This window comes from Physcomitrium patens, chromosome 20 (genome assembly GCF_059467195.1).
Source record: "Physcomitrium patens ecotype Gransden chromosome 20, ASM5946719v1, whole genome shotgun sequence".
NCBI lineage: Eukaryota > Viridiplantae > Streptophyta > Bryopsida > Funariales > Funariaceae > Physcomitrium > Physcomitrium patens.
The window spans coordinates 16,649,042-16,789,541 of NC_143429.1; the positions used below are offsets into that span (position 1 = coordinate 16,649,042).

General features: G+C 38.7%; 14 protein-coding genes across 29 annotated transcripts; 9 read left to right on the plus strand and 5 right to left on the minus strand.

The window, feature by feature from the left end:
* Positions 1–20,686: 20,686 nt before the first annotated feature.
* LOC112272975 (uncharacterized) lies at positions 20,687–23,993 on the plus strand. 2 transcript variants are annotated; one of them, XM_024501228.2, is made up of 4 exons: positions 20,687–21,136; positions 21,482–22,007; positions 22,122–22,376; positions 22,485–23,993. In XM_024501228.2, exons 1-4 carry the CDS (start codon positions 20,973–20,975, stop codon positions 22,941–22,943), a joined length of 1,404 nt encoding a protein of 467 aa, XP_024356996.1. In that variant the 5' UTR covers positions 20,687–20,972; the 3' UTR covers positions 22,944–23,993. The 2 variants fall into 2 exon arrangements, with proteins under 2 accessions (XP_024356996.1, XP_024356997.1); XM_024501229.2 differs by lacking the exon at positions 20,687–21,136 and adding an exon at positions 21,163–21,303.
* A 2,325-nt stretch (positions 23,994–26,318) lies between these two features.
* LOC112273477 (uncharacterized) lies at positions 26,319–32,310 on the plus strand. Of its 13 annotated transcripts, none has more exons than XR_016498799.1 (15): positions 26,319–26,463; positions 26,712–26,944; positions 27,609–27,772; positions 27,944–28,002; positions 28,215–29,296; positions 29,471–29,540; positions 29,677–29,750; positions 29,882–29,967; positions 30,270–30,353; positions 30,458–30,542; positions 30,697–30,776; positions 30,974–31,075; positions 31,327–31,385; positions 31,563–31,826; positions 32,043–32,310. XR_016498799.1 is itself a non-coding variant. In XM_024502327.3 (14 exons), exons 3-14 carry the CDS (start codon positions 27,626–27,628, stop codon positions 31,630–31,632), a joined length of 1,998 nt encoding a protein of 665 aa, XP_024358095.1. In that variant the 5' UTR covers positions 26,319–26,463; positions 26,712–26,944; positions 27,609–27,625; the 3' UTR covers positions 31,633–31,995. The 13 variants fall into 13 exon arrangements, 9 of the variants coding, with proteins under 9 accessions (XP_024358095.1, XP_090101168.1, XP_024358096.1 ...); XR_016498798.1 differs by having other exon boundaries at positions 31,618–31,826; XR_016498800.1 differs by having other exon boundaries at positions 28,220–29,296; positions 31,618–31,826.
* Positions 32,311–33,018: 708 nt separating this feature from the next.
* Positions 33,019–35,348, minus strand: LOC141044598 (uncharacterized). The gene is made up of 2 exons (XM_073529470.2): positions 33,695–35,348; positions 33,019–33,346 (listed from the first exon to the last, which is right to left on the minus strand). The coding sequence occupies exons 1-2, from the start codon at positions 33,829–33,831 to the stop codon at positions 33,064–33,066; spliced, it is 420 nt and encodes a 139-aa protein (XP_073385571.1). The 5' UTR covers positions 33,832–35,348; the 3' UTR covers positions 33,019–33,063.
* On the plus strand, positions 34,594–36,306 carry LOC141044578 (uncharacterized). The gene is made up of 3 exons (XM_090245094.1): positions 34,594–34,732; positions 35,077–36,035; positions 36,124–36,306. Exons 1-3 carry the CDS (start codon positions 34,594–34,596, stop codon positions 36,304–36,306), a joined length of 1,281 nt encoding a protein of 426 aa, XP_090101220.1.
* Positions 36,307–39,848: 3,542 nt separating this feature from the next.
* Positions 39,849–41,339, plus strand: LOC112273079 (uncharacterized). Its single transcript, XM_024501441.3, has 4 exons — positions 39,849–40,257; positions 40,496–40,654; positions 40,820–40,907; positions 41,061–41,339. The coding sequence occupies exons 1-4, from the start codon at positions 39,940–39,942 to the stop codon at positions 41,246–41,248; spliced, it is 753 nt and encodes a 250-aa protein (XP_024357209.1). The 5' UTR covers positions 39,849–39,939; the 3' UTR covers positions 41,249–41,339.
* Positions 41,340–43,609: 2,270 nt separating this feature from the next.
* LOC112273588 (photosystem II 22 kDa protein 1, chloroplastic) lies at positions 43,610–45,214 on the plus strand. Its single transcript, XM_024502526.3, has 4 exons — positions 43,610–43,958; positions 44,118–44,222; positions 44,344–44,590; positions 44,717–45,214. Exons 1-4 carry the CDS (start codon positions 43,719–43,721, stop codon positions 44,962–44,964), a joined length of 840 nt encoding a protein of 279 aa, XP_024358294.1. The 5' UTR covers positions 43,610–43,718; the 3' UTR covers positions 44,965–45,214.
* Positions 45,215–46,807: 1,593 nt separating this feature from the next.
* On the plus strand, positions 46,808–49,713 carry LOC141044580 (uncharacterized protein At1g08160-like). Of its 2 annotated transcripts, none has more exons than XM_073529340.2 (2): positions 46,808–47,714; positions 48,014–49,713. In XM_073529340.2, the coding sequence occupies exon 2, from the start codon at positions 48,455–48,457 to the stop codon at positions 49,466–49,468; it is 1,014 nt and encodes a 337-aa protein (XP_073385441.1). In that variant the 5' UTR covers positions 46,808–47,714; positions 48,014–48,454; the 3' UTR covers positions 49,469–49,713. The 2 variants fall into 2 exon arrangements, with proteins under 2 accessions (XP_073385441.1, XP_073385443.2); XM_073529342.2 differs by having other exon boundaries at positions 46,808–47,602; positions 48,010–49,713.
* Positions 49,714–50,696: 983 nt separating this feature from the next.
* Positions 50,697–52,058, plus strand: LOC112273434 (triphosphate tunnel metalloenzyme 3). The gene is made up of 2 exons (XM_024502218.3): positions 50,697–51,136; positions 51,490–52,058. The coding sequence occupies exons 1-2, from the start codon at positions 50,894–50,896 to the stop codon at positions 51,850–51,852; spliced, it is 606 nt and encodes a 201-aa protein (XP_024357986.1). The 5' UTR covers positions 50,697–50,893; the 3' UTR covers positions 51,853–52,058.
* A 978-nt stretch (positions 52,059–53,036) lies between these two features.
* LOC112273431 (BEACH domain-containing protein B) lies at positions 53,037–76,584 on the minus strand. Of its 2 annotated transcripts, none has more exons than XM_024502211.3 (43): positions 76,129–76,584; positions 75,100–75,257; positions 74,897–74,960; positions 74,316–74,553; positions 73,912–74,076; positions 73,395–73,575; positions 72,873–73,078; positions 71,952–72,288; positions 71,184–71,750; positions 70,505–70,898; positions 69,873–70,052; positions 69,441–69,695; positions 68,869–69,030; positions 68,444–68,593; positions 67,940–68,092; positions 67,687–67,728; positions 67,037–67,381; positions 66,271–66,465; positions 65,916–66,076; positions 65,215–65,533; positions 64,528–64,978; positions 64,040–64,379; positions 63,540–63,728; positions 62,778–63,030; positions 62,245–62,514; positions 61,756–61,983; positions 61,161–61,337; positions 60,649–60,782; positions 59,961–60,446; positions 59,599–59,794; positions 59,227–59,448; positions 58,531–58,840; positions 58,053–58,225; positions 57,446–57,772; positions 56,810–57,259; positions 56,636–56,682; positions 56,341–56,434; positions 55,868–56,074; positions 55,556–55,681; positions 55,059–55,433; positions 54,646–54,877; positions 53,586–54,381; positions 53,037–53,263 (listed from the first exon to the last, which is right to left on the minus strand). In XM_024502211.3, exons 2-42 carry the CDS (start codon positions 75,219–75,221, stop codon positions 53,675–53,677), a joined length of 10,230 nt encoding a protein of 3,409 aa, XP_024357979.1. In that variant the 5' UTR covers positions 75,222–75,257; positions 76,129–76,584; the 3' UTR covers positions 53,037–53,263; positions 53,586–53,674. The 2 variants fall into 2 exon arrangements, with proteins under 2 accessions (XP_024357979.1, XP_024357981.1); XM_024502213.3 differs by lacking the exon at positions 76,129–76,584 and adding an exon at positions 75,406–75,525.
* Positions 76,585–77,471: 887 nt separating this feature from the next.
* LOC112273433 (cytochrome b5 domain-containing protein RLF) lies at positions 77,472–79,995 on the minus strand. The gene is made up of 4 exons (XM_024502216.2): positions 79,353–79,995; positions 78,758–78,892; positions 78,331–78,381; positions 77,472–78,153 (listed from the first exon to the last, which is right to left on the minus strand). Exons 1-4 carry the CDS (start codon positions 79,717–79,719, stop codon positions 78,071–78,073), a joined length of 636 nt encoding a protein of 211 aa, XP_024357984.1. The 5' UTR covers positions 79,720–79,995; the 3' UTR covers positions 77,472–78,070.
* A 3,699-nt stretch (positions 79,996–83,694) lies between these two features.
* Positions 83,695–91,034, plus strand: LOC112273432 (DNA-directed RNA polymerase 1B, mitochondrial). Its single transcript, XM_024502215.3, has 18 exons — positions 83,695–83,962; positions 84,902–85,795; positions 85,931–86,167; positions 86,366–86,493; positions 86,643–86,771; positions 86,870–86,987; positions 87,138–87,251; positions 87,463–87,594; positions 88,020–88,436; positions 88,538–88,588; positions 88,770–88,840; positions 89,063–89,147; positions 89,269–89,421; positions 89,539–89,613; positions 89,921–90,010; positions 90,168–90,336; positions 90,505–90,608; positions 90,804–91,034. The coding sequence occupies exons 2-18, from the start codon at positions 84,947–84,949 to the stop codon at positions 90,912–90,914; spliced, it is 3,033 nt and encodes a 1,010-aa protein (XP_024357983.1). The 5' UTR covers positions 83,695–83,962; positions 84,902–84,946; the 3' UTR covers positions 90,915–91,034.
* Positions 91,035–95,661: 4,627 nt separating this feature from the next.
* Positions 95,662–97,606, minus strand: LOC112273403 (uncharacterized). The gene is made up of 2 exons (XM_024502130.3): positions 97,319–97,606; positions 95,662–96,643 (listed from the first exon to the last, which is right to left on the minus strand). The coding sequence occupies exons 1-2, from the start codon at positions 97,366–97,368 to the stop codon at positions 96,256–96,258; spliced, it is 438 nt and encodes a 145-aa protein (XP_024357898.1). The 5' UTR covers positions 97,369–97,606; the 3' UTR covers positions 95,662–96,255.
* Positions 97,607–123,459: 25,853 nt separating this feature from the next.
* LOC112273253 (endo-1,3;1,4-beta-D-glucanase) lies at positions 123,460–125,421 on the plus strand. The gene is made up of 5 exons (XM_024501763.3): positions 123,460–123,626; positions 123,972–124,127; positions 124,390–124,411; positions 124,641–124,758; positions 124,909–125,421. Exons 1-5 carry the CDS (start codon positions 123,575–123,577, stop codon positions 125,311–125,313), a joined length of 753 nt encoding a protein of 250 aa, XP_024357531.1. The 5' UTR covers positions 123,460–123,574; the 3' UTR covers positions 125,314–125,421.
* Positions 125,422–126,563: 1,142 nt separating this feature from the next.
* LOC112273252 (T-complex protein 1 subunit epsilon) lies at positions 126,564–130,784 on the minus strand. The gene is made up of 9 exons (XM_024501762.3): positions 130,714–130,784; positions 130,019–130,241; positions 129,387–129,705; positions 128,760–129,108; positions 128,371–128,503; positions 128,114–128,269; positions 127,539–127,705; positions 127,253–127,366; positions 126,564–127,100 (listed from the first exon to the last, which is right to left on the minus strand). The coding sequence occupies exons 2-9, from the start codon at positions 130,215–130,217 to the stop codon at positions 126,930–126,932; spliced, it is 1,608 nt and encodes a 535-aa protein (XP_024357530.1). The 5' UTR covers positions 130,218–130,241; positions 130,714–130,784; the 3' UTR covers positions 126,564–126,929.
* Positions 130,785–140,500: the final 9,716 nt, after the last annotated feature.

A 140,500-nucleotide genomic window follows, 5' to 3' on the forward strand; every position in this document is an offset into this window, starting at 1 on the left:
TGAGGGCCAATAAGCAAAGGAATTGTAAAACAAAGGGCAGGTTGAGCGGAAAGAAAGGAACCTGGTTGTTGTTGCGATATTTCACTGTCCAGCCGCACGGTTCCTATTGTAGTTGGGCATCCTCATTTTCTTGAATAAACGTGCCTCTAGTCTTGACAATACGTCAATTTTGCTTCTTGGGGTAGTTTCCAACTTTGTGGCCTTCTTCACCACAATACAAGCATAGACCTTCTTCCATACGCCGCTTTTTTTCTTCTATAGTAAGGGATTTGACACGTACCGCATCAATTTGCATGTCTTCTACCTCTGAATGTGAATTCACACTGCTTGCCGACATAGTTGGGGCATGGCGAACCGTATGTTGTCTTGAACGTTGATCTTGGTGGCAATGAAATAGGCGATTATCGCACTTCACAACTTGGCTAATAGCTTTGTTGAGCGATTGTGGATCACGAAGAGTTAACAACAAATCCTTCACATCGTCCCTTAAATTCCAATAGAATTGACTCATCAACGCTTCTTTGTCCCAATTGATGTTGCATGCTAATTGCCTGAAGTCCGATGCATAGACTGATATAGAGCACATCCCTTGTCGTAGTGATTGGATCTTTGTTGTAGCCCATCGAACCTTGTCGTGTTCACCAAATGCTTCTACAAATGCCTCCAAAAAGGTTTCAAAGTTGTTTAGTATAGACGATCATTTCTCAAACAAAGGAGCAAACCATGATAGAGCTTGTCCTGTAAGTAAGGTTCCAACAAGCCCAACATGTGACTCCTCCATTGGATAGCGATCGGGCTGTAAAACTGTTATCAACCTGATTTGGTTGACGAATCCTCGAAACTTGGAACACGTACCATCGAACTTGTTCGGAAGGTGTCAAGGATAAAGACTCGATGAGGAAAAATATACACCAAAAGGCTATCTCGATATAATAAGTCAAAATATAAACAAGTAGGTATATTAAAAGGAAACTGGAATGGCTATTGCCACAAGACAAGAAACTAAAGACTCTTGAACCTGGACTAGAAGCAAGAAAGGAGTTGACAAGAGTGAAGAAGCCTTCACTCTTGTCTCTATATATACTATCTAACTAGGGGCTACGTGGCGACGTTCTATAGGACCTCCAATATGTGTTGACTTTGTAGGACACATGCCTTGACTTACAAGGCAAGTTTTTCTACGTGTGGGCCACATAGTTAGCTTGATCTTCAAGCTAACAACATGTGTGGCACATGGCCAACTTGTTGACTACGTTTCTAATCCAAAAAGTCAATTAAAGACACCTATGAAGTCAAAGCAGCGTCTAGGAAGTTTCTAGGAAGCTTCTATATTAAATATTATACAATTAACTTACTTTTATCTACTTTTACTTACTTCTACCTATTTCTATATGTAATTATTAGCTTACATGATTATGGCCGTGACATTACCTCCCCTTCTAGAGACGAGTTCCACGAGGAGCGATCATCATATGTTGAGGAAATCTATGATGCGACGAATTGTATTCGCCACATACTCTGATCTCTGTTCTCTTCGAAGATGATTGATAGGGCCTCTCAACCATCGGTAGTGTCCCATACCAGGGCGGGAAGACCACCCAGTTATTTGATCATTATTGAGGCCTTCATAACTTCCTTCGAATAGAATATTCGGAACACCATCAGGAGTTGTTCCTACCTCTAGCAAAATCACCAAACATCGGGAGTCCCTTTCCAAATCGTGATACCAAACGCGTTGTATCTCACCATCTGTTCAAGGAAGAACATGTCGTTCTTGAAGATCTTCATCTCGATTGCGTCGTCTTGAAGGTTGTGACAATCGTAATGTCTCGTCCGGCAGGTCAGCAAACGAAGGTTCTTGAGTTGAATCTACTGGTTGTTGGCTCTCCATCTAATTAGCGTCACAAATGCAAAGAAGTTACAAACAAGGATAGGAAATTGAATGTTATCTTGCCTCAATCTTGTCTCTTTTATAAGAGAGATTTTCATCTTGGTTTTGATGGATGTCGTTGATGAAAAACTTTGACTTTAGTTGATGCATTTGCTAGATTCCTGGATGGCTCCCATGTGCGTTCACTAATATCATATCCGTGCCAATGAACAAGATATTCCAGCTTATTTCGGCGCCGCCTTGAGTCTAATATCTCTTCCACCTCAAATTCTTCATTATTATCTACTTCTATAGGAGGCGGTGGCATTTGTCTTCTTCCTTGTATATCCACTGTCTTATATGGTTCAAGAAGAGATACGTGGAATACAGGATGGATCTTCATTGACTCTGGTAGATGTAACCGATATGCAACTGGGTTGATCTGTTCAGAAACAAAAAAGGGGCCAAGCCTACGATAGTCCAACTTGTCACAAGGTCGAGTAGTCTTGATATTGCGACGAAGTAGCCATATCTTATCACCGACGTTGATCTGTGGTTCCTCCTTACGATATAGATCTGCGTTTATCTTTTGTCGTTCTTGAGCTTCCTTCAATTGTGTCTTCATTATTGCATGTAACTCTGACAACCGATTTGCCATATCTTCTGCTGCAGGATTATCAACTTTTGAAAAATCAAAAGTATCAAGTCGTGGATGATAGCCATAATTGGCAAAGAAAGGTGTTTGTTACGTGGAAGAATGTACCGTATTATTATAAGCAAACTCTGCTAATGGCAGAAGGGTTGTCCAATCATCTTGTTGGTAGTTGATAGTACACCTTAAATATTGCTCCAAGACTTGGTTTACGCGCTCTATTTGTCCATCAGTTTGAGGATGAAAAGCCGAAGATAGCTTTATGTCCACTTTTAAAATCTTGAAAAGGGTCCTCCAAAATCTTGACACAAATTGAATTCCCCTATCCGATATGATATCTTTAGGTAATCCATGATAGCGATAGATATTATCAATGAAAAGCTTAGCTGTTTCTTCACCTGTGATAGATTTTGTACATGGCACAAAATGTGCCATCTTGGTGAAACGATCTAATATCACAAATATAGAATCATAAGATCTTGAGCTTGGAAGATCTGTGATGAAATCCATAGAAATAGAAGACCATGGTTGTTCTGGTATAGGTAATGGCTGAAGAAGTTCGTAAGGTCGATGTCGAGGAATTTTTGATCTTGAACAAATATCACATGATTGTACAAAGTCTTTGACTGACTTTCACATTTGTGGCCACCAAAAATCTCTTGATATGAGTTCCAAAGTCTTATTATATCCAAAGTGCCCTGCTGCTGGAAAGTCATGACGTGCTTGAAGAACACGTAAACGTGCTTCTCCTTCTGGAACATATAGGCGTCCTTCAAAATATAATAGATTATTCTTGAACTCAAAATTACAAGGATCATGAGACTTGGAAGAATTATTCTCAATATCATAAACAAGAGGGTCTGAGGACATACTGGACTGGATTTGCTTGAGAAAAGTTGAATCAACAGTCAATGTTGATTTCATTGCTCGGAGATGAAATTGCTCCGGTTTCAAGAGGACCGTTCTTTGTTGCTCAAAAGCTGCATCTCCTTCTTTTGGTGCAAAATAAGAACGTCTAGATAGGGCATCGGATAAACCTTGTTGTTTTCCTGGCCGATAAGTGATAATGAACTCGAATCTTGACAAAGACATACTCCAACGAGCTTGACGACGATTCAACACGCGTGCTGACATGAAATACTCGAGGTTCTTGTGATCTGTATACACAGTGACTGGACTAGAAGCGCCTTCTAGATAATGACGCCATTCTTGAAAGGAATCCACGATCGCAAGAAGTTCTTTATCGTGGATCTCATAATTGATCTCGGCTGCTGAGAATTTTCTTGAATGAAAAGCTATCGGATGGAGTTTGTCATCTGTTCCCATTTGTGATAAAACTGCACCCAAGGCAAAATCTGATGCATCTGTTTCCATAAAAAATGCCTTGGAAAAGTCAACACGATATAAGACTGGTGCAGAGACAAACGATGTCTTCAAGGCTTCAAATGCTGCTTCCGCTTCTTGATTCCATTGAAATTTATCTTTACTAGTCAAGCGTGTAAGTGGAGCTGCAACTCGTGAGAAATCTTTGATGAAGATCCGATAGTAATTGGCAAATCCCAAGAAACATTGAACATCTCTTACTGTCCTTGGAATCTTCCAATCCACGATTGTTTGGACTTTCTTAGAATCCATCATGAGACCATCATTTGAAATGATGTATCCTAAAAAGTCAACTTGAGTAGTGTGAAATACACACTTTTCCATCTTGGCGTACAATCTTGCATCTCTAAGTTTTTGTAATACTTGACGAACATGTATTTCATGTTCTTCGACGTTCTTGGAATAGATCAGGATATCGTCTAGATAGCAGACGACAAAATTGTCTAAGAATTCACGAAATACATCATTCATGAGATGTTAAAAAGCAGCTGGTGCATTCGTGAGTCCAAAGGGCATGACATTACATTCGAAATGTCCATACCTGGTTCGAAACGCAGTCTTCCATTCATCTCCTTCTTTGATCCGTACTAGATTATATGCTCCTCTTAGATCTATTTTTGTATAGATCTTAGCTTGATTCAACTGGTCAAGGAGTCCTGATATCAAAGGTAATAGATACCTGTTCTTGATTGTGATCTTGTTGAGTCCTCAATAATCAACACACATTCGTAAAGATCCATCTTTTTTCTTTACGAATAGAATTGGAGCTCCTGCTGGAGATTTTGAATGGCGTATGAAATTCTTCGCTAAATTCTCGTCAATATATGTCTTGAGTTCAGCCATCTCATCTTGCGATAAACTGTAAATTGGTCCAAATGGTGGCTGAGTTCCTTCCTTGAGGTCGATTGAACAATCATATGGACGATGCTCAGGAAGAATATCTGCATTCTTTTTCTCAAAAACGTCTTGATACTCCTGATATTGACTTGGAATGCCACTTGAAGTCTTTACGTTTTCAGAAATAGGTGCAGCATAAATAGCAAAAGTTGATCCTTCTTTTGCTGCGTGTATAAATGCTTTTGCACCTATCAGTACGGGTTTTACTGTACTAGACTTATAATTTTTTACTTGGTTCGTAGAACTATTAATAACGCTTTTGGAAAAGTCAAGTTTACGCAAATTCCAATCTATTCGAGGGTTATATTTTTCTAGCCAGGATAAACCTAAAATAACTGGATTGGACGGGGATTTAATTATGTTAAAAGCTATGTAGCTAACATGACCGTCTATTGTTACTTTTATAGGATGAGTTTCATGAGTGACATCTCCAGAAGACAAGGGACGACCATCTATGACTTCTACATGTACTGGTTTAGGTTTCTGTACATAGGGTATTTTACGACTTTTAACAAATTGTTCATCTAAAAAACATGCTGAGGCTCCCGAATCTAATAAAGCAGAGGCTTTGTAATTCTTAGGTCCTAAATATAAGTCTATTATAAAACAAGGAGAGGGTTCTGAGGAGAGGATAGGACCTTCATTAGGAATTGTACAAGGTTCCAGCTACACGGTCCCTATTGTAGCTGGACGGATCCGTTTTCCGACATGTTGTCTTTTTTGACCGTCGTACCCCTCATTTTATAGTTGCGTCGTTTCTTTGGACAATGTTGAGCAGTGTGCTTAGGTTCTCCGCAATATAAACATAATCCTTCTTGACGACGACGAATCTTTTCTTGCTCAGTTAGAGGTTTAAAACGTACCGCGTCAATTTGCATGTCTTCTACTTCCGAATGTACGTTTGGCAAAGATGTTGATGTTGCCATTGAGTAATAACGTTGAGGTTCCCGTGAATGATTCTCAGATCGAAATTCAAAAAGTCGATTATCACATTTTACCGCAAAATCGATTGCTTGACTCAAAGTTTGAGGATCAGGTAAGTTGAGCATCAATTTCTTTACTTCGTATTGCAATCCATAAAGAAATTGACTGATGAGTGCAGCATCATCCCACTTGATGTCAATTGTAAGTTGTCGAAATTGTGAAGCATATACTGTTACTGAGCGATTTCCTTGTCGCAGAATTCGGATCTTATTTGTTGCAACACAAGTTGCATCATGTTCACCATACATAGATCGAAACTCCGCCAAAAAAGCTTCCAAATTGTCCAATATTGGATTTCGTTGTTCAAGAAAAGACGAAAACCACGATAATGCAGAACCAAAAAGTAGAGTGCCAATAAACTTGACTTGTGATCCTGGAGTTGGATAGCTTTGCGGTTGAAGTTCAATTGCCAATTGTACTTGATTGATGAACCCTCGAAACTTTGATCTCGTACCATCAAATTTCTCAGGTAAGGCAATTCTTGGTTCTCTAGTGCTTATAGGATGTTGTACAATTGGAGAAGGAACGTGATTTGTTGTAGATGTTGAAGCAGCTCCGATCATCTCTATATCTCCACTTTCTGCTATTCTTGTTCTTTCCTGTGTTGGTGAATTGAGTTGATGCATCGCAAGCATTAACTCCCTCATTTGCTCTTGCATTTGTGCCATTGCACTCTTCATTTCAACAAGCTCTGCCATAATGACACTAAGAAGAAAAATTTGTTTGATATTGCTCAAGACAAAAGAAAAGAAAGACTTGATAACAAAGAAGATACTAAGAACAATATCAGTTTAGAAGTGGGTAATCCGCAAACTTCTAATACGCTTATGTCTTGTGAAGAGAAAGGGGTAATCCACTCTTACTCAAGAAAAAACAAAGCTCTGATATTGTAAGTGTACTCTTGTCAATCTGTCAAGGACAAAGACTCGATGAGGAAAAATATACACCAAAAGGCTATCTCGATATAATAAGTCAAAATATAAACAAGTAGGTATATTAAAAGGAAACTGGAATGGCTATTGCCACAAGACAAGAAACTAAAGACTCTTGAACCTGGACTAGAAGCAAGAAAGGAGTTGACAAGAGTGAAGAAGCCTTCACTCTTGTCTCTATATATACTATCTAACTAGGGGCTACGTGGCGACATTCTATAGGACCTCCAATATGTGTTGACTTTGTAGGACACATGCCTTGACTTACAAGGCAAGTTTTTCTACGTGTGGGCCACATAGTTAGCTTGATCTTCAAGCTAACAACATGTGTGGCACATGGCCAACTTGTTGACCACGTTTCTAATCCAAAAAGTCAATTAAAGACACCTATGAAGTCAAAGCAGCATCTAGGAAGTTTCTAGGAAGCTTCTATATTAAATATTATACAATTAACTTACTTTTATCTACTTTTACTTACTTCTATCTATTTCTATATGTAATTATTAGCTTACATGATTATGGCCGTGACAGAAGGTTAACTCGGGGCTCCTTATGTTGTAGAACCAGCAGTACTTATCGAACTTGAGGCAAAGTTGCTTCTCCAAGTGTAGAAGTTTGAGGCTGGTGCAACCTAGATTGTGCCATCCTAGATGCTCCATCATTATGAAGCTTTGCCACGACTCCTTCAATCTCTGTAATTCTTTGCGATAACGTAGCGAGGGCATTCATGATAGCATCCAACTTGGACTCGGAACTTTCTATCATACTAATGTCTTGGCCCCCGGCCATTTTAGGAAAAGGACAGAAATGACTCTACAAGAAGACAATATTGGTTTAGAGGAGGGTACTCCGCAACCTCTAAAATGCCTTAAGAGCTTCAAGAAAAGGGGTAATCCACTCTCTCCAAGAAGAATAAGACTCTAATATTGTAACAAAAGAAGTATCACTTTAGAGGATGGTAATCCGCAACCTCTAAAATGCTAGTATACTTCCAAGCAGAGGGGTAATCCACACTCTAACAAAGAAAAAACTAGCTCTCATATTTGAGGTGAGTGAAGTCTCGACAAACTGTCACAGATACAGGAATACAAACTCGAGATCTAATAAGAAGTTCAAAAAGAACTGGCAAGAATTACATTAATCAGATGAGAATAACACCAGAGAGGTGAGCTAGAGCTCCAAGAGATGTGTTGTCGAGACTGAAGAACTCTTCAGCCTCGATTCCAATATATACTCCTATTTAAGAAGCTTCTCAAGCAACTTCTACCAACTAGGAAGCTTCTAGAAGGTTCCAAAGACTTGCTTCTAGAAGGTTCTAGAAACTTATCTCTAAAAAGTTCTAAGGACTATGTCCCTAATATCTTCTACCAACTAAGAAGCTTCTAGAAGGTTCCAGAGACTTGCTTCTAGAAGGTTCTAGAAACTTGTCTCTAGAAGGTTCTAAAGATTATGTCCCTAACAATAAGAAAATTGAGAGTTTCTGAATATTGTGAAGTGAATTATGGAATGGAAATGTGATTGGTATTATTTGAGAAGAAAAAAGATTGAATACTGAAATCTGATTGTAGTTCAGCAGAGAAAATGAGTCTGTGTTTATGTGAAACACTGTAATGTGAATGGCAGTTCTGTGTGAAGAATTCTAGTAATTGGAACTAGGGTAATTGTGTGCTGAAAGTTGTGAGGGCACAGTATTATAGTTGGAGATTATGAGGGTGAATATATTGGTGGAAATAGTAGTTATTGGTATGAGTGAATTGTTATAAGGAAGAGACCGATAAGGTGAAGGAGGAGATTATAGTTTCCTTGTGTGTTCAAATATTGGAAATAGAGATGATACATTCAGGAAGTAATTGATTGTGTGACCCTAATATGAACGCTTAAGCAACTAGTGATTCCCCATGTTTGAATTGTCCTATATGAGTTTATTCTGGGATGTTTCTTCCAGATTAAGTAAAACGAGCAATCACATTTTGGCGCCATTGCTAAAAAGTGATAATAGCTTTGAGTGTTAGGAATTAATTACCAAACGTGTGAAAAAATTGGCAATAGAAGATGATTTTAGTAGTATTTAAAGTAAGATTATGGTCAATAAGAATGAGAGCATTGCATCGAAGAAAATAAATTAGTTGAAAGAAAGACAAGGAAGAGCGTAAGGAAGGAACTTGCTTAGAGAGGAGCAAGAACGTAATCTTAAAAGGAAGCATCGACAGAATTGGATTAAATCATGGTTGCAAGCTTGTCGACGCATCCGAACATATCAAGAACTGGACAGACTGTTAATTCTGCAGTCGTATGTACCGTTAGAAAAACTACCAAGAATACTCGCGAGAGATTTTGTTAAGATTCTAGTGGAAATCTTGAGGCCGTTAACTGAAAGAGAAGGAGGCGTAGAAGAATTTGGTACTCCATTGGATATTTTTCCAGAAGGGGGTACCACTGAAACGAGCAATAGTGGCTCTTTAGATTGGCACAAATTGGTCGCCAATAAAGATAACTATATTGTATTTTATAATCCGATATTTTCACCTACAATTCAACCAATAAAACTAATTACAGAAAATAACAATAAATCGAGGAGCACTGAGAGCTCGAAAATTAGAATAAGAAAAAGTAGAGATTATTTTAAAATGGAGTTTAGCGGAACAAGAAATTCAATGGCGTCAGGAGGACCAACCGTTTCGATTGTTGTACAAATGGGGATAGTAGGCAATCGTACGACTAGTGTTGCGCCACTACCTACTTTTCGGGGATTTTTGGGTGTGGATCTCAATCAACATTTGTCTCAGTTTCTTACAGCATGTATAGCTAATAATGGCAAAACTGAAGATATTTAGTTGCAATGGCTGTCAGCGACCTTAAAAACACGACATTTGAATGGTACAACCGCCAACCAATGGATCAATTTCCGAATTGAGAAGCATTGAAGAATGCATTTTTATCTCATTTTTGGCGAATTGGTTTTGAAGACCGCCTTCGAGAGAGGTTAATGAACATCAAAATGATCCTAGGGGAGGCGATGGAATCATACTATGGCCGAGTAGCTGATATACTCAATAAGTGGCTGAATCATCAAATGCCGGAGGTATTTATCTTATCCATATTAATCAATGGTTTGCACCCACCAGAGCTAAAAATGTTTGTAAAGGAAGCTCAAGTCGTTACGATGGCTGCATCTCTTAATAGAACCAAGATTTGGGAGGAATGCCATTATGATCAGTTTTTAATTATGGGAGCCACGATGATTCCAGTTCAAGGTAGATATCAAAATCCGACTTGGAACGAATCAATGGATAGTTATCCACGAATGTTAGAAATAGGGGCCAATTCCAATACCAATATTCAGGGGCCAATTAATGTCACCCCATTGTAAGCTATACCACCGAACGTGACAACAGCGTATGCTCCATATTTTTCTTATCAACAACAAGCATTAACTACGATAGAGATAATAATAATGCCAGCCTTAAAAGATTCCAATGAAACCTTGTTATTGAATTTGACGAAGAAAATGGAGAAAATGGCCATCAATATTACGAAAGATAAGGAGAAGAGGCAAAAGCCTACCAATACTAGGACCAATGTATGGTACAGTAATTATAAGGGCCACGGTCATTCTGTAACAGAATGCCCTTCATCCTCACAAATAATGGATCAATGTACATTTTGCGGAGGAAAGCACCTAATAGCAAATTGTTGGAATTGACAAAGATAACAACAATAATTTAGTAATGAGACCATGATCCCACCAACCCAATGAGATGTCAATCAAGTGCAAATAGAAAATACGTTTGGATGGAATGAAAATCGATTTAATTGATAAAATCGAGCATTCAATAACTTTCAAAGTTCTAATTTTAATCAAGGGTCTGCATCAAACTCTCAGAACTACGGTAAGGAGCAATAGAGGTATCAGCAATATACTCCATCGACGTCATCAAAACAAGTTCCCTCAGTACCAACAAGACAACCAGGATCATTCTCTAATGCTACATAGAACAAGCCTAGTAGGTATATACCTGTGGAGGCACTCAATATGCCTGATGGGGGTGCAAGAAGACCACTTCGTTGTTTTTGTTGCAGACAGATTGGTCATTATGCCAATGAATGTCTCAATCCCAGAGCTAGTAATGATTATGCATCAGTTTGTGGGAATTGCAAGCAGTCGGGGTATACGTATTAGCAATGTAATGCTCCATTCAATATCAATAATCGGGATAAGTAAATCCAAGGCCAAGGAAAATTTGAGGAAATAAATCAAGGTCCTTAAGATTCTCTAATAAATCGGGTGAAATGTGTCTAAGCTGTTCTTATCCAAAGTCAGCAAAAGGGAAAAGGACCAATTCAACATTTAGGTAATCCCGATGCGAAAGACCAATTTAACCCAATTAGGGGACCATCCAATCCAGGTCCTGTTACGGACTCAGTACGTAGTATGAGACCTGAATCGGTGGCAGAATCCAATGAGGTCCCAATTACGAAGGCTTCAGTTTCGTTCCAAGCAGTTTCGATCTCTATGCAATTCCGAGAAATGTCCTACACGTTGAAAGACCCTCCCAAGGGCGAGAATTCCAAGGAAGCCCCGGTTACTGTTCCAATTCCGAGTCCAAGGCAAAAGGATATCTTATCTCATGGAGTAAAATCGAAACCAATGAAACACAAAAGAGCATTGGAAATTACTCTCAATATAGAACCCTACAACATTCTGAAGGATTTGGATGTTATTCAGCCTTCAATTATAATGAAGCAACTTTTGGTTGTAGCACCGGAATGTCGATCTACATTGAATTCAGCGCTAATACAACAAAGATCTCGCACTAAAGAAATTCATGAAGTTAGCTTAAACCCAGATCTGGGAGCACTAACAATCGATGTATCAATTGATGGCATTTTAATTCCAAAGGTACAAGTCGATGGTGGCTCCAGTGTGAATTTAATGAATGCGGATACAATGGAAGACTTGGATCTAAAGCAATTGCTACCTACGACATTGGTCTTGCAGATGGTAGATCATAGTCTTTTAAAGCCAATGGGAATCTTACGCAATATTGCCACTATAATCATGGGATTGACATACAAAATCGATTATATTATATTTCGATTATAGAGTTCTATATTATCATATCTCATTTTATTAGGCAAAACTTGGCTTTATCAAGCCAAAGCTAAGAACGATTGGGGCCGAGGCACATTGACAATTGAAAAAGGCCGGGACCAGATTGTTTACAGATGTACCCGATACAATATCATGGAGAATCTCAATTGCCAAAATCAAAATTTACATCAGACAACGAGATTCAATCAATTGAAGTAGATGACGATGCTATAGGTTCACCATAATTTGAGGTAGGACAAAATACTTCAACAGCAAAGGCAAGAGTCTACCAATGTGGAAGTCCTGGCAAATATTTACTGCATTAGGAGGATGCGACTAACTTGGATCATGCTATTACCGAATGGATGAACAATTTCGCAGTCAATAGAGTCAGCACATTGGAACCAGATTTGGGTGGTTCTCATATGTCAGATAATACAAGATATTCAGATCAAAAGAAGACAATTAAATCAGAGGTTGTTGAAGATCCTGTGTGTCAATCCATTAACTTAGGCACCAACGAAACGCCACAAGCTAATTAAAATATATGTCGGTATTATCAGTACAGAATTGGATGCTTGAAAACAGTTTTTTGTCCGTCACAAATCTACCTTTGCGTGGTCATATGCGGATTTGAAAGAGATTCTTGTTGACGTGTGTGAGCACTAGATTATTCTGGAGGAGGGTATTATGCCAGTTTGTCAAAGACAACACCGGCTTAACTCAAAATATTCCCTTTTAGTGAAAGAGGAATTGGATAAACTTCTCGACATGGATTTTATTTATCCTATTCTGCATAGTGCATGGATGTCGCCAATTGTGATGGTACCAAAAAAGAATGGAAATTATCAGGATTTTCGAAAACTTAATATGGCCACCAAGAAAGATTACTTTCTATTACCTTTCACGGATAGTATGGGTAACCTGTTGTCATTATTACCAGATAGTAAAAGAATAGGAGTGGAGCACTAGTTAAAGTCATTCTGTGGTGTTGTTTTGAGTTGGCTAGAGTGCCATTTTCTTGTATTTCTTGTATTTTTTAGAGTAGTAGTTTCAGTTAAGAATTAACAGTGAGGAACCAATCACAAGTGTCGATTGAAGATGTTTTAGAATGGATGAGTCAACAGCAGCAACAATTGAAATTTTGGGATGTCCAGATCTTGAAACTGAAAGCTCAAGTCCGTGTACTAGGTGAGTATAACAAAGATCTATCAAATCAGTTGAGGAGGAGTCGATGGACTAGAGGAAGAAGATGAAGATTTGCAATTGGAACCGGAATCCGTGGAACCAATAACAGATACTGTGGCAATTGATTAATTAGATAGGCCAAAGGGATTGCAATTTTTGTAGAATTTTGTTAGATAATTTTTAAATAGGTATCAATTAAGTGTTTGTGAGGATGCTGCACAGATAGGAGTGGAGCTATGAAGAATAGATATTAATTCATTTTTGAAAGCTATTGATAAAATATATTAATAGTTTATATAATAGGAAATTCAGGAGGACGGATGAGTGATTGAGTTATTAAAAGTACGTAATTATAGAATTACGATTAGAATCTGGAGAATCAAAGGAAAGTCTGTAGGAGTTGTAGAAGTTAATTAAGGTGCTATCACTGTGATAGTGTGAGCCGGGGTAAGCTTGGTGCTACCTCTTTTCTTTTGTTTGTTATTTTCTTTGAATAAGAGGAATGAGAGTTTCTAAATATTGTGATTTGAATTATAGAATGGAAATGTGATTGGTATTATTTGAGAAGAAAAAAGATTGAATACTGAAATCTGATTGTAGTTCAGCAGAGAGAATGAGTCTATGTTTGTGTGAAACACTGTAATGTGAATGGCAGTTCTGTGTGAAGAATTCTAGTGATTGGAACGAGGGTAATTGTGTGCTGAAAGCTGTGAGGGTGCAGTATTATAATTAGAAATTATGAGGGTGAATATATTGGTGAAAATAGTAGTTATTGGTATGATTGAATTGTTGTAAGGAAGAGACCGATAAGGTGAAGGAGGAGATTATAGTTTCCTTGTGTGTTCAGATATTAGAAATAGAGATGATACATTCAGGAAGTAATTGATTGTGTGACCCTAAGATGAACACTTAAGCAATTACTCATTCTCCGTGTTCGAATTCTCCTATACGGATTTATTTTGGGAGGTTTCTTCCAGAATAAGTAAAACGAGTAATCACAGTAAGTTTTTTATATGTATGACACATCATTAACTTGTACGACAAGCTACTAATACATGCAATATGTGGCTATTTTGTTGGCCAAGTTTTTAACCTATAAATCACCTATAGAAAAGTGTTGAAACAGGATTGAGCTCTCTCTAAGATCTAAAATTCTTCCAATCAATAACAAGATAATTTCCATTACAAAGTAGGATAAAATATATGAGAACAAAATTGAATAAAATTAAACAAAATAGTATATGAAAGACAAAGCAAAATAAAAGAAAATAGAGTAGAATTGAACAAAAAATACAAACCAAACTTTAGTAAGAAAAAAGAACCAAAGCTATACATGATCAAATATTCCAAATAGCCTCAATTAGTCTTATTTATATTTTGTTTAATCATCTTCAAATCTTTTAACCTTAATTCTAAAAATTTCTAAAATCTAACCTTAATTCTAAAAATTTCTAGAAACTTCCCAATAATGGTTCTATTCACTTATCTCTACTTCTCAATAATATAATTATCTTATCCATACCCTCATTATAATTAATCTACCTCTACTAATTAGAAACGTCCTTATTTCACTCTTGATGGTACCTCTAGATTATTTCTTGACAATAGATGAAGTTCTGTATAGGTTCCTACATTATATTGTAGATAGAATAACCTTCCTACAGGACCTTGTATTGAAGTTGTAGACATCGATTACTTCAACAAATATAGTAATGCTCTAAAATACTATCTACCTCATATTTTTATTGGTCATCAATTACAATTGGCAGTAGTATTGGTTGGGGTTAGTCCAAGAAGTACCTTGGTTCAATATGATATTCCTTGAGCTACAAAACATGAAGGACCAAATACCTCTGAATATGTGGTAGAAGCTTAAGGCAATATGCAATATCAAAAATCATTACAAAAATGTGAAAAGGTTCAAGCTATTGAGGTGTCAACTTATAGACTTGGATTGATGTAGCAAGTGGAAAGTTGGTATTGAGAAGTAATACCTAGTTACCCTCTCAAAAGGTCTTATGTTGCTAGTAATTATCCACATACTGCTTTTGTCAATTCTGTGGAATGAAGAGACAATGGTATGCCTTCTATAAGGCCATTGTAAGCGATTGTATAAACTCTTCTATTGTCGAGTTATTGATTTTGATAGGACAATAGATAGTTACTTGTATAATAAGATATTGACATGTATTAAAGAAGAATGGTAAATGACTGGTACTTGCTTAAATATTATCATTGTAAGCAAACTTCCAAGGCATTAAATATTCATCCTAATCATTATGGTGAACCGCCACAAATATCCATAGCATATCTTCTAAGGTTCAATAAACATGCTTTATTTGTCCATCCGTTTGAGGATAAAAAGTCATGGATATGATAAGTCATGTGCCTAATAGCTTGAATAAGGCCAACCTAAAACTCCCTACATAGCACAAATCTTAATCTAAAATAATGATACAAGATAATCCATGGTGACAAAAGATAATGTCAAAGTTGATCCGTGCAAGTGTTGAGACATCAATGTCAAAGCATATTACAACCAAGTAAAATTGCTTCAAGAATTGGTCCACAAAGATAGCAATCGTGATGTGATTTTGAGGAGTCTGCAACAAATACATAATGAGATCTATGGTCACCTACATCCAATGTGTTGTAGGTAGTGAAATTGGCTGCAACAGCCTAGGAATTGTTGCATTGCATGATTTGTTATATTGGTATGATTCGCAAGAGTATACAAAAGCTTGAACATTATAATCCAAACCTACTCAAAATCATGTCCTTGAGATTCATTCTAGAGTCTTTTCACGCCTTAGATGTCTAGATATTGGAATGCAATGTCTTTCTTGAAGTATGTGCATTTGAAGTATAATATTACTATGTACATAAATTTACTTCTTGAAATAGAGCAAGTTTTTTTTAAGAAAATAATCTTAATATTATACATTACTCACCTTCAATTGATGACTAATTGTCTTGAAATAAGCATCGCAATGCATAGCTTTTTTCTATTGTACTTCTTTGATTAGATTTAAAATGATGCTATTAATGGTAGCAACTTTTGCCTTATCTTCCAATTTGGGCTTCAAATGTGGTCTTTCCAACAAGTTATTTAGTATATTATATTCTCACCCTTGCTTGTATTGAAGCTAAATATCAAAAAGCTGCAACTATTCTTTTCAACAATGATGTTGTAATTTCATATTTTTTAGATACAAATCATATAGCAGAGGCTGATGATCAATTCAAACAATCACTAGTTTTTCCAATAGATAGTATTGCTAAATATTTATGGCATATATAATTATTAATTGCTCTTAATCATATGTAAAGTAATTGTACTTTATCCTTCTAAACTTGTTTGATTCATACGCCATAGGTTGAAGGTTCCTATCAAAGTCTTGAAGGACTACTTCAATAGCAAAGTCAAAAGCATCAATGACAAGTATATAGAAAAGATTTAGATCATATGGTTGTAATATTGGAGCAGTAATAAGTGCTTGCTACAACTTATTGAAGGCACTTTGCTATTCTAGTTTCTATACAAATAAGGCATCTTTTCTTAATAGACTTATCAATGAGGCAGCCATGCATGCAAATTGCCAAACAAAACAACAATAATATTTGACAATTCCTATAAATGAGCAGATTTCAGAAGCATCCTTGAGAGTTGGCCAATCTTCCACTACTTACATATTATCATGTTCCATGCATATATCCTTGGAAGATACTATGTGCTCCAGAAAAGTGACCTCTGACTTCCAAAGTTCATATTTTGATTGCTTATTATAGAAGCAACTATCTCATACTCGATGCATTACTTCGTATAGGTATTGCTCATGTTTTTTAGAGATTTTATTATAGAGTAAGATATCATTGATGAAAATAGCTATACATTTGTCCAAAAGGTCTCAAAATAATCTATTTATGTAATCCATGAAAGAAGCTCAAGCATTGGTAAGACCAAAAGATAAAACAAGCCATTCAAAATCTCCATAGTGCATACAGATTGCCAACCTTTCCATATCTTTCTTTGCAATAGGTATCTATCAATAGCCACTTCAAAGGTTCAATATGCTAAAGATGATTGCACCTTCAAGTTGGTCAAAAAAATCATCCTCGTATGAAAGTAGATATGCATTTTTGACAATTTGCTTATTAAGGCTTCAATAATCAATGTAAAGCCAAAGTCTACTATCTTTTTTGGATGCAAAGAGTACATATACTTCCCATGGCTATGTGCTTTCTCAAATAAGGTCCTTCTCTAAGTGTTCCTCCAATGTCTTTTGCAGCTCTTCAAGTTTATTTGGAGCTAGGTAATAAATTGGTTAATTTATTGATTTGGCTTTAGGCATTAATTATATTTGAAAGAGGGTACCTTGATTTGATGGCACATTACTGAGTAAGTTACTTAAAAAGACATCATTATATTTACATATGAGTTGTTTTGCCCATTTTGTTCCTTTGGTTGTCTATCCTATTATTGAGGCAAGATTTGAAACCATTATATATATATAACATACTATAGATAAGATAATTTTATTGTTGACACATAGGAATAGATTGTTGGAACCATGTTTGAGAAGTTATGGGAGATTCTAGAATTAGAGCTAGGTTAGTGGACTATGTAGGATCCATCATGATTTAAGATTTAGGATTCTTTAAAATTTATGTCTTTGATAGTTTAATAAGAATACTAATTTATTATTTATATTTTGTGATAGAAGTAAGAAGATTATTCCATTTCTATTATTATATTTTAAAGATAACAAACTATCTACTTTTAAACTTATATTTAGTTTTTAACATTGATTGTTTTTCTTAAAGAGAGTAGACTACTCTTCTTTGTAGAAACTTTATTTTGATATTAGAGGTTATAGATTATATTAGAGGTTATAGATTATCCTTTTCTAATTTGATTTTCATATTTTTTTTTTAATTTTCTATAGAAGAAAAAATTATGAATGCTACTTTTGGCGGAAGTCAAAATAGAATTACAATTATTGTATATCTTTATGAGCTTGTTAATACTTTAAGGATAGAAATTTCACATATTTCTAACATCAATTATTGAGGTAGTATTCCAATGCCTATGGAAGATGTCAACAATAAAGTTCAAAGTCTATGCCAAGAGATTGTGTAACAGCTACTCTTACAAAGGCAATTCATGTATCCTCCTTTGCATGCCAAGCCCTAAAATCTTGACCAAGGTACTCTTGGAAATTTCTTGGAAATTTCAACCTTCCAAGGCAACACTGCTTCCAAAGCTTGATTTGGACTAAGAAGTTTATTATTATGTTGCTAATACGTTCGTCTTTCAAAGGATTTGAAGTTACAGCACTTGTACTAGATCTAGATTACACAGCTTCAATTGTTGGAGTATTGCCTTGATTTTGCAGATTCTTTGTAGATTGAGTTCGTGATATCATTAAGTGGCATACGCGCAACGAAGGCGTCCTTACAATTGCCATCCAACTTCTGCTTTGAAATTCGGAAGTCCTGGTTGAAGAGAATACGCTTCTCCTCACTTTCATCAATGGGGGCATAATCGATAACTTGATGATAAATAAAACTGTCGGAAATATGCTCAACTGTGGTCATAGCCCTGATTGGTTCATCTGTTAAGCCAGCTATCCGTTGCATTTTGTTGTAAAGAACCGTCGTCTTTTGCCGAGGAAGGCACTGCGGAATTCCGAGTTGATGTCAAGCCAATCCTCTTGTTGCAAGATAAACATCACATATTTCATATTGATAGGTAGATCTTTTTTCATAAATCTCTTTTTCAATTCCAGATGATTGTATGTCTAACTTCCGCTAGCCAGGAATAAATTTGCTCATGGTTTTCCGAGCCGGATACGTCCGATCCAACCTCTTGCTTGACTTCTGCATCCTGTTCAACCACCAACATGCCGAACCCATAAAGCAAGATGTCGGCAAGAACTATGTCACGCTGAACACAGCTTCCCACTCTATTTCCACACCCTGTAATATTCTGTACTATACTTCGTGCTCCTTGAAATGTTTGCTCATCTGATTGCACATCCCTCAACGGATTTATATCTGCACTGGTCATCAATTCCAGCTTTTAACAGGACTTACCTCAGAAGATCAATTTCTTGATCTTTCTCTCACACTTCCACGTCTGCTCTCAGGTAGCATAAATACACACAACCTTTGCACCATAAAAATCCAGCATCTGCCAGAAAGGTGTGTATTCGGTAGGATGGGCACTGATGATAAAAAATCAGACCTCTGTCTATACTCCTGCAAGGAGTGAAGTCTAGTGTGAGAATCCACAAGTTGTCATCACCCAGATGAGGAGCATGAGTAGTGCAGTAAAATGTCGTCACCTTCACTTGTTTTTGTTCACACACATTCAATCATAGAACCAAAGGAATAGTGAGGGGAAGGATGTTGGAAACGAGGGAGAAAGGTGGGTGTGGAGAAGAGCCACAGAGAGCAAGCGCAGCAACAACAGCTATAAAGCATATGGCGATAGCAATCCACCTGCAATCCACTACAGTACACAGGAAGGAAGGTCGCTAGGGGGATGGAGGATTTGGTATACTTCGGAGGGAGGGAGGGCATGCTGGAGACCGCCTGATCACTAGACCTACCGGCTACTTCAAGGTGGGCTTAACTAAAATGGGTGTTCATGAAAAACAATATGCTCCCAGGAAGAGCGGAGAGAATAACTTCCTGCCTGGCCCTCAAGGGGGAATTTTCCCCCCCTCGTCCCCGCCAGCCTTGCAGCGCAGGTTTGTTCCTCTCTCATTGGCTGAGCATTTCCCACGTTGTAATTTCCAATGCTCCCTTTGAATATTCACGTTTTCAATATCCAATCTGCTAATCCCTCAGTCTATTCCATCATTTGTCCAGTCTGCCTCATATTTCGTCGTAACGCTAATATTGAGAGGGATCACTGGGTAAAGCTGAAGATCCTAAGGTCGGATGCATGAGAAACGTCTCTGGAGAAACGTGTTTTTATCCAGAGGTTCGGATTGTCTCGATTTCTGACCGTGTACTCACACTTTGAACGCGCGAACTGCTGTCGATTCCTTGTGATGCACAACCCCCCCCCCCCCCCCCCCCCCCCCCCCCCCGCCCAGCCAAGCACGCCTCTTTCGGAATCAGGGACTGGGGCCAAGTGTTGTGCGGCATTGACTGATGTTGATGATATGAATTCTGTGGCCAGATCGGCTCATTCATTTCAGACACCATCGATATGTATGTATGGATATATATATATATATATATATATAATTGATTGGAAAGATAAGTACATGGCATTCAAAGACTGCTGGGCTCAAGATTAAGGTATGTTTGTTGCTAATCTGTTGCGTACTATTATGTCTTCATGGAGAAACTAGATCGCACTATTTGTATTTGTTGTGTCTAGCTTCGCTTCGCCATTTGCCATTGTTTACAATATCTAGAGTGATTTTTCACATCATTCTACCATAGTCTAGGTGATTGGACCAAATTTCCAATTTAACTTTCTTGTTGTCCTAGATTAATGAGAAATCATAAAGTAATTGTTTCACAACAGTGGCAGAATTCGAACTACCAGCATCCGCAAGCGCATCGAGAGTGACTTGCCCAGCTTAGAGAATTAATGGCCATTTAGGTGCAAAGAGGAAAAGTGACAATCTTTTAGGACGAGTTATTCCAGAAAGGTTACAGGTTTGAATGAAACCACATTGTCTTGGCTCAGGTGCCAAAGTCTTTTGGCTCATTTTCACATCTTTCGGGAAAGTAACGAGTCGACAGCCTGGGCAATTCGAACAATTCCTTTCCGACATCTGCGGCTTGTCACCAGATTTTCGCTTCATGCACAAGCACGCTGGCGCTGCACTGCCCACTTTCAATGGTACACTCACCAAACCATAGCACGCATGCTCACCTCATGGTATTACGCACACTGGTTCGAGTTTAAGCAGAAGCCTGCACTTAGGGAGTTAGCAGCAGTTAGCATCGATGTACCGAATGAAGCTAGTTCTTAGCTCAAGGATAGTCGTCCGGAGGCTATGGAGACATTGCATCCGCCTCCGCCGTCGTGTTCGTACATCCAGCCTTCTGAGAAAGCCCCGACAGCAGTCCGCTGTGAAGGTCACTGTACATGCAAACGAAAAAATCTCCAGGTTCAAACACTTATCTTTGTACCAGGATCCGTTTTACTGCCGCTCTGTTGGTCCATGGTCGTTGTCTCGACAGTTGTAGGGCTGTGGTCACCCTAGGAATGTGAGTCTCCCTGGAATCAGGTAACAAGACTGTATCGAGGATGAGCAACGCGGGTACTCTTCTTTGTGTAAGGAGCATCCTCCGACAGACTACGTGTGGAATCTCGAAGATGCTAGGGATCTGAACTGCAGTTACGCTCGGCAGTGCGATTGTCTTGCACTTGAGTTCTGATAGACTCTCGTAAGGGGGTGTGGTGAATATCAAACTTGGACTGACATCTGCTGGGTTGGTTTGTGAATGTGCAGTTATGAAGGTTCAAAGCCCGCCGTGAAGGCACCGCGTGAGTACTCCGAGCAAATGAGGGCCCTTCACAGTTTGAAGTTGTTGCAGGAAAGTGTTCTGGAACCTGAAGATGAAGAAGAGGACTACTCGCTGGGTCTACACCGGCGTCGTCCTTCCACACCCCTGGACTACTCCTTAGCCATTGATTTCACAGCTGCGAAGATAGTGAATTCTGTGATTCTCAAGTGTAAGCAGTTTCAGTGTATCTCTTCCCTCTACAAGGAAGAGAGCCACGGGCTTCTGGCAACGGTTGTTGGCTTACAGGAAATTCTTCAGATCATTTTGGGACTCTCTAATCTAACGAGGTACCTGGAGGTGTTGGAGGACATCATCCTCTACTCCAGCAAGGCCTTCGCATTTATGGAAAAGCTTTGCTTTAAGCAGTTGCCAAATTCTAATCACGGCGTTCACAAGACGGCAGTGAAAATGAGCGAGTTCGCATGCCAGTTCTACAGCTTAACACTCAGATTGTGCGAGGAATACAAGAAGGTGGGAAGCCCTGCGTATGCTCCTTATCTCGGCTTAACGCATATCATATGACCTGTTCTTCAATGAATGATATTAAGTTGGATGTGTCTAATACTGCCTCTGTATCTTCTACAGGGTGGTGACAATCGAAAGTGCTTGTCTTGCACAGAAGAGCGGCCGTCTTTCGGAGTAAGCACCTACCAGGTGCCCATTCACAACGTTGCGGAGAGGTTGCGCAAGAATAAGCGAGTCCAAATTGTCTTGACAGAGGTGGATGGGAAGTCTGCGTACAACGTGGAGCTCTCATATCCTCGCAAATGGTTTTCAAAGGATGTCGCCATGAGTGCCAAGATTGAGAGCAGTGACCGTGGGTTTTCACAAACGTTGCAGGTAGATTTTTGAATCCAATCCCATGCACTGATCATTGTTATCGACTCATATCAAGGCATCGCTGTCACTGTGAGCATGATCTAACTCGCGCACCGGATTACATGTCAGGCCGATCGTGTGAAGATCGAGAAGGGGAGTTGGGGATGGGAGGAGGCACAGGACACAGTGCTGATCACGTATGACGATCTGGTGGTGGCAAATGTAGCTTCAGTGTCCGGCAGCCTGCTTTCATGTAACAAGCAAACCAGCTTTAAGGAAAGTCACTCTCCGAAGCCTTCCACGGCACAAACCTACCGCACGAGCATCCAGATTGTGGGCTCCAGCAGGATAGACCTCGACTTGCAAAATCTGTTCATCAAAGGGACGAAGGACAAAGACAATGTCTACTATAAGTGCTTTGTTAACGTTAACGGCCGGGAAGAGGTTCTGGGTATCTATCGGTACCAGGAGAAGCAGTTTCTAGCGGCTGAGGGGGCGCTTCACATTGTCGGTCGCGGCAATCAACCTGGTCTCCGTCACGTCCTTGTCTCCATCTTCTCCTCTCTAGGGTTCACTCCCTCTGCATGAGCTGGAACGTGATACCTGTACGAAGGTTCCACCTAACTCTTCAATTCGTTACATCTGTGCACCGACACATGTAAACACCAAAAATCAAACGGATTTCGGTTGATATGCAAGGTGAATGGATGTGGAGGTCGTAACATGATTTCATGACCAGACTAAATACACACACTAAGACGCACATTACGGGGAGGCAAAGATCAGCGAATAGACAACTTCGTGGACCATCAGCTGGAGGTGTGGTAGCTGTGTATGGAAGATGGTGGAATTCGGTGAGTCTCCAAGCCTTCTCAAACCCCAGGTGAAACTTGATTTCCAATCTCAGGGTCGTGATGCCAGAGATCTGCGACACATTCCATTCATCATCAGTTACTGGCGCTGGGTTTTCTACATCTAGTAGATTTTTGTCGATCCTGATCAATCTATTTTCGAGCTAGCCGAATGTGGGCTTGTAAAATACACCTCGTGGAGCTCGATTTTATACGGGATCATGCTCTTGAATTCCGGACGGATCAATCCTTCACCTCGCCAGAAAAAACTCAGGTGCCTCAGATTTTGTGATGAATCGAAGGCTGCGACAAGAACCCTGCTCTTTTCTGTTTCTTTCTTTTTTTCTATTTTTTTCTTTTGTATTTTTTCCTGGTCAGCCCAACGGCCGAGCTGAATAGCCGAGCAAGTCTCTGTGTGAAGCGAAGTAGAAATCATCAGCGACTGGATATTGTTCGATCAAAGTATCAAGTCGACAGTGCGTATAATTCCATTGCGCAAAGCTTGTAAATACGTTTTCCGTCTGTCACAGACCGAGGCATGTCTCATCTCGCAACATGTGAAACTTCTAGTCCTTAAGTAGCAACATTTTTCTACTCACTGATTTAAGTGAGTATTGTAGGGTTTAGCTGAATTAGCCTGTAGAGAGGTAGAAGCTTACCAAGTTTTCTGCATCCAGATGACGAGACCAACATTCTAGCTAGATACGGATTGTATCCCACCATCGAATGTGGTGGCATGTGATGTACAGTGAATCTAACTTTTCGCACATATCGTGCGCTTCACTCACGCCTGTGTGCACGGATATGGCACTGCTGGATAGTTAAAAAAAAATTAAAAAATTAAAAAATTAAAAAGGTTTATTTCACTCTGCCGTTACAATCCTCTATCTACCGTCAACCCTCTTTTCCTTCCAAACAGTCTGTTTCAGTGGACCGTGATGTCGTCGCCTCCAACTCTCTGAGCCCTCTTGCGAAATGCGAGTCTGATGGACGGTAAAACACGAATCACAACGACAGTAAAACTAGATTAGCATATCTGACACACCACCACCGAACATCTTCACTCATTTACTTTCTACAATGTGAGCGGAGTGACCACTCCAATGGTTGCTTACCGAAGCTCTCTGTTCAGCACAGATCCAGTGTTGCCGAAGCAGATTCAATCAGTCAGTTCCTTATTCCTTTGTTGGGGCTTGTGACCCAGCTGCTCATTCTGGTGGGGAGAATGCATACAAATTCTGAATGAGGGTTCTTTTCACCTTCCCTTCCGACTGACATTTGTGGACTTATTTCATTTGTTGACTTATTTCATTTGCTTGACAATGCCAACAGTTTAGAATTCTCACATATTGGTAACTACTTTTTTTGTGCTTTTCTTCCTTTTCCCCCTTTGAATCCACACGGAATGTTTGTGATACCAGCACGAGTTTTGATGGCACTGCTTGTCATGTATCCCTGTTGGTTGAAAACAGTGCGAACAACGACAAAAGTAAATAAATAAATAAATTGCATGACTGCTTATGGAATCTCAACACAAGGACTGTTCTTTCTCAGTACCATCCTTGAATTTTGCTTGCAAAACCTGCACGTGGAGTTGTAATTAAATGTAACGTTCTATCAGAAAATAATATTTATTGACAAATATCGTTGTATGTATTGATTTGAAAATTTTAGTTTTGAAATTTACTAATCATTCTTCTGCTTATTTTTGATATTTTCTTGATCAAAAGTGCGCACACACACACACACACACATGTATGTGTGTATATATATTTTTTAAATATATGTATTTATATATATATATATATATATATATATATATTTTAAAATATATGTATTTATATATATATATTTATATATATTTTAAAATATATGTATTTATATATATATATATATATATATATAATGCATTTAATGTTGGCATTCTTAATCATAATTTTTTTATCAGAGGAAAATAATTTCAAATAAATTTGAACACATCACAGGTTTAAATAATATAAGTGCAACATTTTCCATATGTTTCAAAATAAAATAAAATAAAATAAAGCATTTTCAAATCAACGGTAAACTAGAACTATATTTTCATTTACAAAAAAATCTAAATCTCTGGTTTTATTTAGTGGAACTCTTGAAGAGGAAGAAGAATAATATTTTATTTTACTCCAAAAAAATGATATGTAGTCGTACAAAATAATAATTTTTTAGTAATTAAGTGTAAAATTTGGAATTAATCCCCAAAATTATAAACCTTTAGAATGCAGTAACAAACTGTAACTTTATTCCCTTATTAATGTTGCAATAGTAATGTTATTCAACTTCATTGGTTCAAGCAAACTTCATGAGCAAGTCACTGGGCAGAATGCGCAAATTAAATAGTAAAAAAAAAAACACATATTTAAAAAAAATAAAAAAAATACAGCCTTGGGTGTGAATGACACTTTGTATTTAAATTGATAAAAAATGAAATAGCAAGAGAGAGTTTTGTACTGCTTCGGGTGACCCTTATTACTATTGGGGTTTCCTTTCCTAAGGCGGTTGTTTGTTCCTACTTTCTAAGGTCTTATTTATCCTGGACTTAAAAACCCTAAACCTTAACCTTTTCCCAGTTTAATCGGATCAAATCTTGTCCCTGTTAGATTGGATTCAGCCTTTGAAACTACAATTTTAACAAAATAAAAAGATAGATCACATGAAGAAAAACGCTGTCTAAATTTCAAAAACATTATTATTATTATTCTCTATGTTATTCTTCATTTTTCTTTTCTTTTTTATCTTAAAAAAAAAATCTTTGTAGTGCAATGAAAGTGTGATGAGCTACTCAGAGGTCTGGATAGGGAGAAAAAGAAAAGAAAAGTCAAATAGGAACTTTTAAAAAAAGTTTCAAATACTTTTGAAGATGGATGAATGAGTAGATGCGTGGATGAATGATAACCAGGGAGTTCATCAAAGAAAGCGAGGGTCCAAATTCTGTCTCACCGCAACGAACCAATTATGACGCTGGGATTTGTGCAGTGGAGCGGTTGTAGGAAAGAGAACCTACAACCGTTACCGTGGACCTACGAGCGTGGCGAGCACAAGCGATGTGGGAGGGGAGAGAGAGAGAGGGTTTGGCTGTGAGAGTGCGTGAGCGAGTGAGTGAGTGAGTGAGTCTGTCTGCCTGAGTTCGAATTTCTGAAGCCACACCATTCCTCGAGTTTTCTTCTTTTCCTTCTTCTTCATCTTCTTCTGCTTGTGCTTGTGCTACTTCTTTGTCGGTGGTAAGTTCCAAGTGGATGCCTGCAGTTTATCTCGGATTTTGGTTGAAGTTCTTTACTGGTTTGTTCATCCTTTGGCTCCTCATCACAGACGCACACTGCAGCGTCTTTGTGACTCTGTCGATGGTTGATTTATTCCACTCCTTCGACGTATTGCGGTCAGGGTGATTCGGTATCCTTGGATTTTCTATTTTTTATGGTGCAAACACCGCGATAACAATTGGCTGATTGTTGGGTCTGTTGTGGGGCAGTGAGGTAGCGGGATAGTATTGTCCATCCTCTCGTGGTTCTCCATCCGTTCCGACCGCAGCTCTTGAGGTTTATCCAGGGTTTTGTTGTCTCTGTCACGATTGATTTGTCGAAGAGAATTTCCATGGACGATGCTGACGAGGAGGAGTTCGATTTCGCCGCTATCAAGCAGGGGTTTTGTTAGTTGATTGAGCCAGGAACTGCTCTTGATTGACCGTTTGCACCCTTCCACCAGGTGGGGTTTGTTCTTTCTTTGCCTTTCCTCCCAAGCTCCTTACTCGCGACACAATTTCGCAGTTGTTGTTCCTTTCTAACCCGCAACCTTTTAGCTCTAGTTTTAGTATTTTTGCGCACTTACTTATTTAAATAAGAATATATTTGTTTTAAAATATCTTTTGGGGCGGGGGCAGTTTTGTTGGTTTCCTGATTTGAATTGTTGTTTTTTTTTGAAGTATTTTTTAATTCCGTTCTGTAATTGATTTGAGTGAAGTTTGCGACAATATTGGAAGAGGGGTAAACCTTGGTTTAGGGTTTCGGACTGCGTGTGACTCGAAAGTTAGGCTTGTCAGAGTGCCATCCGTGCAGCGTTGACTCTTAAACTGATTGGCTTCTGGTACTCAGTAAAGTGTCGTTCGAATTTTGCATTCTAAGAGCGAACTGAATACTTCTGAATGATTTCTCAAATTCATCATAATTAAGAAGAAGTGTGCAAGAGTGAGATAATGTTTGAATTTGCAAACAGTTTTGAAGTGTCCTAATCTGAATTTTTCTTTCCAACCACTTGCAGTGACATTGGCACATCTGTAGATGTAACAATTTACGGATGGACCTTTCTGTCTGCTGGCTTGTTTTTGATTGCTAAAGTCTTGCACTAATTTTCAGCTCGGCGTCGGATGTAGGGTTTCGCCATAGTTTAATGTCAAGCGTGCTGGCAGGCTGTCTTGGATTCGGTTCCTACAACGTCTCCGACATTGGTTTTCCTTCTCTGTTGTGCTTGGTGCCACCTACTGTGCGGACAGGAGCGCCCTGGTACCTCCCCCGCGTGTACCGCAAACCGAACTTGGTAAGTTTGTCAACCTTGGTGCGTTTCAATTTAACAGCATCTTAAGCACATCTGGCAGCGGGGAAGGCAATAAACTTGTTAGTTTTGTAAGTATGTAGGCCTCTCATTGATGCAAATAATACTAGTTTCAAAGCTCCTACTGACGGGAATTGATGTTCTCGACTCTTTCAGGATGGAAGAAGAGAAAGAGTGACGCTGCTGCACACAGTGTGCCATTTCGATCACTTCAGGTATACTACAGTAACCCTCAAGATCCATTGGCTTGAGTTGGGATAGTGGACTGTAGAAATCATTGTCCACTCCCGTAAATCGACGTGTCTGAAATGGCCAAGACAGTGAGCAACTTAAAGCAGCGATTTCTTTGAGTGGCAATGTGTGCGAGGAAGTTGGTTGTCGTGCATGAGCCTCCACTTTCTCTTTACTTTTCGTTGAAATTGACTAGCGCAGAGATGGAACAGGGGGCTCCTCCCTCTTCCGCGGTACTCGAAGGAGCCCTGTCCACCTCGACCAACTTGGAGCAAGCAGAGCACAATTTTAGCAACCAGTTTGGGCGGGACAACTTCTCTGGGGGAAAAAGACAATCACCTTATGGCAGTGCAGGGTACACAACCCGCGAAGGCTTTGTAAGGGAACCTCAGGTCGCGTTTCCGTCGTTTGTGGAAAAGGGTACATTCCCTCACGATGGGTTTTCTCGTGACTCTGTGAGCAAGGATGGCGAGAGCATGGGTTTGTCAGAGTCCGAAACAGCCAACAAGAGGCAGAAACGTCCGGATTGGTGGCAGGAGCCTCAAGGCGTGGACAGGCCTTCGGGATCTCCGAAGGATGTTTCTCCCAGTGGAAATGTCATTGCAACTCCTCCTCCCGCAGTGCCTTCTTTTGGGGGACTTGTGATGCCGTACAGGGACATTAGGATGGGCGCTCTTGTTGGGATTGAGGGTAATATAGTTGAAGGAGACCTTGGGGCGAGTAGCGGCGAAGGAGCGGGAGTTGGTGATGATGAGGATGGAGGAGATGGAGATGGAAAAGAAAGATCGGACAAGGAAGGTTTTGCCAGGAAGAAACGAGCAGAAATGTGGCAGGATGCTGAAATGGATGCTCTTGTAAAAGCCTTTCGGGAGGTTAATATGAAACTCGCAGCAGCGGGAAAGAAAGGGAAGCAGGTATTTAAGTCTGCTAATGATAAATGGAATGAAGTAAGGACCCTTCTTTTAGCCTCTGGAGTGGACAGACAGCCCAAGGAAATTGAACGCAAGTGGTCAAATCTCTCTACTGCGTTTAAGCAGATTGCTGATTGGAATAAAAAAGTGGGGCGGCCAAACTACTGGGAATTAGACGAGGTCTTGAAGAAAGAAAAGACTAAGGCTAAGGAGCTGCCAGCGACATTTAGGGTGCAGCTTTTTGAAGCCATGGCTGAGTTCATGGGTGATCGCCAGGGGGCTCGTAGCCGATCTCCTGCTCAAGGGACACAAGGGACCCCCGGGCACGTATCTGTACCTGGCCTACCCCGCCCACCCCCTGCCCCAGGTGCCTAAAAAACTCTCCTAACAGAAAAAGAGTTTAGATATTGAAATGCTACTTTCAACCTGTTAAATTCCTGATTTAAGCATTTTGCAAGCGTAAAGATGTTTTTCATTCTACAGTTTCGTTTGATTCTAAAGAAGTAATGGCGTGTAATCGTCATTTTTTAACTGTATGCAGGGGTAGTGGAGATGCCATTGCCTATGGAAAAGCTCCTTGTTCATGCCAACCTCTTAGGCGATGCAAATCAGTGAGTTCTGTTGTCTTTTGTAGCATTGTTACTACAATTGTATGGCAGTGGGATGTGTGGTCAGTGCTTCGCAGCAGGTAATATATCTGAAAACGAGACCTTGATGCGGTTGGCTCTATTGTTTGTTTTTATGTAGCAAAAGGTCGCGCGTTGTTCTACTAGCCCCCGGGAGCTTTAATCCACCGACATATATGCATCTTCGCATGTTTGGTTAGCTCATCCCTCCTTTTAAATTTTTTCATGCTTACCAAGTTTCAGATGCATACTGTTGCTGAAAGATATTTGCTGTGTGGTCATTGGAGAGACACACTTACACTTATCTTCTCTGAATGTCGATGCAGAGTTGGGTAGGGATGCTCTCACAGCAGAAGGTCATCATGTACTTGGAGGCTATATGTCTCCTGTCAATGATCAGTTCCACAAGAAGGTGCCAGTTACTCCTTTTCAGAAAATTATTTAGCTTACTTGTTAAACAAGGGTTCCAATCATGAAGGTTGATGCTTTCTGTATTGTCTTCTTGACTGTCAACCTATAAGTTGATTTGTTGTATTCTTCTGTGAGTGTATATGTCATTATATTTCAGAACCGGATTATGTTGAAGTAAGTTGGTTTGTCGGCATGCCAAACTGCACGGAAAATTTTACTTATTTGTCAATCTGAGTTAGAAAGCTTCGTTTCGAATGATAATGATCACTTCGTGCTGACGTATGTACATTTGAAAATGGCAAGGGTCTTGCTTCCGCAGATCACCGTATTAGGATGTGCCAGTTGGCTGTTTGTGATTCGCCTACTATAATGGTAGACTCCTGGGAGGTAAGTTCTGCACTTTACTCACCGCTCGTTTTGAATATCTTTCCTGCCTTTTTATCTCTGGGGGAGTCTGAAGTCAATAATGCTGGATGCGGTTGCGTGAGTAGGCTAAACAGAGTTCGTACCAGAGAACGCTTACTGTGCTGACAAGGATTGAAGCAGCAGTCAATTCAAGTAACTTGGCCTCTGACGGTAAGTTTGTAGTTTTTTCATTTAATTTTGCAGTAACGGTTGTGTTTGTACAGAATTCTTCATCATCTTCAAGTTGCCATGCCTTTTGACTGTATTAGGCGTGTGTGTGATGTATTGCATCCTGCTTTTGAATGACATGGAGAGGGTTTTGCAGAAAAAGTAAGAGTGATGCTCCTCTGCGGAACTGATCTGCTTGAGTCTCTCACAACTCCAGGCGTGTGGATACCGGACCAGGTCTGTCGCTATTTACATGTTTAAATGCGTTTTGTTAATCCTTCCACATCATGCTCTCCTGGTGGGACAACTAAATTTATATGTTTTTTAACCGATATCTTGTTCAACATGCCTCATAGTGCTGTGATGTTCCTTAGCCCTTCCGATAATGATTTTTGTAAGTGGGCAAAATACAAGAATAATTTGTCTCTCTTCAGGTGCGGGCTTTATTACAAGATTATGGAATTGTGTGCATAAATCGAAACGGGAAGGATGCACGACGCCTTGTGTTTGAACACGACATCTTGTATAATAACCAAGTAAGTATTCTTGGTTATCATCATCCTAACATTTTGGTTGTGTTCTTCTAAGTTGAAGTTTGGTCGTGATTCTTAGGCGTTGACTCGGATTTCTATCCTTGCTATTGTGACTCTACCTGTAGGTCTATTATTCATATTTTATGATGTTAAAGTATTCTTAGCAAAGTAGCAGTCTCCGAAGTAGTTCAGTAGGTGCTCATCTCTCTTTTATATATATTCCTTACATTTATATATTTTGTGTGTATCTCTAGAGACAGATTTTGGTGGTGGATGAGATCATTCAAAATACTATAAGTGCAACAGCAGTCAGGTACTCCACACTTATGTCAATTATTTTTCCACCGTGTTCATTCTCTGAATTGCAGGACATTATGCGTCAATACCTGCTACATTGTCCCATCATTAGTGTGACTTCATACTTGATTCCTTACGCAAATTCTATGAAGATTTTTTTATGGCTCCGAGTTAACCAACAATTTTGCGCTAGTTTTGTTACTACTCTTAGCAGGTCCAGGACTAACAGCCAACCATCTCCGGTGCAGGCGAAATTTGGCTAGGGGCTTATCGGTGAAATATTTGATCCCTGATTCAGTGATCAATCACATCAAGATGCACAATCTGTATATGAATGCTTCATCCATTCAGCAACCCTGAGCTGAAATCAAGGCTTGACTCCTGTGAAATTTCACTTGTATCGAGGGTTTTCATCACTGTCGCAGTTTTCGGAATGGATTGTGCTATTAACTAGAAGGTCTGCCGTGAAAACCTGCTTGCATTGTGGACATTTGAGTTAATGCCACAATCCTATACAAGAATGTGTTTGTTCTGTTTGCAAATGGATTTTTGAAGTTCATCCTGACTAAATGGTGGGATTCTAGTGAGTTACTTTGCACCTCAATAAAGTATTGTTGTGAATGTAATGCTGTTTACTGCGATCCCGAACTTATTTTACAAATTTTGTTAACAGGGTTTTGATTGCACGTCGATTATTTCGCAACCAGGCCTGGTGATATGTAATGTAAGATGACGTGATTCATAGTTTACATTCTGTAACAGCATATGCCGGGTTTAGAACGATTGAAAATAAGGCGCTTGTGAAAAATCAGTTTTGTGTGAACACATTAGTGGAATGAGCAGTGGTGTGGGATTGTGGACCCTATTTGTGAAGTGCTATGTATAGGATAGATCTCTCGGCGAGAAAGATGTTTAATATAAATTTCATCTTGTTGCGCCTACTCCATGTGCGTCAAAGATTGGTTAGTGAAAGTAATGTCTGGGTTCGTCTTCCCACTACCATTCCCGACTTCCTCCAAGCCTATCAATTGCTCGTCAACCTTCCGTTTCTATTTGGATGGCCACCCTACTGGTTTTCACAAAGAACTGCCCGAATTCTCAAAGTTCTCCCGCACGTCATTGCTGTGTCTTGCAACACCAAACGTTGGACAAAATTGCAGTTCTCAAGATTGTCGAGGATGTGATTTCATGCGGAGACACAATCCTAAAACCTGGATCTATGTTTGGGATAAGGAACGAAATATAACTAGAACCGGTGAAACTTTTTCTGTTTGTGAAGGAGTTCAAGTTTAACAACATAAAGTATTGGTTTAATACTGGAAGAATTCGATTGGGTTTCAAACATATAATATGAATCTAGTAAGGGTTGATGAATTCAAAATTTGATTATGCTGGTAAATTTGTGACTAACGGTGACATGAAAGCATCTAACATTGACATTAGAATATATTAAAACTACTCACGTTAGATCTCAATTTTACAGCTAATGCTGACGTGACAGCAGAATAGATTGAGAGGTCGTAACATGATTTTGTGACCAGGGCAAACAGTGCATGGCACGCATTTTCCAGGGAGACAGGGGATCGGAAAGCAGCCAACCTCGTAGTGTGAAGCCAGGAGGTTGTCGGTTCATATGAACGCTACGTAGAGTAAGCATCAGCCAGCATGGATGCAATACATTAGAATCGACGGCGTTAACTGGTCTCTGAGTACGCCCCTCTCGAAACGGATATCCCGAGCATAAACGATGCCCTGACAGAGTTTTCCATCCCTCTCTTTTCACAATGCAGGTGGTCAGATCGCGTGAAGAAGGCGTGGATCGCTTGCAGGGGCCGTGCCGTTTCGGTGGTTGGCGGTAAAAGGGGGATCACTTTGTAATGGAAGGCCCCGAAGTTATGAGTGTCGATGTACTGATTTGCTGATTTCTGCTTTTCGAGTTGGGTGTGTGTGCGAGTGTGTGAACTTCCCGAGAGGCTCCTGGGCACATTCAAGTGAGTAAGTAATTTTCGGACCTTGGTCGTGAGTCTTGGACCTTTACGAACTGAGGTGGACGTAGATTTTAATGTGATATTGCATGGTAAAGTCATCAGCTAGAAAGAAGGGTTTAGTGGCTGAGGTTTCTAATCGCATTAAGCTGGTCGCAAGGTCAATTCTAACTAATCATACTTTATACATGTTTTGCTATATATATATATATATATACATACATACATATACCTTAATCCTCCTCCCATAACTATATCGAGGGCCGGCCGGCAGAAAATATATTAAAAAAATTGTTAAAATTGCACAACAAACATTCATGGTTGAAGAAAAGAAAATTACCATGGTACTAGCTCAGCACCAATTCCTCCCTCGCCGATGGCGCTGTGTTTGAAGCCAGTTATGCCGAGGATGAGGTGAAGACTGATTGGTGGCCGTCTATCCCAAGGTAGAATAATAACTTCGACGGAGACATCCATGCTTTGCCGTGGAATCGCGTGACTGCTGCGTTGAAACGTGGCCGCGAGTCCACCATCCAATGTCCACTTTAGAAGTTGCCGGGTGCAGCTCGTTGCAAATAGCACCCACACCAGATTTCAATAAGATGCGCTCTCGCCCAAGAGTTTCAGCGATATCTTAAGGGTGGAGTGGAGTGCATTTATGCAGTCAACGCTCAACTACGTGAGCTATTGTCGGTGCCTACCTACTATGTATCCTAAATTTGATCAGCACACTTCCCGCGGACCTAATTCTGCTTGCCTTTAAAGTCTCCACTTGTCCATTCGTCGCTCCTCTGCTACTTTCTCGATAGACGAGACAAATGCAGTTTTTATTCAGCTTTTGCTCTCCCCTTCAAAACGGCACTACTCTTGCTTGTTCCCGTTGCGATCTCAGATTGTCACTCTAACATGTCGACGACTGGTGAAGCGGCTGACGTCGATAGATCTGGCCACCCAGCAACGTCAAACTTCGCCGCAGTCTCGTACTCGTCCTCGCCATTCCGAGCGAGGTGCAAAAATTGCGCAGGAGAACCGGGTCCGGCGGTGGTTTTTTGCCTGAACTGCGAGGCACCCCTATGCGCAACGTGTGTTACGGTTCTTGTACACAATTCCTAAACAACTAAGTTACATGAGCGGATGAAGATTTACGAGTACCTCATAACTGAAGAGCGGCATCGACGGTTCCTTTCCAACAGATGAGCAAGTGACCAAAGATAGCAATAACAAATTCGCATGAGTCCGATGAGTTACCGCATCCACCTGCTGCCACGACTCTCAAACCTGGTCGCAGATTCGAGTGCGAGACCATCATTGGTGACGTTCATCGGACCAATCGGAGTAGGCAAGAGCACCTTGCTGCGAATCCCTGTTTCTTTCAATGGTGAGAGACATGCAGATCACATGCCTCTGGCTGGCGCACCGGACGATCTGCAATGAACGTTGGCCGATATTCACATGTACGCCAACGGTCAAGTACCGACCGACTCTCGGGCACAATCCGCCTTCGCCTCAACATACCCTCTGCACTTTGTCGACAGAGAAGGATGGGGTGGCTCTAAGGAGCCGCGCTCCATGCAGAGCACGCGGAAGAATCTCCACAACATTTTCCACTGAAACTAAACAAGCTACGAAGACTACTAGAGAAAACGCTTGGAGCACGTTCAGGTATCGTAACCGCGCATGCTCTAAATCTTTTAAGACGTCCTATATTTCGTCTTTTTTTAGCTGACTGGCTGGAGCGAGAATCTATCGTGAAACCATTGTTGGTATGGGCTTGTTCGGCGGCTGTTGGAGCGGCAAATCAGCATCGCCGTCAAATGATTCTCATAATTAACAATACTGGTGAGGAGGCTACACAGCCGGAGTTTGATGATTTTCGAAAGACATACAAAAAATGGATCCAGGGAAACAATGACGATAGTCGCAACAAACTTCAGCAGTACTTCTTGGATCCGCTAGTAATTCTTATTTGGCAGGAGGCCGTCAATATCGCCACAGTCTTTCGGCGAGTGAAGATGGTGCGTGAGGAGATCAATCGGTCTTTCAGGTATATTCGGACATCTCGAGAGAATGCGAATCAGCCCTTCACCAACTCCCAGCTTCAGTTTTACATACAACGTGCGGCTGACACCTTCTGCGAGAATCCACATGGAAAGTTTGACATCTACAAGGCCAGTTGGCCTACATCCAACGGACTTGCTGGATTCATTGTCGAATTTCGTCGGGCAATCGAGAAGGCGACGCATCCCCATTTAGTATTGAAGAGACACAGGATATCGCTTGACGTCCTCGGACGGTGCATTAGGTGGTTAGTGGTCCTCTGGATCAGCCGACAGGGCAGGCACCTGCTGGTCGGTGCGAATGCCCAATTACGCCCGGATCTTCGACCAGCCCTCGTCGAAGCTCAAACATTGATCGATGGAGAGCTGCCGTGTGCCGCGGAGACAGTAATTGGTAGTACAAAGCACTGTTGCGGCACAGTGCGATACATGCATACACATGGTACAGATGTTTCTTCGCAAACTGAAGGTGAGAGTGCTGTTCGGTGGTTTGGGGACTTCATTACGGATCTCAATGAGCAACGTGAATCAGACGCATGTAGGCTCGTCAGTCTGGCGGATGGCGCCCTTCATAATGCAGAAATACTGGATGTGAATTTGATCGGGGGATGGCTTTCTTTTTGCGTCAGTCTTTTTGTAATGAGTATTTTTTAAAGATTCTTTCAGGTCCTACCGAGTCTGTTTAATTTGCATGGTCGAGGTGCCGTCGGAGGTGCTTTCATATGGTCACATTATCTGTGTCATGTGTGCAAGCGAAGAGACCGAGATACGGTCGCCTAAGATGATCGTCGACTTGACCTGCCCCGTTTGTCTTTGTTCCGCCAAGTGTTATCGGAAGGATCTGCCCCCGTTGGCTGGCTACCGCATCCTCTCACTGGAAGGCGGAGGCGTCTGAGGCATCGTCGAGCTGCTCTCGTTCCAAGAAATATTGTCCTTCTTTTCCAGGGTGCATGTCGAGGATTTGTTCGATATAATCGTCGGCACAAGCACCGGGGACATCATTGCACTCGCACCTACCATACACGCATTCAATGAGCAACCAAAGCGCCTACCGGAGATGATAAAAAGCTGTTCAAGGACTTGAGTGTGGAGGTTTTCTCACCCAAGATGTTGAGATTTGGTGCATGTAACTGAAAAAAATTCTGCAGACCTTCCAGTTTCTCGGGATTTACAGTACCAAATATATAAACGATAATTTGCTGAAACTTTGAAGGAAAATTTTGAAGAAGAGTTGCTGCTGCATAGCTGTGTCGATGGGACGCATGTCATGGTCCCATCATGTGACCCCGAAAACAACCTCGCTGCTTTATGGTTCACCTCCTACAACCGCCCGATGCTAGAGGATGAGAGCGATGACCTGGTTAAAGAAGCACTCTGGAAGAAAGACCAGCCAACTCGCAAACTGATCCACGGGCGTGTGCCTAATAACCATCTCTCTAGCGCAAAAGAGCCTGCTGCAACAACGTCAGTCTCCGGCACCTATTTCCCAGCTTATCTCGCTGGTAATCGTTTTTGGGTCGATTGTGGTACGCAATTGAACGGCCCAGCCGCAGTCGCCATCGAAGAAACTCGAATTTTGTGGCCTAGGCACAAGGCAAGGGCCTTCATATCTCTGGGTTGTGGAGAATTGCGTTCCGAAAAGAAGGAGCAGCAATTAGACAGCCTGGTGGGGTTTTTGAGTATTATAGTGAACGTCGACACCGATGCCGAATTAAAATGCCATGTCGCCATTAAGGAATTAAAGTGGCTCCAGCCCGATTCGAGCGGATGTTGCCTCCGCCGCAATTTGGCCATCTAGGTGCCCAGGGGTAAAACATGTGAACTTGACGCGTCAGGGAATGTACCATTCTTGATAGGCGCATCCAAGAAGTACCTCAGTAATGATGGGCGTGCCCTTGTCGAGAAGGCAGTCAACTTGCTCTTTGTAGCCCTTTTCTACTTGGACGTCGAAAACGATCAAGACTCGCTGGAACCAAAGCTCGACATATTGCGCATTCGGAGTCGCGCTGCTATACGACGGAACTTGAAAGACACTCTCGTTGCTGCAAGTTTATCATTTCCTTCGTTTTCCGTCACTGTGTTCAACGTTGCAGGCGTCAAATCTAAGTTCGATTGGGCACAGTGCAGGTAGGGCTAAAACGTCATGAATCTCTCATCCAAGCTCCGTAGCGTTCCCTAAATGAGACCACTGAGTGCCGTGGTGAAGCTCCACATGTGCCACCTCAGAACCACTGCACCAAAAGAATGGTCCCTACCCCTTAGTAGAATGCATTTCAAACTTAGTGCGGCAGACTAGTGACACTATGGAGCAACGCCAATGGGCAGTTTGGCTGCGCAAAATATATTTATGTGACAAGAGTTTGAAGAGGTGTGATATGTTAAGAAGGTGGTTAAAGCGGTTTTGCAGGACCAGGTACCCAGCTCGCACTCAGATTTTTACTTCTTCCGTTCGTTTTCCATGTGTGTCTGTAGACATGAATGTGGGGAAGTTGCTTCAAGTTTTGTAAGCAGCTCACTAACGTTTACCAATAGTTGGGAACTCCTAAAATATTAGTAGGAAGGGTGCAGGGTTGAAAGTTTGGGGTTTTAATTAGATAGGGTTGAGAGTTTGCTAAAATGTTCCGGTACAATGAGCTATTTAGATTTTTTGTTCATTCAGTACTAAGTCCTAGTTGGGTACATATTCCCCTATGACCAGTTGAGAGTGGGACATGTTATCGATGCTTCAGGATTGTGTGAAATGATGGACAGAAGGTGACAGCGATTTACAGATTGCTTCAAGAGGTCTTTATACTTATGGGAGAAGGTGAAAGATTTTGATTTTTAAATCTTTCGATTAATTGAGAAGGATATATATATATATATATATATAATCAAAATTAAAATGTATTAAAAATTGTGTAGTTTTATTTTAAGTATGAGAATTGTCATAATGGGGAGATGTTATGAAGGATTTCTTTGTTGTGAGGTGCTTAATGGGGTAATTGACACAATCCAACATTGAAGGGAGATTTTATATTGAGAAGTCCACTTTCAAAGACTAAAATTTAAAAGCATTATCAAGGTTTTTTATTTGGTGAAAAAAATTCTTTTTATCATCACCTTAGCCTTTGGATATATAATAAAATAGAAAGGAAACATAAAATAAATCAAATAGTCTATTTCTATGAATCTAAATACAACAGATCAAATTTCCATTCAAATTAATTATATGAATCTTAAATTTCTCATAAGAAATTCTAGTAGACAACACTATTTGTGACATATAGAAAACTAAATGCATTCCACTGCAGTTAATTTTTCTAAGTATAAAAGCCAATTTAGTGAGGCTTCTCAATTATAACTAATTAGAGAATTAAAAGGTTATGACTTCTCATCTAGTACCCTAAGTATAAAATCTTTCTAAAACTTGGGCAATACAAACCATTTTTGCATATAAACTTTTAATATACAAAATATTTAATAAATTGTAATATAGCCTCTATCACAATCTAAATGATTGCATAATTATTATTTGTTCTAATATAACATTCAATAATAATCTTGTATAATTTTAGCTTACTAACATATAAAATATCTTTTATTCTAAAATGTAACAAAAAAATGATATCTACACATTTGTGATTATATTAGCTTAATTGTCTAATAGTCTTGCTTCTTAATTTAAGTTAGTACTAACATAAATATATGTCTTAGTTTATTTGCAATTGTATTTGCCTTTGTTAGGGAATTAAATAAAGAAGCACTTTTTTTGTCATTCATTATAGTGAATGCAACCAACTACCTTCCTACTCCATTACTAGTTTCTCTTGTTGTTGCTTGATTTGTTGTTCTCTTTTTTTGCACACGAAAGTGAATTTTTCTTTTTACTCATTAGTTTTTGGAATCTAATATATTCCAATTTTGTATTTTAGACCAAAAAAATTAATAAAAAAATCTACATCAATTTTTTAATTACTATTTTTATATGTTTTATTTGGTTACAAATAAGTAGAACACCATTTCCAAAAATTAGTGTTTAAAGTTGAAAAAGATGTTAGTGACTAGATTAAAAGTTTTATAATACTTTGAAGAAATTTCTCAAACATTTACATATAGAATATATTTTCTTTCAACAAAAAAAATTGATGCAATTAAAATTATTAATTTAACTAGAAAAAGTAAAATTTATACCAAATAACATTTGAAATAGTTTGTAATCTCATAAGACAAGATGAGAAGCCTTAATTTTAAACACTTGAAATAATTGACATGATTGATTGAGGTGGAACAGAGGATTCCGCTCTCACATGACTTTCGTTGTGGAGGTGTGCTCATTCATTCATTCATTCCAGGGGGACGCATCTCAGAGAATCCCCAAATTAGGGTTTGGGGGGGGTGCAGGGGTGTGTGTGTGTGTCTGGATCCCTCCCTCCTCTCTCCCTGAAAGTAATTTGATGTTGAGAGTCGCATTCCTGATGTTGCAGATGCTGTTGTTTTGGTGAGTCCAAGCCTTCTTTAGATCAGTCCTGGGGGCCCTTCCAACGCCATGGAGGACGACGACGATGTGCCGCAGCTCAGTGCCCACGCTTTGCTAGCGCTGCAAGAGTTCATGCGGGAGCAGGGTGGCCAGGAAGCCCAGGATGCCGCTGATGGGGTGCACCCCAACAATGGCGACGGCGACGACAACAACAACAACAACCACGACGACTTGACTCTGCTGTCCGAGGATTGGCGCATGAGCCAGTTTTGGTACGATGATACTACCTCTGCCACTGTGGCAGCGGAAGTGAACCGTCTGGCGTCTTCTCGGCCTCAATGCCGCGTCGCTTGCATCGCTTGTCCCACTTTGTTCGTCGAATTGCGGGTGCGACCTTGCCTGATAAGCATTTTCTGTAATGAGAATAGGGTTTAGGGTTTAAGCTTCAGGTTTCGTTTCGTACGCTGTTGATTTCCATGTGAGCTAGATTCCATGCAACCATCTTGTTTGCACTCATTTATTTAGCCTTGCTGGAAATTTGTGCATTGGTTTGTGGGTGATTCAAAGTAGAAAATTATTGGAGTTTCAGTGAGAACAATGATCTTCAATCGTTGAGGGTTTGCAGAAAAGTTATCCTGATGTGTCTGCACAACTATATGAGTACGACCAGCGGTTTGAGAAATACGGAAGCAAATTTACATTCTATGATTATAACGCTCCGCTTGATGTTCCTCCTGAACACCGAAAAGCCTTTCAAATCTTGGTGGCCGATCCTCCGTATCTGGTTTGTCTCCAGCCGTATCTGGTTAAGCTGCTCCTTTTGTACATTCTATCTCGATATACCATTCAGACTGCTCTCTGTATGTCTACTTTCTGTTGACATTTGTGGATTCATAATCCGTCCTCTTCTATTACATTGTGTCCTTACTGATCTTGTGGACTTCCGCAGAGTAAAGAATGTTTAGAGAAAACTGTGGAAACAATGAGATACATCGCTGCCGATTCCGAGTCGTCACCTACATTCATGGTGCTGACAGGTACTCCTACAGGCGTATTTCCAATCTCATTACCTCTTGGTCAGGACGATATCTCAGTTGCAGCCACTTTCCTTACTTATCACTTGGGAGGAAAACCTTTTGTTGATCAGTTGATCAGTGCTTAATTGATGATTCTCTCTTCTGTGGTTGCAGGGGCTGTGCAGGAGGACCGAGTATGGGACCTGCTTAAAGGTCGACCTTGCGTGTTCAGGCCCGAACATCGCAACAAGCTAGGTAACGAGTTTATGCTATACACGAATTACGATCCTGTGGAGCGGCTTGGAGGCTGGGAAAGCATCACAACAGGTGTGAAGGCGATTTCTTCAGAACCAACCACGTAATGGTGGTCTATCACTTTAGATCGTGAGCTTATAACAAATCCCATTTACTCTGTTCAAATGTAACTTAATACAAAAAACCTTTTTTAAGAAAGTCACACACACACACACACACACACACATATATATATATATACATATCATTTAGTTGCAATATAATTTAGTTGCAATTACATAGTTGCAATTATATAGCCGCCCAAGATGATGGTAGCCGTTATCTCATTCGCTTGCCTTGTCTCGACTCTGACCGTCGCTGCAACGTTCTCGTAGCCTCGAGACACCTCAACTTGTATCCTACACATCACGATAACATCCAAAGTCGACTTATTGGAGACAGAAATTTGCTTGCGGAGCTTCCCGAGAATTTCCTTTGAACCAATGAACTTTACCGTTAACAGCAGATCAACTTCTTGAAAGTGTCGACTTGGAAAAGCAAACTTGGTGTGGTCTGGGGACACGACTGCTGATATAATACTTTGCAGCTGTCAAAGCTATCAACTGTATCAAATTAGCGGCTATTATGATCCCATTCCTAGAAACTGGTGCTCGGACACCTCCTGACCTAGCCCAGCTACACATCTCTCTACATTCGAAACTCTATCCGGTCTGCCATACATCTCATCTCACAGTTACAGTTTCACTATCACTCTTTTACGATTTCCTTCCCTTGACATGGGAATGAACGTGTGGTCTTCCTCCAAATTAAGGTTTCGGGGAGTGTGCTTTGTGATTTCTTGTGTTGCGAAGCATATCTTCTACGTGTTGGTGCTATGATGCTTTAATTGCTGTGGGTGTGATTTTGTGGTGATGATCCCAGCCTTTTGACGTGTGATCAAAACAAAGAGGAAGTTTCATTTGCAATCATTGAAAAGTGTTCGAGGGCTTGTTGTAGTAAGGATCATACATGTTTTAGTCTGTTATAATTTGCTTATCGATCGGCTTGACATGCACCACATCAAATCATGCATCTTCAGTTGTGGGAAAGGTGTATGTTTTTAAAACAAATGAAGGTTTTCATTTCCGTCCTGAAAGAAAATAATTTGACGTAGTATTCACTATTGGAAGTGGATTCTGCATTTTTTTTTTGCAGAGGTAAGACCTGCACTTATATCATCGGAAGGTTTATGCATTATTAAAGTGAGAGATAGTTCCATGTACAGAATACATGCCCATAATATTTTACAGACGATAATGCAGTTGTTCTGAACTTAAAGAGTTCCGCAGTTATTATTTTGACTTGAATTGTATGGAAAGTGAAACGCCATAATTAGTTGAACAAAATGAGACTGTTGCGTTTATTATTAGAAATAAAACATTATTTTTTTGAATTAGTTAATTTTTATAAATGTATACATTGCTGCAATGACAGTAATCGTACAAAAATATCCTACTCTTCCAGCTTTTGTACTTCTACTCCGGTGCACCAGTTCACTACAGGAAAGTCACATATAAACACGTCTGTAAAATATTATGGGAATGTATTCTCTACATCAAAAATTAACAACAACAATATTCCAGCTGAACACAACACAAGTGTAACCTGAACAAGGTAGAAAACAATCACAAGGATTAAATCGTGGAAAAACTTCCCTCAACAACCCAATTTCTCTTCGAAATCAACCACTGAGTATTTGTGCCTCGTGGAACGTGGTTAGGTGGATGCACTGAACTAACCACGTTCCACTATATTTGCAAATCAGAGGGAGAGAGAGGGAGGGAACGAATGAATACACGTGGATGAAGAATATGGGTCATACCTGTGAACGGATGGATGAACGTAAGAGGGAGTGCCACGTGGCCTACTCCCTAAGGTGTGGGGATGGCGGTGGTGGAGGCCGGGCGGTGACGCCGGCCAAGGATGGATGGAGCGGAGGGCGTGTGTTTGTGGGGTGCTCATTGCGCATCCCGTAGCGGCATGTGGAGGACCCATCTATCTATCAGCCAGGACATGCCCGCATTGAATGAGCGCTGGCTGCGCTTCTGTTTGGATGCAAGGCATGTTGCAATGTATGTGGCCCCTCATCTGCACCCCCACCCACTCATTCAGCTTCAGCTGACAATCCTCCTCCGATGGTGGTGGTGCTCTGGAATTGCGAGGTTTCTAAAATTCTCTCCCGGTGGACGTCGCATTCTGCGACTGCCTCCCCCTACCTCTGCCGTACGCCTCTCACCACACCCACCAGCTACCCCAATCGTTCCTTCCCTTCCATTTCTGTAACCTGGGACTGATTGTGTGATCCTCCTTGCTCCACCTCTCTCATCCTCTCCTCTCCTTCCCCTCAATCCTGTTCCTCATCCCCCTCTGCCTCTGATCGGGTTCATATATACCCAGGACACCCCCCCACTAACGTCATTGCTCTCCTCGGCTTCGTTATTCGTGTTGTCATTTCGCATTTCGTCTTCAGTTTCACAGAGATCCTTGCTACTGTAAGTGTAGGATCCTTTTTGGGTACAGAGAGTCAAGGGACTTGACATGGCTCAAGCTGCACTCATTTCTCGGATCGGCGCTGCGCAAGCCTTGGGAGGGGTTGCACAATCCCAGACTTTGTCGACTCGCAGGTTGTCCTCTTTGTTTGCTGCATCTTCCTCGTCGACCTTGCCGGTGGGTCTGGGGTTGAACAGGAATGCTGAGCGGGTGTCCTCAGGCGCTGTGAAGACCTTCGCCTTGTTTGGCAAAACTAAACCCGCCGCCAAGGCTCCTGCTCCTACGAAGGTAGTCACTGTCGTATCACCTACAGAGTTGTAGCCCACTGGCATGTATTATGAAAAATAGAGCGGGCTTTCTGATTCCCACGTCAAAATACATCAAAATACATCATCGGAGAAACATTTTTTAAATCTAAGTGTTGATGTGGTATTCCTACCTTTGCAGGGCAAGGCCAAGGTTGAAGACGGTATTTTTGGGACATCCGGTGGGATTGGTTTCACTAAAGCCAACGAGCTCTTCGTTGGCCGTGTGGCTATGCTCGGGTTCGCTGTAAGTCTCAGTGCTACTAAAGCGAGTTGTGTCAATTTCGTTTTAATGAGAATCGGTTTTGGTAGTCTACACTGCTGATTATGCAATGCCAACACTAACTTACTGATGTGACGATGAATAGGCCTCCATCCTTGGTGAAGCCCTGACTGGAAAGGGTACATTGGCCCAATTCGATATTGAGACTGGCATTCCCTTGACGGAAACCGAACCCTTGTTGCTGTTCTTCATTCTTTTCACCCTGTTGGGAGCCATCGGTGCTTTGGGTGACCGTGGAAAGTTCGTCGACGATGCCCCAGTCGCTGGACTTGACAGCACCATTATCAAGCCCGGCAAGGGAGTGAAGGGTGCTCTTGGTCTGAATGAAAAGGGTGAGCCATTCTCATATGCGCAATTTAGTTGGTTCAACCTTCAATACCTGGACAGTGTACATCTGTCTCAAAGCTGGGCATGGTGTAATTGTAGATTCTGACAAGTGCAACATTCGCTCTTTACAGGCCCCGTGTTCGGATTCACCAAGTCAAACGAGCTCTTCGTTGGTCGTCTTGCACAGCTAGGTATTGCCTTCGCCATCATCGGCGAGATCATTACAGGGAAGGGCGCGTTGGCCCAACTGAACATTGAAACGGGCGTGCCCATCACAGAGCTGGAACCCCTCATCTTGTTCAACGTTATCTTCTTTCTTTTCGCGGCTGTAAACCCCGGAACTGGCAAGTTCGTCAACGACGACGACATCGAGGACTGAGTATCCATATTTCTTTTTTGTTAGTACCGTTGGTAGAACTCTAACCGAGCACGACACATTCTGATTAGTCGATCTTTCAGGCAACCTCACGGATTAGGAGGCTGTAGAGTTGTTAAACTCTGAAGCGAGAATGTTGGCTACCCTACTATTTTTTAAATTTTTTATAGAGCACTTGTAGCTGAGTGTTCACTTATCACTTGTCAAATACTTTCATTTTGAAATTAGAATTAAGCTAAATCTTTTCACCGCACTGTTTTATGTTCTTTCCAGTATCGTAATTGTCTGCACATGGATTGACTTCTCATCTTACTCATTAATGTGCTAAAATCCATCGATGCTCCTACCATTATCATGGCCACCCAAGTTCTGGGCGTGCTGATTGTAGCAGCGTCTGTCCTCCCTTGATACTTGTTTTTCTGCAATCCGGATTCATAATTCCGCAGTCGGGTACTTGGCTGAGGAGTATGATCATGCGAACTAGCGATTAAATCGCAGCCTGGTCTTTCATCTGCATGTTTCTCATGATCTGCTGTACTTGTTAAGTGACATTCTCGAACGGGTTCAGCGCAGTTGTACCTTTGACAGTATAGTTATGACAGGGACAGAATCTTGACTTGTGATCTGCATCTGCAGCAATACACCCGCGCAATTTCGTTAGTACTGTTGACCAGTCGATAGGTGTGTCCTAGCCCGTTGTAGCCGGCGTGAGCTTTACGAGATGGGAATGTGGGCCGGCGACTGCATTCTCAATGGCATGTAATCCCCTTGTTCCCTTATGTTACGTCTTTCTCGATTGTTATAGATTTTTAATATACATTGTGTAAATTCAACTAAAATCTCCGTATGTTATTGCGCTCGACGATGTAAACCCTTGGTTCTGGAGAATCGGAAACCAGAAGGTAAATTCTTACAGCTCCCCTGTACCCCATTATTTAGAGTCCTTCCTAAGTCACAGATCGTAAGTTTGGAGGTAGGTTTCCACTTCAGGGTAGCACTGCACTTGGGTGATGTTCTCGAAAGATGATCTTCTACTTGGTATCCGCTGCACTACTTCGACGTTCTTGGTGTTACTAGTTGTGAAATACTGTTCTGATGGACATCTGTACAGTTCTCGCTAGTAATGAAGAAACGCAATGACACAATACATATTCCAAGCTTTTGTATGAGTAACAAATTGCGCTTGCTCACCATCCATTGTCTACCTCCAGCCCCGTAGACCCTTCCGCCCATTCTTCCCTACATCGCTAATACCCTGCTCCTAATTGCGAACTGCAAAATTGCACGCTGCCCATTGTTTTCTGCACTGCATCATTTTGAAGATACATGATTCTGGATCGCAATAATTAGCCTACTGAACAACGACTCTTGTCCTTAAGAATTCTTAGTCACCGCAATTCCAGCCTTGGTGGAGGGGAGTCACCTCCGACACATCTAGTGTGGATGTCCGTATTAGACTGCTGTTGTCTAAAGTGCTTTCAAAGGACTATAGACCTGCAGCACGCTTTCATTCAGACGGCACCAAGGTCACAAGAAGTTTGTTGCCTCTGTAGACCAGAGTAATTGTTCGCCTAGGCCGCACTTATACCCGGTTAGGTACACTTGTATTCAGAACGTAACACAATCTAAGCTGCCTGTCTTTTCTGCTGCGATAAAGATTCTCTCTCAGCATTCAACTGCCTATCTGGTGTCGACCAATGGAGTACCTGTTCCCGATTTCTGCAATCAGGCGGTACTTGGACGCCGCGATAATACCTTTTGAGGATTCCTGCCTCGCGTTGTTAGTCTTTCTTAAGCAAAGGAACCGTTATTCCAGTCGCCGCGCAGGGAAGTCAGTTGCGTAAATCTTCTTTAATACTAGTTATTGAACCCAATCCTTCGCCAAGAGTCGGGACTGGTCGAAGTCACTTCGAACAGCACGACATAGCTGGAGATTTACGAACTCAGGGTAATAACGCCGTCTAAGATGGCACATGGACATTGCTGGGGAGGGATATCTTTGACCAATGTTAGGAGGGCAACATTATAATCTCACATGCATCAGGTATGATAGACAATACAATATTGAAGAACGAAGTGGGATGGTTAGCAAGTTTTGAGATCGTGTTGGGGATGCGAGAGAGGAAGAGCCGGTTTAATTCATTAGTATAAATTTTGACGAGTATTGAGTTGTTAAAGTGCTCATTCAGACCTTCATCGAAGATGTTTTCCATTCATTTTGAGGTTCCGAACTTCGTTATGCCCAACTGCATTTTTCCTGAATGGATCAGAGGTAGTCTGGTTCCGACGCCCATGAAGACATGACGACAATCAAAGTTGAGCTGCACAGTGTGCCACAGATAACTCTCTTGGAATCACCCATGTAAACAGATGTGGTTACATTATCACCTTCACTTATCAGTTTCAACAGTTAAACGATCCAATCTTACCCATCTTTTCATCTCCCGCCTACGCTTCCCTTCAGAGCCTTCCAATGTCTTCATCTTGTGTTGCTCCAACATCTTCGCTCCTGCCATAAGTTTCGGTGAATTGAACTGCGAGGGACTGAAGTGCAACGAACATCTTCAAGACAAGATGAAGTGGAGCTCTTTCCCACCGAACTCATTTGCAGATTGTGTTTCTTGGTTACCTGTAAGAGAAGGTGAAATTCGTTGTGGGAGATGGTCTTGAATTGATAACTGCCTTCTCACCCAGCTTGAAATTGTCTCAACTGCATGTTCAAGATTTTGATGTGACGGAATCCGCTTCAGAAGGTGTCATGAACTGTCCTGTAATTCTCTAAATACATCACCATGATCCATTGAGAATGTATATTTTTACACATGTCTCGGGCCTTAGGCAACCTAATTTGAATTAGCGAAGCAATTGAAATCTGCTAGGGTTCTGATCGCTATATTAATTTATTTGTTGGTGTGCGACTTGCTCATACCTAGTCCTATTGATAATTTTACCATTTTATCAAATCCTGGATCTGGACTTTACAAGTGGTGAAATGAAGTAGCAAAGGACGTTAGAGAATGTCTATAAACTGTGTATTTGTGATTGCAGATAGGCACGAACTCGTCAGCGAGCCCCCAACGGTCCGTAACAGTGATGAAGTGATACACTGCAATTTTGGTGCCAGTGCTGGTGGTTGGAATTGTGTAAAAGCAATCAAGGATGATACTTCTGGATAATTGTGGAAATGAGGACATATTGAGGGGTGGGAAGTGGATGACAATGCTGCATCGGAATCACTTTTGACGGCGTGCTGCCGTGAGTGGATATTACATTGGATTGTTGAAACTCGTCTCACTAGGGTAGTGCATTATACTAGATAACTCCAAATACGTCAATTTGCTGAGATGGTGAGTGACAGAGTCCGCAGAATCGCTATCTCAGTTCGTTTTCTTTGATTCAGCTGGCATTGACGACGACACATTAGTTGAATGTAGAATAGATGCTTCGGTGATTCAGTGATTCGGACACACGAATATCTAAGCACGGCGATATTATGGCAGACCATTCGGGCTTGATAAACAGAGCCGACGACGTTGTGGTGCCATTGAGACTCCAAACTCCACCAAATCCTCCAAGTGGCGCCGGCAGCGCAAATCCATCGCCACTCAGGCTTTCCACTCCCACAAAGCAGGGGATCCTGCTACCTCCCACGTACGCTCAGGCGACTTCTGCTTCAGCTATCTACAATCACCATCCGGGGTTTCATACACCAGGGGAACAGCAACCAAGGATAAGTGGCAGCAACAACACGGCCAAGGGGAGTGGAACACCGCTGTTAAGTCATTATGTCACCAGCATCCTTCCCGATGGAAGCATGAATGCGATGCCACAGAAACGCCCACATGTCTTAGCCGAGTTTCGAATCCCCTATGATGCGAGGCGGAACTCCAGGTTCCTTCGTGCGACGTGCACGTTTGGAGTCCCTTTGCTTCTGGGCATTATTGCAGCCAGCATGTACTTGTCACTGCTGCCCAAGTACCCTGTGGTGGGACTTCAAACTGTGAAAGTTTGGAGATTTAGCACTGTAGGAGGTCCAAATGCTGGTGAAGAGAATCCAGTCTTGAACCTCGACTTGGAGTTCGGGTTGCTGGCATCGAATCCGAACAAGCACCTGGGAATGGATTACCAGGAGATTGAGATGCTCGTGTCTTTCCAGAACACCACGTTTCCGATTGCCAGCATGCCCCCGTTCTACCAAACCAGGAACAACAGCAACTTGATCTCAACTCGTGTGATGGCCACCAATGCAGCCCTGCAAGCTGACGATGGTGCCCTGCTGCAATACTGTATCATCAAGAACGATATTCCCTTGAGGGCCCTTGTTGTCGTGAAAGCAAGCGCCGAGTCCGGCAGGTGGAGGACTTTATCGTTTAGAGTGCGCTACGTCTGTGACTTTCGAATTGCCCCTCCGGCGAAAAACCTTGACCTTCTGAGCAAAATTTGTAAGAGAACGAGAAAGGGCATTCCAGCAACTTACGTCACCAGCCAGAACTTGTTAGACGACTGAGTATTCGTCACTAGGTGTTCCCATGTGCAATTGCTCTTATGTGCAAGGATGCGGCTGCTTCTCCTGCTTTGTACTTTAATTGAATCATTGCAGCTGGAACAGTAATGTTTATAATCACATCAATTTCTTCATAGAAGAGGTTGAGAAGTGAGAGACTCCGCCTGACGGCAGAAGAAACTATTACAGCTCGAGGTGTAGCTCATCTCCCAAACGGGATTTAAGAATATCAAAGTATTTTGCACCGTAATGACCCTCTTGCGCATGAACTCGTATACTCCACGCAAAATGTAATTCAAACTAGAGTTTGTACTCGTCTAAATTGTTGAGCTCCAAACATTAAGCTTGATATATTCTCTTCATGTCAGAACTTACTCGTTTACATTGCTACTCATTTTGGAAAGATGTGTGGCAAATAACAAGGTATTGAATGGCAATGATATTACCAGAGTTTATCAATTATTCATTCATGACCAAAAATGCTACGCAACAGCACCGTCTTCTTGGAATGATGCACTGTCGAATGCATGTTTCCCACTTCTGCCTGTGAACGCAGACTTGCAACGTCATGGATATGCGTTGTTAGTGTTAGAAAGTGAAAAACGAGAGCGGTGTCATTTGATCTGTCCGTTGAGAGTGGGAAGGCCATAAACTGTAATAGGAATTATATTATGGCTACAACTTACTCGCATTACCGATAAGCAGCCGAAACTGTCTCTACCACTCCCCCTGTGTAACTCTTCATTTTCAGCGGCAAGGGATCCGGCACATCCACACCGAGCACTAGCAGGTAGCAACAGATCGTGGCACAGATTATGCGCCTCAACAACCACACAATGTAAGATTAGTGTGCAATTTTCACTTGCTGCCTTCCTCAATGACTAAAGCGCACTATTCCGTGTCACTTCATTCTCTCTTCCATATCAACACAATTCTACACATTCTACACATGACATGGCGCATGCAAATGTACCACAGCACATGGTCTTGAGCTCCCTCCGATCACTTGCGAGTTTGTGAAACAGCAGCACTGCATGGATCAAAAAGCGCCTTCAGCTCTGCTTCCGGTTTAATCAAGGTTGACGATATCGATTTCCTGATTAGGGTATGTGGAATTGAACTTCAAAATCTTGCGAGTGTGAACAGAGTCTGAAGTGAGCCTTGTTCACACCGCACAAACAAGAGGGGTACAGATAGCTTTCCTTCGGGCTTGAATCCCCATTTTTAGTCTTGGCTTTGTGAAGTGTGTCCACTTTAGCCTCACTCTCGGTGTTTTCCAGATGGGATTGTTGTATTCGCAGTCATACTTTTTTGAGCAATTTGTGGATTTCCTCTATCGCTCTGCCTGTCACGTTTCCCTTGTTCATTCTGCTCCTTGTTGTTCTTCAGACTTGTTTGCCAGGGGGTGCTTCAGAACCACCCATTGCAATGGAGGTGGAGGTGAAGATCAGGTTGGATGATGCCCTCGCGCACCAGAAAGTCGCGGCCCTGCTTGCCTCTAATCACCAGGTCACTCACCTCCAGGAGAATGTCTTCTTCGATGGAGCGCAGCAAGAGCTCAGCTCCAAGCGTGCTGTGCTCCGTTTGCGATTTTACAACGGCGATCAGCGTTGCGTTGTTACGCTTAAGGGCAAGGCTGTCATCATCGACGGCATTAGTCGTGGATCCGAGGTGCCTGCCCTACTTCTCTTTCTCTTCCTTGCTTATGCTACATGGTGGGCGCGGGAATTGTGCACTGTGCTCTGTTTATCCTCAAAGATGGTCATTATCCTTTATCTGTGGGATCGACCGAATTTAGATCGCACGTTTAGGAGACAACTCCCAATGCGTAGAATTAAATCTCAACAATTCGAACAGTCGAATTCATCGAGCCTTATTTGTATTTCGAAGACTGGCTCGAACCGTCTCAAGTTCTGTGGAAGATGATATTTTTTCATTGCCTGATGGTCCACAATCCAGGCTGCACACCGCTGTCTTTGCGAGTGGTTCCACATGTTGACGCCAGTGTTTTGCATCTCTTGCAGGTTGAAGAGGACATTGACGTTGCGCTAGCGAGAGCGTGCGTGGCTGATCCATCTCAATTCATAGGTTCTGATTGCAAGCTGATTCAGCAAATCATCCGCGAGTACAAGTGCGAAATTTTTTTGTGCTTGGGTGGGTTTAGGAACGTGCGCAATGTATATGACTGGGAAGGAGTGAAATTGGAGTTGGATGAAACGCATTACGCGTTTGGGACCACATATGAGATCGAGTGCGAGACCAACGATCCCGAGAGATTCAGGCAGCTGCTGGGAGAACTCCTGGACAAGAATGGTATCACCTATCGTTATTCCACAATCTCCAAGTTCGGAATCTTTAGGTCAGGTAAGATTGACGCACTGCATTAGAGACATAGTATAGGCTATACACTCCATGTGTTACAGGCTCCGTGACCTGCGAAGCTGTCGTTGGTTTCTTTAGACGCAAACCGGGCGTGTTTCTAGATTCAGCTTTTAGTTGGATGCAGTCTTGTCGTGATTGTCTTTGAAATATATTTAATAAAGGTTCATTCATAAACCATGCTTGCCAGGCATGGAATGTGCAGTTTGAAAAACAGGCAGAAATGATCATTTTACCCGAGCACATTTTGAGTTAGTTCCCACATTCCTTAATTTATTTGGTGGACGGAAACACGAGGGTGTATCCTACTAATAGGATCTCGCTTCATGCGCGGGTTTTATGAGTAGTTCTAATTAACGCAGGCCATCTTGAATAAGGGTTTTGATAAACCCCATCTTTCCTGAAGGAGATCCGCATACTCTCACAACTTGTTAATGTAAGACTATCTGCCAACCCAGTAGCGGCACCCTTCTCGAGCCATCATGAACGACGTTGCAGTGACAAAGGCTGTTGCGAAGCTGGAATCTCCTGAAAAATAGTGTGTTTGCTAACACTCTTATAAAAAACCTATGGAAATATCGTTCTTCTCACAGATAATCAAACCAAAACCCCTCTAGAAGTACCGAAGCATCCATATGGGGGGAACATAATATTTACAATTTGAGATACAAAACAAATAAGGATGTAATACACAACGAAAGGAATTTTCTTAATTGTCAGAACTTCATATTTCCTACAGAGGCCCTAATACACAGTTCTTGCGTATAGAAGTATATGATGTGCTCATGGACAGGGAGCATGGACTGTATTACATCCGCTTGACATGTTGCTTCAATGTATAACAATCATACCACTGCTTGCTGAACGCTTCAGCTCGCGGACAACTTTGCTAGTCACCTATACTGCGTCGCTTGCATTCCTATGCAAGCTCCAGCGATCGTCGAAACACAGTAAAATCAGAAAAGGAGGAAAGCCGTATCTAAAGAAACACACTGCATCATCGCTTTCATGAACGAAAAAGGAGGGTTTCACCTTCGAAAAGTCACAACAGCGATATAAATCATGCTCAAATATATTAATGCATCCCGTTCTCTCCAAGCAAGAACATTCTCACGATCTAAGCATTATACACTTTAGGGCAATAAAACTGTTACCACTTCATCACCTTTCATCATACCCTGTGAATCTCATAAGAGTATCAAAACACTTCATGTTTCAATCAAAAGCAGCAGACAACAGCTGCAAATACAAAATAAAGAATCTGTACATAAAAGTTCACCCTATGTTAACATGCTGAACGTGGAATTAGCTCTATCAAACCAATCGTTTTTCTACTGCATGTGCGTTGATATCACCACCGTATGATGGGCTTGTGTTAAGCCACAATAGACTACGATTGAATCCTTCTCAACGATAAACCTGGAGAATGAAACGGCAACGTTAGAAAATTCTAAAACATAATCATGCAGCACTTTCACTCATTCAAACAGAAAGCACAGTCAAATAAAGTCGCTAAAGAAAAATTCAACTTCTTTTGCTCGAACAAAATCTACGAATCTCATAGTAAAAAGTCTATACACAAAAGTTCTCCATAATCCACTAAATTTGTGTGAAGTTGGCCAACAAACGGAGGCCAAATAAACAACCCTCGCCCTTAATGGAATATGAAATGCCAAACAAAAAGCAACAATCAACATGAACCACATGAAAGCGGTCAACCAAAAGACGAGAAAAAACTCACCTAAGTTGGTAAGAACATATTCCAGCTGAACGCCCGCAACCGTAATCTGCGCTTGAAATACCCGGATCTCTTTCTAAAGAGTCAACTACCTACCGAACATGCCTTTGAATGGAGGCGAAGAACCCTGCTTTCTTGGGGTATTGAAACTCCAAAGAAAACACTACAAGAGCTCCATCGTGGGTACCCACAAGAAAGCAGTCTTCTGGAGTAACTGTAAGAGAAGTGACCGCCACTCCTGCTCCTTCATACCGGCGCACAACTTCCAGAGTTTGAAGTTTGAAAACCAACACCTGACCCTGATCTCCCCCACATACTAGAAAGTGTCCGCAGTGGCTAATGTCCATGCAGTTCAGACGACCTTTAACGTCGACTGATGCTAACCACTTCCCATTGATGGAGCAAACATGGAGGCTCAGGTCTCCGTGGGAGTAAACAACTACTAGCCCATGTTGTGAAACCTTGAGGTTTGTAACAGGACATCTGTTGGGATGCCTAATAGACCTTACATACCTGCCGGTCCGCAACGTGTGAAATATGCATGTGGAATCCTTTGAGCCACTAACAACAATATCCAACTCCACTCTAACAGCCACAGATGTAATAGCATCATCATGTCCACACAGAACATGTCGTGGTTTGTCGGATATCACCACAGTGTCGGATTTCCGATGCTTTTCCGTCAAAGTGTCTTTAATACTTCCTAGCCTCCTGGTACTAACTGTCGTGTGTTCAATATCCCAAACCATCACAGTTGTATCTCGACTGCCAGTAACAACCACACTTCCATCGACAGCCACTGCGAAGCCAGAACAATAACGTAAGAGAGATTATAGAGAGTATCTGCGAAAGTATGAAAAAACATAAACACAACCTTTCTATGATGCATGATAAACTAGGACAGTCCAAAAGAACAAAAATGAGTATGACAGTAATAGTAAAGAATCTTCTAGATTCAAAAATCTGACGCCGCCAACTACATTAAAAAGAAAGGCTACAACATTCAAAGAGAAGAACTAAGTGTAGGAGATTAGTTGGCAGCGTGAAGCATCGGATGCGAAACCTGACAAAGAAGTTACGACATCTTTATGTTGGCTGTTACTTTGAACCAAATCTCCTCCATCCAAAGAAATGACCTTGAAGCTATTGTCCCAATGACCACAGGTCAACAGGAAAGATGAGGAACGCACTAAGAGCGTTCCAAAGCAGCAAGAGCTCAATGAAACGTCGTCAACAATTGGACCATAGATTTTCCGGCTCAAAACAACCTCTTGGCTAATCCCGAAATATGAATCCTGCCATAAATTGAAAAGGTCATTAAACAAATAAAGCCAAGATTTTTTTTTTGAAGTGGAAATTATAGGAAAAATCCGCGTTTAATAACGACATTAAAAAAAAAAAAAAAAAAAAAAAAAAAAAAAAAAAAAAAAAAAAAAAAAAAAAAAAAAAAAATCATGCGGATGAAATAAAATGTACCTGAGAAGAGGAGAAAGTGAAATTCTGTAATGCAGGTGTGATCCATGTCCGCACAACCACAGAGAGGCTTTTATTGATAGTTACCACCAACCCATCAATGAGTCCAACAAATACCACTTTAGTCACTTTCTGTCCAGGAGATGGAGACGGTGCTGGAATAGTGGATGTCATCGTGATGGAAGCAGGCGCATAATAGAGAGGTCGTGCAATTGGCTGTGCTGGACCTCTTCTTGGATGCTTCTTTTTGAAAAGTTGTATGGGGGTTTGACCAAAACCTGCAATTTGATCCTCAATAGCAGTTCTCTCCGTGCAGTCTTCCATAGCGTCCAGATCTACAGCTCCTTCGTATGTCAAATGGTAGAACACATTTGCAGCCTACATACAGCAATGTATGCATAAGTACCATAGCATACCAATTGGCTTTGCAAATGCGCTTATAAACTAGAGAATGATCAAAATAAATAAATAGAAGGGAAGGAATCTGGTTTACTACTTACTTCTACAGCAGGGCGACCTCGCTGTTTGTAGCCGAACATGAGGTCAATCCACTCATGGATATGGTCACTAACATACTCACTCTCCAGAGCTTCCCTATTAAGTTGAATGAAAAGTTCAGGTGATCTCTGTATCATAACAAAATCACAAATCACCACAAATTACATGTCCAGAATCCTCCTTTTGAAAAGTAACAGACAGAAGCATAAGTGACACGATGAGTGGCAATTTAAGCTGCTGAGAAAAAAAGCCCCAGTGCGTCACGTGAAACACATCACCACATTAAACAAGAGCAACATGTTACGTATACGCACCTTCGCCCAAGGTGGCAAGACAATATCACCTAGAGCCTCCCCATCTTGTTTTACACCAAGATAATACCCGTTACTGTTGACCAGAAATTCTGGCAAATAAAAGAACTCGGGTACTAGTTCTTTAACGTCACCGGAGTTGGTGAGACAATTCTGAAAGGCGCTTTCTACACTATGAAAAAGACGGTCTGCATGATCCAGCTTGCCCCCCTGCCAAATGGAACTGGATTAGTTGCACTATTTCATGCGGAACTGAAACTCTTAACTAAAAGCAACTCTAGATTAGAATCTTTCTATATTCAAACCATGTACCCACCAAAAACAATATCAAACCACAAAATTTAATTTTAAAGACTGCAGATTACAACACGATTCCCCAGCGAAAACGCTGAGCAATCATGACCACAGCTAAATGGAAGTAGTCCCCAGAATATGACATTCTAGAACTGATATGATTTTTCGTCTGTAGAATGTACCTGTAGCTGCCGATGAAGTAGAGTAAAAGGCTCAAGACGAAGAAGGTAGAACAATACAATTCCCATACTTGAATAATGGGATCCATAGTAGAAGCTGCATTCAATTAGAAGTTAAAGATCAGCATTGTAAGTGACATCCACTCGGTAAATTAAAGATCATCCACGGTGCGTGGCACTTATTACAGATACTGAAGCCTGAATACTTGTAACCAAGTTAAAACAGGAATTCCCATAAACCTGGAGAAGAAGACACCCAGAGAGCATAGCATTAACAGCAACAAAGACTAACAGTTACCTTGGAATATCAGGGTCGGTAAAATTTTGAAATCGCTCTTCAAATAGCTGCAAAATAGAACGATCGTGACATTACACAACAAGCACACAAACGCAACAGGGCACTCCTATTTCAAAATATCATTTTAATGTGTTTCAAAACTATGTGGATTTTAAACTCAAAATTGAAAGTTACCTCAAACCGTTTTTGGTTCAATGCACCAACTGGTTTGGACAAATCTCGGAATGACGCATGATCACTTAGATCTAACTTTTCTGATGTATAGTCTGACAGAATCCAAGGGAAAACTGGATACTGGGTCATGTCATTGTAAGATCTCCCTGCTAGAGTGTTCAGAGTCACGAGATAGTCGAAGTTGCTCATCTCTCGACGTCGCCATTGCTTCCTTGCATCCTCAGCAAGTTCGCAAGCCTTCCTTCTATCAATGTAATCAATAATGTGCTCTTTCCCTCTTGTTGATTTCCCAGACCCTCGACCATTGTGAAGATCTACTATCATCACGCCGATGTCCTTGGCCAGCCTCTGATTAGGAAAATTAAAAAACACAGGAGGGATAGAGCTGCTAAAGAAGATTTCAAGGGCACTGTACTGCAGAAGATATCGAGTTGAATGAACGGCCTTGACCTGAAAGATAATCGAGCACACAATTTTAGTACAGAAAAACATCGCCCCGAATTGATATTAATAACTGATTGATAGAGGTTAACCAGATTGTTTCATCTGAGATCATTCTGGTCTCATGGATGGCGGGTGAAGAAAATACCCTATACTATGGTGAACAGAAAACTTCATTACTAAATCATGCCTTACCTGAGACAAGTCCCAGCGGCTGTGCCGCTTGATGCCCTTCACTAAGCCTCCCTGCATTGGGTCTAGACGTTCCATGGCATTACCTCTATCAACCTCTGATCCATCAAGGAAGTCTCTCCGTCCGCTCATCTTAGATTTGTTGAACCCTTTTTCCATTGTGACAGCATCAGGATAATTCAATCCACCTGCGTTATTAAATACCGATCGTCCACCGGTGCCCTCAACAATGAACTCGCCATAGAAGTGAAGGCTGGACTGCATGACCTCCAATCGTCCAGCCACTTTCCTCTTAGCAGACACCATAATACAAGACACAGATAGCAAAACCTGCATATAAAAGCATTTGTAAGTTATCAGAACAAAACGAAGTACCACAAGTGGTTTTCCGTCGAGTGCCCCATATGAAGCGCAATTTGCATGCATTACCATTGGTAGAACAAAAAAATCACAATCACGGGAAAGTAAACAATCCAATCGAGGAAGAACACAAGAATTAGCACAAGGGCCTAAAAAAACACGACATCGACCGCGTTAAAGATGACCAGAAATATGATTCAATGACCAGTTTCGTAACAAATATGTTAGGAGGAATATAGAAACAACACACCTCCTCCTCTCCGGCTTCCTCTGGCAGAGCAACCTGTACATGCTCCTGCAGAGTGCCACCCTCCTCTGTTACACCAGCAGCAACACCTGTCTCTTCAGACCGACGAGAACTATCAACATCTGCTTCGGCAGGGGTAACCTCCACATCGTTTGACTTCAGCTGATTATCTTCACCTGCAGGGCAACATAAACCACCATACATAAGCAAGTTGCACTATGCCTAATAAAAAGCACACCAAATTATAAAATGCTATTAAGATAAAAACAAAAGTTTGTGCTCACGGATAGAGAGCTGAAGATGAGCGAGTTCAAGTATGACAATGCATACATCTTTCTACTAGAAACACTCCGCAAGTCAACGTTGCGGACTACTCTCATACTGAAAACACGAATGTAATGATATGTTTCTCTTAAAATGATAGAGTAAATAAAAATATCGTATCTCTGCTCAGCAAAGCGATGCAACAGATGTCACTAACCATCCGATAAGCTTTCTTCCGTCACTCCTCGCATGCCTTTAAGCAGAAACTGTCTCACTCCTCCCATGAGGAGCTCCACAGAACTCCCTCGTTCATTCACAAGATCCACTGGGGGACCTTTAGAGATGCTGGTAGCAGGATGCAAGTATTCTTTGTTGAAGTGGTAATTTCTTCTAAGCTTCAACCTTCGCCTAACAGGATCCTCCATTTTATCTAACTTCCAGTGAAGAGTGACATCATTAGGGAAGGGAACAGTTGACCATGGACCTCTCTCATCTGTCAAGTAGCGGAACATATGACACCATTGCTCCTGCAAGATCGTATATATCTAAAGTCAGTATGAACTGTGTAAAACATGATACTGTAGGTCACTAATTTGCGGAAAGATTACATTTGGTCAAACAGGTTACCCATGCATATGAAAAAAAACAAAACCAACCAGGCAAACGAAACCACATACAAAATACCTTCCAACGACCACAATTCCAAATCTTATCACTAAAAAATACATAGCTAGTGAAAACGTTAGATGGGTATTCAATCAAATACAATTCTAATTTTGTGAATGAATTCATGACTTTCATTAAATACTTATCAACAGAAACAGAGGTGGACATAAGGCAGGAATAATGCAAATACACTTCCCTACCTCAAAAATAATCACAAGAACAAGCATTTTCCAGAAAACTGACTTACAGATATAGCTTGCTGCTCTTCATCATAGGCCAACTGAGCCGCAGTCTGGCGACACCGGTCCACTGAACAGATAGTACCTAAAGCCACGTGACTCTGGTCCTCTAATGCAGTCTTCTGTTGTGACTCGGCAAGATTTGCATCATCCAGCTCACTTAGTAATGCTTCAACATCTTGAATCCTCTGAGACGTGGTACTCTTCAGATGCTTCGCCTCTTCAATAACCTGTTAGAGTCCAAAATAAATTAATAAATTATTATTTTATAAAACCTATTTCAGAAGCTGAAATTAACAATACATTAAAAAATACCTTACGTGTAAGTAACAAAACTATATACATCTCTGAAACATGGCAAAGCTAATGACAGTAAATACCGCAGCAACAACCCTCTCTCGCTGAAGCAGGCTCTGCACAGAGGAGTCAGATTCTAATTTCTTCTCTTTTTCAACCATGCTCGTAGCTAGCATAGACTTTCCAATTTCTATGGATTCTTGGATTAGCTTAGAGATGACATGAACTCGAGCGCCATCATCCATATTTCCAATCTGCTCTCTCGCATCTAGGAGTGTCCTGTAATGCCATCATATAGCAATTGACATCAACTCATTGGAACGTAGATAAATAAGCGAGCTGCAATGATTAAATTACAAAATATACCATTGTTTCTAATCCTGACAACCCAAAAAATCCTCAACGATAAAATCATGAACATATTCAGTAAAAAGTAGAGAATTACCATAAGAAGAGTTGCAACCGGTTCTTGTTCTGTTCAACTTCGGAGGATACAAAGGATGGGAGAAGAGCCAGAAAATGTTCAACACAGCGTGTGGCCGAATGCAAATCCGCGTTGTAGAGATAAAGCACAACAAGTCTGAAAACAATTCGAGGGCATCTTTCGCTCCTCAGTCGAAACACTTTGTCTACAAGCTTGTTCGGAGGATTCATACCAACAGCTCCCAATCCACTTGACACTACAGCAGCTGCCATTTCTGCAGCGGGGATATTCAGTGACTCTACAAGCCCCCGAGCTCTTTGTCCCAGAGTTGGGCCAGACACGCCTGTCTGATAAATATTTCCGCTTCCTGCTCCTCGGCCATTCATAGTGATTAAGAGGCTCCAGACTTTATCATACAACCGCCAGCACTGAAACTTGTCATGAACGTCAATGCGCTCCCCCGAGGGTGTTCGAAAACGCCAACGTGATACTCCAATAGATCCTTTCCTGTAACATCAGTTCAAAAAATATGAAGCAAGCAGGGTGCAAATCGAATAAAACCAAATAATAAGCATTCACTAGACCACTGTCACTACCACTAAAAATACAGTCATAATATTCAACTTCTGGTTTCAAAACCACGAGATTTAAATAAAGTCATTCCATTATCCAAAACTTAAATACATCACAAAGGTCAAGAACAAATCACCTGACAAGCTTTGTACTCTCCCAATCGTCTTCAGAAAATTTTCCAGATATCTTGAAAGGAGAAAGACCCGAGTCAACATTATCACCTGACAAAAGGCCATTGTCTTCTACATTTGCAGATCCGGGAGCAAATGACTGGAGGAGAAGAATACCACCCACGAAGACAGCAAGCATGAGAAATTAATGTCAACACCACGACACGGTAGAGCAAATAATAATATCATACGTTTTTCAAGACAGAAATCACTACTAAAATTAGTCCTCGTAAACTCGCAATCAAGAGCTAATAGTCCTGTCAAGGTTTGAAGTGCGTACAAAGCTAAACACAAAGGACAAGTTGAATCGCCTCTCTAAGAAATACAAACTTTCAGGCAAAGTCATGAAAACTGCTTGAATACGGTACGACTGATAAACAGCATGTTCAAAATGGATAATGATGATGATGATGATAGCAATAATTAAATATAACAATAATAATCATGATAATCTGATCTAAGATGGGCCGAAGCGTACAGGAAGCAGATCGAAAGCTTCGCCTAAAATCAACTCGTCCACAAGCGAAAGAAGATACAGAGCATTGTCTCGGCAGGGTTGTGTAAAAAGAGATGCCTGCAAAGGCAACCCTTGTACAATGGCCTCCACAAGATCCCCAAGCAGTACGTGCAACGTGTGGAATTCAGATAGTTGACCCTGCAAATCACAATCATTATGAGGGTGCGGTGCATCAGAGCTATTATCTTGCATTCTCAATCACTCGAAGCTACTCAAAATAGTACAAGATTAGTAACCGGATTAGCAATATCAGCTCTACATCAACATGACTTCCACTGCTGCTTTAATTGCAGATATAAATACGGTTGAGAACAACGTCCAAATGCTTCAATTCGAAACAGAAGATCACCTATAACATCAGCAGCCTTTAAAAACTGAAAGATATGTAGAAGCATCTGTGATTTGTCGGTTAACAAACTTGAAGTGATGAAATCGCGACAAGTTCACATTGCTGCTAAAATCGTCCTGTAATGTAAATCAACCAAGGACAAAAAATAAAATAAAGGGAGATGCCATATCCAATAGAAAGTTCGGATAGACCCAGGTGCAGTCTTACCTCCTTCGCCAGCATGTGAACAAAATTGCATGTTCTCTCCACGTGCAACCATCCATTACGAGAAGTGCAGATGCAATAGACATGAAATGCTCGAAAGAGTTTCCGCATGAGAGCCTCCTCTGGGCCCAAAAGCCAAACCGACACTTCTGCGGAATCCCCCAAAGTACTCCTGCTGCGTTTCAAAGAAGCTGCAAGTGCAGCCAAAAGCCAACCTTGCCAAGCTGGCTCCTGCAGAGATGTTGAAAATTAATTTAACCAAATTTGCTGAGAATCAAAGCAAGTAACTATACACGCTTCACAATATTCACATATTTTACATATCAAAAGGAGAATTTCAGAACTAAAGCCGTGAGGCCTTCAATTGATACTCAGAGTTAGAAAAAAACTGAACTAAAACAGTGTCAAATCGCAAAGAAACTCCAAAACTACTTGCTTTTAACACCAAATTAAATGTAAAACAAAAACCAGAGATCAAGATTAGAATCAAACCAGGGTCAGTGCCTCGCTATTCAATGGGTTCGCCTCAAGCAAGCCAAGCGTATCCTTCAAAATTTCCAACCTCAGCATCGAATCTTCCGAATTTGCAAGTACCCTGAATAGGATCCTCAAAACTTGAGGAAGCACAAATGCACCTACTCTTTCACCAGGTTTTTCAGGAACGCGAAAGAAATTCGAAATCTGGGTTGTTAACTTCGCGCGACTGAGACTCTTCGCCGCCACAGGGTTAGCTTGTTCATTAATCGAACCCTCCTGGGGGAGCTGCACATAAGACGACGAGGGTAACGTGTAATGCAAAACTCAGACTGACAACACATGCAAAGAAGAAACTACATGACGAGAGTCACACGGTATAATTGTCACATGAAATACACCAACTGATATCATTCTTAAAACCTTTAGTAAATCCAAATGAAGTGCCAAGAGAAGGTTACAAAACAGAACACTGCAGAGATTCTAAGCCTGAAACATGAACTTGGCAATTTGCGAAGTATCAATATGGAAATGAGAAAAATAGAAATTACCTGCTTTGGACCCGCTTCCCCCAACAAAATATCGAACAGAGTGGCACGTACAGCGTCGGTGAAAGGAAATGTTGTCACACTTTCAATCATAACTGAGAAAACGTGGTTAACTTTGATCTTTTCAACACGTTGAAACTCGGCAGTCGCTTTTGAAGTACCCAAAAACGAACTGCCAGCACCTTTTTTTTCAAACATTGCTACTATCAGCACTCCAATTAGGCGGAATGCTAACAGCCGGATGTCCTCTTGGGGCCTAAGAAATATTGTCAAACCCATTTCCTCAGGTCAACGAGATAAACTATAAAATCTAACTCATGAATACATACAGCTTTTTGAATAGCAACATCTCAAGGACCTTACAGTCTTAAAAAAGAACTTGAATTCCCTTATTAACAATCTATTCTACTCATCCGACAGAAAGCGCTGAAGTGCTATGTCACCAATCATGCCAAAGATGAACACTTTGCGGAAACATCCGATCTTTGATTTATACTCACATGTATGTATATATATGTATGTAAGTGTATATATATATATAAAACGAGAGAGAGAGAGAGAGAGAGAGAGAGAGATGTTTATATTGGCTCCCGGTGAGGTTTCTCGAGTAGTCGGTTAAGATCTCAACATCAAAAACGATCAACAGCCACTTTAGGTACCGTATTGCTCACCTTGTAAAACTTAGTACAAAATCTAACTGGGAATAAAAGAAAAGCGGTCCAGACAAGCAGATCAGTGAAAACAGTATTGGTTGTCTCCACATACCTTCGAATAAGATTTAGGAGGATTGTTATTCCACCAAGCGAATTCACATGTTCGATGAAGGATGCAACAAAAGACTTCTGAGTCAATAGGCTCAACACCATGAAAAGCACATCCTTGACGCAAATATCATCTTCACTAGCCTCCAGAAAGGCAACCAATGCTTTAATATCAACTAAAGATGCTTTCTCCCTGCAGGAGATTCGTCCAAACAACCGTGTAACAAGTCAAAGGCCAATAGTAGAGCAAAACACACAAGAATATTTTTCAACGAAACACCCCAAATGCACGCACACATTAAAAAAATCATAATTTGATTCTTCACGTGCTAGTAAAATTCTCATTATAGTTGCATTCGTACGATTTCGCAAGTTTAAAATCCAAAATAAATAAATAAAAATAAAAATAAAAAATCCAACACCTCAAAACAGCACACTAAGTCGCATTAATACGAACGAAAAACTTGGTCCGAAAGTATTTTTACTGGTTGTATCTTCCAATACCTTAAGCCACCCTCGGCAAGAATCAGAACAAGCTGCCTTAATTCACTGATTTCCGACCGGTTGGGCCGCTCCCCGATTACAGCCTTAGTGACTGGATGAAGCAATGGCTTCGTGCCTAAAGCTTTACGTTTTGGTTTATCCCAATAAAACTGACGAAGCATGTCAAGAACCCGAGGAAGCCCACAGACACTTCGTAAGAGGCTACCGTCTTTCTTGAAATAGTTGATTAAGGAAACATACAGCTCGCGATGCACAATCAACGGAGTGAAAATCCAAATGTGCGGATTAAAATACAATTTAACCAAAGCTTCCTTAACCAAAGCACTAGCCAGAGAGGCACCTGTAAGTGCAAACAATATATTGTCAAGCATTTGTAATATACCACCACAATAGATTGAAACAGACTACATACTCCCAAGAACGTGGAAAGAATTCTTAATGTGTTCTTTGAACCTACCAAAGAGATGACAATTGACACCGGGACTTACCACTTCCTTTGGCAACTGTAGTGACAAGTCGCTCCAAAGCCGCTACCACGTCCACCGTAAGATGCTGGGGAGACACTGACTGAAGCAAAAAGCCCAGTATTGACATACCAGACATGTTGCGCATGTACTGCTGATTGGCTAAATTACCATCAAGGACAGCAGTAAGCAGGTCTATGACCTCAACTGCAACATGACTGTCAATAGGGTAGCCCTCCACGTACTTCTGGTCAGACGTGTTTCCCATTACATCAGAGGCTGTACATACTGGTTGATCTAACTGAGTTAAAAGAGGGAAAAACACCCCAATGCCACCTACACACTGCACACTGTCTTGGACCAAGTGGCGATAGCAGAGAAGAGTCCCAGACATTATGGTTGCATCATATAGAATTGGGTCTGGTGAGTACTCAAGCACTGGCGAGATATCAAAGAGAGCTCGCCCTGAGCTTGCCTGAAAACATCCCAGAGCAAAAACAATTAATAATCGTATCGTATGAACAGAAACAACGCCTACATGTTTTCATCTAACTTGTGACAAAATATAGTCATCATCATAATTTGAGTAACCACCATAAATTCCAACGTAACGGAGAACTTGTATCAGATTCCAGAAATGAATACAAATATAACTTGGTACAACTCCGACGTACTCCACAATATTAAAGATTACAAGATGAACATATGTACCTGGGCATTATACCCAAAAACCATCTTGAAAGCCAAACCATCTTTATCATTAATGATGCTGTCAGTGGAGATGTTCTCTGGCACATAACCAACTTCACTAGGAAGGAAAGAATACATATAATCAGGTCCAAGAGAGAAAACTCCCATTGCTTGCTCGGCAGACATGGCATCGTCAAACAAATATAACGGACCTAATTGCCCACAAAATGGAGCAGAAAATCCTCCTGAAATTTTGTTAAAACCAATTACATCAACTGTTGTGATTGGAGCACTCGCTCCTATTGTACACCTTGTCAACATCTCGCCAACTTTTGGGTATCTGCACAGAAGTTCACAATGGTGTGGAATTAAATATAATTGTAATGTACAAACTAGTAATAGACAGCTTGTGATATGCAAACTTGTCGTACATTAGAAGACATATCAAAGTCGCAACATTCTGTGGTAACTCATGAGCCCGAACCCTTGAAATACAACTTGGCCTACAACGTAACATACTTTTTAAGAGCAAAGTTTATTGCAAAAAGTCGGCACAGTACAGAGCACAGATTGACTAAGCAAAAAGGAACAAGACCCCAGCACAATGCAACAAACGAGAAGTCGGACAAGCATATACGACGTGATTCTTGAGCAAATAGATATTTCTCATTAAAAAAACACTAAAACCATTATAAAAGCAACAAGCAGGCAGGGAAGCTGACCTGAATCTGTCACTCGCGACTAGCTCACCATCAATGTATACTTTGATAGTATTTCCACCACTAAGAGCTCTTTGAGTGTTGTGCGTCACACATATATGATACCACCGTTTCGTTTGCAATTGAACCTTTAATGAGGTGATTTGCCGTTTATTGCTGATGCTCTGTAAACAAAATAGCTCGTACCTTAGATCCTCAACCAAACTCAATACACTAGAAAAGATCCAACCATATCCATGTCGAATCCATAGCACATGTGCAACTGCAAAGGCAGATAAAACTAATCACACAAGAACATGCATTGAGGCCAATACGGACTACGGAAAACATTACATCCAAAAAGAAGGGCACTAATTACCTCCACCACAAACTGCTCACTAGAAATAGTTGCAGAACAGCCTTTTCCATTCTCTGAAAGGAAACTGAAAAGACCCATCATGCCTTCTGGTGCTTTTGGTGAGCTCCCAGCTGGAAAGCTCTCCACTCGGGCCCAAGCACAAAAGCTAAACCCTCGATTGGATGGCCATCTCAAAGGCGATGTAACAACAATACCCTGGAACAATGTAGCATTTTTAATAAGTCATACACCAAGGGATCGAATGTTGTTTTTTATGTTTCAAAGAATGAAGCTATGAACACATATGTTAGAGCGAAGGAAAGCTGTATTGCACAGTATTAGCTCCAGATTCAAGGAGTAATATACATCAAAAAGAACCACCCAAAAGATCTAGATCAGTTTACACATACAAAAATAGAACGAACAGACAAAGTCAAAAACATTTAGCCAATAATACAGATGACACTAGAAGTTAGAACATAGCCAAAAGATTAGAGAATGTCCGCTAGAACTCTACAGTAGAATATCATTGTAACAAAGACCCATCTAAATACAAGCATGTAAAAAAAATGCATACACTGTTCATCCCGCTGTTCAACGCAACAAAATGACAACTAGTGCTGACAAATAACAGAAACAGCTAAGAAATAAAACGAGTAATGGCAATGGATGTCAACACAACTTCAGCTGTTACTGGGTGATAACGCTAGGATACGTGATTGCATCTAAAAGTGGTTGTGGAATAAGAGCAAGCAGGAGAGTTCGACTGCAGGTGAAAGTTACTCACAGAATCTCGACCACTCAAATCAAAAAAAACAGCCGGACCCTGCTCTTTGAGCATGCCTTGAAATATCTGCAACAACAAGGTGCCATGACGAGGGCGTAATCCATCTTTGCTACTCCGCAAGAGAGCAAAAATGCTGCGCATATCTTTCCCACTTATACTATGGCCCCCAATCATTTGCATTAGGCGGCCAAACTTCACTATCAAAGCTACGTCCGTCTCTTTAGCAAACCACTCCAAGAGCAAAGACAACAATCCTGCTCGAACACAAGCAGCTCGATTTGCAGTCGACTCCTCAAGCAAAAGTTGAAAAGTATCCAGACCATTCACTCGATCTTGTTCATTGCACTGCAACAAGTAGCAATATAAGTGCGTCAACTCTAGCAGTAGCATCAGCTATTAATTGTTATGTTGCCCTCAGGAAAGTGCACCTGATTCTTGATACACTGCATGTGTAGTATATGTTACAACACAACATCTTGTGAAGAAGTAAGAATGTTAAACTTGTGTTTCGGCAAAAAACATTCAATATGAAATGACACAATCGTAATTTCAAAAATATAAACCTTCGGGAGTTACTCTTGAATATCTAAGTCTGCAGATAATAGACACAGGTATCACAACTAAAAGGCTGTAGAATTATTCCCACTTACACGTTGCAGAATGCTGAAGTAGAGCAGCACAACGTCCTCATTCTGTAACAAAAAACAAATTGCGGCCGGATAAATATTGCGCAGAGGTATAAAACGATTCTAAACCGAAAAAAAGCACATAATATTGGGCAAAAGTTGATAAAAAAAAGTTTCAAAACTGCCATAAATCTGCAACGACCTAATTTCAGATAACAAAATCGGAATAAATGCGGAATATTTGAACAGAAAGACATAAATCCTAAAATGTGTTTACCTGAATAAGCATGTTACTTGGGTCGAAGCTACCATCAACCAGCATACCCAACAGCGAAAGAAGTAGTTCACGGCTCGGCTTGCCGTTGTGCAGTTCAATGAGAACAAATTCCAGAGTCTTATACCCAGCACCCACAATACTTCTAAATGATGCCTGTGAGAATTTCAGGACCACGATAAGACATCGCGTGTGCAGTTCATCCATTCATCTTCTATTATCAAGATTAAACTTTCTTTTTAACCAATACATAAGTCAATAACCACATTTGAGATAAAATTCTCTGCAGAATACTGTGATTGACGAGACAGCATCGCAATAATGCCAATCAGACGAAGAGTACTCTCTAAAAAGGAGACCTGGTTAGAAATTAAAGGAACCTAAATACTTCCAAAAAGTGCATATAGTTAAACCATAGGTTCAAACAAAATTCATCAAGTTATAACTGGTTTAATGGACAGTAAACAAAACATAACTTGGATGCCTACAACAGATAGGTAAATTCACCTTAGAGGCTTCATTCCCTTGTAAAAGGCGAGTAAGTGTGAACAATACATCCAGGCTTAGCTGTGAACCAACTTCTGCTGGACGTTCTTCATTCAGAAGCGTGACTATGTGAACAAAGCACTCTCCATCCCGAAAGAGAGCTTGATAATGCTGTGCACATGTACATGGCAAGAAAAGATGACTTAGTTAAAAGCAAAACTAAATGCAATACGTTACATAGTCCTCAAACAGAACCTCTATCAAATTGCACTGTACTTACTGTACACATAATAAGTGTTTTCTAAAACATGGATTCATTCCAGATTACGGAAAAGGTTGTATTGATGCACAAATGTGCAAGAAATCGGATCAAAAACCCTTCACACAACGACCAAAAACCTTTTGAATCAAACACATTGATAAATTTTGGTGCATAACGAACTTACAGTTAAATCTGTCTCCAGCACTTCACGCATGCCACGTAGCAGGTCAAAAACGATGCTAATGTCAGTGCTCCGAGATTCAACCTGCGCTCGTGGTAAAGATTGCAAATACTTGAGACATAGCTCCAGTTTTGCATCTTGGTCCAGTTCACATGTTGGTGTCAACTGCACCCAAGAAAATAAATAATAAATAATAAGTAAACCAGAATCCAACAAAGAGTAAGCTCAAGTTACATGGCGACCGTGAATAACAATCCAACATACACAATCTTGACAAACATGCGCGTATACGTTATGAAAATACAGACTTCAGTGTATAAAGACCTTTCACCATCACTGTCAACATCAAGACCTAAAGCATCAAAAGACTACACATTTCATTTGAAAAGAGAAACCAGATGCAAACACAAGCAACAAATACATTCAAAACCTCAGAATATCGTGGTTTCTAGATTTCAATCAAAAGGACATGGGCAACAGTAGCAGCTTAAAGTAGGTCTTTTCAGAATGAAACACAGATATTAGAATAATGCGATCCCTTCGAAATATTGCAAACAATTTTCACGGCCTCTCACCTTCATCAACAGAAGTATGTGGTTAAGAGCAAAATCTCTTGTCGTAGTGTCCCACAATAGATTGAACAAAGCATCAATAGCTCTTGAGTTTCTAGAAGCGTCTACAACTGCTTCTTCACTGGCAGCTAAATACGATGAGAAAACAGTACATAGTGCGTCCATTGCCTCATGCCAAAGATCAGCACTACATGAATCCTCCAACCTGCTGTTCTCATTCCTTTCTGCCGAATCTTCTTTCAAAGCCTCTATTGATGCCTGTTGACATATTCATGTTAAAAGGCAAACAGAAAAACGCGTCTGCTGAGCGTACCATGCAAAAGCTAAAAGTTATGCTCGTTGCATGACCAACAAAGACCATCCAGCAGGGAACCCTATAAGAAGAACAAAAAGGAAGACTTGGATCGCCTAGTAACCTTGAAACAGAAGATATACCTTCTTCTGCTGTTCCATAACGTGCGTAATGATTGAGGTGGCGTTCAAAGTCCTTAATGATTTTATTGTAGGTTCTGGGGCTAGCTGAAGTACCCGGTGCAGACTCTTTGCCAGCATAGTCACAATCCTAGGAAGAAACGAACACTGCTGAAGGGCTTCCATAAGAGCACCGCATTCCGACTGTAAACGCAAACAGCAATTACATGTTAGTAACCCCACCAAATTGAAGTAAATCGTATCCACATCGCATCCATCGATGAGGCCACAATTTCATTCATAACCAAATAGTAATAGGTCGTACCCATGTGCTTAACCAATAAGTTTTTGGACTGTCTTCCACTACCTAACTTCGTACACAAACTATAAGAGTTAATCACCTAAATTTATTACAGCAAGCCAAAGGATTGTCAGATCAGTTTAACATACAATTGTCAATGCAGCAAAATTTAGTATCACTCAGACAAATTATTCCTCAAAAGTAAAAAAACATGTATACGAGGAAAACCCCTTTTCACTGGTAGAACACACGTGTTTAACACCCCTGAGTGCGTACCACTAACAAAATTATCATGAGAATAATTCTTTGAGCATGCAGCCCCTTTAAAAAGACAATATGTCCGGCCAATAATTACCAGATTGTCCGATAAGGCAGAGGTAGTTGCAGCCAATTCCAAAAAAGATATTACTTCCAAGCGCAATGGCTCTGTATCTGAAGACACATGGATTGACAGTACACATTCTCGAGGATTGAGATTCCCCGTACTAATATTCACATCTGAAGTTGAAGCTTTTTGTATCTTCGATGTAGATTGGGAATCATCACCGATTTTTGGACCGCTCTTTCTCTCTTTCTCAACAGATCTATTCAAATCCCCAAATCCGAAGTAGAAGAACCATTCGGAGAACACCAAGTCCCATACACCATCCTTGCGGAACAAGTTCACCACTGTCGGTGTACCCTCCAACATCTTCTTGAATACATGCAGAACATAATGTTGAAGTGTAGTTGACTGCAACCTGTGACCACTGGGAAATAAAAGTGGAAAATTGTGATGATTAGACCTCAAAGACAAAAGGCAATAATCCGCTAAAAATAGTACAGCAAATATGTAATCTCAGTGAAGACAACTGCTTTAAGAACAACGAAACTAAACAGTCCGATTACTAAAACTATTGCAAAAGAAACGAATCAAACCAACGATACTTAACTAGAGCAGCCACAAGTACTACTTCCGTAGCAATAATTACGATAATAGTAATCTAGCAGCATCACACAGAAGCAAATAAGTACATGAAGTAAAATAGACACACCTGAATAAGCCTCTATTGATCTGATTCAAGCTACCATCATGTCCTTGAAACACATCAATCAAGACATCAATAATAAAACGAGTAGCTAGCTCCCAATAAAGACTTGAATTACTGGCCCCATCTGGTCCTCCTTGCATTCCTGCTGCAAACTTCATTGCATCACCAACAGGAACCAAGACAGAACACAGAATCCGGCACAGATCAGCCACTCTCCAATTCCAGCTTCGCAAAGTAACACCTTCATAAATAAATTCATGGACATCTTCAGAACCCTGAAATCCTCCAGATGAAGAGGATTCCTTGTCACGAGGTGGAGTCGTTTGAATGCTTTTCTGGCTGCTTGGTGATACACTTGGTGACGTAGGAAAGGACACATGTGCCTCTTCTTTTGAATGAGAATGGGGTGAAAGGTTCATCCTTAATGACTTGTTGAAATTACCCTGAGAAGGTAGCTTTAGCTTCGGAGTTACATCTGGAATCGTAAAAGCTGCCCAACTGATCAGCTGAGCAAATTTTTGCACGCCACCATGATCTCGCATACTCTGCAGGCTTGTCGGATTTCGAAAGCTGATCGGAAAGCATAAAAGTTAAGGTCACCCAAAACAAAAAAAAAACAAAACAAAAGAGCGAGAGAGAGAGAGAGAGAGAGAGAGAGAGAGAGAGAAGAAGAAGAAGAAGAAGAAGAAGAAGAAGAAGAAGAAGAGACCCCCAAACCAATCTGAAGATGAAAGACCAAAAACTAACAATGTGAACGAAAGGAGAGGATACATCGCTTCCCTCAAGACCTGGAAAGATAAGAGTTGCAAATCAAATTCTATTGACGCTGTCTCAATAGAGGCCTTTGCATGCGAGGTGGCTGGCTCGCTAATGTTTCTTTCCCTTCTCACCACAACATTCGATGCCCCATCATCATCTACATCACCTTGCGGCGACAGACTTCCAAGCCCATCCAACAGAACCTGAAGACCTCCAATAACTCGAAAAAAATTCTGTGATCGAGTGTTTCCCACAAGCGTCTGTTTAAGTGAGTAAAGCACAAGCTGTTCAAGGGATGAATCTGATGGAACACCCTTCAGGCGCAATTTTCGAAGAACTTTTAACAGCTCTGTACAACAACAAAAATAGATTATATAAACCACACTAAAACGATCCCTGCTTGCCAAGCTAACATTGCCTCGATCCTCAAAACATGGTATACTTCAGAAGTTAGCAAGCTGTAGCAGGAAACGGATAATATAAGTACACTAGTTATATGAATAATGATCTGCTAAGAAAGCATCTGTCATCAAAGGACTACTTAGCATGACCTGAGATTCAAGATAAAAACGAAGACTGGAGGAGATTGCCATGATGATTGGATGAAGGGGAAATGAGAGGGGTGACATCAATAAGAGAGACAGTATTAAGGTTTCCTGACTTGACAAAACTTTGACAATCACTGAAATGTAAGACACGGAAAACTAAGCTAATCCCTCACTTATTATTCTTTGATACACCAGATTGAGCAAACAAGCAAGAGACTAGTGCCAAGCACAGAACATTAGCTTCCTCAATCATTTACTTGATAGCATAAAGGTACTAAATTTGCATAAATAAGGTCTAAAAGACACAGTTCATATAACTGGATAAACCTAATTTGTACGTGACAGGGAAACCTACAAGCTTCGTGAGGTGGAAAAGAATTCGTACCCACGAACCAATTCAGTCCGCCAGTCTCCATCAATGGAACTGTGCCGCTAGAAACTCCAGTTGCCTCGCGATTACTTCTATTCCCCGTGGTTTCCTGACCTTTCAAGGTTTGCCGAGAAATAGTAGTTTCTAGTCCAGTGTCGGTAGATGACCGTCTGTGCATACTCCGCCGACTTTTGCTTGAAAAGTCCGATGACTCACGAACTCTGCCACAAACCCTTACTTTTTTCAACGACAGGCAAAGGAGAGGAATTGATGTGCATAAATCAAATCTTCGCGATTGGAAAACTCGTGCGACAAAAACTCAATTGAACACTTCTTTCGACCAGCGTCATCTGATACAACCACCTAAGGGAGACCGCAGATTCAATATGAGCTACTATGCCACGCTGGGATACGTCAGAATTCCTCATTCTAATTTATCGTGTGAAAGAATTGCCTGTGAGATAATAAGTGATCCTATAGCCTCCTTTGGAAGATTTGAATGAATGGTCGAGAAAAATGAAACAAAAATTGTCTAACCTTGATTCATTGGTCGTAGAAGATTTGTCGTACTTGTCTTCCGAATCGATGTAATTCGCTACAATTGATACTATGTTACTGAGCAAAGTCTGCAGGAAGCTTAGTTGAGAAGTGACTGAATCTGGCGTATGGTCATCAGAGACGACCACACTTGCTACAACCTTCAATTGGACAACAGCAGCTGCGACCAACCATATCATAAAGTTATAAGTGAGCAAACTTAATCAGGAACTGGACTTCAAAAATTAACAAACGAAAGAGATACATCTGAACTAAACAATACAGGTGCCACGTCGTTCATTTGTAAGGAATATCATGAATGACCTAGCCTCACTCTTGGTGCACAAAATGTAATCCTTCAAAAAGTAACCAAACACGGTTTTAAATAATAAATAAATAAATGAAACCAGAACAAAACATTATCCCTCGTGAACAGGGAACATTGACGGCACAAGATCACATAAACATTCAACTAATAGGAACAATCGTTGACACAGTGAACATAAAGCTCACTGACCTTTCATCACGCCCATCAGAGACTGAAGACCACCAAAGTATGAAAATATTCTCTGGTTGTGCGGAGCTCGGGTCACTATATTCAAAGCTTGAGTAAGAAGTAGAAACATAGCCATGTCAGCCTCATTAAGCCACATATCCGAGCTGCCATCTGAATTCGTATTTACTGCATGAACGAAGGCAAGAAACAACAGCAATGAGCGAGGCAACATATATGTTCCCGGGAGTGTACTGCTGTAACTTTCGGTAAAATACAACTATAAATCTGGATCTTCAACAAAAACCATCTACTGTCAGAAGGGAGGTACAGAATGAGTTCCTTAAGAATGGACATGTCAAGACCCTCATTTAAGGGATTGCAATTGTTATTTTCCTTCTACGCTCCATCCATCCGCAGATACTTACATGCAGAAAAAATCTGAATAACAGCCTTCAGCTCTCGTATAAGTCCGACGATGACTTTCGTTGGATGTCCATGTATGCAACCTACGACTGTCTTGCTACTGTCCCCGTATATGCTACCCTCATTTCCAGCCGCTTGAACAAGTACTTCCCCACGACAAGGATCCTCGACAGGGGTCCAATCCGTGAATGTGCGAACAAAATTATCCAGAAAAGACTCTAGCGTTTTTTGCGTCTCTTCCTGAGATCCGAAGGCACGACAGCTGGATTAGTTTGGTATTTGCAGACAAATCACGACTGTTTACTTAATTAGAAATGTCATAAAACAACATTTGAGACGCCGACGATCGTCAAGTCTTCAATTTCACAATTCGAAACGTTAAATTGCGATCTATCACCTTGGATCAATGCAAAAGAGGTCCCTACTAAGAAGTACATGACAAGCAACCCCTAGTATAGAAGGAAAATCATGTGCACACGAGAACTAAATCAGATTCAGGACTTTTCCACTTTCACTCTATTCCACTCCACGAAAGTTGGTCTTCGAACTTAAAATTTAAGACCAAGTAAAAATCACAACATACCAGCCCCAGTGCCTCTTGGTAATCTTGCCACAACGATCCAAGGAAAGCTTCATCTCCCTCATTTCTGCACATCCGAGATAACAATTTAGAAAATAAAATTAACACAAAAGTTGCATCGAATGTTCGGCTGAAAACCATCCCAATAACGTTGTGTTGAACTGTAAGTTAAATTCCAGTTTCCGAATGAGAAAGCGAAGACAAACCTAAATTGAATATCAGGCCAAGAAGGCGCAGTCAATCTATCTCCTGCGCAGTCCCCGTCCCCACGAGAATGTCCTGGCGAGCTTCGGCGTAAAAATGCTGATACGCCTTTCACTAGATGCATTTTCCTCTACCACCCTTCCGTAGTGGAGCTACAAACCTGTAAAGATCGCACATCTTCGCATCAATAAACGTGAGTACAGACACGACCCGATTTCCACGCAATGAAACAAAAAATCGGATGGATTACCTCGATTAGATGAAAAAGAGTACTGCGATAGCGTATGTACGACACAAAAAATGCTCACCACAGACGTGTAACAGACGAAGAGGCGGAGGACCATTGGGGTAAGGTATAGGCTCAAGTGTGAGTCAAATTTTTAGCCCCAACGAATGAGTTTCGAGACCCTTCGACGAATCAACATTAGAAACTAAATGTACGTTTGAATTCGATGCACGTCCTTCCAACTTCTCTTTCCTTGCGTGCAATGCGATGCCAGCAACTTCAAATCAGAGCAGAAAAGTGACCAGCATTACCTCTATTCCACCCCTAATAATTTAGAAGCAACTAACGAAGGCTCTCGAGTCGCATCATAAAACCTTCGAGGGCACCCTTGAGTCTTATGAGCTCATCACTACTCAAGACCATCCGAGGACATGCGATGAGTGCACTAGAAATTCAAAATCTCGTGATAGTACCCAATTCAACGGATGTGGCGCATGAAATTCACAAGCTGCTTCCGATGCCAGAACAAAAACACTTAACAAATTCACGATCAACTGGCAAAACCTAAACATGGAGATAAGGCAAAAGAGACATCGCCACGAAAATTGACGATGATTGCGCCCCAGAGACAAATGTAAAGCGAGTACTGTCAAATCACAAAATCTGTGAATGATGGTCAACCAGGAAGATTTTAAATTACCAACAGGAACTAGTGGATCTTCGTCAGGCAACTTCCTCAATGGTGTTCATACATATACTGATGATTGCAATGATGAGACACAAAGACGTGGTGCGTAATACTCACAGTGCCATACACAGCCCAAGAAATGGAAAGTGAGAGGTCAAATGTTAAGGTGGAATTCCATCCGCCTCCGCCCCATCGATACTAGACTCCTGTTTAGCAGCTGCTGTTTGTGCCAGTATGAGCGCCAAAAGAACGAACCTGCGAGAAGGCCACTAATCATGCCTGCGTGAGGAAACTAAGGACTCCAGGGACGTGCCAACCCATTCATATGCTCCAGTTCGCTGGCGATGAATCAGCAGCACCAGCGCAAAAGCAGATCGAAGTGCGAAACCGACAGCAAGGCCCTGCCCAATCCTATATACTGTGAGGGTACATGAGCAAGAAAACCCTAAGAACAGGACAAGGCAGGATGCGGATCCGGCAGCGGTGGGATAAGCGAGATGATCAAGAGAAGGAGGAGGAGGAGGAGGAAGACGAGGGAGAGGGGGAGCTAGGTTTGCAAACGAACGGGGCAAGAGGAGGAGGAATGCGGGGATGGGATGGATGCAGGAGTGGCATGGGGTGGGGTGGGGGTAGAACGAGGAGGGGAAATGGAAGGGGGCTGGGTTGGGGCGTTGGGGAATAGTGGGTCTGCTCAAGTGTAAGTTCGCGATCGCAGGGGTGGGTGGAAGTGAAAGCAGGATGTCGGGCAACAGTGGCGACCGAAGTTCCTTATTTCGCTTGCAAGACAAGACAGGGTGGAACACAACCAAAGACGATGAGCACAGAGAGAGCAGCAGATGAACTTTCTGCTCCACTTCGTCTTCTTTTACAAACTCAGACTCACCCCCCCCCCCCCCTCTCTTCCGTCTATCTTAGTCTCCTCTACTCTTCTCATCGGCGTCCACGCTGGACAGACGTCCTCCGCTACAAAATCTTCCTCGCTCTCTCCAATCAGCATTCACTCTTTCCTAGTATTCACTCCAAACTCACAAATTTCACTGCTTTGACAGGCTAATTCAAGAACCATATCCACATGTGTGCTTAATTTATCATACACTTGACAAATGCTAGAAGGGACACTCATCTGAGAACAATGCCATTACAGTAAAATATTAGAAACCCTTCGAATGTTCAAAAGTAAACAAATCCAGCTCATTGCTGGTTATTTTCAATTGTAGGTAACACCAACATACTGAACTGCTGCAAAGCATGAATCAAACATGATAGTCACTTTGCGCAGATTGTGGTTAAAGCAAAATCAGAACGAATGTGACACATTGCTGACTTCATTCAGCTATCCACTTGGTCAAGTCATTAGTGGTACCATGTAAAAAAATAAGATGATGATAGAATTTGGTTAGTCACAACAAACCTGAACATCATCAGCAATCATTTGTTATAAAAAAATGAAAACGCAAGTATTAAGAGAAAGCCTCCTTGATTAAACTGAGTGTAGCATTCCATCAAAAAACATAGCCTTTTTAGATTATGATATCCATGAATGCTTCTTCATACACACGTCTGATAAGAACCTAAAACCACTTCCTACATTATGGCAAGAATCACAAAATACCGCCTGGTTAGTAGGCTTCAAGATCAACAATTTCCCTAGAATACAAGCAGAATTTAAGTACTATGATTCTGTGATCAATATAATTTGCATATTCCTACTGAATAACTTACTGCTAGACAACTGCTTTTTGTTACAGCTGATGAAAATATAACCATGAGATGTATAAACATATTCAAAGGATCTGGTTTCATTTCTGAGCTCCCAAGTGCTACAATTTCGTTGAGAAACACATGTGTTTCTTCATACAAAATTGTTCCCTCACTTTTCTATTAATTGGGTAATGAAAATCCTGCTTTTGCGATGCGGTTAACGTGGGCCAATCTTCAGCCAAAGAAAGAGGAGCATTAAACCCATAACTGGCGGTGCTTGAGCTGCAAACAAAATAATACTTCATATAGGCACAAGAGAATGCTGTCAGAACATCATTCGTAGCAGAAGATGTAAAGATCATGACGTTTGAGGGACGTCCAAGATGCCTACCAAGCACTTCTCCATCAGGAATTCCGCGTTCACCCATACGTGATACTTGTCTGGAAAAAACTTTAGTCAAGTCCTAACGCACATTACAAACACAACTATCATACAGCTTTCAAATGCGCAACAGCCGTACATGAAATCATCAGAAGATTCCAAATAATCAATAAAGCCACTATAACACAAAGTCAAAGTTTTCAAGCAACACGAGACAATAAAAAGAATGAGGATACTGAAAAGTGCTGTGCAGTCCCTTCCAGCTCCTTTCATGAGCATGTCTTTGCCTGACACCAATTAAAAGCACGCGCATAACATCCAATGAGACTCACAAACTTCACAGCAGAAATGACTCTGCGACATTAGTACCCATGCAATCATTGTCCTCCCAAGCATGATAACAAAGGTGCTATTCCTTTGCTACAGCTGCAGCACACTATCACAGCACACTCAAATTGACAAGAGCATGTTGCTCACAACTAGGTCAATCGCACATTTTGAATAATTGATTGCGATGCTCTAACCAAGGTTGAAGGACCAAGATTGCAACTGTTAGTAAAACCGGCCAATTCAACGACTTCAATATCAAGTGATTAAGCATTCTGATTATAGAACCATTCCATAGCGAACAATGCAAATTGAAAATTTGAGAGAACTGCAAACCTCCAGGGTGGAAGCGGATGTAAGGAGAAATATTGTAGACACGTCCTCGCAGCACAGTCCACGCATCCTCCTCGGTTTTGTGTTGCTTCACTTCCTCCATGGGTATCAATCTCTTGGGAGACTGTCCTTTTAAACCTAAACATATTGAGAGTACCAGCAGAGATATCAAGGCGGTGACGAAGAGGCACTAGTATCCAAAAGAATCATTCGCAAATCCGAGAGCAGAGTTGATCGTGAACGGGTGTGTGTGTGTGTGTGCGTCAGGGGTGGTTATCGAAGCGTCATTCTCTCACCAAGCATATCGTGAAAAAAATTCCGCGTGAAACCCGAAGCAAGTTTTCGTAATATCAGACCCAGGAGGAAGTGGTTCATTTCCACGGGACTCAACTATGGTACACCCTTGATGCGTCCTGCTAAATTGCATTTTGACCCTTTGAATTTCAACCACGAGATCTACCCCAAAAATCATGCTAAGAAGAACGATCGGGAGCACAGAGACTGACGAGAAGATATCATTCATGAGAACCTGAAGAGAAGAACAGACAGAAGGAGAAATTAATCGTGGATGTGGGAGGAGTGAGGAGCCTAGGGTGACCTGCTAGGTCTGGTTCAGTTTGCAGGAGACGGAGCCAGACCATTTGGCTGTAGCCCTTCTCGAGCGGCACTCGAGCGGAAGCGCGAGGTTTGGGCTTCGGGGGCGGCATGGTGGGCGGAGAAACGGAAGCGTCGTCACCGGGTGGAGGAGAGGAAGAGGGTTGGACAGCAGGGCCCATGGAGAGTGCGGAGAGGTGCGGGGGGGAGGAAATGGAGGGAGTTGGGGAGGGGAAGGAAATGGACGAGGAAGCAGATGAAGAAGCAGCAGAAGAAGACGCAGAAACAGAAGAAGAAGAAGAAGAAGCAGAAGAGGAGGTGGTGGTCTGGAGGTGCGAAGAGGAGGGGGCAAGCTGCAAGCTGAGCGTCATGATCGAACGGGAGCACAGCACAGCACAGCAAGCCACAAGGAAGAGAAAGGAGGGAGCGGAGTAGAGAGGGAGTGGGAAGGGGAAGGGGACGAAGAGGGAGTGGAGGGAAGGAAGGGAGCAGCATCAGCAGGACATGGAGCATCCACAGAGTGCGCGCAGCATCGTCGCAGCTAATAAAGCATCATCTGGTGTTGCTGTGAAACAACAACAGAGCAGCACGAGAGGAGAACCAGAGAGGACGAGGGAAAGACAGGCAAACAGGAAAAGACTGAAAGCAAGGACAGCCAGAGCTCTCCGCTCCCTTCCCCTTCCTCTTCCCTACTCCTCCCTCCCATCCATCCATCTCCCCATCCATATTCATGACATCCATTCATATCATCCGACCATCGCATCCATCTGCCTCATCCATCCTTTGTCTCTTTACTCGTTCGTCTTCCTCTTTAATCTGTTCGTCCATATTTTTCATCTAATTGAAAAGGCATTTTCAATCAAATGTAATAGTCTCCATTAAATATGTCCCTCTTTCCACATCGGCTAAATTTTAATTCAATTATCTTGATTTTCCGAGCACGCACTGATTTCAATTGCAGGGCCAAAATGTTGTGTTTTTATTTGAGAACCCGCATTATGTTATTCTTGATGGAAAACACACAAATCCATATATATACATACATACATGTAAATAACAAGATTTAACATTTGTATTCAATCATGTACTTATAAATCCACAGTGAAAAAATAAAACAAAATAACTAAATAAAGTTAACAAAACAAGATGTCTACTCAAATTCTGTTAGGCTCTGCTTTTTGCAAACTTGAAATTGACTGGTAGCTGTTACAGTTAATAAGTAGATTTTTTAGCAAAAATCCATATCCCATATTAAATAATACACTGTGATTCCTCGATCAGATGTTCTAATAGAGGTGTTTTGCCAGTAATTTTATTAGTATAGTTTAAACATCATTAAAAAATAACCTGATAATGTTGTATATATTGTGAAGTTATTTTAAATATTTAAATTAAAAATATATACATTGAAATAGGATAAATCTTTTAAATTTTCAAACCAAGCATTGAAATTGCACATAGTTAATTAGATTCCTTTAGTTCAAATATGAAACTTTCACTTTCTTAAATATAAGGTCCTTACATACCATACCCTTGCAACATAGATATACTTTGTTATTTTAAAGATTATACAATATTTTGTTAGTCATGTTGGTAGTATACCAATTATTCTTTCTTTGCATGTTTTTGTGTTGAATGAATATCACACGTTTCATGTGTGCACAAGTGTATCAATATTTTAAAAATTTACTAATACAGTGTTCACAAACATTGTGGTTATCTACTGACATACTATCTTAATAACATTATATATATATACACACACATTCACTCAGAAAATTTAGTTTTGTAAATGTAAATTTTAATTAGAATTTTAATTAGAATTATCATTTGTTTAATGATAAGAGCATATGTTTACGTATGCATGCATGTATATATATATATATATATATATATATATATATATATCTTAAATTTATTGTTATTTTTTAATTATAAAAAATCTGGCTTTGAGAATAATATACATGTATGCAGAGATAAATAGGTATCTTTGTTTGTTAACTATGTATATATTAAGTAAATGTACTTTACAAGGATTTTTTGTAAGATTTATTGTAAAATGTAATTGTAGAAAAAAAATATATGAACACTATCTCAAACAAATTTATTAGCATATTTAGAAAATCTTAGATTCTTGAGTTGTTACAAATAATAAAATATCAAATTAATGAAATAATGCAATAGCATACATATTATGTTTAAGAAAATAATTTATATATTAAGGTCAGATAGAATTCAAAAATATAATCCATGATATTGATTTTTACTTTTATTTTTTCGTAATGTCAATAATACTTTAAATGTTACATGATTAGATATTATATGTTGTGTTTTGATTGATGTTTTACCTTTATTTTTTTAATTTTTTGTTGTTGTGACATAATTTTTAAAAACAAGTTTGTCAGCAAATAGTTTCTTCCTTCTCCATAAACAAATTGGGGTCATGTTGCTTTAATAAATTACATTTAAATCAAAGCAAGGGGGTCAAATTCTAGCATATACACACTTTTGCTTATAAATACTTAAAGTATATAAAAAAGTACCTTTATTTTTTTTCTTTTCTTTTCTCTTATTGTTTTGTCAATATATGGGAGAATACAGAATGTATTATTTTCAATACTTATGATATCTTCTATATACATATATATAAATTCTTTTTATTCCATGGATATGGAATTATTGATATCTTTTAGTACATAGAAAAATTAGTTTTAGAAAAAAATTTATAGAGAAAAATATTATCAATATATTGCAAAAGTGACATCCTAGATAAAAGCTATTTTAATATTAAAAAAATGGTCAATTTTTTTATAAAAAAATAACATAATGTGAATATTTCTTAAATGGATGTTCTGTTCATAAAATCATAAGTAAGATTATGTTTTCTACAAATATGATTGATTCGTTCAAATATTAATTTTTAGTATTGACATTAAATATATATATATATATATATATATATATATGTGTGTGTGTGTGTGTGTGTGTAAATGAAGTATAGATTTTAGTTTATCATTTCCATTTTCTAATGTCTCTTCAATTCTTGGAATATTTGCATTGTATTAATTAGTTGCTTCATGTTTTTTTAATGCAATATTTTTATAGCCAATGCAGTTGCTCACGATGTATTGCAAGCAATTTATTGTACACACATTCCTAGTGGCTACAATTGTTTTGAAAAACCTTATCCAGATAATACTATATTGGACTACTCCATGCTACACTACAAACATTCTCCTCTTTCCTTGGTGGTAGCAGAGAAAACTAAATTGAGCTAAAATAAAAATTGACTTTATAGTAATTAAATGATGAGGAGTTTGAGAGGAGGAGGAACACAAATTCGACAAAAACAAAAATAAAAAATAAAGCAAATGGGAAGAACAAAACTGTAAATTGGTAATGTATACACATACAAAAGAGGCTTACGAAAATCATGAAACCATTCGTATAATCAGCAATATGAAAATCAAGATGCTGCGAAGAGGAAGAAGCCGTCAGGGGGAGGCCAGTAATGCTACTGTGAAGAAACTACAGACTTAAACAGCACACAGTGTAGAAAAATAAAATAAAATAAAAAACAAAACAAAAAACAAAAAACAAAAAACAGAAGCCAGGAAAACAGGAAAAAAGCAGCGGAAAGAATTAGTAACACAAAAATCAACAGGACACAAGAAGGACCAGGTATCAGGTTTCTTAAGCACCCTTAAAACTTTATTCTACCATTCCATTCTCTCCTTGTAATGAGAAACACTTGAGGGGAATCAATCAATTGGAGAGACAGCCAGACAGACACACTTGAATGTATGGGTGAGTTGGTACACCAGGAAACAAATCTCATGAGCTAGGGTGTCGATGCCCACTCACATCCTTACTTATGGAATACAAAATATACATATGTATGTATGTATGTACAGGAGCGGGTGGCACTGGTAGAGCCCACAGAGTTTTCATCCAACCTCGGCAACGGCGGTAGGCTCGGGTCTGGTGACGGGGTGGGGGTGAGGACACCCTGGCGCTACGCTGCCCCGCCTTGGTCCGCCCTGGTTCCGCCACGTCATCCATAAAAAGGAACCACAGTCAGTCAGTCAGTTAGTCAGGCAGTCCACGTAAGCGGTGCAAGCCATCAACCCCCGCTCCCGTAATGCCATAATTAGCCTCCCCTTCCCTTCCCTGCCCTGGTCTGGTCTAGGTGGTGCCTACTTGCCCTGTATTTGCCGTGTCGGGACTTACTAACTTACTTTACTAGCTTACTTTACTTTCACTTACTGCTGCCCCGCTTTCCACTGTGTTTCTGGCTTCTTTTCTGGCCTCCTCTTCTTCTCCTGTTTCTGCTTCTTCTTTCCATTGCTCCCAACCGCTTCCCTGTGCTCGTCCTCCACCTCCTCCCTTTCCATTTCAACCTCAGCTCCCTCTCTCTCTTATTTCTGCTTGCGTTGCTTTGCAGGTTGGCCTTTCTCCCTCTCTGGCTCTCGCCGCGGCTGCGCTACGCCCCTCGTTGTCGGACTTCATCGATTCTGCTGCCTTCACCGCTTTGTGTCCTCGTCGTCTCTTGGATTTCCTTTCGCTGTAATCGATATTGCCTGCTGTATTCTGAAAATCATTCTCGGTGATAAGGTGACGTGTTCCAACAAAATTGAATTGCATCGAGAGACAAAAGGGTCTCGTGAATCTTACAATTGTCTAGGTTCGCCAATTTTTTTGTCGATGGTGTCGTGACTTGGTTCAATGTCACGTTGAGCATCCTCGTGACTGTGGTCTAAATTTATTCTTCTTCAGCTCAGCACTGCAACTCAAATATGCGGTTCTTCAACCGCTCCGCCTCCTTTTGGTGTGAATGTACGGCTGGTTCTGGTCCTGGTCCGATGGTGTTAAGAATGTTGGAAAGCTTCTTAGAATCGCAGTATGCGTTATAGATTTCGTAAATTGCCTTGTTTCGATCATGTGTCTGAATGCTTTTAAATTTTGGTGACCTTTGAAAGGTAAGTTAGATTTAACATCTCCCATTTATTTGCTGAATTATCAACACTGAATTACTTAAATAGTGAAAAGCAGTGCTTGAGAATTTAATGTTTTTAATTCTATCCTGTACATTTGTGGGGTTGTTTTAATCGACTTGAATGCCAAGTTCTGAGGAGGAAACGTCAAGTTCTAAGTCTGAGATTTTTTACTTGAGGGGTTTAGTATGGTCCTTTTTATGCTTTTGAGAGTCTTTAGTTTGCTGGACTCAGATCTTTGCGTAAAGCTGAGCGAACATTCTTTAAGATGGTTGATAGGGGTTTATGGTTCTATCACAAACCCGTATCACAGCAATTTGGTAATGTCAAGTCTTCTGAGTAATGATTGTCTGTGACGAGGCAGTTGTTCGGGTTTCAATCTCGGCAATTATAATCTCAAGTCCTGACAAGGATTTCCACACTTTGTCTATTCAAATTCTATTGCTAGATAGTTCTTGGGTAATTTTTCGCCTTCTGTTGCCCCAACATGAAAATGTTTGTGCTTCAGTGAAAATCTGCAGACGTCTGCTTTACTAACCGAACACCATTTGTGTAACAGACAGAGAGATTTGAAAAGAATGCCTCGCATATTGAGTTGAATACTATGTGGCGGGCTGCGGCACGATATTTCAAGAGCGAATTGTTGCATTGTGGAGGCAGCAGGTCAAGGATTGCGCAAGTTGACTTATACGCATTGGCGCAGCATAGGCTATTGTGTTCTGCGACAGCGGAAGTGCAAACTGTCGACAGACTTTGTGGTAGCAGTTCAGATCATATATTCTCACCTGACTCCTCCATCTTGTCACAGCTAAACACACCTCTGGAAGACATCCTTGACGCCGCCCTCCTCGGTGTTGTGTCTAGATATGATAACAGGGATTATTTCAGGTCTTTGAATCCTTACCGTAGTGCTGTGTTTTCAAGCACTGCTGAACCTGCTGAATATATTGGATATGGAGATCCGTATGAAGGAACCGAGGTTGATTATGATGAAAGAGGAATTGAGTTCTTTATGTCGGAGCATGCTGGCGCAGCCGTTGAAGCTAAAGAAATGGAAAGGAAGAAGGGTCATAACAAGCTCCAGGAACTTCGTCAGAGACAAATAATAAATGAGACGGAGGCATGGACAAATGCAGAAGCTCAATATGAAGAATTTATAGCGGAAATGTGTCGAAAGAAACTTGCTCCGAACTTGCCGGCCTCCCAATTGCTTCTTCTTGGATGGTATGAGCCTTTGAGGGATGCCATCGCAGAAGAGCAGCGAGCTTTCTCAGAATTGGAGTTCCGTGGTGAACGTGCTTCATATGGTCCATTTCTGTGCCAGTTGCCTCCGTCTCAGTTGGCGGTGATCACGATGCATTGCTTACTGGCATTAGTCATGAGCAATGAGAAGATGGGGTATGTTAAAGTCATTCAGGCTGCTCTTCACATTGGAGAAGCGGTAGAACAAGAGGTAAATTAGGGTTGGTGTTGGGTGGTTTTCTTTTCTCAATTAAGGTTAAGTATGTCCCTTTACGCGAACATATCAAAGGCCTCCGTTTTTAGTTTGAACCGAACTTCATTCTAACACGGAGCGGCTTATTCGCAGGTTCTGATTCGTAAATTGCGGATAGGCAAAGCTAAGAAGAACGAAACGAAGAGGAAAGGCATAACAAAGGATGATGGAATCAGTACCATAGAGTCTGGCAAGGTTGAGCTTACTACCAGCCCGGAACTGCCCACTCAAGCTACTGGAATGCAAAAATTGCGGAAGCTGAGATTATGGAGAAGTATGTTGCAAAAAGCCAGCGGAAGCGACCCTTGGGGTCCTACAATTTATGCAAAGGTTGGGTTTTTGAGAATGCATTTAATTCCGAAATTTTTCGATGCTTTGTTTGCTAGCCAATGTTGTATATTTGTTGCTGATTTTTTATCAGTTCAAATACATACTTAGCTCTGTTACCTTATTTACTACACGAAACTAGGTTACTTTTTGCCTTAGAAAATTCAACTACCCTCTTAAATTTCAAGTAATGATGTTCAGGTGGGCAGTCGATTGTTGGAGCTTTTTATGGAGACTGCAGTTATACGAGTTCCGAGCGACGATCCTCACGTTGATGCTTCTTTCGAGCCTGTTTTTCAACATACAAATAAGAAGTTTGTCTGCACGAAGTATGTAGTTCCTCACCATCAAAAAAACATTTCTATTGGATCACATCTACGTTCTTGTACAATTTTCTGTAGGTTTTGACGCGTCATGAGTTGATGTTGACTTTAGTATTAATTACATTTATGTTTATATTTTATTTTTACTTTTGCAGTGGCAGATCATCTACAGGTTTTGGTGTTGTGGAGTGCAATCCTTTGGTCCTAGAACAAATAGACAAGTCGGTTAAGTACGTGATAATGCCGTATATGCCCATGGTTTCAAAGCCCAAGCATTGGAAGGGGTGAGCAACTGTTGAAATTTCATAAACCTGCTGTTATTTTCTTGACACTGAGTCCCTGAAGGATTAGTCCTAATCTTCATTACCCGGTCATTCTCCAGGTTCCATGATGGGGGCTACCTGTTTCTTAAGTCTTCGATAATGAGGACTCATGGTTCGAAGGAGCAGTATGATATCTTCAAAAATACTCCTCGCGAGAATATGAAAAAGATTTTCCAGGTACGTGTTTCATTTAACTTCAGAATGCCCATCTATCTTTTATTTGTTTCGGTGGATAGTGTGTAATTCGAGCAACATGCTAATGGTTCCTCTATCGAGTGTTATAAGTTCCCAATTGAATGTCAGAACTAAAGTCCCTATTTTGTGTAGGCGCTGAATGTTCTCGGAGAAACTGGATGGAGAGTGAACAAGCCAGTTCTTGCTGTGTTAGAGCAGATTTGGAAAGAAGGTGGACGTTTAGCCAATTTGGTAGACGCCGAGGATGTGAGTCTAAAATTCATATCAATTCCTTAACTTTGCTTTTCGTTTTCAGCTGTAGCTTTCGACAGAGTAACGTGACTTTTTTTTCTCTTAGGTTGATGCACGTAGCTTTCACGGACTTTGAGGCATGCCTTTTCAGTTCACAACCTGCTTTCATTTAGTCTTTCTTACACAATGTATATTTCCCTGATTGCGACGTCTTGTTTGCATGAAGGTCCTTGTGCCAGCTAAACCTGAGACCAACAACTTGGATGAGCTAAAGAGCTGGAGGAGGGAAGTTGGAATTGTGAAGCGCACTAACTACGAGCGGTACTCCTTGCGCTGCGATGTCGAGCTTAAACTTGCTGTAAGGATTGCGCATGTATACCTTGGTAATAGATACTACGTGGAGAATGCTTCGTAGAGCAGAGTATAGGAATCATACCTCAGCATCTTTACGTACACGAACAAGTATTTTCTAGGGATTATTCATTTATATTGGATTTCTCACACAGAAAGTCGTGTACTCTTATGACGATGTTAGTGGCGTCAAACGAGCATCATTATATGGAGTAGTGTAGTTTTTTTGTGGAGCTAATTTTGTATGTTCTTTTAAGGGTTATGTCATGTGACCTTTGGAAACAACGTTTAGTTGTGTTGTATCGTGTTTCGTTGGAATAGTGTAAGCTTTACTATGAAGTTGTGATTTGTTTACTTTAGTCTGGAGTTTCTTTCTATTTGTATAATAGCTAACAAAAGTTTTTCGGGATGGTTAACTTTGGTTTATCACAGGTGGCTAGGAAATTAGTGAATGAAGATGCATTCTATTTGCCACACAACTTAGATTTTCGGGGAAGAGCCTATCCTATGCACCCAAATCTTAACCACTTGGGATCAGATATGTGTCGTGGAGTACTTGAGTTTGCGAAGGGAAGACCACTCGGCGAAACTGGTCTGCGCTGGTTGAAAATACACCTTGCGAACCTTTATGGAGGATCTATTAGCAAGTTATCATTTGATGCACGAGTTGCTCATGTTGATACCCATATGGATGATGTTTTCGATTCCGCTGAGAATCCTATGAATGGAAATAGATGGTGGCTAAAGGCAGAAGATCCTTTCCAATTTTTGGCTGCTTGCATTGATATACGAAATGCTGTTAAGTCTGGGAATCCGAAGACGTACAATTCATTTCTGCCTGTTCATCAGGTGAGGTGCTTTCATGAACGCTCTCAACCTATTGTATTTGTTACAGTAATCCCACCCATGGGGAGTTGCGTTCACATTCTAACAGACATCTGGTTATGCAGGATGGTTCATGTAATGGATTGCAACATTATGCAGCCCTTGGGCGAGATCGGGTACGGGAATTTTTCAAAGTTATTATTTCTGATTTAGAAGTTTCTCATGTTGATGTTTATCGAGCACATGTTGCAATCATAATTTAATCCTTCTTGCAATAGGTGCTTATCTTTTTAAATTGATCATCTTGGTTCTCCTCTGTAGAGGGTATGAAACTCAACACGTTGCTTGAACTTACAGATTGGTGCTGGGACTGTGAATTTGTTAGCTGGTGACGTACCTGCTGATGTCTACTCAGCTATTGCAGACAGGTATAACCTTCTACTTGTTTTCACAAATTCAGTAGTTATGATTCTCATAAAGCCTATTTTATCTTCTGTATTTTCTGAATGGAATTTTTAAAGGATAATTACTTCATGTCCACAGTTCCAGGTCAGGTGACTATGATATTGAGTGGTTTGGACTGTATCTGGTGGTCGTGAAATTGCAGTTTCACAGTTTTAAATTTTTGTATTGTTCTATGGATTGGACAGAGTGCACCGGACTATAGAGAAAGCAGCTCTGAAGAACCCCGAGGCCAGTAAACATGCAGCGATTGCACGGGTTCTACTTGGACAAGTATGTGTATGCATTAACGTCGTGTTTATGAACATGTTCAAGAATTTGTGCGTTTTAGCGGTGCTGCTTGGTTTAAGTTTTTTGTGCCTAAATGTAACGACCTTCTTTTATCTGTTTGCAGATAGATAGGAAGCTCGTAAAGCAAACTATAATGACATCAGTATATGGTGTTACGTTTGTGGGTGCACGTATACAAATCTTGAATCGCCTCAAGGAGCGAGGCATTATACAAGATGGTGGTGAACTATTCAAAGCTTCTGTTTATGCTGCTAAGGTGAAACTCAACTGTTAATGTGATACCCTTCCTTGAACTCAAGGCTTTGATTTGGCCGTTCGTGCTCCAGTATGTTTTATTTGTTTTAAGGAACCAACTTGGGATTGGGATGTACAGGTAACGCTTGATGCCTTAGGAGAGGGCTTTAGGGAGGCACGATGCATCATGAACTGGCTTTCCGAATGTGCTCAGGTAGGATAACTCTTACTGAAGTATTGTACCTTCTAAGTACAGCTAAGACATTGTCTTAGCTTGCAGGCCTGATTTCTAGTTTATTTGTTGATTTTACTAACATTGGTCTCAGTGTTTGTGCTACTAGTCATGCATGATGTAGGTAATATATCAACCATCAAAGCCAAAATATTTGCTAGGATAAGAGTGCACTTTGGTCTATTGAATAGGCGTGAATTTAACTGATCTAGACCATCAATTTTCTGTTCGAGTTTTGGAAGCACCTGTGAAGCTTTTATCCCTCACCAAGGTGATACTTCCTTTGTAGATCATTGCTCATTCTGGCAATTCTGTAAAATGGACTACACCGTTGGGGCTTGAAGTGGTCCAACCTTATCGGAATCCTAGTAGACATCTGGTATTGACAACCCAGACTCTCTTTTCTACGCAGATACGGAATAATCTTGTGTACTCACTACGCAAGACTTGCCTTGAGAACTGTATTTAACTCTGTTAATTCCTATGCTGGAAACTTTTCGTTGGAGATAACTGATGCCATGTGTCTATATGTTCAGGTGAAAACTGCGCTTCAAGATCTTCATATTAGGTCAGTTGATGTTGACAGCCCAGTCCTGAAAACGAGGCAGAGAAGTGCATTCGCTCCTAATTTTATACACTCCCTTGATAGCACCCACATGATGTTGACTGCACTTGCCTCCAATCAAGCGGGGATTTCTTTCGCTGGTAGGTTTCTTCCTGAGTAAATATTTGAAACAGATCAACTTTTCTTAAAATGTATTTATCCAAATTTACCATCCTGGTGATTGCCTTGACCCCTCGAATAAATCGAAAATTCTAGTAAAATATTTTCCCACTTTGTCTAATCCTGCTCAGTGGAGGGACGTGTTGTAGGGGTGCATGATTCCTTCTGGACGCATGCAGGAGATGTCGATGTTTTGAATAAACTTACACGGGAGAAGTTTGTGGAGCTGTATAGTTATCCCATTCTTGAAAATGTGAGCAATCACCCTGTGTAGCTTCTCAAGCATGTGTAGTGATGATTGTAAGGGCAGTTTTTGTTATGAAACTGCTCAAGGTTGTTTCTACTCGATTTTTACAGAACTAGTCGTTTTCAAAATATGTCTTTCAAACAAGTGTGCTTATGATAAAAACATCTGATTTTTTTTTTTGTTTTCTTTGCTTGGTTGCAGTTATTGCTAGGGTTTCAGAGACGTTATGCTGACTTAACTTTTCCTCCAGTCCCTGAACGTGGAGTCCTGGACATCAGGGAGGTTCTTAAAGCCCCATACTTTTTCAACTAGATTTTCCATCTTTACAATCCACAATTAGTACCGACAGTGTAGATAACTTTAATTGACTTTCATTGATGTTAGTGCAAGTGTATATTATTAATTCAAGTGAAATATCTGCTCTCTTTGCAACTGGGTGACGAATGGATACATTTTGAAACATTTTTTCAATTAGCAGTATCTGATTGATCGTACATACAGGCATTTGTATATTTCAATCATATGCAAGCTTTCAGACCAACGTCGGAATGGAAAATTCCACTTTATACACTCTGGCGCATGATTATTCAAAGGCTCTGATTACCGTTAAACCGATCTCATAATCTATTTACTAAGCGGCAGATTTGGAATTGGTTTATGTATGACATATAACTATGATTGGAATGATACAGCACTTCTGTTGCCTATAATTTCGTTTTCAAAAAAACCACCAAACCATCTTGCAAATCCTGTGCTGTCCGCAGTTCCCACTATTTAAATTTGTCACAACAAGCGATATGATACTGTTCTTCAAATAAGCTGAGGATTGCGGACAGATTCGAGCCTAAGAAGTACTCTTGTAATAGGGGCATGAAGATAGGAGATCACAAGCATACAAGTGCCAGATAACATGAAACATCCAACTGTTGCAAGTGCCAATTTGCGAGAGCACGGAGATGGAATCCCATCTTCACATTTCCTAGGTTTAGGGTTTAGGGTTTGAGCTGGGAGGTTTAAAAAAGTTGAATTAATTTCATCCGAAAATGTACGCTCAAAATTTAAAGGATAATTTAGTAGATAAAGTATCAAAATTGGACATTTTTTATGCATAGAAAATATGCATGTATTTTTTAGAGGAAAAAATCACTTCTTTACTTTTTTACTTTTTATACTTTTTACTTTGTAGTAGATCTAGTGTCAACATGACTGTTGTCATATCTTTAAAAAACACGGAATATTATTTTTTCAATTTAACTATTATAAATATAAAATGTAAATTTTGGGATACTATAACCTGTACTATTGAAATTAAAGAAAGCGACACATGCATATGTTTAGATTCAGAGTAATTCTAAAAAATAAATAGCATGAAAAAACAAATTAATAATAGCATTATCATGTTTGAGTTGGAAGAACATTGGTTTTTAAACCTAGATAATAACCCGCATATAACCACAATTTTTTTTAAATACATTATTTAATTATTTAATTATTTTTTGAAATTAAAATAACATAAAATTATATTACCATAGTATTAACTAACGAAAAAATTATGAATAAAAATACCATAAAAAATGTGAAAGATATAAAAATTACATATTTCCTGCTTGTGGCATTAAGAAATGATTTTCATTAATTGAAGCAATTGTTGGTTAGAGACTAACAAACTTACTTATATTTAAGAAATAACATATATTAACTCTTTGTGAATCTGTTGAAAATTAATATAATATTTTTAATTTAAAAATAGAACCAAAACAAAAAAAAAACTCAATAATAACTAAAATATACAACCTTTTCCTATTTTTTTCTATTTTTCTATTTTTCTATTTTTTAAAAATTTAAAAGAAAAAGGAAACAAAGTAGAAATTTTATATAACTATCTAAATTTAGAATACACCAAAATTAAAATTAGAATAATTAATGTAGCTATACATAATGTTGTATTATTGTTATTATTAGTATTATCATCATCTAAGTTTCAAAGCATAAAAATAGTTCTTAGAAATTTAAAATCCAAATAGAAAAATCCATTGATATAGAGAAAAGGTAATTATATTTTGTTGAATAAATAACTTTAATAATATCATATACATATATATGAAAAAAGTTCAACACATTATTAGTAATAGTTCATCTAATCACAAAATTCTAGTAGTTCATTCTAAACAACCAATATTACACACATAATACTCAGTTAAATTAGTGACCACATAATGATTATTTATACTAAATTAAGTTTCTCTCATATAGAAATTTTGTTATATAAAAGTTTAGAACCTTTCATAAGTTAGTTTTTTTTTTAGAGAGAAGATAATTGAAATCTGTAGCTCTTAAGGCCACAAATCAAATATGTGTTAAGCATAAAAATGTATCTTATTTACTATAAGAAGTTTAACTAAACATTCAAAAAGAACAATATCAAATGTCATAGATTTGAATTGGTCTCATATGGTCCTGATTAAGATTAATAAATGATTTCTTGAGAAAACATTTTCTTCTCACTATAAGTAATAACACCATTAATTTTAAATATTTCAATTATCTATCTTTTATTGAGTTTTTTTTTTTTTTTGGGGGGGGGAGGGGCTATCTATTAATATCAAATGCATCAAGTGTTATACAGTATTATCAAAATAAATAATATTTAAATATTTAAATAAAAAAAATATGTATATTTCAATATTTCATATTATAAAATTACATAAAATGAAAATAAACTTCAAGATTCATAAATTTATTTAGAAAGAATTTAATGTTGAAATCTGATAAAAATACTTAATTTGAATATGCCTGAAAGAATTAGAATATACTTTTTAAATCTATGTTGTTTTTTCAGAAATACTCAGAAATTATAGATCAATTTCTCCTCTTTCATTTAATGTAAAAAACTATATCATGGTTTTTTAAACACATTTTTAATATTTGAACTTCTAATGCAATTTACTCCAACATTCTTAAGCTAAGTAACAATTAATTGCAATGATGGTAATGTGTTAAAAAATTATCATCTGAGATGTTAAATGTACATATCTTCGTTAATAATATCATCCATCATATTATCAACTTTAAATATCTATTACTTTCCGTCAAATAACATCACGAATATATATACAGTGACAAACAAAACCGAGTACAAAATCTGAAGTGCCAACTTTCAAGAGCAATTACAAAAATTTCAATGATTGCTTTATAAATCTGAAAGTTACATGGAATAATACACACAGTCTTGTACACACGTACAAAGTTGCACATCAAATTGATAACTAAACATCCTTCTACAAAGTCAAATCAACAACTATGTCTTGTACTCAGTATTGTTCAAAGAAAATCTTCAAACTTCAATATTTAGTCCAATAACCTTTTGCTTCCAAAACAGCTGAAATCCTTCTTGGCATACTTTTGTATAGTTTCTCACAATCTTTTGCATCAAAACTAGGATAAATACTACAAACATTCTCCCACAATTCTTGAACACCTCTTGGCCTTGGAGTGACTTGGCTTAAACGCTGTTTGAGAAGGGCCCAAAAATGTTCCATTGGATTCAAATCTAGAGATTGAGCTGGCCATCAAAGGAGCTGAAATGGCTGTGAAGATAGCCAAAACTGAACACTTTTTGCCGTATGTTTGGGATCATTATCATGTTGAAAAACCACCTTAGTAGGATCTAAGTTGTAATTTTGTGTGGTACTTTGCAAGTAGGTTTCTAAATTTTTTTTGTACAAGTGTTGCTCCATTCTACCTTCAATTTGATACCAAGCACCCGGCCCAAAAGCAGTCATACAACTCCAAATCATAATTGAACCACCACCATGTTTGACAGTTTGACTAACATGTTTAGGTCCAAGTCGTTCTCCTTCTCTCAACCAACACCAAGACCTACCATCTGAGTTGATTAGGTTAATCTTTGTCATCACTGAAAATAACCCATCTCCAATCATCAACAGTCCAATTTTTGTATTTATGAGCAAAACTCAACCTTGCAAGAACATGTCTTTTGGCAAGTAGAGGCTTCTTTTGTTGCACACAAGCACCCAAACCAGCTTCTCTCAAACCACACCTCAAGGTGATGTCTGAGAAGTGTTTACCTGTTTTTTCTCGAAGTTGTTTTGCAGCTGCACTCGCCGTTTTGAGACAACCAGCAGTGACAAGGTGCACACCAAGTCGCTTCTCTTGCTCTCCTAAAACCTTTGGACGTCCTCCTCTTTGCTTTTCTATTTCACCACTAATCTCCTTCCTCAGATGAGCTACTAAAGACTGACTCATTCCAAGTGAGTCTGCAACTTTTCTTGTAGAAACACCACTCCTAAGCTGCACCAATGCTTGGTGCTTCAATGACTCACACAACCAAGGCATAGAGATACAATTGACAAATCAACTTTCACTATAGATAGTACACAACAAGAGCAACACAACAAACAAAACATGCCCTCAAATCTTGCAACAAGGAGTGTACATTGAAATTTCGAAATTCAACAAGAAGAAGCAACCAAAACTGAGTACGCACGTCTGTGTGCTTCTACAACACTTTTCTCACAAACACTACTTCAAATGATAATGAGATTTTTCATCCATTTAGAAGACTGGATGAATACACACAATAAAAAAGTAATTCTATCAATTGACTTATGTGTTAGTTGGAAGGATCAATGAACTATGAGTGTTCAGATTTTGTACTCGGTTTTGTTTGTCACTGTATATATATATATATACATATACTAACAGAGTCAACCAACTATTCCTTCGTAGAAAAAGAAGGATTTATACAGCAACTTCAAGATAATTTATTACTATCAATCCGACCTTTATTGACATGATTTTATGCTCTAAAACATTCTTACTTATCAAGATTTTTTTATACATTAAAACAGTTAATAAGTTACTGTTTAATTAGAGAATAATTGATAAACTCCAATACATATTAATGTGTCGATCTCTAGGACAGCTCCACTCTGGACCAAGCAGGGTGATTCTTCGAAGCAGTGTTGTGGCATTCACATTCGTGGGTGAACTTCCACCATTCGTGGAAGCATGAAAGTGTTTATGATAAGTCACAGTAGGCACAACAACAAAAATATATTGGAGTTTTGCCTATTTCACCCTTATGACTTCTGCCGCATTTATGAAAATGCCGACAGCATAATCTTAAAAAATTACAGAAGTAGCAGGTTTCACCAGATAAACGAAATTTTCGTGGATATTAGCTTGTCAAGTAGATATGAAGGTTGTACAAACTTACATCTGAACAGGTTACTGGTTACCTTTAATCATCCACTAAATCGGTAAACTTTAGCCGCAACTCCTCCATCATCAAAGAAAGACCTTATGCTTTCCTTAACTGTTCTCGTTTCTGGAACGTTTCTGGAGCATTTCTGAACAAACTACTTGTAGACATTAGCTTTATATACAGAAACATAGCGCCCTGCATCCACTTGCTGGGCCGAGTATACTTTAATCCTACATCCTGTAGGTGATTCAGGATCAATAACGCGAGGCCGTTGCTCCTGAAGCTTCTTATATCATCTCTACACACAGCTTGGGCTGACAGCGATGCAACAAAATGCGTAACATAATTTAGCAGCACTGAGCCACTCAAAATCGCATATAAAGAAAGGTAACATTGACCTCAAAACAGATTCTTTTGTTTTAATACTCACTGTATGTAGGAGATACCAGTGATATCAGTCGCACGATCACCAGAAGAAGGGGGTTCATGAACTCCTTTCCTGTCAGGCATGTCGGATTCTTGACCTTCAGCACTCTGGAAGTCACTAGCATGGCATGTGTACTGCGATGTTGGGGTGTTGGGTGCGTCGTGTCCATATAAACCACCACCGTAGGAGTCTTCTGTAAGGGGCTGCATGTCTGACACAGTCTCCGGGCCACCGCCACTACCGAGGTTCCCAGAAGGAGGAGAATGTTTCTCGGAAGTAGAATCTAAATGTGCGTCTCGAGTTCCAGTAGAGCCTGTCGCAGGATCTTTACCGTGGTTATCACTGTCCGTCATCATAAATGTACTAGGATCCTTGGTTAGAACGCACCTTGAACAAAACAACAAGACACCCAATGATGTACATTGTCAGTTAGGACCAAATTCTAATACGAAAAATGACGACACCATCCAGTGAACAGAATATGAGTTTCAACAAGTGGATGTCTAAGCTGGATCTAGAGACTCATAGAAACAATCGCAATAGCCAAAGTACTTCAATAAACTCTTTCCAAACTTCTCATGCATATGTAGAAGCTAAGTAGGTCACAAAAGGGTCCTATCACGTTGTGCAATAACTGTCACCATGCATTAACTTTTTACAGATTGTGATTTCCTATACCGTCTAAAGGAAACCCTAAAAGCGGCTCTCCACAAGAAATGATGGTTTACATATCTAACTAGACGACATCTATCCACGACCGAATACAGACGAGCAAAAAGGCCAAAGACAAGGTAAAATTCAAAATGCCTCAGTTTTTTTTTTTTTTTTTTTTTTTTAATGTATTTGCAAAACAATTTGAGTCCAGGGCAAGAACTTGGTTGCGCAAATGAATGGAACAACGATTTGTAACAAATACCGCGTTTAGTAACGCGGATCTGTAGAACAGTTACCAATCCGTGACAGAGGATGGCCATCAAGAGATGAAAGGAGGGGTAATGGCCAACAAGTAGATTATGTACTAAAAGGGGGTAGGTAGGTAGGGTGGTGATGGTATTGGCTCACCTCTTGATATCCTCACTGCTGAAGTCGGATTCGTCATCCTCTGAGGCCATAGTGTTGGGTAATCAAATAAAATAAGTAAGCAGCAGCAGCAACGACAACGAAGAGGTAGAGAGGATGGAGGGCGGTGAGAAAGCAGCACAATACAGACCAAGATGCAGCAGGGTAGACTAATAAAGACGAAGAAGAAGCAGAAGAAGAATTGAAGAATTGAAGGGAAAAGTCAGCAAGCAAACAAACAAGCAAACCAGGGAGGGAGGGAGGGAGCTGTGGCGAGAGGGGGTGTGGAGGTGGGGGTCAAAAAGGAAAGTCGTGAAGCATTCATCTGGTTTAGCCGCACTCCCTCCCTCAGCGTCCAGATAAGTGGCGGGTGTTACACGTGTCACTCTTCTATGGCGACCAAGTGGCGAGTGCGTGTGAGATCTTATTTGTTGTTCTTATCCCTTCCCTCCCTCCCCTCTCTCTCTTGATTTATTAGATTTTGATGCGCTTATTATAATTTTACTTTATTTGTCTAGGTTATTTTACTTTATCATTCTAACATATCATATAAATTTACTAATAGAAAGTTAGATTCAACTCAAATCAAAACAACCCATCAGAATTCCACTTCTAAAAGTATTTGTCTCTATTTGAAAATTACCAGATACCATTTCACAATTGAGCACAAACTTTAAAATATTTTATTTCATTTTCATATATAGCTTTTAATTTATATATATATATATATATATATATATATATATTTTAAAACTATAAATTTTTAGTATGAAAGACTTATTAGATAATTTGAATGATATTTATATATTTTTTTAATAATTTCTACTTCTTAAAATTTTAGTAAGCTAGTTCATTGCATTTTTGGAAGTTAATTTTTGACATTATTGAACTTAAAAATTTACAGTTAAATTAAGAATAAGAAATATATTATTCATCATTTTAAGAAATAAAGCCATTTATTAATACCATTTTAAACCAACTCTTAAGTGTAATAAATTAGAGATGTTTTGTTGGTAAGAGGTTGTTGATTACTTTTTTAAAAATCTAATAACGTTTTATTAAATTTAACAGTTAAATTATTGTTTTGCATAAAATTATTTATACCTAACTTTTTAAGAATAGACATAAATTACAACATAATAATCAATAGCTAGGCTTTCAAAAATATTAATATAGGTTTAGAAGAGTCAATGGTCTAGATAATGCTATTGTAACATTATGTATAGAAAAAACCTGGTCACAAACTCAAAGAATCTGTTCTCATTGATTACCTTAACCCACCCACGAGATGTTTTCGTTTGGAGATAAACCGTACGAACAAGGATTGTTCTGCACTTACCACGACTAAATTGAGGAGCCAAACAAATCCCTATGTGACTGGACCGGAGGCTACTCCAACGACTAACAATTCTAGTCTGACTTTAAAACCAACAGGTCAAAGACAAGGTACAAATCCACTTATCCCTGGAACTGTAATTGAACATTCTAACCTTGCTGCACATGGGTTCCCCCTTGTAAAACAGAGGACATGGGGGGTTTAAAAAGGCAAATCTGGAGTGCAATCAACGAGGTCACTGGTAATAACTGCTGAAACAATTTTAAATGAAAATGCTCTACACGCCTCTGATGGCAGCACCTCGCTGGTTATGCAAATAAACATTTTAGCAATTTCTACACGCAGGCCTCGAATAGAGAAACTGCGGGCCAACAGCAGGAGGCACATCGGAGTAGTTCAATAGAAAATCAACCATTTGGGAGGAGCAGCAAGAGTCATGCTGTGCAGCATTGATGAAGATCGAAAACACAGCAAGATGTTAATCAGACCAGGTTGGATCTGAACCAAATTGCACACACACACAACCAATCAATACCTGGCCAAACGGCCTAATACAACTCTGGATTCACAACGTGAGACAACAAATTTGGAGCCGGAGGGATCTGTGACGGCATTCAAAACACGGGATTTCAGTCTCAGTCGCGGATGATGAGTCCGACAGTGGCATTGGAGAGGATCGCCAAGGCAACAATGAAATTCTCGGGAACAGAGGTTGCTCCTCACCACAAGGGCATCAATTATTGAACGTCCTCTTGCCTCAATCGAAGCCTTGATAAATGTTGACGATACAGATACAATCAGAACAATGTCAACAATTGGGTATGTCATAGAACAAGCCAACAAAGAGCACAACTCCCGCAACCAGTAACCAATATCCAGGAACAAGAGAAACATTGGAAGAAACAGTGACTGTTGAGACATCAAACAAGGTGAAGGGAGAGGTGTACACGAATTGGAATATTTTGGAATCTGCAAGTTGTGATGGAAACGCGATTTTGGGGTACTTCTGTGGCTATTGGCAGAAACATTACCGTAAATAATTAGGCAAAATCTGTCAGAATAGTATAAAGTTTATCATACAAATTACAAGCAAGAACTATCAACATTGTTACAAGCACCAAGGAGAAAAAACATCAATGACAACAATTATGAAATACAAAGTTTATGTATTTTGATGATATTGAAATATATTTAGAAGATGGTTTCACATAATATAATATATTAGTGTACATGAAATATTTTTCTCTATATCTTATTGGAGGTATTTTATGTGTAAACAAAATTATGAATATATTTTGAAATTAATCTAAAGTAGTTTTATGCATAATAAGTACTATAGCTCTAATCATGGCTACTTATAAAATAAGACTAGAAACCTAAAACAAAACAAAAATAGATATTATATAGTAAATTTCATAATATTTCCAAATTAGTCTAATTTTATATCATTCCAATATACATTATATATGTTAAATAAGTTATAGTCAATTTTGTTGGTGATATTGGAATGTAATCATTGTTTACAATGGAAAAAGATTCAAACAAAAAATAATTCCAATAATACCACTTATAGATTAAAAAAATCCAATACATTCTTGTAAATTTTTACTATTTTAATATTTGACATTATAATTACAAATAAAAATAAAACAGCAATAATTGCTACATAGACTACTAAAACAATCGTAGCAAAAAAGTCAAGACCTAAAAAAACAAGTAAACTAAAAATGTTGAAAAAACTAGGATGAAAAATGAAATAAAAAAGACAGGTCATGCCTTGTTGCTTGCTCACATCCCTCCTTTGTTTTCTTCTATTATTTTTTACTTTTTTTTTTCTTTCTTTCTTTTATTCCAACTTATTTTCTATAGTTGTTCCTAATTTTTGTTTCTCAATGCATTAGTGGTTTACAAGTGATCTTGAGAATTGTGCAATCTAGATTGCTTGAATTAATTAATCATATTGGAAGGCTTTAAGGCTAGATGATGATGAAGCTCTAGCACTATCCAACCATAGCTTCACTAGTATAAGGATCCTATGCCTTGAGACTCAACATGCATCTATAAAACAAGTAGAACTTAAAAAGCTATAAGAAGGCATAGGAATGCAAGATTTATACTTGATTGGTAAACTAATTGGAGTATGGACCAACTCTTAGATCCAAAGGGAGACATAGTAGGGCTAGTCTTTGCTAGCCCCTAAGCTAAGACAAGACCCTTATCCTATCAAGTCCAGTAGGCAAAAATTAACAACTTAGATTGATGTCTCATTAAAATGACCAAATATATACTTACTAACTTCTTTTATATATTTATTAGTAATATATATAAATCTTGAATGAATAATTAAATACATAACAAATTTTGATTATGATTCATAATTTATAAATTAGAATAGAACAATTTTTCTTCTTTAACATTATATAAGCCTCTATTCTAATCCATCCATTGATTTGAAATATTTTAATTTGGAAAGTTATAGCAATAGTGCAACTAAAAAGAATTTTAGAGACCTTTTTTCTTTATGCTCTTAGAGCTTGAAAAGGAATAGGAGAAGAAATGCTATACTTCAAAACCAAAAAAGTTCTTATTCTCTAAGATCTCAATTTCTTATTAATTTGAGAATTCAAGAGGCTTCTTCTAAAGATTGTTGATAAATTTTTAAAATATTTGATATGATGTGCATAGGTTAAATAATCCACACAAAGCTTTGAAGTTATGAAGTTAAATACAAAGAATTATTTTAAAATTTCATATTCTTTTTTATTTTAGAGCAATAATTATGCAATTCTAGAGTACAAGATATAAAATAGATTTTATGTCCAATTTTAGATTTTTAAAAATTAATTTTAGAAGCTGCACCCAATTATGTAAACAACTTGAATAATACAAGTACTTGCAATGTTTGTATACTTTTTTCTTCTTTAATATATTTTTAAATTTAAAACTTTGATTTTCTTATATATAAAAAGTTTATTTTGATCATTCTTAATGAAATATTTGGCAGCATTATAAGCATTATTGATCTATATGCTTCCAACAAATATCAAGAATGTAGCCAAATGTGATTGGAGGTAGAAGAGCTATTACTTTCTAATACCTCTTTTATTTTTGGTGGTGACTATAATATGGTAGAGTTTGTCAAAGAAAAATTTGAAATATTTCAAATTACACTTCTTTTTTATTGGTGTTTTCAAACATGACTATTTCATTTCATTTTTTTATTTAATAAAATAAATAAGATACAAGTACTTGCTAAGTTAGATAGAATTTACATAAGTTCTTTTTTACTATATATTGATTAAACTCAAGGCTATTACAATATAAGTGATTGTGCACTTTTTTACCAGTTCTTTATTTAATTTTAGTTTCAATTTGAAAAATCCAAACTATGACCTTCGAACTTTAAAATAAATATTTATTATTTAGATAGATATCAATATTTTAAATAAATTAATAAAATTTGATCTCAATATAATATTAGAAGATCTTTTTAATATTTTTTTTATTTAAATCTCACCAAATCTTTGCTTTTTTCCTTCACTAGAATTAAATAGTTTACATTATTAAAAAATTCTCATATTGAGCTATAAAGTAACCTTTAAGTTTTAGAACACATTTTTAAAATCTCTATTCTAATCTTTATAATTATTTTCAAACATTCAAGGAATTTTTAAAAACTACATTTACTATGCTTAATAACATTCTATGCAAGGCTACTAAAAATATAAATTATAACCTATCCAAACCATTTATTATGTAAAAAATTAGAGATATTATTTATATTTTTTACATAATGTAAGTACATCAAATGTGTTTGTATTGATATAAGTTAAAGCATGTAGACTAATTTCAAATAAACTTTGCATTATAACTATATCTTGTTCAAAGGATTTTCTAGTAAAGACATATTTATAATTAAGATATGATAATGTAGCAATTAAATAACTTTTTAGATTTGAAATAGAAAATAAAAATTACCATACTAAAATTTTGCAAGAATGTTTTTTAATACAAAGAATTATTTTATTGGTTTAGAACTATTTAACAAAAAATTTAATTATTAATAAATTAACCTTGTAACTTCATAATAATAAATTATGAAATGTACCTTAAAACATTAATAGTAATATTATTACATAATTGATTTGAATATGATGAATCTTTATACAATTAGCTTCTATGTTCTTAGTATTTAAATCTAATTAATCTATTAAAGAAGATTCATAAGATAATATGTTTTTATGTAAATAAAGATTGTCATATACAATAGATCAAGTACCAAAAATTAACATCTGTATCCAATCTATACCAAATAAGAATGCACAAGCAATACATTTTTTACATTAGGTGCATTACTTTTAAGCACTCTTTAACTTACCACAAGATCTAATTGCTACAATATCAAAAAGTGGATGAAAAAAGGGGCAACTCAAGATACAACTAAATCTTCTTAGAGAAATACAAAGAAAACAAGAAACTTTAATAGAGACAAGATTTGAATAAGATTATGAAGAAAGCTACATTTGAATTGTTTCAAGTCTTGTAATAATTGTAGAGGATGGTGGTGGTGAAGCAAAGCCCAGCCCAAGAAAAGGGCCCTCGACAACAATATCACGAGGGTCGTCAGGCCTACAGCTTTAGGATGGGAAGGGAAAGGAAATTAAAGGAAAGGAGAGGAAGGTGAAAGCCATGGCGAAAGAGAGAGAGGGAGGGAGTGAGGGAATGTGTAAATGAGTTCGTAGCCGAGTGAGTGTAAGTGCACCAGGATGATGCCAAACTGTGTCCTCCACGCCGCGTGCAAACCACCACTACTCCCCCCCCCAGGACCATCCATCCATCCATCCATCCGCTTTCTTATCGCTACAAGAGCAACATTGGGATTTCTTGATCCTCAGCCCAGCTACATTTATTCATTCATTCGTCCATTCATTCATTCGTCTACATCTCTATCTCTCTCTATCACTCTCGTCCAATTCCTGTGTGTGTGGATCACTTCTGCTTCTGCTTCGGCCTCGCCTCCTCCCCACCACTGTTGTCAGTTCATGCTTTAGAATCACTTGCACACTCCAACACACCACATTCCATAAAAGGAGGGTTCTTCTCAAATCCATGCCTCCATGTCTCATACAAGACAAAGTTTCTGCATATCCTCACATAGTTTTTGCTTGACTCTATATGACTTGCGTTGTAACTGTATTGTAATAACTGTGACAAATCTTACTTTGAACAGGAATAAATAATATACTTCAATACTGTATTCAACTTTTTGAATGAGATGTATATTTAGCAGAACATTGTTGCTTAAATCGTTTTCTGGTTTGATTTTGAATATAAGGTTGAGAACAATAATGCACTCTGCAGATCATACAATTTAATGCTTTTCCCACTTTTCCACTTTCTGCTTTTGTTTTTTTTTTTTGTTTATATATATATTATATGTGAGCATCAATAATAATTCATAAAAGTAGGATGAATGAAATTATGAGTCACAGAATTGGAAAAGGTTTATGAAATGATCATGGCCTGCTCAGTGTTTGATCGAATGAGCTATTCCTCATGTTCCTCTCACTCCCATTGAGCTTCTCCAAGGTGCCTTGGGGAGTGCTCATAGTTCCCAGCATCAACCATTGCAGTTGTTTTCTTCTTGTGGTAAAAACTCCACAAGTGGTGCTGAGTAACTAGCATTGGAATGATGAGGCTGTGCAGAAAACGAGTGTTGCTTCTGGAGGGTTGCTCATGTGTCCATGTCTGGTTTGTTTGTTTCTTCTATTTGGGAGATCCTGGACACAGCATTGGAATTTTAGACCTCCTCAATAACTGCAACAAATCCTACGTCAAATGGAAACTTTTCTGGAGGTTATTAATTGGTCTGCTGTGGTTATCCATTACGAGTTAAATTTTCTTACAGTACAGGATGCAAATCATACTATTCATGTCTTTGTTCTTTTGTGTTGAAGTAATATCTTTGTCTTACTTTCTCCAAAATGACTAGGAGAGGCAGGATTACTTCTGCTCTGAATACACATTTTTCCTTTTGTCTTGTTCCAATATCCACTCTGGTGGTCTATGCAGGAAAAAATAAGATAGAAAAGTAATTGACTGTGACTGTGACTGTGACTGTTTTTTTTCTAAAGCACCTGTATGTTTTTGAAGACTGAAATGATATCATTATTGAGTGATGTGAGCACCAGCAGGCTTATAACACAATGAGATCTTAAAACAAGATCCCAAGAGGATGAATGGTAGTTCAGGCTTTGAACAGAGGATTCTATGTTATGTGTCTTAGTTGTCCAATTTGTACCAGGAGGCTAGTTTAACAGTACAACCCCCACTAATGCTGAAAGAGGAATTGGTAGATTTTGATGATGCTGCAACACTGAGCTATTATTTCCGAGATTGTTCATGTCAGCCTTGACAAGATTACACAACACATTGGAATACAATCACATGCTCTGAACATTGGCACATGTGCAATAGATCTCCAGGCATCCATTAGGGTGCAGGGCATATGTTTCCATTGTATCACACTTCAGGATGTTTTTAGTGTAGGGCTTGCTAGGGCCTCTTATTTATTGTTTTCACATTTCTTATTTCTTAAACATTAAACTATTTCAACCTGATGTGAGAATACTTGTGCATTCTACAGGATCACTCGTCAGCAACTGCAACTTCATAACATGTTGAAACAATGTGTTTTGAATCTTCTGTTGGGGATGTGTCAAGTTGGCTATCTTCTCCATGATTTCTGAACACATTTTCAATCTGAACTTCTTTTACAAGTTTCTCCAGTGTATAAGATATCACACAAACAAAAGTTACAAATTCTGGGTCTATAGTGCAAATGACTTCTGGCTGTTATATGTCATGTTGCACCTTGCTTGGATCATTCCACCTTTGAAAATTAATGCTTTCAACTATCTTAAAACTAGCACAAGGATTTATAACTACTTCTCTCCTTTGTTACATGCTCTTTCCACTTTGTAAGCCGTCTATGACACACCAATTCTGTTCTGAGGAAACATATATATACATATATGTCAACACACATGTACACATGTCAGCTTAATGCATGATCAAGGATAAACATCAGGGTCCAATCAACTCAAACTCTCTTCACCAGACATTATAAATATTGGCTTCTTTGTGGCTACTGTATTTGGTACTTGCATCAGTATACCTTCAGTCTCCAAAGAATCAAGTGGTGTTTGCAAAGAATGGATTGTTGGGCACAGGAGGAATTGACTGCTGACCACTCGCATGCCCCTGACCAAGAGTTATTGATGCCCATCACAAACACACTTTGTTTGGTAGCAGAAATGCCCACAGACACTAAAAATAAAATAACTGTATAAATGAACAAAGAAGGAGGGAGGCAAACAAATTACAATACAATACCATAGGAAGTAGTTGAAGATTTTAGACTAAAAAAATAAAAACTCTAACAATATTTTAGAATGTGCATTAACTAGCTAACACTGGACATGATAAGTGATGTATGCAAATATTTGCAGATCACTTGCAGCAAAGCCACTCACATAAACCATTTCAAAGAAAATCCTTATCATCTATAATAATGCAATAAAAGAAATAAGTGTGAACCCTAATTACACCTCTTTATTTTTCTTTTTAAATGGAAGCTGCCATCTGAGAACTCAAGAAATTCTATCAAAAGATATGGAAATTTGAGCTAAAAATAATATTTTTGTGAAGAAAGCAGAGAGAGAGGAAAATAAATAAACAAACAAATAAATAATAAAAAATCATGCTATAAACAGACCCCAAATTGCTATACACACACCTAAGGCCTGCTTTGTGGCATCTTCTTTCTAATACTGGAACAAGTCCTAAACCTCCTCTCCCACTTCCTTGTTCTTGTGCCATTCCCAATTGCCATCCCCATCTTGGTGTTGTCCCTAACTCTTATCCTTAGTCTTGGTGCAACTCCCAGTCTTGTCCCCCTAACCTTTTGCAATTTCTGGTTGTTTTAGCAAACCAACCAATTAGAAGCCTCTATTTATTTGGGTGTGCATATACCAATTTAAAGGTGTGCTTGCAGTGTGAGCCCAAAATTAAATGCCTAAAGATAACAACAATTGCCCTTTAAAACTTGAAATAAATAAATGATTGTAACACTGCAATTATTGCCTACCACATAATCAAAAATATTTATGGCTGAATGGGTGATGGAGATCAACAGAAAAGGATGCCGCCAATGCATGAACCTTACTTATATAATATAGTTACTTTCTTTGCTACAAAGGTGTATTAACTTTCAGCAAGATTTATTACTATGGTTTATAAGAACTATATGAAATATGTAAGTTGACTATGTGCATTATACGAATATGCATGGATGTGAGACATAATAAATATGGCACATTCTTATTTTAGTGTTTATATTTGAGTGTGTAATGGGGTGAGAAAATGTTGTGATTAAAAGGTGACCTTGCCAACTGAAGCTTGCAGAATAACATATGCATGTCAGGTTTGGTCAGAATTGGAGCCTTAGACACATGGTTTTGAAAGAAGCTGTGAAGCCTTTGGAAAACTGATAGCTATGCTTTGGCAACCTTTGTGAATGATGGAACAGGAGAAAAGGTTTAGAGCACATATGTCCCATCAGGTTGCAATCACAATACATCACAAGTTAGAAAAACTATGTCTCATCTTCTTGGGCATTAAGTTTTACATTCCCCTCTGAGCCTGGATGGGAAAGGGAAAATGGTAGGAAATAATATAATATTGAAACTAAAAATAGCAACAAAAACAAAAACCCTCCAAAAACAGATTTACCCTCTTCCATTACCCTGCTCATTGCAGTCTGTATACCAAGTCTCCTTGCTCACAATACTGTCAAAGGGACAGGTAGCACACATGAAATCCTCACTGCTGACTATGAGTGAGTGGCATTAGTCAAACAAACACCACAGCCTCTGATGGCCAAACATGGGCCAGTTAAAAACAAGCTACAGGTCTAATAATAGCATATATTTTGTCTTTGTCTTGCTTGGACACTTGTCTCATTCTCTTTTTGGGTAAGTGTGATATCTATGTGCTAACTTCAACCCAACCATGATTGTGACTGTTGTGAGAGGACAAACTGCTTGCTCCTAACAAATTCAGATATCACAAGTTAACTGAAGCAAGAAAATGAGTTACACATTGTTTCTTTTTTAGCTTCTAGCATTTGTAATGGATGTTAATATAACTCAAGAATTTGCATAAATCCAAAATCTTTCGGAATGCCATGTTGCTTTCTAAGTTTGCAAGTCCATGGGCAATGAGGTTGAATGAATACACTTTGTTTTTAAACTGATGATACACACTTGATGTGCACTAGAAAAAACACAAGCAATATGGAAGTCACCAACAGCACCAAGAATTTAACAGGGATTCACATGTGTCATGATAGAATCACTTACCACATGCACCACAGTCCATAGTTCATGCTCTTCTTCCCAAAATATTCAAATATTGAAGGAAATGAAAGATTCTACCCCAATGTCACTCATGGGCAATCATCATAGGGGAGACATTAATTGAAATGTACAAGCTTGTGAATTGTTTTGCTAAAGTGGAAGGTGAGGATAAACTTTGTTTGCATCAAAATAAATAAATAAATAAATAAATAAAGTGGAAGGCAAGGTTGGCAACTGGGCCATTTTAACCATTTTAGCTGGCTGACAACCAGTACCCATTCAAGATACTGTTAACACCACAGATTTGAGCATTGGCTCTTCAGTTTTTTGAAGTACAGCAGTGTATAGGAAACCCTCTATGTTTGCTGTTGATCCCTAGAAGAAGGGAGACTATAGCTATGTTTTAAAGTTGTCAATAACTACTGATGATGCTGGTTAATGACCAAAAGCTGTGAACTGACTTCACAGGATGGGATTTGCAGCTCTAGGCAGCAGTGCACACACTTCATGTACCATGGGATCAATCACTTGTGGTTAAGCATTCTGGGTCAGAGAGGGAAGTGGAGAGGAAGCTACTCATTTTTGTTGGCCTCTGCCCCACCTTGGTACATTACTATGGGTCAAAACATCAATGCTGGGTTGATTCTCTGCACTAAGTGGATAATAAATGACGACATTAGAGCAGATGAGGTAATAGTCAGATTGCCAGAATATGGATATTTTATTATCATAGTCAACCAGTGTCTAATAAGTGAGTAGGGGAGTCTCATTGAAAAGTCAGGTTTTTTATTACATTTTATTCTTATTGTCGTAATTAAGTCAACGGAATTTATTTTATCCACAAGATTGTTGAATCTATAGAGAGAAGAGCATATTTGTTTATATAAGTGTACCAGGTATGTCCTAAAATGATGTCAAACTCTGTCTTTATCATAATCCAGTCGCAAATTTCATGTGCATACAAAATAAAATAAGTAAACCTTCAAGAATGTAATAACACTTTTAAGTGGTTTTTATATGTTTCAATTTGTAGTTGATAGCACATGCACATAGATATTTTAATGATTGTGATTGATTAATTAAAACCATCAATTGTGTATTACATCTTACACAACTGAAACAATCATGTTTCATAATCACAAAAAAAATCATTAAACAAATTGCTATGCTTCTTTAACCCAGTCATCTTCATTACATAATGTTTGTATATATATATATATATATATGAATTGTGTTTTCCAAGTAGTGAAGATTGGGTTCCAAACCCAAGCAGGAAGTTCTCAGTTTCCATGTGAAGTTCAGGCTCAATCCAATTCTAACCAGAAGCCATGATACAGGGTGGAAGTAGTTGTGCCCTGAAGGGCAACAGGACACGGATTAGCTGGCAAGGAGCTTCATCATGGTTGACCCTTTGGACCCCTGTACAGTGGCACCTGAGCTGGCAGCTCTCAAGCCAAATCCATGAGCTCTCTCGTGGCTCCCTCACCATTAGCCAAACAACTGGCTCACATTTCTCCATGGCTTCAAAACAATAACAAAATAACAAACAAATCAAATGCAAACCTCTTGTCCCTTACCAACTGGTCTGCATATTCATCCTCAACAAACCACCCACAAAGCTCATGTCCTTTCTTTTGCATTGCAATTGCAAACAATTGTTGAAATCTAATCCATCATTCAGAAAAAAAGTAAAAAAGAAAAACATATGGAGACTAAAACCGATCTAGGTCACTGTTCTGGCTGTTGCTTGTTAGATAGAAAATGGAAGAAATTGCAGCCATAACTGTATGGCAAACAAAGTGTTAGGGTGAATAAGAATTGGGGTGGCTGCAAGCAGCTATCTTGCACAAGTTCACTGTGATGAGCAAGTGGGCACAATTGCCAATTAGTAGTAGAGAGTTTGGGTCTAATTCCAAGAGTTGCCTTCTTTGGACAATTAAATTTTCCAGACAGTGCTAAAGTGACCCCCAAGAGGATTACCATTTTACTCACATATCAACATTGTTTGATACATTGGATATTTTTGCAACAGTATGCTTTGAACATGTCAAATCAAACACTGTCCAAGGCCATTGTTGCACCTATTGAAGACAAACTCAAATTAATGCACACCCATTTATTATTCTCCTCATTAGCTATTTTTATTTATTTAAAATATATTTCTGGGACAAAGACAATGAGGGTTATCTTACAATGGAGACTAACTCCATTCCTATATCATGTATGGGCACTCATTATCCATACATTATCTAATTCTTCATACACTATGTACCAAGCTCCAGCAAGTTTCTTTTTTCTTCTCTTTTTCTGATGCATGAGCTGATGTATACACTAATTAATCATCATTCTTATGCTGGAGGTGGACTTGAACTTAAAAGAAATAGAATGGACTGTTGTCAGCACTCTTGGTAAAGAAGGGTGGTGTCAATGGACCTACCCAATCAACACAATCCACAGGAGGGCCTCTCTCTCACTTGACTAGTCTCCATGTTGGAAATTCTCTACCTTATTTGTCAAAACATCTGTTGTCAAAACTTACCATGACTACTTACAATCACCAGGAGGAGCAGCAGCAGCAGCATGAGGACTTTTTGGGAGCCGTTTTTTTGCATATGCCAGCTACATGCTAAAACCACCTCCTGTTGAGAGAAATAGATGTACACACATAAACACACATATATCCATATATACATGAACGGGAGTAAATGCTTGGAGAGATGAAGAGTCGTGGTTATTTGTCCTTTACCACAATCTCGTATTACGTGCTTTTCTGCTCGAGAATGCACCGGGTGTTTGGTTATAGGAGATAGTATGGAGATTTGCTAATATTCAAGCAGTCTATCGGTTTTTGACTATTGGAATATAAACGATTGCAAGAATATATCGTAAATCTATACGGATGTCCTTTGACTGCTCGCCGAAATCCTTTTTGCCCCAGCGGGTAGGTCTCTAGACGTTACAGAGAACCCTGAACAACCTAATCTGCTAATCTTCAATACCGCTTTATACTCACGACCTTGTATCCACTGATTGTCATGATAGATTAATCCAAAAATTTTCATTCACTCCGCATACTCAATCCTATAGACACCCTTTTAATTCTTCAATCACAGACATAACTTCGATTTCACAAAATAGTTAAGAGTAATCACACCCACTTCATTAAAACCTCGATTCACCAGTACAACACTGACTTTCAACAATGATTGCCTCAGTCTTCCCAAAACCCTATGAAGAAAAAAAAAATCCAATTTTCTGTCTTTTTTTTCCGAAGCATGAAGCTAGCTCTTCGACCCTTAAAACCATAATTCTCCCCCTTCCTTTATTTTCTTAACCTATCCTCCTCTTTAACCCTCAGAAGATCCTATTCTCTCGCCTTGGACTCTCCAAATTAAAACAGCCGACGGAGCTTTCTCCCCCCATTTTTACCTTTAAGAGATCTTTTTATTGAAAGGACGTTTCCGGAACAACACAAAGAACGAAACAACCTGAAACGAAATCAGAGCCCCGTAATTAGACCGCATTGGATTGCTTGACCAAGTCAGGTCTCATATTGGGTAAAAGACCCGTAATAGGACTTAGATTAGAGGTCTTCTAAAATTAGATCCAATTGGTTCTACCGTCACAGCTTTCTCCTCAATTTTTTTACCTTTTAAAGGATTCTTTTTTTCTGAAACAACGTTCCTTGAAACAGCACACAGAACAGGACAACCTGAAACGGAATCGAAACCCCCGTAATCGGGACCACATTGAGTCACCCGACCAAATCAGGTCTCACATTGGCTAAGAGGCCCGTAGTAAGACCTGGATGTTCCCGTAATTGGGTCAAATTGGTCCTTCGTGTCAGGCTCGCTCAGTCATCGATTTAGTCCTTTCAATTCTGTTGACTCTCACTATTAGACTCGAACGGAGCATTTCGTTACTGATAAGTATGCCCTGACCGACTGTGATGGGGTGTCTGAACTGGCCCCTGAATATTGGCACTGGAATCGGTCGTTGCTCCCAATATTAGAGGTAACTGAACATTAATAAAAGTCCCCTTTCTTTATATTTTCACGATATACTCGTGTTACAACACGACATCCACCCCCTCTAAACCTGTGCATCTTCCGGTATGCACCAATTTACCCAATTGTTGTTTGATTTATAATATATTCTCTACGTCTTTGTCCAGTTCGTCTTCGTCACCTTCATTATCCAAATCACTTTCATCTTCTTGCTGCGAAATCTCTATACCTTCATTAAGGTCTTCCATATTCATCTCCGCGTGTCTTCGTTTAAATATTTTTACTGGCTTCCCTGTAATTGGTATTTTCAATTTTGTACCATCTAACTCCCGTAATGAGTAAGTCGCATTATTATGAACAGTTGTTACTACATATGGTCCAAACCAATGTTTTAAAAATTTCCGCAAAATACTATGTTGATTATTGAGACTATTGTCATAAACAAGTACCCATCACCTTCCTTGATTACTTTACGTCTCAATCGATGTTGCTTATCGAATCGCACCTTATTTTGTAACCTCGCTCTGTTTAATCTTTCCAATGCTATCTACACATCTTTCGATCTTTGCTCCAATTGTCGAATCCTAATAGCCAGAAGTTGTTCTCTTGTCAATTCATCTTCCTATGGTAGCATACTCCAAGTAAGTTCCCTTTCTTCAATCAACATAATTAGTTTTTGACCTGTCATAAGTTCTACTAGCATATATCCTGTCACCAAACTATGTATTGTTCGATCAGCCCATAATGTAAATGACAAAAGCCGTGGCCACTCTCTAACTTTCCCATTACAAGCTTTAACTAATGCTTTCACAATCGATGGGTGACCACGTTCACTTTTTGCATTCCCTTCCGGATTATAAGCAGTATTCAGTGATAATTTAACTCCACATCTTTCAAAGAAATTACGAGCTTTTTGTGCATTTAATTCTCCACGATCTGCAGTGATTTTTCCTACGCACCCATAGTGGCAAATGACATCTTCAAGCAAAAACCTACAAATCCCCTCTGTAGATTTTGTCCTCAATGCTCTTCCTTCTACTTGATTTGATAAATCTTCACAAGCTAAGACCAAATATCTCATCTGCCATAACCAAACTGGCATAATAATCAAATCAACAACCCATTTAAAATGAATAGCCAGAGGATACGTAGGATGAAGACCATCTCGATGTCGGATATTAGAATACGATTGACAGATTTCACATGATTCTACAAATGAGAGCACATCTCGATACATATTTTTCCACCAATATCGTTCCTTGAGTTTAGCAAAAGTAGCCCAGATTCCTCTATGCCCTGCCCATAAACTATCATGAAACTCTTTTAATAATTTTAGTTTTTCTTCTTTTTTGCCTATCACTCGTTGTGGCATTCTAATTCCTTTCTTCGGTCTCTTCCATAAGAATCCATCTCGAAGTAAAAATCCATATGCTTTTTTTCTTATTTGTTTGAATTTTTCTGTAGACCAATTCCCCTCCTTAGTCAAGGTATTCAAGTAATGACCAATATCCAATAATTCTCCTTCATAAGATTCTTCAAGAAATAGCTTGTCTTCTCTGTTGAGATTTGATATTGAATAGAATTTCAATCCGACGTCATCAATGTCTTCAACCATTTCGTCCTCCCTCTCGTATCTTGCTCGAGATAACATGTCTGCTACTAAATTTTCCTTCCCAGTAACATGCTTAAATTCCAGATTTAGTAACTTAATATAAGCAATCCATCTCAATATTGCAATATTTGGCGTTGAACAATTAGTAATCATTTCGAGCAATGGCAAGCAATCTGTTTCAATTACTACTACTGCTCCAATCAAATAGTCCTTTTCAGCTTTCATAGCCGAAACAATTCCCCAAAGTTCTCTTTTGACTTGCGAATATGCATACTGACGAATACTTAAAACTTTAGCTCCAAATCAAACTGCAAATCTATTCCCACTTGAATCATCTTGATCCACAGTCCATCCAATGGCAATTGGACTAGTGTCCACAGTAAGAATCATTAGTCTATTGCACTTATAATCAACCTTCCTCAATATTGGAGGTGACATCAATAATTTCTTCAATCTTTGCATTGCTTGAATATGCCTTTCTTCCCATTTAAATCGGTAGCCCTTGTGTAACAGTTCATATAATGGATCCACTATGTGAGCATAATGAGGGATCCAGATTCAATAAAATACACATGCACCTAAAAACCTGTGAACCTCTGTTAAAAAATCACAATCCTCTTTCATCCTTTCAATTGCATCAATTTTAGTCGAATCTGGTTTTCTTTCGTAAGATCCACATAAATATCCAACAATCACAACCTCTTGTACTCCAAATACGGACTTCATACCCGATAATGTAAGATGAACTTCTCCAAGCCGAGTTAAAATCTTTTCACAATCTTGTATATGATCAACAACATATTTGCGACACCCCCTCTTATCTAAAGTTTCATCCTTGTCTCCTTTTCTGCACCCTTTTATAGGAACATCATCCAAAAAAGGCATAATCTTCTCCGGAATAAAATCTCTCAACACTTTATTCATCCCATTCATCATATGCACAACTGAATTGGTCGGGCCTTGAAGAAGAGTGCACATTCTAATCAATCCAAGTGGTGTCCTCATCGTCGTCATATTTCTACTTCCTTCCGCAAGTTGAAATTGATCATAACATGAATACAAGTCACCCATTGAATAGATCGCCCTTCCTACAAACGCCTCAGCAAATTCATCCTCAATAGGTCCAATTCTTGCATTCTTAACAGTTACTACATTCATTGGTTGCATATCTTGAATAAATCGTAGTGACCCATTCTTCTTAGGTACCGTAAACCATCGACTAGAATACGGCGCAAATGAGGGTTCCAATATTTTCATCTTCATCTTTTCTTTTAATAGTTCCACCAATTTAGGTAAATGTACCCTCGGTATTGGAATCGATCTTAGATTCCAAGGTACATTTGGTACAGTGAAGATAACCATAGGTATTATAATATTCGGATCCACACACCGAATTTCATAAGATTCAAAGGCAAACAATCTACCTTGTTTAGCCAACATCTTTTTGAAGCAAGTAATTTCCTCCGGCAATAAAGAACCATCAGAACCAATCTTCAATTCTTCAAATGTCTCTTTAGTAAACTGATGTCCAATACTCATTAGATCTCTTAAACTTGCTTCTTTTGATGCTTCTCCCATTTGTTCCTTAGAATCTTCTGGTAATGGTCCGACAACAGGCTTTACCTTCTTATCTGCTGTTTTATATCTCGTCTCTACAGTGACTTTTGGTGCTTGAAAAGATTCAAGTATGGTATAAACCTCTCTTGAATGAATCTCAACAATCTTATCATTATCCCCTAACCCAATAGATGTAATTAATTCCAATGAATCTTCCAGTCCATTTTCTTCATAAACAACTAAAATCCTCTCATCATCTTGCAATGTACCTAACTTGCATAATTCTCCTTCAATATTATATAATATTTTTTTTCTTTTCTTTTAAAATCATCAACTTTCTTATACATAATATTTCCATTCTCCAAAATACCAATAAAACTCGCATTAAAGGCACCTTCATCTCGCGAGAGTACCTCCTCTTTTGTACCTCCATAATCTCGCTTTATAGTGGTACCTCCCCAAAATCCTTAAATCTTTCAACAATCTTTGGCAATGGTTTCTCCCTCAACCTATCTCGATTCCGTTCATGGTTAGGAGGTACTATTAGAAATTGTACAGCTTTCCTCCCATCTTCGCTACGTACCCTTGCTTAAGCAGAACCATCGTCAAGTACTTTTGTTTCCATCCGTGTTGTTGTAATATAAGGTTGTCCAAAATCAACAGATAAGACGTTATATCTTGAACAAAGAAATGTTGCTCCTTCGCAACATCTCCAATCCGAATTTTGATATTTGGATAAGCTCCATATAATTCGCCCCATATGTTATTAACTGCTCGTATTGCCCATCCATGTTCCATATCAATTGGTCATTTTTGTTTCTTATAAAGATCTTTAGACATAAGATTTATTTCAGAACCATGGTCAACTAAAGCAACAATTGGTTCTTCTATATCTCCTACTTTCACCAATACCTCAGTAGTTACCCTTGCCCAATGCTTTCGAGTATAATGACTCAAAGTTTCTATTTCCTTATCACTATAATCTTCGAAACATATTCGTTGATTATACCCATTCTTTTTATTTGTTGGTTGCTTGTAACCAATATCAACCTCTTCTTCATCTTTATATATTCTTGCATCAATAGCCTGACTCATTCCAGTTTCGCCCATTAATTGCCTCTTTCACTTAATGTTGTCAATGATAACATCATGAAAGTCTTTCTTTGCAATTCTCAAAACTTCTTTCAATGTGAATTCCACCTTAGCATTTAATATACGTTCTTCCAACACCCCTTTCAAATTTGTTGTCACTTCAATGTCAGAAAGTAGCTTATAAGCAATTGATTTGCCCTTATCTTTTGTCTCCCTTATTTTTCCTTCCAATGATGCTGAGGTATCCTTTACAGGCAATTCTTGTGAAGTAACCTTCCGAGCCTTGTCTCCTCGAGTTTGCCTCTTAGAAGAATTTCCTTCTCTTGTATCATCAAAATTTTCTCGTCTCTTTTCTTCCATCAAAGCTTCATGTTGGCTCTTAGCAATATATGCATGAATTAAAAGAGACTCAACAGGATCCTCCCAACCTGTTGCACCGCGTATTGTAGCTGCAGTCCTCAATAACGCTTCTTGAGGTAATTTTCCTTCTTGCATTGTAGAAATGGCAGAAGCTCAAAACTCACTAGTTTCCGTACTTCCACCAAGGTCATCATCTACTCTAGCACCATAACTTGTACTTTCTCGTGCTGCTGTTTCATGCTCTTTTAAGTAATCTTGAATCAATGCTCTCATTCCTCCCTTGCCAAAATTGGTTTGAAGAAGATCCTTCCTATCTTTTAATGCTATCTTTCCATCTCTCCAGCAAATAATTCCTTGCCGTATCATATTATTAAATTCATTGCAATCTTTTCTAGTGTGTGAAGCGTCATTACACCAAATGCATCTTTGTACGTATCCTTATTTTGAAACATTCTTTGAATTTTTTGTAGAAGTATTGTCTTCAAGTCTTGCCAATTTGATTTGAAGATCTCGCATTCCTCCTATAATTTCTTCCATCTCCATATCTGCTTTCTTTGATAAGGATGTCGAAGGTTGAACTGTAGGCATTGTTGGTGGTGTTGTACGTACTAGAGCTTTGGGTGTTTATACTGTTTTCACAATATTGCTCCTATCTTTCCTTCTTTCTCTTTTTGTAAGCAACCCCACCGCATCTTCAACGTTCTTCTACTTTGTTGTCAATCCTTCATCTTCTTCTTTGTCTTCAAGAAGGAGTTCTAATTTCCCTTACAATTCTCCATCAGCAGCTTGAAGAAATAGATCAACTTTGTTCGGCTCCAATATCAATTTTTCTACCTTTGATAATTGAGAGTACTACCTCTCAAATTCCCTTAGTAGCTCTGTTGCTTGCAAATTCTTATTAGGCCGTTCAATCCATTCCAGAAACAGCTTCTTATTAATGCGATCAACATCTTCCAAGAAATATTCATCTTTCAATGCATGTGAAAAAACCTCCCATGAATTCCCATAACAATCTGTAATCGATGTAATATGGTCTCTTATCTCTGGTATCGTGACAAGTCCAAAGAATTCAACCATTTTCTTCTCAGAAATCCAATTTAATTCCATTTCACGAACATAACATCTTAAATACCTTGAAAATATTCCTTCCATCAAATTGATCAATTTTATTGACCATTGCTTGCAATGCTTTGGTTGCCAAAAATTCCTTTCGATCATTGCTTTGCTATTGCTACATTGATAATAAGAAGGCTTGAAACATACTAGCAATAGACGGATCCATGTGCATACCTTGTCCTTTAGAAGAACCCCCACCAGAAACTCCTCCCAAAAATCCTTTAAAATTTTTATTTTTGTTCTCCATAAAAATAAAAATAAAATCAAACGAAATCTTATATCTTCCACCTCAAGCTTTCATGTCGGGTTCACCACTTGTGTCGTATTACGTGCTTTCTTGCTCGAAAATACACCGGGTGTTTGGTTGTAGGAGATAGTATGGAGATTTGCTAATATTCAAGCAGTCTATCGGTTTTTGACTATTGGAATATAAACGATTGCAAGAATATATCGTAAATCTATACGGATGTCCTTTGACTGCTCGCCGAAATCCTTTTTGCCCCAGCGGGTAGGTCTCTAGACGTTACAGAGAACCCTGAACAACCTAATCTGCTAATCTTCAATACCGCTTTATACTCACGACCTTGTATCCACTGATTGTCATGATAGATTAATCCAAAAATTTTCATTCACTCCGCATACTCAATCCTATAGACACCCTTTTAATTCTTCAATCACAGACATAACTTCGATTTCACAAAATAGTTAAGAGTAATCACACCCACTTCATTAAAACCTCGATTCACCAGTACAACATTGACTTTCAACAATGATTGCCTCAGTCTTCTCAAAACCCTATGAAGAAAAAAAAAAATTCAATTCTCTGTCTTTTTTTTTCGAAGCATGAAGCTAGCTCTTCGACCCTTAAAACCATAATTCTTCCCCTTCCTTTATTTTCTTATCCTATCCTCCTCTTTAATCCTGAGAAGATCCTATTCTCTCGCCTTGGACTCCCCGAATTGGAACAGCCGACGGAGCTTTCTTCCCCCATTTTTACCTTTAAGAGATCTTTTTACTGAAAGGACGTTTTTGGAATGGCACAAAGAACGAAACAGCCTAAAACGGAATTGGAGCCCTGTAATTGGACCGCATTGGGTTGCTCGACCAAGTCAGGTCTCATATTGGGTAAAAGACCCGTAATAGGACCTAGATTAGAGGTCTTCTGAAATTGGATCCAATTCGCTCTGCCGTCAGAGCTTTCTCCTCCGTTTTTTTGCCTTTTAAAGGGTTCTTTTTTCCGGAAACAATGTTCCCTAAAATGGCACAGAGAACAGGATAGCCTGAGATGGAATCAAAACCCCCGTAATCGGGACCACATTGAGTCACCCGACCAAATCAGGTCTCATATTGGCTAAGAGGCCCGTAGTAAGACCTGGATGTTCCCGTAATTTGGTCAAATTGGTCCTTCGCGTCAGATTAGCTAAGAGGCCCGTAGTAAGACCTAGATGTTCCCGTAATTGGGTCAAATTGGTCCTTCGTGTCAGGCTCGCTCAGTCATCGATTTAGTCCTTTCAATTCTGTTGACTCCTACTATTGGACTCGAACGGAGCATTTCGTTACTGGTAAGTATGCCCTGACCGACTGTGACGGGGTGTCTGAACTGGCCCCTGAATATTGGCACTGGAATCGGTCGTTGCTCCCAATATTCAAGATAACTGAACATTAATAAAAGTCCCCTTTCTTTATATTTTCACAGTATACTTGTATTACAACACGACAATGGAGCCCAGTAAGTAGGAAGTAAATAAGTCACAGAATTATGGCAGAACCCACGGTTCTGCCCCAAGTCCATTATCAATTGGACCCTGACCAGTGGACAAGTCAGGGTCTGCAATGAACAAACGTAAACAGAGCAGATTTGAGAGGGAAAGTAGGCTATTTCAGCTCAAGAGGTTCATCATGGCATGGGTGAAATTAATTAATATGCAATCAAAATAACAATTTGAATAGGAACAAGTTTTCACTGGGGCTTTTTTATGGGAACAATATGGAGCTAAACCCCCAAGCTATCTAAACATCAACTCTTTGATGATTTGCCATCAACATTTGTAGATTTAATTCATACAGTAAGGTACACTGTGGGGTGTCGGTGACGAGGCAGACAAGACTTGAAACCCCCTGTAGCTGTGTTCCAAGTGCCAGTCAGGACTCTGGTGCTCTTTTCACACTGCAACTCACCTACCCCATACAACTGCCTTAACTGTGAGGGAGCTAATGGCTCTCAGCAATAGAATATGAAGGGAACAGCTCGGCAAGCACACCCTGTAAAAACTCCATTGTGAGAGAAAAATTAGCATTGTTTGATGCTTGTAAGTGTCTTAAATAGTCAGCATACTTTCAGTGCTGTGATGCTCTCTTTTAGGACAGAGAATCACTCTTACAATAGGAAAGCCCTTGAACTTTAAATTATATAAGAGAAATATGGTGGCATCTGTCCCCACACAAGCTTCAATTGATGGTGGTAGTCATGGGATGTGCAGAGTTGGACAGATATAAGGAGATGTTATATGGGGAGATTAATTGATTGAAATATCAACATCTATCTCCAAATTGCTTGGACAGTTCTCTTTCATGTACTGGAATAGTGCTCACTGGTCACAACTCATGCTTCCTTACTTAAAAAGCATAAAAGCATACATAACAACACACTTTGCTCATGTAATTGATTCAGCAATAATTGAAACCACCATATACTAAAATTGTGATGTGAATTGTCTTGGTGATAACTATGTTTACCTTCATCATGCTATAATCCTCAATCAATGTTTATTTTACTTAACCTTGTCAGAGAGAGTGTGCACATTCTCTTTACTCTTTTATTTTCTTTTAAAAGAAAGTAGGTTTTTATGCAAGTGTGCAAATAAGTGCAATTTAATTAAAAGAACAATGCAAATTCACTATTTTTATTTATTTATTTATTTATTTTTGACAGAATCAGCCATAGAAGAACAGGCTGTAACAAGTTGAATTCATAAGTAAGAGCTCTGGTGCAATTAATCAAGTAACTTCAGAGTTTTACTGTCTCCTGAACCATTTGAATGTGTTGTGGCTATGAATCAAGTAATTGATGATCAATGGGAAAATTGTTTCACAGGATACAGTAGGATGACAGACTTTACCACTGTGTATAAATACTTAATTAATTGTAAAGTATTTGTTCAGGTAACATGTATGTATGACTGAAGTTTGAAAACATGTTTGAGAGCAAGTTTTTGATTTTGGTTTGGCATGATTGTTTGGTGGTGGTTGGTTGTTGTGGGAATATTATGTTATTTACATACATTGCAAGTCTGATTGAAATACTTCTGCAGTGTGTCATTGATATTCACTTTGTAATCACTGTAAATGTTACATATTGTTTATTATTATTATTATTATTATTATCACTTTTTTTGTCTTCTTTTATAAAGAAATTAAAACACACTTTACACAGGGAATTCACATACTGGATCATATTTACCTTAAAATCTTTCACCCTGTTTGCTTTATATTCTGCATGAATTTGTCTTTTAATCAAAGAAACCAAATGTAATAGTTTCCAAAAAAAATAAAAATAAAAATAAAAATCATCAGATTCACAGTCAGGGTGACAAAGGAAGTAAGAAAAACTTGAGATAAAAAACGTTTCTTTGTTTATGACACCCTGGCTCTAAACATCTTTTGACAGTCAATTTGAAGCAACAGAGGTCATGTGCAAGGGATGTTCACATGACAAGCCAAAACGTTGAATATTATACATATATACATTAACAACAGGAACAGTCAATATTTCCCATATTGTTAAGCAACAAGAAATATGGAATAAACATATTCATCTTTGAACTGGAGAAAAAAAAAACCTGACTTGCATGTGGTATCCAACATAGTGACTTCATTATAACTTGGTTAGCTTCTGGTCAGACTAATGCTGATTGCAACCAATTACATCCTGGCAAGTCCAACTGGAGAGAGAACACAGTGGGAAAATAATCATTCAGGTTTAGGTACAAAGTCCAAGCTGTGTTGCCAGTCTCGTCATAAGTACAAATGAGTTCAATCAACAACAATTTTCTCAGGGTCATAGGAGCCATGTAGACACCACGTCCACATAAAAACAGCATGTGGTGTGATCAACTTACTAATAAATAATTACCCTGTGACACCTGTGCAGGAACTATTTTCCAGGATGGGTGAATCCTCATAAAAGAAAACCTTAATCACCACTTCACAGGACTCTCCTCCACCACAATTAGCCAAGTCTAACCCTAATCAAGCACCCACCCATTAAGACAGCAACATTGTGGCTGATTTGCAAGTAGGATTGATGCTAAGCACAAACAACACCAAGTATCCCATGTAATGCTCCCCATCCACCAGCCATCCAAATGACAAACAGCCCCTACCCCTACATTTGGCTATGTTTATAATTAAAAAATCAAATTTCTCCACATTATTTTGTTTAGGTACTGGGTCAAGTAATATATTGTAGGACTTCTTTTTCATGTGCCTCAGAATCAACTTGCACAGCAATAGCAACTTTGTAGAATTGGGTACACAGTGAGTAGATCCCTGACCTCAATAACACAACTCCACTCGACTAAACTTGACACCCACATCACAGCTGGCAAAAGTGTCAAACCCCATAATACTTGCTTATTATACTAGGACCTTTTTAACTTGAAGTGGGTCAAAACTCTCCACCTAGTAACAAGGAATGGAGCAAAATTATGCATGAGGGAGGTCCGCACTGGCAGAGAACCAACAGGAACCCTCTCCTGGAAATGCGAAAACTCCATTATTATGGTCATCTGAGTGAGAGTCATCCACGCTACAGCAACGGAGATAGCTGCTATTCATCCCCCCCCCACAAGCTGCCGTGTTCTCCATCGTCAGCAGTCTTTTAAGCTTCTGATCATCTCCATTTATGGTTTATTTTTTTTTATTTTTTTTAATTTTATATTTATGGTTTTTCCATGCAGACCTACTTCTTGTCCTCGATGTTCGTCAAGTGATGCACCATTCTGGTTCATGAATCTGTGCCAAGCTGGATGGAGCAAACTTGACCACGTTCAGGGTCCCGTCTCGAAGATATGTCAAAGATGCCTATATTCCCTCAACAGCGAGATGGGGAAGGTTCGCGGGGTCTTGCGGGATGCTGCTCATGCTGCTTCGGGAGGGAGCAGTGTCTTTTCATGCATGCAATGACCACCTACCCCTACGAGCAATGAGGAGCATTATCCCCCATCCAGAGCCATTGTCCACCGCACTAACTCACCAGGCTGCGTCTCTGAAACGTGGCACCGCAAACCGCAGCTCATATTTGCGCTTCCGCCTTTCACTTTTTCATTCGGTTCCTACGATCCAGTACATGACGTGCAATGGTGCTTTCTGTCCGTACCAGACCGGCGTCGGACGTTGCAATGGCATCGCATGCTTTATAAAACTTGCATCTAAAGAAACCTTCCGTTTTTGCTATGGATTTCATGCCACCTTATCACTTTATTGAGTGCCCGAATAATTCGTCGCCAGCTAAAACCAATGTCGATGTCCCCTGAGCTGACGGACCACCTTCACAGTGTGCGAGTTGTCCGGTAGCTATAGTCAAATTCCACTTGAAGTGAGTTGATAAGCAAAGTCGTATGTCATATAGGGAGAGTCGCAATCATTCGTAGCAGGTGGACAGGAAAGAGTTTTCCTTCTCCGGAGTACTTTATACTTTCAGTGTCCACACTTAAGTTTTCAGCAGCTTTTTTTCTTCTTGCGAGACCGAGGTCAAGCAAGATGCTTCGTTATGTACTCGTTGTGGCGCTCGCGCTGTGTCACATAGGAATCAGTAAGCTGCCTCACCTGTTATTTCCGATATATTTCCATTGCAAGATTCATGTCCGGTTATTTTTCTCTGCCATTTATTCAAGGCATCTAATCTCTATCTCTGTTTGTGTAATCTCTTAGAAGTATCTTCTATGTAAGAATTGTGCTCTTCTCGCGAAGTATGTGGCTTCTTTGCAATCCCATCGTAACGCATGGGAGGACAGAACACTTCACGAAGGGATATTTTCATTCTTAGTGTGGAATCTCCTGGAGCCATCGAAATAGGAGTACTGCTGATGTCGGCGTGAAGAATCTCGCTTGCTTCGCAATTCGTTCCAGTTACTAAAGTCTGTGGCACTGCTTTCAGGTGCGGGGACTGGGTTCGACGCTACCTTGCACACTGCCACCCCGCCAGCTACTAATAATTGGCATGGACGAGAGGAGAAGTTGGCTGGTGTGGATGTCTACGTCAGCGGATCCCCAACTGCATCCAAAGCCGTTCTCATGATCTCTGATATTTACGGTCTGTGTCTCTTCGCCTCTCGCAGTGTGGAGTCTCACACCTAGTATCTGTTTCATTTTCTGAATCATTCTTGAACCGACGGAATTTTAGCGAGGCAAACCATCAGCGTTGCAACTCATGTCCCAATAAACACTTACGCACAAGTCTAGAATTGTTCGTCTTCTTGTGGAGACGTAGTTGCATTGAAACTTCTACAATCCGATAATCCGATATTGGGATCTGATTTATGGCAATGCTCTAACACACTTTCTGCCGTGCACAGGATGGAAAGCTCCCTTGTTCCGGTAGGTCACACCCCTCTCGTCCCCATGATATGTTGTTACCGACCTTAAACTACTCGTGTACGCGAAAGTCGTGTGCATTTTGTTTTACAGAATCCATTTAGGTAATTTGGGACTGAATGAACCAGCATTTAATTCCATTTAGAGTTGAATGAGTGAGTGCATTTTCGCATCACACAAATATTTGCTGAAGACGCCATGACGTAAAGATATTGCCTCTTGCGAAACGCAGTAAACTTGCAGATACAGTGGCTTCCGCTGGGTTTTATGTGGTGGCGCCTGATTACTTCAACGGCGACGCCCTTACTGACATAGCAGATCTTCCTCAGTGGTTGCCTAGACATCCTCCGGTGAGGATCGTCTCCAATTTTTCCACCCTTCAGCTTTGATTTTACAATTGAACTTTCCTGATTAATTACTGACGGAAGACTGTTCGACCAGTTCGAAATCACCTATCATCTATGTAACCGTCATTTGAAATATGTGAATTGGAATTTCAGGCCGGGTCGGTCGAATTGACCTACACTTTTGTCAAAGCGTTGAAGGAGAGTGGAATGCACTCGGTGGGTATTGTAGGATTCTGCTGGGGAGCGAAGGTGACAGCACTTTCAGGAAAGAAAAAGCATGTGAACGCAATTGTGCAATGCCATCCTTCCCTTACAGAAGCCTCAGACTACCAAGAGATGGCGGTGCCATTTTCAGTATTGGCAGCCCCAACTGACGGCATTGGAGAGTTGAAAGACGTCTTTAAAATGAAGAGGAAGCAGGTAAGGCTGTACGTGAAAATCTTCACCCAAGTGCGTCACGGATGGACTGTTCGCTACGATGAAACAGACAAGCAGGCAGTGAAGAAGGCTCGGAAGGCACATATGCTCGTGATCAAATGGCTCCGCAAGCATCTGTGAACAGATTAGAACACATGCATTCTTGTGTATACATTCCGTAGAACGGGCCAACAAGCCTCATTGAGGATATAATTATGACTCTTCCATGCGGTAGAGACGAATTCATCATATTGCATTGTTCTGTTTACTACTCGTATGCACTCAATCCAGAAATGGGGAAGGTACTGTTGAAGCAAACTCAACGTCAAACGCTGAATAATTCTACACCACCGACCAATGCATACGTTCATGCTGCTGATGCTTGGTTATTCAAATACATGGGCCTAAAATCTCAAACCACCAAGAATTGAAAGTAATTAATCAGTCATAGCAGGAAAAATCGCAAATATATAAAGTCCCTGCGTGTTCGCCGATGAGGAATTGGCAATCTCAAGCGATATGAGGGAAATCTCGCATTGTCAATACACTTCAAAGACATTATCAATACCTGTGAAAAGCAAATTCTGACATGAACAATCGTCACTTTAACAGTTTCCATATTAGCCGAAGTAAAATTTTGAATAAATCTTTTCCAATTCATTTTAAACTCTCGATAAATTCTAAACACGATAAAATATCCATCATGGCAGAAGAGAAATAAATATTTTCTATTAATCTATTGTTATTTCAAATTTTGATGTAATTTATTGAAAAATATATTCACAAAACAATCTCAATTTCAACCAACTGCAAATTATGATACTTGAGAACTCTCCCCATTTCTCCTTAGTATTAGGACTCTCTACACAGTATCATAGTTATAGCTCCATCAGTATTCTATGATGGCAAAGCACCTATTTGTCAAATGTACTGCAGTATTTGAAATACATTGTATAATATTCTGATTGAGTGTGGTACATGATTATTACTCGATTTGTGAACTCAGAACTCTTCTGAAGAACACATCGCAAAATTACTACTGGTAACGAAGTAGAAGGCATCTGTTAAATTACTGCAAGGTACCTATTTAGGGGGATACCTAACAAAAGTATCATAAAGATAACCGAGTGGCAGACTCAAATGCTTAAAGAGTTATTTTAAAAAGTAATTTTTTAAGACGATGATTGTAAATTGCTTATGAGATGTTCGAAAGTAACTCTAGAAATTGTAACTTGCATTGTTCCTATACAAGTTCTTCGACCCTAAACAGTTAGATGGTGCGGATATTTCTAATTTAAATCCTCTAGGTTGATAGTTTAGATCGTCCTATTTTTGAATACGGAGTAGAGTAATAATGAAAATAAATATCGTACAAGCCAAAGACAAGACAGTTAAGAAGAATATCATTAATAGATCCAATCCGCTCAACAAAACAAGTAGCTCGTACGAAGCCACTGTACTTAAAAGCCTCCACAACCATATTATAGAATTGAAGTTTAAGCAAGATTAGGCCAGAAACTCAAGTAAAGATCCTAGATTCCAAGGAATTAACACAAGTAGAGAAATTCTTGCTAGAAGCACCCCTCCAGTTTCACAGAAGAATACCCAATAGCAACTCCGAGCTTGTTAATTGTCCATGTTCTCTGTTCAGTAAATCTCGTAGGAAGTGTGCAGCCGTCTTTGAAAAGACGAAGAGAATCCTAGAAAACTTGATTAGAAATTTCGTCAAAACAAGCCTGAGCGGAACCATGAAGAAATTAATATGATGAAGGACTAATCACGTCATCTATTTTCAGTATCATCTTCACCACCTGAGTTGCCAATAAGACTTGTTGCTTCTTCCCAATCAGAGTCTCGAAAACATTTTGCTCGCGCATATCATTCGTTCCAACGTCGTTGCAATCGATTCCCAGATGAGGGTTCTGCTCCTGTAATCGAAAGAATCAAACCATAAGTCGATGAAAGTGCCGACAAATTCTTGGAAAATCGAAGGCCAACGAGAAAGAAAAAGAAGCTAAGAAGATGTCCTACAATATTCCTCAACAACGCTGAGATTATAAAACAAATCGGTTTCTCTTACCTTCACTTGCTGAGCTTTCACAGCAGTTAATGTATTGATAGGCTGCAAGCCACTGTTCTCTGCCAGAGCCATAGGGACCATATCTAGCGCATCTGCAAAGGCTCGCATAGCATACTGCACAAACAAAGAAAGGATTTGGCACAAGAACCTCGAGTACAAGCATCACCACAAGAAATTTCCGAAATACCCGCGATATCATGAACTTCAATATCTGAAAGTAGATGTCCAGTGCACATCCATCAAAACGAATATCCAGAAATACTTCAATAAAAGAGAATAATCAGACCTGCTCAACACCGGATATCTTATCAGCAGCAGCCTCCACGGCAAGAGAGCATGAGATTTCAGCAGCACCGCCACCATATACTATGGCCTTGTCCCGAATCAGGTTACGAGCCACACACAAGGCATCATGCAAGCTCCTTTTGGTTTCCTCAATCATCATCTTGTTACCTGATAAAAATAATCCTCAAAATAAGCATCCCAAAATCTGGTTCTCCCAACAAGGAAGTTAAAACGATTATAAGTCTATCAAATTATGGAATTTCAAATACAATAACAGCAGATAAAACTATTATATCCGTAACTTTAAAAGACGAGAATACATCACATAACCATTAGTTCATTCTTATTCATACAGGATGAGAGTTGGAGGTTTAAGTCAGATCTTCTCACGCTAAAATGTAAATAAATATAAAATCGGTGCCATGTTCACAAGAGAACCTCGCAACCTACTGGGCAACATTCACTATCCTTCCCAAGGTAACAATTCGACTCTGACTTTTCAAGCATGAATTATGACATGAAACGAAAATTGAGCAGAATTTAGCACACAAAAGGTCTTGTTGAGGAAAAACGTACCACCACGTATAAAGATAGTGACAGCTCTGGAATTTGCGCACTGCTCAATGTAGAGCATCCGATCTTTAGTGGTTCCAAAACCCTTCTCTCTCACGAGACCAGCCTTACCAAGCTTCTCAGGCGTAAGTTCTTTGAACCTTGGAACAATCCGGCCACCTGGAAACGCGCCGAGTTGCCAAATGTGACAGTGTGAGCAACAAAAAAACAATTACGTCAAGTTCAGTACCATAAAATATCAAATAAATCATAGACTGTACCTGTAGCAATAGCAATAAGCTCCAGCTCAACTCCTCCAACCCAGCGTACTGCTGGCAAATTTTCATGCATTAACAAATGATTGGCTTCATCATCAAAACCCCATTGACAAATAACTAGGGTTGCACCAGCATCCTGCAGCACGAACACTTCCAAATGATTAGGCCAGATGATATAGATCTATACTTCTATATCCACAACGTAAGCTAAAAAGGCGTGAATAGGTGATGGTCCTAACATGCTGGCATACTGCTCGCACAAAGCACCGAGAACGAAGCGTACCAATATCAACACGGTGGATGATACGGCCAGACAACCACTCAAAAAAATTCACTAGGTGGTCGAACAAGCATCTGACGAGATGGGCAAAAATGAGAGCAAGAAAATTCACCTTGCATTGCTGAACCATCTCATTGAAGTATGACTTCTCAGCCGCCTGCAAGGCCTCAAATTTCTCCACCGAATCGATATCCACTTTATGCTTGGTCTTAGGCTTAGGGGGCTCGAATGGACAAGTTAGAATGGCAATTTTTGCATCTCTAATCTCCTTCGGCATTTGAGGATGACTCATATCCTTATCAACAACTATTCCATATACAAGTTCGGTGTCTTCTAGCTTTCCGCCTACCTTTCCTTCCACTTTGATAAGATCAAGATTGACATCTGACCTCTCAAGGTCAGCTACTGCGAGGACAGCCTTCACTGCAATTTCTGCTAATTGTCGCTTGCAACGGCCAACTCTACAAGTACACACAAATAATGAAATATTTGAGACGAGTGATGCTCAAAAAAGAAAACACCCCTTGCATTACGTGCTCAAACGGAGGATCAACTACAGCAGAGTAAAGTAAGGACAAAATAAAGGAATGGCAGACATGGGCACACCTCATGCATCCTACACACACGCAATAAATATAAAATACATCTATGATAGGCATCCACACAAACAATTCTTCGTCTCTAACATACATGTCACCCAATAAAGATCAAAGATGTGAAAGGGATATAGAGACCGCACATTTTAGAAGACAACGTGGTCATGCATGTTTGCACAAGAGGTTCAATGTTGTCGGGACTAAATTCAAAAGTTTGTCCAATGCGAGTAAGGTTTTCCACTGCCAGCTTCGACGCCATTTCATATCCCTCTGCGACACGGATGGGGTGAATCCCTCTTTCCAACAAAACTTCTGCTTGTTCCAGTAGAGCACCCGCAAGGACAACAACGCCAGTAGTACCGTCGCCGATCTCGTAGTCTTGGCTTCTAGAAAGCTCCACCATCAGCTTTCCAATTTGATTCTCGATTTCCATTTGCTCCAGAATGGTTGCACCATCGTTCGCTGTCGAAGTGAATACCATATGATCCTGGATGTGAGAATGTAACAAAGCAGGAAGGGGCAAGTGACAAGAAAAAAAGACATAGTTCGTAAAACAGAGCAGATAAATGTGAGGGTTGATCAAGCACATCATTCCTGCATCCTTGATAATTTCCAAAACCAACAGCGCATTAAAAAGTGCACTTAGAAATACTAACATCACAGAAATGATAATAGAATAAAGATGAGCACAGCAAAGACGAGCGATCGAGAAATATCTTTCATGCATTAAACTCGATGGAGTGAGAATAGCAATAGAGGAAAAGGAAGCACTAACTGATAGTGACGTCTCCATCAGGGCTCTGGAGCATTTTGTCCATGCCATTAGGGCCAAGGGAAGTGCGGAGGACGCGCGCTACAGCCTTGGCAGCCATAATATTGGCTTTCTGAGCGTCGAGCCCGCGAACGCGAGACTTGGTCTCCTGATCGCGAATGATAATGAAGGGACGGCCATACTCATCGAAGGCGAGAGCCATGGTCACAATCAGCAGAGCAAAACCCTGAGGCAAGATAAAACCCAAACATCGTTGACTAGTGAGGAAGGGTTTAGGTTGTACTCCAAGGAGAGGAGGAGATAGGACATTGAACATATACAGCAACAAGAATCCAATTGACATTGACTCATATTACAAGGTGTCGAACGAAACACCCTTCCGAGACGAAAGATGACGAAAGAGAACAGATGCAGCACGATACAACTTCAGACAGAGCTTGGATCTGACGCCTAGTTCAAAAGGTGATGGGATAACTAAACCGATCCTAAACACCATGGCTGTGAAACGAGAAAATCCTCAACCAAGCTCAAGCTGAACTCGCACCAACCTAAGAAATCGTATATGAAGAAGAAACTAAACCTGAGATCTTGCACTGAGTAGAGAAAGAGAGAATCCTCTAGAAATAATGCAGAAAGTGTAGAAAGAAGGGAGAGAGGTAGACACATCGCCACAATACCAAAAGCACGACAACACGTACCTGAAGCCAGGGGTTGCGCAAATCGTAAGCTCGCGACAGCAGAAAGAGGCAAATGCCCAGGAGAGCAGCGAGAAGCTTTCGAGAGAGGAAAGGAAGCGGGAGACGGTTGAGTTAGGGCACTCCGCCCCCCTCCCCCCCTATCGACGAATGTCCGCTCCCACGAGCCTCCTGGATTCTGTTCATCCCTCCTGCTTCTCACACTCTTGACAACCCTGGTTGGTCACTCACTATTTACTTACCATTGGTGTGCAGATATGGAAGCCTCAAGGGTTTCTATGTTATTATGCAACTTCAAATTTTGCAATACTCATTCCAAAAATAACATCTGCAGCATTCTTCTAAGCTGTGCTTCACTTACAATTGGTTTTACTTCACACTACTTGCATGAATCCTTGTTTACACACACACTCATCACTTCTGTAATTCCGTTTCATTTTAAAAACTTTAACTCACAGGATATTATTTCTTCTATAGTGGGCAGTTGGTGATACTGATAGTGTTGAGAGACTACCATTCAAGAATGCACATGGGTTCTGTTGAGCCTATCGTTGTGAAGAAGATACATTTTGAGTAATACTTGGTTAATGGTTACAACTTTTAGTTATTTTTTTTTAAATAATATAATTAAATCTGAAAATTTAAAACTTCTTTCAATAAACCTCCTTTCGGAAAATATTGTGAGAAAAATAGAATTTAAATTGAAAGTCTAAGTGTTTTTTTTTATGGTGGTATTCTTAGTTTGTTTCATTGGTCTTGATAAACTTGAAGTCATTTATCTTGCTAAAACCTATAACTTCTAACTTTTTTTTTTATCTTTTTTAATTTTATTTACTTAAAATTTACTAAATTTAAAGTTAGATATTTTTATTAATGCAAGTGCTATAGTTATTGTAGCTAAGTCTCTTTACATTGAAGATTACAATTGACAAAGGTATCTAAATTAATTCAATAACAATGATTATATAAAAATTATAGAAAAAGCAAGCATCTACATCACCAAATTTGTTATGTCTTGTAGATTTCACCACATTTGTTGAATTCAAATACAATATTGTATCAAAATTTCTATAGTTTTTTCATAAAATGACAAAACTATATTAAAAAGAAAAAAAACTCTTAATGATAGAATCAAAAGGAGTCAAATTTAAAGATACATGCTGAGTTAGAGTTATTTTGTTTTTTTCTTTGTAACTTTAAGTTTAATTTCTTTATAATTGAAATGCATTCTCATAAAATCCACTTCACCAAAATGATTGCTTGACATGACAAAATGTTATTTTTGAACATTCATCTAATGTCAAGCCTCATTGTAAACCTACTTTTGAATTTCCTTGTCTTTCTACAAAACTTACAATCTTATAGACGAATAGCCTTTATAACTTTCTATTCTTCAAGCAATAGAGATGTGTACTAAGATACATAATGGTTGTACTAAATTATTGCTTTTAATATCTCTAAAAGAAATAATAGAGGCAAAATCAAGATACTTTATAAGATTACATATATAATAGTATTCAAATTCCTTCTACTAGTAACTTTATTCAATTATAACTTAAAAACTACAAAAACTCACACATCTATACTAAAATTAAAACTTCATAAAAGTTTCATAGTACCAATAATTACTTAGACTAATTATGTACAACTCCAACCACTAAATATAAGCCATTCTATATCTCTAAGAGCTTGCAACATAAAAATTATCAAATCCAATAAAATTATCATTTATATCATAGATATTGTGATGCTTCTATATGTAAGTCCAACTTGATATTTATAACTTATTGCTAAATCATATGCTTCTTGAAACCAAGTCACAATCCACACCATCCTTCTATCTCTACTCCAAATTTAGAAGTCTTTTGGTTTATTAAATATATTTATTAAATAATTTTAGTAATACTACTATATACAATAATCCAACAATTGAGCTCCAAGAGCTTCTTGTCTAAAGTTAGTTGAACTAAGCTACACTATAGAACTCTTATTATTTTATTTGTTGCCAAAGAATTTATCTTGGTTTCAACTTCTATTACTCAAAGGTTGTTCTTTTAACCAATTCACAAACAATAATACATTCTATTTATTTTTGGCACTTGCACAATATTCTATTGAGACTTCAAAAAAACAACTACCAACATTTGCATCAAGAAAACCATAGGCAATCAACTTATGGAGCAATTCTCAATATCTAAATTATAATACTTAATTTTTTTTAATATATAGATTCAATGCTAATCTAACAAGTGTATCGTTAGTACTACTAGATTTATATATATTATAACTTTTAAATTATACAAGCACCACTATTATATCTCTATTATGCCTTCTTACAATTAAAATTATTTTCTACTACTTGTTATATTTGCTACCTTTCTACCTTCTTATTATAATATTTTTTTGTTAAAATTGAGTTGTTTTCTTCTTCATATTAAATTTTATATTTTTTTTTTTCTTTTCATAAATTTCTCCTCTTCTTACTAGAATTGCTTCCTCTCAACCTTCTTATAATGAAATTAGCTATTTAATCTACTAGTATATAAGTTTGCAATAGAAATTTTATCTCTTCTAGAATGAATATATATATATATATATATATATATATATTTATTGATGCACAAAGTCTCTTTTCTTATATGTATTAACTTCTATGAGAGAGATTCAAAAAGAATGTTCTCTCCTTAGTTATAAGTAATTGTAGTTGCATTAGTCATAGTAATTGATATTCTATTTTATTATTCAAAATTGATAGTTGTATATATCATACATCCTACATCTCTATTAATATTATTTGTGTATACTTATATTGACACTATATGCATAATTATATTAATATTACATATATATAATATTATATAAAAACCTAATTAATATAAAATAACATTTTAATATATACCTTATAGTTTTTAATTAATGCTTTATAGTATTTTATTTAATGATTTGAAATCTTTAAATTAATATTAAGAATCTTCTAATTGGTATAGTAGAAAGATTTACTTTCACACTATAACCACTAAACTAATTCTCTATAATCTCTTTTTACAGTATTGATTTACAAATTGGTCTACCTGAACCTTCTCTTTGTACCTTTAAATCATTAAAAATAACTTCTCCTTTAATTAGTATGAATTATACATAAAGCCTGAATAATAATCATGATTCTTTTTTTAAAATTCTACAAATGATTTTTTAAAACAAAATACCTATTTTTGATATTTTAGGTAATAGAATATTTATATTATAACATTGCTACTTGAAACAAACAAGGTAGTTAAAAGGCAAGTTAATATGTAATGTACAAGATTGGTAATGATTTTTATGTTGTGGAGGGGCAAGCATGGGTGGTGGATATTGATGATAGAGCTACAAGGTCTTAGAGATAAATTCATTCTTGAAGGTTATATTGTTTACTTTTTGCATCACATACTTAGTTTTGACCTGATAGATAACTATTCATTTCCTTACTTCTAGCTCTTTAGCTTCTTCTTCTCCCTTGACTTTGGGTTCTTCATTTACACACACAAATTTACACATACAATTGTGGATATGCACATGGGCACATCAAAAAGTAGTAAATGTTGCCCAAAATTCATGAATGATTTTATTTATTTATTATTTTTACACAGGTCATGTTTTGATATACATTTTGCCCTCACCTCTACACATCTCCATGTTTTACCTTTGCTGTGTTTTAACATTGTCTACCAGCTCCAAATGTAACAATCTTGACCACCACTTCATTTGTGCTGATGTGATAATTAACCAAAATTAAATAAAATTGCATTGTCTAATGTTTGTCTGAACCTTGATCCAAGTTAAAAATATTTATCATTAATTAATTAATTAATCTACATTTTGATTATTTACCATAATTTCCCAGATAAAACACACTGTAAACTGTTACTTACTTGTTTAAAAAATAGCCTCACAATATGCAATCACAATAGTATGCAACCTTAGATGATGTGCATGTGAGATTGAATTGCAGATACATTGTGTAAAGTTCAATGTGTGTATATATATATATATATATTTATATATACTGTCCCATTATATGATATTTAGGTTGAAGACATGAAAACCAAATCCATGTCTTTTATACCAACAATTTCTGAATATTGTCCTTTTTGAAAGAATTAAAAGAAATAAAAAATGAAGAAAATTATGAGGTTTTATTTCTTTTAGGGTCTTAAAATTCTTTGATTTTTTATTTCATCACTTTCTTACATAAAAATCAAATAGTTACCTAGTTTTTTTCTGTTGAAAAATAACAAATAAATTAATTAATTAAAGCTTATGATATGTTAAACATTCGGAAAGTCTTCCATATTGTTTAATTTGGTATCTTTCTTTTTCTTGTCAACATTTTCAAAACTATAATACTTGAATTTGGTATCAATTTGTGCAATAAAATTAAAATTACAAAAGGATAGATACTGAGTTAAAAAAGGCTTGCAGAAAATCATCAATTATAAAAAGAAAAAGAAAAGAAAAAATATCATGAATGAAAAGTTGAGCTTTTTGACTTGGAACTGTACACCAAATTGTACAAAATTTATTTTTTATATGTTTAGCTTTCCTATTCTTCAAGAAGAACTTGAAATGAATCAAGAAGAGTAAATAAGTTTATCTTAATTTCATACTTACAGAATTTGTTGTGTATTAATTAGATTAGATTTTTAAAATACATACAGTAAACATGTTTTTATGGGTATTTATTCTCTAAGGATTAAGTTTCAAGTTATATATAATACAACATGGTATTAAAAAAAAATGTAACATCAAAATTAAATATAGATGTGCTAGAATTGAATTAACTATATAAAATATAAAGTATCAAAATCCACTCTAACAGGTATAAGAATTCATAATGGTTCTAGAAATACATTAATAGTCAAACTTATATTTCTGTTTATGTTTTAAAATATTTATAGAAATCACTTTAAAATTTTGAAAAAAGAACTTGATTTGTTTTCTTCGGTTTTCTTCGGTTTTGTTTTTTTGTTTTTTTTTTTTTAAAGAATATAATTGATGGCGGCCAGAGGATATTTCAAAGAAGGTGGTGCCACTCCAATTTCTTTATTATTTTTATTATTATTCTTAAATTTGTATATATGTACGTATATATATATATATATATATATATATATAAGCTTAAGTAGGATTTATAATAAGATGGTTATAAAATATTAGATATTTTTGAACTTTACTACAATAAATATTTGAGAATATCCCTAAAAGGTGCATTATTAAATATAATGAAAGGAAAGAAGTATTTGGATTTATCAAGAAAACGCCCTATAAAATATTATCATTGTTCCTCTCAATGATCATTGTGTGCAAGAAGAATTGTTTTTGAAATAAAGGAAGTATATGTCATCTGCAAAAAATACAAAACTTTAAATAAAATAATGATACAAGAAATTCTAATTTTAATATTATTGCACTAATTGCATTTTTTGGTTTTTACATGGTTTTTTTAGTTAATTAGTGTATATTTAAGTAAGATCAAGATAACTTTTTGTCTTATTGACATGTTTCTTATGTTTTAATCTTCATTCAACATCTTTTAGTTGTTAATGCTTAAAATTAACCATTTTAATATCTTTTCTGCTTTATGTATGTACAATGATTCACAAAAGTTGTGAAACACCTTGTGTCAAAGTATGCTTTGTATCAAATCTTGATAGGGAGGCATCCTAAGATCAGAAGGTAAACAGAACTTATGCATTCCATGTGTCTTATTTCTTGCTATCATTAAAAGGTAACTTAAATAAATAACCATAGTCTATTCTAAGCATATCCTTACAAAGAATGTTCTACAACTTTTGAAAATTTCATCCAATAATTTTTTTTACAAAGTTTTTCCTCGTTATACTTCTTTATTGCCAACTCATCTCTATCCCAATCCTAACTTTCTATAGTATGTCTAAAATTACTTAATATAAGTACATTGTACTAATTGCTTTGAAAGAAGTAGATCTTTTGTACCAAAAAAATCAAAAAATGATTTGATATTTGCTACAATATTATCTCTAAGATCTAGAAGTGTTTGAAGGACTTTGGACATTGAGATGTAATACTATGGTCAATTAGACTTGTTGAATGAATTCAATAAGCAAAATATTATTTGCATCTTTAAAAAAATAATAAACCAAATGACATTTGGAATAGTGTGCATTGTGCATAAGATCATCTATCTAAATTTGTTGAACAAATTTATACATCAAAGCTTGAAAAATAAAGAATTATTATTATGGTAAAAATAACTAGTTTTTTTCATAAAAGAGTATAAAGTTCAAAAGGACAATGATTGAACAAAGGTAATTTAGTTAGACGAGTGAGTATTTAACACCTTTGAATCAAATAGACAATAATAGTATTCAATGTGGCCCAATGAGACTTTTGATAAGAAAATTATTAAAACCATGGTGAAGATTGGAAATAAAAATGTTATGGTTTTAAGATACTTAAATTACAAGGATGTGGACAACCTCCACTAAATTAATAGAATCATGGATTTATAGATATACCAACATATTTTGGAATTTGAACTCTTTGATACTATTATATTACAACACCTTGGTATGCAAATTTTTATCTTTTAATATATCAACTACCTAAAATAAAATGTAATTTGATGGACTTTATTGTATAGAAATAATTTATGGTGGATAACTTCCACATGTTGTTTAACAACTTTTTTTCAAGAAGAAATTGTAAGAGGCTTAAATATATACTAAATATAATCAATATCTATAAATAAACTAGAACTATCTTAGATATGTTTTATGCAAGGCAATAATTTAATCAACCACAAGCAAGAGACAATATTAAGATTAGTTCCAAAAGTGAGGTATTTGAAAACTTTTGTGAGTTATTATATTTCTTCTTGATATATATATTTTTTTATTTCTTAGTTGTACATGAGTATGATTTCTCTTTAGAAATTTATTTAAGTTCATGTCCTTAAGAATGTTAACATTTAGAAAAGATCAACAATTTTTTTTTAGACATTAATGTGTTTAAAGATACTAAGTTTGTAGAATTGTTTTAAAATACATGTCATTGAAATAACTCAAAGATTGTGATCTAAAAAATAGAATTAGATGTATAAAAATATAAGAATCTCTTAATATAAAAATTCTAAAAATAATGATTTTTTGAATACAAATATTTCAATGGCCTATATTTTTAAAAATTTTAACTTTTTGTAAGTATCCATTCTAGATTTTAATAAATTTGAATATCTATAGTGATTACTTCTACTTACGTAAAATTCAAACTATGTCTATTATAAAAGCCAAAAGTTTATAAATTATTGGAATACAATATTTATAAAAAGACAATATGTCAAACTTCTAAATTAACTATCTATTGTTGAAGCTTGTTATGGAGGTGAATCCACTTCATAATATACTTGCAACAATGTAAAACTCTAGCTCACTCCTCTCTGTGCTATCTTTGATCTACATCTGCCTTCCCTTAGCCTGCTTTGCTCCTACCTCTCTGTACTTATAATAAATAAATAAATAACTAAACTTACTTGAGGGACTAAAATCCTTTTGTGCCTTTCTGCATGTCAATACCTCGTAACTTTCTATATTGCCATCGATTGCTTCATCAATGTCATCCGCTTGTTGCAATCATCTATCTTACTAACTTTAGCTTATTTTTTGACGATACTAGCAATTGTAGGAGAGAAAAGGGAGATTAGTTTGTAAATTGTTGCGAATGTCTCGAAAGATACAAGAGTAATAGTAAGTCATATACACACACAAGAGTAGTAATAAGTCATACACACAAGAGGGTTTCTAAGGACAGAGAGCATGACACTTAAAAATCTATTCATCTGGTTGTGTTTCATATACAAGAAGAAAAAAGAAGAGAGCATAAACAATACTTCTCGACTAGATTCTAAATACTGTAGCTACAGTATTTAATCTAGTCTATAGTAAATATTATGGAGAATGTCGGCTACATTTAATGATCTCAACAGTCCTCCTCGCTCATCATAATATTTACATAATATAAATTTATATAGAATTATAATCTATACTTTTCTGTGATCTTACAAGATCAACAATTGTTGCTTCATTAAAACCTTATCTAAGAAAATCTTATTTTATTTAAAGACAAAACCATAGATGAAGGAAAAAGAGTACAACATCATTTTCTTTAATTATTTAAAGAGTTCATTAACTTTCTTATTCAAGAAAAATAAGTCGCTATATACCAATGCCATAAGTAAGTCAATGATGGTTGCTTAATGAGAGAGCTTTGGTGAAGAGATTAGCAAGATTATTTGTAGATTCAATTTTTTTAATTATAAGTGCTTGATCAGTAATCAAGTCATGGGAATAACTAAAATACTTTGGATCAATATGCTTTGTCCTATCGCCTTTAATGAAACCAACTTTCATTTGTGCAATATAAGCACTATTATCTTCATGCAAGATAGTTGAAGAATCATCATATAAAAATCCACGGGTTGTTTGAATGAATTTATCAATTGATTGTAACCAAATACATTCTTGAGATGCTTCATGTAAGGTAATAATTTTTGCATGGTTGGATGAAGTTGCAGTTATTGTTTGTTTCAGTGATTTCCATGATATTGCAGCCCCATGTCTTAAGAATACATATCATGTTTGAAATTTAGTTGTTGTAGTATCAAATTTATATCTTGCATCACAATATCCAACCAATTTTGGATCTGTGGATTGTGTGTAGTATAATCCTAAGTCTTCAATATCTTTTTAATAATATAATAAATATTTGATGCTATTCCAATGTCATAGAATTGGACGTGCACTATATCTTACAAGAACACTAACTGCAAATGCAATATCTGGTCTTGTAGATGTAGCTAAATACAAAGTGCTCCAACTGTTGCAAGGTATCGATATTGATCTCCCAATATTTCCTCTTCCTCTTTGCATGGACAGTATGGATTATGACCATCATCACCACGTCCAACCATTGGTGACGACAATGGATTAGCATCAATCATATTAAATCTTCGCAAGATTTGTCTAATATACGTTAGTTGGTAGAAAAAAATGCTACCATCTGTTAGATGCATAATCTGAAGACCAATACAGAAAGTTATTTTTCCTAGAATTTTCATCTCAAATTTACATATAAGTACATTAGTAGCTATAATACATGCATATGTAGTGCCTACTAGGTTAAGATCATCAACATATACAGCGATGATTACAAAACCAGTTTTATCTTGCTTGATAAATAAACAAGGGATTAGTGGATCACTTATAAAATTATTTGTAATTAAATAATCTCAAAGATGATAATATCACATGCGTCCGGATTGTTTTAAACCATACAAGGCCTTACATAATTTAATACCATGATATTGTCCTAAAGTGGGTCGATTTGGAGTTCCTGTTTCTAAGCAAGGTGGAACTTTTATATAAATATTTGCATCAAGAGAACCATATAGATATGCAGTTATTACATCCATCAGATGCATTTCCAGGGTGGCATGAATTATCATTCCAATAATATATCGAAATGTAATTGAATCCATGATTGAAAAATATGCGGATTCATAATCAATGCCAAATCATTGAATAAATCCTTGAGCAATAAGACGAGCTTTATAGCAGGTTATTTGGCCTAAAGCATCTCGCTTGTGTATTAATATCATTTTATATTCGATAAGGTGAGATGTAAGAGTGTCTACAATCAAACCAAAGACTTTTTTCTTACGCAAAGAGGCATACTCTTCATCAATAGTAATTTTTCATTTTAACCAATGTGAGCG

What these genes read in the sequence shown, in the direction of transcription:
- LOC112273403 (XM_024502130.3), bottom strand. Translation starts at nt 97,368, where the DNA reads ATGGCCTCAGAGGATGACGAATCCGACTTCAGCAGTGAGGATATCAAG. An exon ending in AGCAGTGAGGATATCAAGAG is followed by an intron (nt 96,644 to 97,318) that starts GTGAGCCAATAC and finishes GTTTTGTTCAAG; the next exon opens with GTGCGTTCTAACCAAGGATC.
- LOC141044578 (XM_090245094.1), top strand. Translation starts at nt 34,594, where the DNA reads ATGAGTTACCGCATCCACCTGCTGCCACGACTCTCAAACCTGGTCGCA. An exon ending in AATCCCTGTTTCTTTCAATG is followed by an intron (nt 34,733 to 35,076) that starts GTGAGAGACATG and finishes GTCTTTTTTTAG; the next exon opens with CTGACTGGCTGGAGCGAGAA. An exon ending in GGGGATGGCTTTCTTTTTGC is followed by an intron (nt 36,036 to 36,123) that starts GTCAGTCTTTTT and finishes GTGCCGTCGGAG; the next exon opens with GTGCTTTCATATGGTCACAT.
- LOC112273079 (XM_024501441.3), top strand. Translation starts at nt 39,940, where the DNA reads ATGGAGGACGACGACGATGTGCCGCAGCTCAGTGCCCACGCTTTGCTA. An exon ending in CTTTGTTCGTCGAATTGCGG is followed by an intron (nt 40,258 to 40,495) that starts GTGCGACCTTGC and finishes GAGGGTTTGCAG; the next exon opens with AAAAGTTATCCTGATGTGTC. An exon ending in TACATTCATGGTGCTGACAG is followed by an intron (nt 40,908 to 41,060) that starts GTACTCCTACAG and finishes CTGTGGTTGCAG; the next exon opens with GGGCTGTGCAGGAGGACCGA.
- LOC112273434 (XM_024502218.3), top strand. Translation starts at nt 50,894, where the DNA reads ATGGAGGTGGAGGTGAAGATCAGGTTGGATGATGCCCTCGCGCACCAG. An exon ending in GCATTAGTCGTGGATCCGAG is followed by an intron (nt 51,137 to 51,489) that starts GTGCCTGCCCTA and finishes CATCTCTTGCAG; the next exon opens with GTTGAAGAGGACATTGACGT.
- LOC112272975 (XM_024501228.2), top strand. Translation starts at nt 20,973, where the DNA reads ATGTACCGAATGAAGCTAGTTCTTAGCTCAAGGATAGTCGTCCGGAGG. An exon ending in GCAAACGAAAAAATCTCCAG is followed by an intron (nt 21,137 to 21,481) that starts GTTCAAACACTT and finishes GTGAATGTGCAG; the next exon opens with TTATGAAGGTTCAAAGCCCG. An exon ending in GGTTTTCACAAACGTTGCAG is followed by an intron (nt 22,377 to 22,484) that starts GTAGATTTTTGA and finishes ATTACATGTCAG; the next exon opens with GCCGATCGTGTGAAGATCGA.
- LOC112273431 (XM_024502211.3), bottom strand. Translation starts at nt 75,221, where the DNA reads ATGCATCTAGTGAAAGGCGTATCAGCATTTTTACGCCGAAGCTCGCCA. An exon ending in ACTTCAGCATTCTGCAACGT is followed by an intron (nt 67,382 to 67,686) that starts GTAAGTGGGAAT and finishes TACTTGTTGCAG; the next exon opens with TGCAATGAACAAGATCGAGT. An exon ending in TTTTTGGGTATAATGCCCAG is followed by an intron (nt 64,979 to 65,214) that starts GTACATATGTTC and finishes GGATGTTTTCAG; the next exon opens with GCAAGCTCAGGGCGAGCTCT.
- LOC141044580 (XM_073529340.2), top strand. Translation starts at nt 48,455, where the DNA reads ATGGCAGACCATTCGGGCTTGATAAACAGAGCCGACGACGTTGTGGTG.
- LOC112273253 (XM_024501763.3), top strand. Translation starts at nt 123,575, where the DNA reads ATGCTTCGTTATGTACTCGTTGTGGCGCTCGCGCTGTGTCACATAGGA. An exon ending in CATGATCTCTGATATTTACG is followed by an intron (nt 124,128 to 124,389) that starts GTCTGTGTCTCT and finishes TGCCGTGCACAG; the next exon opens with GATGGAAAGCTCCCTTGTTC. An exon ending in GGTTGCCTAGACATCCTCCG is followed by an intron (nt 124,759 to 124,908) that starts GTGAGGATCGTC and finishes TTGGAATTTCAG; the next exon opens with GCCGGGTCGGTCGAATTGAC.
- LOC112273588 (XM_024502526.3), top strand. Translation starts at nt 43,719, where the DNA reads ATGGCTCAAGCTGCACTCATTTCTCGGATCGGCGCTGCGCAAGCCTTG. An exon ending in TGGCTATGCTCGGGTTCGCT is followed by an intron (nt 44,223 to 44,343) that starts GTAAGTCTCAGT and finishes GACGATGAATAG; the next exon opens with GCCTCCATCCTTGGTGAAGC. An exon ending in TCTTGGTCTGAATGAAAAGG is followed by an intron (nt 44,591 to 44,716) that starts GTGAGCCATTCT and finishes CGCTCTTTACAG; the next exon opens with GCCCCGTGTTCGGATTCACC.
- LOC112273477 (XM_090245042.1), top strand. Translation starts at nt 27,626, where the DNA reads ATGTCAAGCGTGCTGGCAGGCTGTCTTGGATTCGGTTCCTACAACGTC. An exon ending in TAATGGTAGACTCCTGGGAG is followed by an intron (nt 30,354 to 30,457) that starts GTAAGTTCTGCA and finishes TTGCGTGAGTAG; the next exon opens with GCTAAACAGAGTTCGTACCA. An exon ending in ACATCTTGTATAATAACCAA is followed by an intron (nt 31,076 to 31,326) that starts GTAAGTATTCTT and finishes GTGTATCTCTAG; the next exon opens with AGACAGATTTTGGTGGTGGA.
- LOC112273252 (XM_024501762.3), bottom strand. Translation starts at nt 130,217, where the DNA reads ATGGCTCTCGCCTTCGATGAGTATGGCCGTCCCTTCATTATCATTCGC. An exon ending in TGATGGAGACGTCACTATCA is followed by an intron (nt 129,706 to 130,018) that starts GTTAGTGCTTCC and finishes TCACTTCGACAG; the next exon opens with CGAACGATGGTGCAACCATT. An exon ending in ACCACGTTGTCTTCTAAAAT is followed by an intron (nt 129,109 to 129,386) that starts GTGCGGTCTCTA and finishes GTGTACTTGTAG; the next exon opens with AGTTGGCCGTTGCAAGCGAC.
- LOC112273432 (XM_024502215.3), top strand. Translation starts at nt 84,947, where the DNA reads ATGTGGCGGGCTGCGGCACGATATTTCAAGAGCGAATTGTTGCATTGT. An exon ending in AAGAAGTTTGTCTGCACGAA is followed by an intron (nt 86,494 to 86,642) that starts GTATGTAGTTCC and finishes TTACTTTTGCAG; the next exon opens with TGGCAGATCATCTACAGGTT. An exon ending in TACTCAGCTATTGCAGACAG is followed by an intron (nt 88,841 to 89,062) that starts GTATAACCTTCT and finishes TGGATTGGACAG; the next exon opens with AGTGCACCGGACTATAGAGA.
- LOC112273433 (XM_024502216.2), bottom strand. Translation starts at nt 79,719, where the DNA reads ATGACGCTCAGCTTGCAGCTTGCCCCCTCCTCTTCGCACCTCCAGACC. An exon ending in CATCCGCTTCCACCCTGGAG is followed by an intron (nt 78,382 to 78,757) that starts GTTTGCAGTTCT and finishes AATTGGTGTCAG; the next exon opens with GCAAAGACATGCTCATGAAA. An exon ending in GGACTGCACAGCACTTTTCA is followed by an intron (nt 78,154 to 78,330) that starts GTATCCTCATTC and finishes AGTTTTTTCCAG; the next exon opens with ACAAGTATCACGTATGGGTG.
- LOC141044598 (XM_073529470.2), bottom strand. Translation starts at nt 33,831, where the DNA reads ATGGATGTCTCCGTCGAAGTTATTATTCTACCTTGGGATAGACGGCCA. An exon ending in GGTGCTGAGCTAGTACCATG is followed by an intron (nt 33,347 to 33,694) that starts GTAATTTTCTTT and finishes GAATGTGCCCAG; the next exon opens with GAGCCTCTCGGGAAGTTCAC.